Source organism: Phyllobates terribilis, unplaced genomic scaffold (genome assembly GCF_046119375.1).
Source record: "Phyllobates terribilis strain yellow unplaced genomic scaffold, ASM4611937v1 Scaffold_7__3_contigs__length_470593459, whole genome shotgun sequence".
In the NCBI taxonomy this organism is placed as follows: Eukaryota; Metazoa; Chordata; class Amphibia; order Anura; family Dendrobatidae; genus Phyllobates; species Phyllobates terribilis.
The window spans coordinates 270963863-271108041 of NW_027362767.1; the positions used below are offsets into that span (position 1 = coordinate 270963863).

The 144179-nt window shown below is 46.7% G+C and overlaps 1 protein-coding gene across 2 annotated transcripts; it reads left to right on the plus strand.

Moving 5' to 3' along the window:
* The first annotated feature begins 46050 nt into the window (after window positions 1-46050).
* OLFM1 (olfactomedin 1) lies at window positions 46051-103263 on the plus strand. Of its 2 annotated transcripts, none has more exons than XM_073640751.1 (6): window positions 46051-46601; window positions 81605-81754; window positions 82209-82364; window positions 88331-88550; window positions 98194-98300; window positions 101400-103263. In XM_073640751.1, the coding sequence occupies exons 1-6, from the start codon at window positions 46536-46538 to the stop codon at window positions 102072-102074; spliced, it is 1374 nt and encodes a 457-aa protein (XP_073496852.1). In that variant the 5' UTR covers window positions 46051-46535; the 3' UTR covers window positions 102075-103263. The 2 variants fall into 2 exon arrangements, with proteins under 2 accessions (XP_073496852.1, XP_073496851.1); XM_073640750.1 differs by lacking the exon at window positions 46051-46601 and adding an exon at window positions 78427-78912.
* Window positions 103264-144179: the final 40916 nt, after the last annotated feature.

Here is a 144179-nt window from a genome sequence, read left to right on the forward strand (position 1 = left end):
TTGCATCAGACGCCTATTGAGCGTTCGCAGCAAGGGGCGGTCGTCTCAGCGGTTGTCGGCTGTCATGTTCTGTGCTGAAGGGGTCGTCACACTTGCATCCTCACATTTCATCTGGTTACACATGTACAAAATGCTGCAATAATTGTTATTACATTACACTAAAGTCACCACTTCTGTAGAGTTCGCCAGGTCATTCACAAATGGAGAAGATTTTGCATCTTCATTTGCAGTTTGGAGACATTTGGAGTCAACAGGCACAACTGAAGTTACTGAGCCTCGTACTTCCAACGTATAGGTGCAGCTCCAAGCTGGTGTACAGGACAGGATTTCATGCATTAGCCTCGCGAACCGGCCCTCAGAGAAAACCACATTTACAATGGTTGTTTCTGCATCATTTTGTTTTTGATTCTCAATTGCATAAGATCATCAGTCACATCCAGAGCTGCATTCACAGTGCTGCAGGACATCACATATGCATATGTGGACCAAGAGAAACTATATCCCACATGCACCAATGGCTCAGATTGTGTCAGTAAACTGTGATTAACGAGGAGAAAAGAAGCACAAAGCTAGAGTCCAATTTGAACTTATCACTTTCACCCTCAAAGCTATCCACAGTGCTGCCTCGCCCGACATCTCCTCCATCATCTCTATCACCATACCCATCCTCTCCACAGTGCTGCACCGCCAGACATCTCCTGCATCATCTCTGTCAATCACCATACCCATCCTCTCCACAGTGCAGCACCGCCAGACATCTCCTCCATCATCTCTATCACCATACCCATCCTCTCCACAGTGCAGCACCGCCAGACATCTCCTCCATCATCTCTATCACCATACCCATCCTCTCCACAGTACTGCACCGCCAGACATCTCCTGCATCATCTCTATCACCATACCCATCCTCTCCACAGTGCTGCACCGCCAGACATCTCCTGCATCATCTCTATCACCATACCCATCCTCTCAACAGTGCTACACCGCCCGACATCTCCTGCATCATCTCTATCACCATACCCATCCTCTCCACAGTGCTGCCTCGCCCGACATCTCCTCCATCATCTCTATCACCATACCCATCCTCTCCACAGTGCTGCACCGCCCGACATCTCCTGCATCATCTCTGTCTATCACCATACCCATCCTCTCCACAGTGCTGCACCGTCCGACATCTCCTGCATCATCTCTGTCAATCACCATACCCATCCTCTCCACAGTGCTGCACCGCCAGACATCTCCTGCATCATCTCTGTCTATCACCATACCCATCCTCTCCACAGTGCAGCACCGCCCGACATCTCCTGCATCATCTCTATCACCATACCCATCCTCTCCACAGTGCTGCACTGCCCGACATCTCCTCCATCATCTCTATCACCATACCCATCCTCTCCACAGTGCTGCTCCGCCCGACATCTCCTCCATCATCTGTCTATCACCATACCCATCCTCTCCACACTGCTGCACCGCCCAACATCTCCTGCATCATCTCTGTCTACCACCATACCCATCCTCTCCACAGTGCTGCACCGCCCAACATCTCCTGCATCATCTCTGTCTATCACCATACCCATCCTCTCCACACTGCTGCACCGCCCAACATCTCCTGCATCATCTCTGTCTATCACCATACCCATCCTCTCCACAGTGCTGCACCGCCCGACATCTCCTGCATCATCTCTGTCTATCACCATACCCATCCTCTCCACAGTGCGGCACTGCCCGACATCTCCTCCATCATCTCTATCACCATACCCATCCTCTCCACCGTGCTGCACTGCCCGACATCTCCTCCATCATCTCTATCACCATACCCATCCTCTCCACAGTGCTGCACTGCCCGACATCTCCTCCATTATCTGTCTATCACCATACCCATCCTCTCCACAGTGCAGCACCGCCCGACATCTCCTGCATCATCTCTATCACCATACCCATCCTCTCCACAGTGCTGCACTGCCCGACATCTCCTCCATCATCTCTATCACCATACCCATCCTCTCCACAGTGCTGCTCCGCCTGACATCTCCTCCATCATCTGTCTATCACCATACCCATCCTCTCCACACTGCTGCACCGCCCAACATCTCCTGCATCATCTCTGTCTATCACCATACCCATCCTCTCCACAGTCCTGCACCGCCCAACATCTCCTGCATCATCTCTGTCTATCACCATACCCATCCTCTCCACACTGCTGCACCGCCCAACATCTCCTGCATCATCTCTGTCTATCACCATACCCATCCTCTCCACAGTGCTGCACCACCCGACATCTCCTGCATCATCTCTGTCTATCACCATACCCATCCTCTCCACAGTGCGGCACTGCCCGACATCTCCTCCATCATCTCTATCACCATACCCATCCTCTCCACAGTGCTGCACTGCCCGACATCTCCTCCATCATCTCTATCACCATACCCATCCTCTCCACAGTGCTGCACTGCCCGACATCTCCTCCATTATCTGTCTATCACCATACCCATCCTCTCCACACTGCTGCACCACCCAACATCTCCTCCATCATCTGTCTATCATCATACCCATCCTCTCCACAGTGCTGCACCGCACGACATCTCCTGCATCATCTCTGTCTATCACCATACCCATCCTCTCCACAGTGCGGCACTGCCCGACATCTCCTCCATCATCTCTATCACCATACCCATCCTCTCCACAGTGCTGCACTGCCCGACATCTCCTCCATTATCTGTCTATCACCATACCCATCCTCTCCACAGTGCAGCACCGCCCGACATCTCCTGCATCATCTCTATCACCATACCCATCCTCTCCACAGTGCTGCACTGCCCGACATCTCCTCCATCATCTCTATCACCATACCCATCCTCTCCACAGTGCTGCTCCGCCCGACATCTCCTCCATCATCTGTCTATCACCATACCCATCCTCTCCACACTGCTGCACCGCCCAACATCTCCTGCATCATCTCTGTCTATCACCATACCCATCCTCTCCACAGTCCTGCACTGCCCAACATCTCCTGCATCATCTCTGTCTATCACCATACCCATCCTCTCCACACTGCTGCACCGCCCAACATCTCCTGCATCATCTCTGTCTATCACCATACCCATCCTCTCCACAGTGCTGCACCGCCCGACATCTCCTGCATCATCTCTGTCTATCACCATACCCATCCTCTCCACAGTGCGGCACTGCCCGACATCTCCTCCATCATCTCTATCACCATACCCATCCTCTCCACAGTGCTGCACTGCCCGACATCTCCTCCATCATCTCTATCACCATACCCATCCTCTCCACAGTGCTGCACTGCCCGACATCTCCTCCATTATCTGTCTATCACCATACCCATCCTCTCCACACTGCTGCACCACCCAAAATCTCCTCCATCATCTGTCTATCATCATACCCATCCTCTCCACAGTGCTGCACCGCACGACATCTCCAGCATCATCTCTGTTTATCACCATACCCATCCTCTCCACAGTGCTGCACTGCCCGACATCTCCTCCATCATCTGTCTATCACCATACCCATCCTCTCCACACTGCTGCACCGCCCAATATCTCCTGCATCATCTCTGTCTATCACCATACCCATCCTCTCCACAGTGCTGCACCGCACGACATCTCCTCCATCATCTGTCTATCACCATACCCTTCCTCTCCACAGAGCTGCACCGCCCGACATCTCCTGCATCATCTCTGTCTATCACCATACCCATCCTCTCCACACTGCTGCACCGCCCAATATCTCCTGCATCATCTCTGTCTATCACCATACCCATCCTCTCCACAGTGCTGCACCGCACGACATCTCCTCCATCATCTGTCTATCACCATACCCTTCCTCTCCACAGAGCTGCACCGCCCGACATCTCCTGCATCATCTCTGTCTATCACCATACCCATTGTCTCCACAGTGCTGCACCGCCAGACATCTCCTGCATCATCTCTATCACCATACCATCCTCTCCACAGTGCAGCACCGCCCAACATCTCCTACATCATCTCTATCACCATACCCATCCTCTCCACAGTGCTGCACTGCCCGACATCTCCTCCATCATCTGTCTATCACCATACCCTTCCTCTCCACAGTGCTGCACCGCCCGACATCTCCTGCATCATCTCTGTCTATCACCATACCCATCCTCTCCACAGTTGCTGCACCGCCCGACATGTCCTCCATCATCTCTGTCTATCACCATACCCATCCTCTCCACAGTGCTGCACCGCCCGACATCTCGTCCATCATCTGTCTATCACCATACCCATCCTCTCCACAGTGCAGCACCGCCCGACATCTCCTGCATCATCTCTGTCTATCCCCATACCCATCCTCTCCACAGTGCTTCACCGCCCGACATCTCCTCCATCATCTGTCTATCACCATACCCATCCTCTCCACAGTGCTGCACTGCCCGACATCTCCTCCATCATCTGTCTTATCACCATACCCATCCTCTCCACAGTGCTGCACTGCCCGACATCTCCTCCATCATCTGTCTATCACCATACCCATCCTCTCCACAGTGCTGCACTGCCCGACATCTCCTCCATCATCTCTATCACCATACCCATGCTCAGCACAGTGCTGCAACATTGTACATCTCCATCATCTCTGTCTATCACCATACCCATCCTCTCCACAGTGCCTGAAATCTCTATCATCTCTACCACCCTACAGATCCCCTCCACAGTTTTGCACTGCCCTTCATCTCCTCACTCATTTCTGTCTATCACCCTACCAGTACTCTTCATTCTGCAACTGATCTAAGGCCAACATCCTCCCACTTCCATCTACAAGACATCTCTCGTGCTGCGCCAGTTTTCTGCAATGCATTACCCCTGATGGTCCGATTAATACCTAGCCTACACATTTTTAATCATGCTTTAAAAACAGACAAACCTATTACCTCACTTCACTAATCTAACTCTTCCCTGTTCCCACTTTCTAAACTGTCCTCAAAATCTGGTCCCTCCTACTCATCGGTCTCCACATCCTCCATGCGCCCAATAGCACTTGGCAACTGCACCCATACAGATACTGGCTGATCACCTTCTAATGCAGCTTGATATCATAACCTCATACTTATTATAATGATGGCTGGACCTTACAGGACAAGCACGTTCTACCTATTGTGTCCACCCTTGTTTCTTATAGATTGTAAGCTTGCAAGCAGGGCCCTCACTCATCTAACTATTGATGTAGTGCTCCACCTCCAGGCGCGACTCCCCTCAGCCTTCCACCTCCAGGAGCGACTCCCCTCAGCCCTCCACCTCCAGGAGTGACTCCCCTCAGCCCTCCACCTCCAGGAGCGACTCCCCTCAGCCCTCCACCTCCAGGAGCGACTCCCCTCAGCCCTCCACCTCCAGGAGCGACTCCCCTCAGCCCTCCACCTCCAGGAGCGACTCCCCTCAGCCCTCCACCTCCAGGAGGAACTCCCCTCAGCCCTCCACCTCCAGGAGCGACTCCCCTCAGCCCTCCACCTCCAGGAACGACTCCCCTCAGCCCTCCACCTCCAGGAGCGACTCCCCTCAGCCCTCCACCTCCAGGAGGAACTCCCCTCAGCCCTCCACCTCCAGGAGCGACTCCCCTCAGCCCTCCACCTCCAGGAGGAACTCCCCTCAGCCCTCCACCTCCAGGAGCGACTCCCCTCAGCCCTCCACCTCCAGGAGCGACTCCCCTCAGCCCTCCACCTCCAGGAGCGACTCCCCTCAGCCCTCCACCTCCAGGAGCGACTCCCCTCAGCCCTCCACCTCCAGGAGCGACTCCCCTCAGCCCTCCACCTCCAGGAGTCCCCTCAGCCCTCCACCTCCAGGAGCGACTCCCCTCAGCCCTCCACCTCCAGGAGCAACTCCCCTCAGCCCTCCACCTCCAGGAGTCCCCTCAGCCCTCCACCTCCAGGAGCGACTCCCCTCAGCCCTCCACCTCCAGGAGCGACTCCCCTCAGCCCTCCACCTCCAGGAGCGACTCCCCTCAGCCCTCCACCTCCAGGAGTCCCCTCAGCCCTCCACCTCCAGGAGCGACTCCCCTCAGCCCTCCACCTCCAGGAGTCCCCTCAGCCCTCCACCTCCAGGAGGAACTCCCCTCAGCCCTCCACCTCCAGGAGAGACTCCTCTCAGCCCTCCACCTCCAGGAGGGACTCCCCTCAGCCCTCCACCTCCAGGAGCGACTCCCCTCAGCCCTCCACCTCCAGGAGCGACTCCCCTCAGCCCTCCACCTCCAGGAGCGACTCCCCTCAGCCCTCCACCTCCAGGAGTCCCCTCAGCCCTCCACCTCCAGGAGCGACTCCCCTCAGCCCTCCACCTCCAGGAGCGACTCCCCTCAGCCCTCCACCTCCAGGAGTCCCCTCAGCCCTCCACCTCCAGGAGCGACTCCCCTCAGCCCTCCACCTCCAGGAGCGACTCCCCTCAGCCCTCCACCTCCAGGAGCGACTCCCCTCAGCCCTCCACCTCCAGGAGTCCCCTCAGCCCTCCACCTCCAGGAGCGACTCCCCTCAGCCCTCCACCTCCAGGAGTCCCCTCAGCCCTCCACCTCCAGGAGGAACTCCCCTCAGCCCTCCACCTCCAGGAGAGACTCCTCTCAGCCCTCCACCTCCAGGAGGGACTCCCCTCAGCCCTCCACCTCCAGACACCTTGCAGGGGTGCTTTGAATTTGGGCACTGGAAATCATATTGCCTAATCCCCTGCAGAGGACATTGGGGAAAAGAAGGGAGAGTCTGGAAATCCCCTTAAATACTAGATGTTTGTCCCACCTGAATGTAATCTGTACAGGGGCCTTTAGTTTTACTAACCACTAATGATATTCATTAATTACAGGATACCCCAGTGCAACACGTCCTCAGGCCCCTGATTTCACTCTGTGGTTCTTGGGCTGATTGGAGGAGTTCTCAGTGCAATGTTATCACACTGTGCTGTCTGGAGTAAGACCCCCCTCATCTTCTCAGTGACCATCTACATGGCTATTACTGTGCCTTCTGCACATTCTAAACATTTTAATAAAACACTGAATATAAAGAGGAAAAAAATAGATAGGAACTGATTACTGCAGAACTCAATTACTTTGTATTCCAAGCAGCAGTTGCTACAAAGCCTTGATGCAAACCCTCAGGAAAGTGGCTTTGTGTAAGTGGAGGAAAAGGAAAGAAGGAAAGTTACAAACACATTACAGCATGAAAAATGAGAACCAGAAAGGGAACACAGCAGAAAAGCATTACACATCCCACTGAAAGCAAAGAAGTGGGGTCATCATGGGAAAGGAGGGTTCACAGAATCGAGGTCCCAGAGTAATGCAACAACAAGTGTGGAAGACGAAAAGTGTAATCACTGACTCATTGTTCTGTTCCTCGAGTGTCAGGTTCGTTATCCCGCACCCAGAGTGTCAGCGTCATTATCCTGTACCCAGAGTGTCAGCGTCATTATCCTGTACCCAGAGTGTCAGCGTCGTTATCCCGCACCCAGAGTGTCAGCGTCATTATCCTGCACCCAGAGTGTCAGCGTCATTATCCTCCACCCAGAGTGTCAGCGTCATTATCCCGCACCCAGAGTGTCAGCGTCATTATCCCGCACCCAGAGTGTCAGCGTCATTATCCTGTACCCAGAGTGTCAGCATCATTATCCTGTACCCAGAGTGTCAGCGTCGTTATCCCGCACCCAGAGTGTCAGCGTCATTATCCCGCACCCAGATTGTCAGCGTCATTATCCTGCACCCAGAGTGTCAGCGTCATTATCCTGCACCCAGAGTGTCAGCGTCATTATCCTGCACCCAGAGTGTCAGCGTCATTATCCTGCACCCAGAGTGTCAGTGTCATTATTCCGCACCCAGAGTGTCTTATACTATCCATAACAACGTGCTTATACAGCAGGTGAAATAAGTATTGAACACGTCAATTTTCTAAGTAAATACACTGCTCAAAAAAATAAAGGGAACACTCAAATAACACATCCTAGATCTGACTGAATGAAATATTCTCATTGAATACTTTGTTCTGTACAAAGTTGAATGTGCTGACAACAAAATCATCAATGGAAATCAAATTTATTAACCAATGGAGGCCTGGATTTCGAGTCACCCCCAAAATTAAAGTGGAAAAACACACTACAGGCTGATCCAACTTTGATGTAATGTCCTTAAAACAAGTCAGAATGAGGTTCAGTATTGTGTGTGGTCTCCACGTGCCTGTATGACCTCCCTACAACGCCTGGGCATGCTCCTGATGAGGTTGTGGATGGTCTCCTGTGGGATCTCCTCCCAGACCTGGACTAAAGCATCTGCCAACTCCTGGACAGACTGTGGTGCAGCGTGACGTTGGTGGATGGAGCGAGACATGATGTCCCAGATGTGCTCAATCGGATTCAGGTCTGGGGAATGGGCGGGCCAGTCCATAGCTTCAATGCCTTCATCTTGCAGGAACTGCTGACACACTCCAGCCACATGAGGTCTGGCATTGTCCTGCATTAGGAGGAACCCAGGGCCAACGGCACCATAATATGGTCTCACAAGGGGTCTGAGGATCTCATCTCGGTACCTAATGGCAGTCAGGCTATCTCTGGCAAGCACATGGAGGGCTGTGCGGCCCTCCAAAGAAATGCCACCCCACACCATTACTGACCCACTGCCAAACCGGTCATGCTGAAGAATGTTGCAGGCAGCAGATCGCTCTCCATGACGTCTCCAGACTCTATCACGTCTGTCACATGTGCTCAGTGTGAACCTGCTTTCATCTGTGAAGAGCACAGAGTGCCAGTGGTGACTTTGCCAATCCTGGTGTTCTGTGGCAAATGCCAAGCGTCCTGCATGGTGTTGGGCTGTGAGCACAACCCCCATCTGTGGACGTCAGGCCCTCATACCACCCTCATGGAGTTGGTTTCTAACCGTTTGTGTAGACACATGCACATTTGTGGCCTGCTGGAGGTCATTTTGCAGGGGTCTGGCAGTGTTCCTCCTTGCACAAAGGCGGAGGTAGCGCTCCTGCTGCTGGGTTGTTGCGCTCCTACGGCCCCCTCCACGTCTCCTGGTGTACTGGCCTGTCTCCTGATAGCGCCTCCAGCCTCTGGACACTACGCTGACAGACACAGCAAACCTTCGTGCCACAGCTTGCATTGATGTGCCATCCTGGATGAGCTGCACTACCTGAGCAACTTCTGTGGGTTGTAGAGTCCGTCTCATGCTACCACGAGTGTGAAAGCACAACCAACATTCAAAAGTGACCAAAACATCAGCCAGAAAGCATTGGTACTGAGATGTGGTCTGTGGTCCCCACCTGCAGAACCACTCCTTTATTGAGGGTGTCTTGATAATTGCCAATAATTTCCATCTATTGTCTATTCCATTTGCACAACAGCATGTGAAATTGATTGTCAATCAGTGTTGCTTCCTAAGTGGACAGGTTGATTTCACAGAAGTTTGATTTGCTTGGAGTTATATCCTGTTGTTTAAGTGTTCCCTTTATTTTTTTTGAGCAGTGTACATTTCTAAAGGTGCTATTGACATGAAATTGTCACAGATGTCGGTAACAAGCCATCCAATACACACATGCAAAGAAAGCAAACCATAGATGTCCATACATTTAATTATGTGTAATAATGAGAATTGACACAGGGAAAAAGTATTGAACACACTTACTGAAATGTAATACTTTGTACCAAACCTTTGTTGGTGATGACAGCTTCAAGACGCCTCCTGTATGGAGAAACTAGTCGCAGGCATTGCTCAGGTGTGATTTTGGCCTATTCTTGCACATAAACACTCTTCACATCCTGAAGGTTACGTGGGCTCCTTCTATGAACTTGGAGCTTTATTTCCTTCCATAAATTTCCTATTGGATTCAGGTCCGGTGATTTGGCTGGGCCATTCTAGCAGCTTTATTTTCTTTCTCTGAAACCAATTGAGAGTTTCCTTGGCTGTGTGTTTGGGGTCATGGTCTTGCTGAAATGTCCACCCTCGTTTCATCTTCATCATCCTGGTAGATGCCAGCAGATGTTTATCAAGAATGTCTCAGTACATTTGTCTATTCATCATTCATATGAAGTTTGCCATTGCTGTATGCTGAACAACAGCCCCACACCATGATGTTCCCACCTCCAAACTTTACTGTTGTTATGTCGTCTTTCAGGTGATATGCACAGTGCCTTTTGGTCTCTAAACATGGTGGGTATTATGGCATCCAAAGAGTTCAATTTTGGTCTCATCTGACCAGATTATATGCTCTCAGTATTTCACAGTCTTGTCTAAATGTTGTTGAGCAAACTTTAAATGCGCTTGAACAAGCTTTTTGTTCAGCAATGGAGTCTTGCGTGGTGAGCGTGAATACAGGCCATGGAGGATGAGTGCATTACTTATAGTGGTCTTTGAAACAATTGTACCTGCTGATTCCAGGTCTTTCTATAGCTCTCCACAGGTGGTCCTTGGCTCTTGGAGAACTCTTTTGCTAATTCTTTTCACTCCTCTGTCTGAAATCTTGAGGGGAGCACCTGATCATGGCCGATTTATGGTGAAATTATGTTCTTTCCACTTCTGGATTATGGCCCCAACAGTGCTCACTGGATCCCTCAGTAGTTTAGAAATTCTTCTGTAACCAATGCTATCAGTATGTTTTGCAACAATAAGGTTGCGAATGTCTTGAGACAGCTCACTGGTTTTACTCATCATGAGATGATTCTTGTGTGGCACCTTGGTAATGAGACTCCTTTTTATAGGCCATCAGTTGAACCAGCTTATATTATTTTTCATTAAGTGGCAGGATTGCTTTCTAATTACTGATAGATTTCAGCTGGTGTCGTGAATTTCCATGGCTTTTTGCACCTTCTCTCTTTCTTCATGTGTTCAATACTTTTTCCCTGTGTCATTTCTCATTATTACACATAACTTAATTTATGGACATCTATGGTTTGATTTCTTTGCCTGTGTGGATTGTGTGGGTCATTACTGACATCTGGTGAGAATTTTATGTCAATAGCACCTTTATAAATATATTTACTTAGAAAATTGATGATGTGTTCAATACTTATTTCACCCACTGTATATGCTGCTTACAGTCTTTAGTCCAGTATGTACAAGCCTTTGATGTGCAGAGAAATATGTGCCCATCTGCTGTCACTAATTCTATGTCTGCTACCTGGAGGCGTCAGGTGCGGGAGCCTTCACAGCCTTCACAGTCTACACCGATTCCAGGAGCAGACAAGCAGCAAGAGGATTGCTTGCTGCAGCAGAGGAGTCCTCGGGCAAGGATTCAGCAGGCGTATCCAGCCAGTCCTGAATGTGGAGCATGTTACGGTACATATAGGTATACAGTCTATTAAACTCCAGATCTACCAGACACATTATAAATCTCTAAGGACGGACGTCACTTTTCTTGGCTGCTTTGAAATGTGATTGATGTCAGGTTATTACTGGCTCCTCTATTACAACACAAGGATAATGGGAGGCTTTCCTGGCCAGGGGCTGATGGCACAGGATGGTGCAGCTCAGGACACAACAACCAGTTATAATTTATTTCCTTCCAAAGACATAGAAGAGACTGGATTAAAATTTGCATTAAATTAAAAGAAAAAAAAATCACAAGTTCTACCACAATCTCTCCAGTGATACATCTGCAATTCACATCTACACAGCTCAGAACTGCTGTATAATGTCCACTATGTTGTTCATTTCTAGTAAGTGTTTTATCTTTCCACAGAGCTGAATTCACATCTACATTGGTCAGTACTGCAGAATAGTGTTCATCGTGCTGCTACTTTCTAGTGCTTTTTTTCTCATCCCAGAGCTGCATTCACATTTAGATAGCTCAATACTGTTGTACAACATCCTCATTGCTGATGCATTCTAGTAGGTGTTTTATCTCAGCCCAGTGCTGGATTCAATGCTACACGTCGTCCCATGTTTTATGGTAAATGTGACTAAGACACAAAGTCCAAGCTCTGGCACGCTCATTGGGTACCAGAGGCAAAGCTCAAGAAAATAATGGACCCCCTTACACAGCAGGGTCTGGGTGCAAGTGCACCAACCCCTACCATGCAAGATGGGAAATACAGACGTCTCCAGAACTCACTGCACGGCCATGCAAGGATGTGTCATCCTGGCCAACGCGGCGTCTGGGGGCATTGTTAGGATAAATGACAGACTGATTTGGCTCAGAGAAAACATCTGATATCCAAGAACTAAAAATGGACCACGAGAGTTAAACTTATTTTTACCTAAACACGTCCTCAGTGTATTCACACATTCTGCAGAGCATCTGCCAGAGGAAATCCAGTTTGTGGCAACACTTGCAGGAAGCAAAATGTACAACATCCACACGCTACAGTATAACCGGCTGTGCAGACTACAGCGCACAGTACAGGATATATACTGCTGTATACTGGGTGTACATCTGAATCAGAGACGTTACAGACAAATAGCTGGATACAAGATCAAGAAATACAGCACAATCATATCTGGGATTGACATCAGCAAGAACACGGCGCACAGAGGCCACAGCTGAACTTACAGGACTAAAACGTCACTGTCAATTCAACAAACATTACATAACTCAATAACAAAAGAAAATGTAAAACATTCGGATACATCTTATCAAAGAAATGTGCTTCTCACCTATGAATTACTTCTCCTTTCCCTGCCTCATAAACTCATTGTTCACACTGAAGACTCCTATAGTCTGACTGAGGGATCAGATTACAGCAGTATATTGAAAAGCATGGAGGAGGAAGTAGAGGGAAACGGACAGCACTGCTGCTTTCTAATAAGTGTTTGTCTCACCACAATGCTGGATTCCCAGTTACACTGTGTAGTACTGCTTTATAATATTGCCCATACCGCATGTTATACAGTTTTCTCTCACCCCAGAGCTGGATCCACATCTACACTCCTCATTACTGCTGTATAATATCCTGCATGCCACTCCTTTCTAGTAAATGTTTTATCTCACACAAGTGCTAGATTCCAAGCTACACTGCTCAGGACTGCTGTACAATATCCTGCATGCTGTTGCTTTCTAGTAAATGTTTCATATCATCCCAGAGCTGGATTCACAGCTACACTGTTCAGTACTATTGTAAAACATTCTTCATGCTGTTGCTTATTCTTTGGTTTACACAAAATTAGGCAGGTGATTTTAAGTTTTATGGTTGATCTGTGTATAGATTATATCAAACAAAATAAATCAAGGTTGTACACGATACATGATACAACATACCGTATATACCCTAAAGGTTAAATAGCACAATACATAATCCAGCTATACAAGGTCCACGGTATGTAGCATGGCTCTATAGCTTACAGGAGTACAGTATATATATACATTGGTTGTATAGGCTATATAGTACAGTGTGGTTGTACGAGTACTGAATATATAATGACTTTATAACTTGCACATGGTTTAGTACAAGTTACTATATATATATACGGTATATATAAAGAAAGCGCAGCAGCACTCCATTATGGCCAAGATACATAAAGACAATAAAACCATTTAATTTAAACTGTGTTATTACTCAATAAGCTTTACTTACAAAAAATGGAGGTTCTTAGCGCATAAATTGGCCAATTCATGTGTGCCCATCAACCGCTGCAAGGTGACCTCCCATCTGATGGGTACTACTCTGCCTACATGCCTCTCTTGGGCTACAAGCCTATAACTCTAGACAGAACATGTCACTTCTGGGCTAAAACACCTACAATTTAAATGGGCTGGTAGAATAGAATATACATCACCTGCTGGTTAAATGGGGGGAGTGCAAGGTCAAACAGGAGGCAGTTCCCACCTCCTATAGTAATATATGGGCACACATGAATTGGCCAATTTATGCGCTAAGAACCTCCATTTTTTGTAAGTAAAGCTTACTGAGTAATAACACAGTTTAAATTAAATGGTTTTATTGTCTTTATGTATCTTGGCCATAATGGAGTGCTGCTGCGCTTTCTTTTTATATATCTTATGCAGTTTCTGCATCTTGCACCTGTTCACATTTGGGATGTGCTGGTCAGTTTTTTTGACATATATATATAGGCTCTAAAGGTTATGGATGTCAAACTTAAACACAGAGGGCCAAAATGAAAAACGTGGACAAAGTCGCGGCCATCCAGTATACAGTATAATGGCCCCACATAGTCCTCCATACAGAATAATAAGCCCCACATAGTCCTCTTTACAGAATAATGGGCCTTATATAGTCCTCCATACAGAAAAATGGGCCCCACATAATCCTCCATACAGTATAATGGATCTTACATAGTCCTCCATACAGAAGAATGAGCCCCACGTAGCCCTCCATTCAGTATAATGGACCTTACATAGTCCTCCATAGAGAATAATGGCCCCACATAGTGCTCCATACAGTATAATGGGCCCCACATAGTGTTCCATACAGTAAAATGGGCCCCACATAGTGCTCCATACAGTATAATGGGCCCCACATAGTGCTCCATACAGTATAATGGGCCCCACATAGTGCTCCATACAGTATAATGGGCCCCACATAGTGCTCCATACAGTATAATGGGCCCCACATAGTGCTCCATACAGAATAATGGGACCCACATAGTCCTCCATACAAAATAATGGCCCCACATAGTCCTCCATACAGAATAATGGACCTTACATAGTCCTCCATACAGAATAATGGCCCCACATAGTCCTCCATTCAGTATAATGGACCTTACATAGTCCTCCATACAGAATAATGGGCCCACATAGTCCTCCATACAGAATAATGGCCCCACATAGTCCTCCATACAGAATAATGGGCCCCACATAGTCCTCTATTCAGTATAATGGACCTTACATAGTCCTCCATACAAAATAATGGGCCCCACATAGTCCTCCATACAGAATAATGGCCCCACATAGTACTCCATACAGAATAATGGACCAACATAGGGGTGGCGGTTCTGGTGTCGGGGGCCAAATATAACCACCTGCAGGCCAGATTTTGACATGTATTGGTTACAGGGTACTGGATAAAGTCTGGTGTTATAGGTTACATGGTCCAGTATATATCCTAGCTGTACATGGTACAGTATATAGTCTGGCCTTGTGATAAGCCTGACATTCCACACTTTGGGAGCTTGAAATTTTCTGAAATTGTCCAGTCCTTCCATAGTGTTAGCCATACAACAGAATAGGAGCTGAAACAGTCAGAGAAATTCTTTTGCTCGTCGTCCTTGACCAGCCAGCAATTTTTCAATATCTTGCAGCAGAAATATGCAGCATTTCAATCCAGTGAGAGCTGTCAGATCGAGGACTGGGCAACTTTTTACTTGTTTCAAGTGAATAACAATGAGAAGGAAAACACAACGTTACAATATAGAGAAATGATTGCAGGTTTCTCCAGCCTCGCTGCTCTCAGTACTGGGGACGTGCATAAATCAGAGCTTTAACAAGGGTGTTCAGGGCCCACAGCACAAAACACATCATTACTGAGCCGCCATTTGTAGAGGTGCAGGTATATTAGAAGAGGCACTGGGTCTGTTCTATGATCCCACGGCAGCGCATCCTCTCACAGATCTGCTGGGAGGGAGGACACTTGATTTCCGTATATTTTTTTTTTTTGCAATTTTTTTGTTTTCAAGAAGGAAAATTATAGCCACCAGCAAGGTCTCCTGCTTAAATACACTGTGCTGCGAGGAGAACCTGCTTCTTCTGACGTGCAGCTCTCAGTCTGCGATTTCAGCTAAAATACTGTTTTGCTGTGGATCATCAAAATATCTGATTGGCTACAAAATGGTCTAACCAAACCAGGGGTTAAAGATCAAAAGAAGAGATTAAGAATGAAGGTAGATCTCACCCTGGGTACATGCTGATAATTCACACATTCCTGGCATTACAGGGTGCTGATAAGTGTCATGTGTAACTCGTATGTCTCTTTTGGGGAGTAGTGATGAGCGAGCATGCTCGCTACTGCTCGGTGCTCGCCCGAGCATCTCACTGCTCGACATGCTCGGCGCTCATCGAGTATTTCCGGGTTGCTCGGCGGGAGCTCGGGTCCCCTCCCTGCATGTTTGGCGCTCTTTAGAGAGCCAATGAACATGTAGGGATTGCCTGCCATGCACTGTAATGCCGTAGCCATGTTGGTTGTGAACATTACAGTGATTGGCTGGCCGCACGGCGTCATCAGGTGTATATCAGACCTGGTGCCGCCATGCTCGTCACAGTCACTCCGGATCAGACAGTGTAGGGAGAGCTGCTGGGAGAGATTTGATCGTGTATTAGGTAGTGTAGGGAGAAAAACCGTACATTACACATATCCATCTTAACAAACAGTCCTTCTGATGACTAATCCATCTGCAGAGATATCAGGCAGGCAGGGTGTATAGGCAGGCAGTGTATATAGCAGACTGCAGTGCATATAGCACAAGAGGCTCCATTCCAATTCTGCCTTCTGCTGCTGTTAGATATTTCTATACAAAGGCCCAGGTCTCAGGGGCCGGGAATACTTTTCTTTGGATCTTAATCCGCATTATTTGCTTAAAAAGCAATCCAGAGAACACCGTTTTTCTGCGCCATTTGCTTGTTTTGGGAGAGGTACTGCTGCGTCAGGGACAGATTTGCTTGTGTATTAGGTAGTGTAGGGAGAAAAACCGTACATTACACATATCCATCTTAACAAACAGTCCTTCTGAGGACTAATCCATCTGCAGAGATATTAGGCAGGCAGTGTATATAGGCAGGCAGGCAGTGTATATAGCAGACTGCAGTGCATATAGCACAAGAGGCTGCATTCCAATTCTGCCTTCTGCTGCTGTAGATATTTCTATACAAAGGCCCAGGTCTCAGGAGCCAGGAATACTTTTCTTTGGATCTTAATCCTCATTATTTGCTTAAAAAGCAATCCAGAGAACACCATTTTTTCTGCGCCATTTGCTTGTTGGCACTGCAGAATACAGCCATGTCTTTCCATATTACAGCGCTAGAAATCCAGCTATTTAAAACTGTGTTTTCTCCGTCAAACGGATCACATCTACGTTGTCAGAAAATACTGCCATTTCTGGCCTCCATTAAAAATTTCCTTTAGTGTTTCATTGAAGCAATTCACCGCAGTTTGCTGTTCAAACTACTTACCTACAGGCCAGGTATTCAAAACTGTGTTTTCTCCGTCAAACGGATCACATATATACGTTGTCAGAAAATACTGCCATTTCTGGTCTCCATTAAAAATTTCCTTTAGTGTGTCATTGAAGCAATTCACCGCAGTTTGCTGTTCAAACTACTTACCTACAGGTCAGGTATTTAAAACTCTGTTTTCTCTATCACACGGATCACATATAAGTTTGCTCCAAACTCAGTCATTTGTAGTGAGCGTGGATGATACTGTCCTCCATTTAAAATGGGCAAGGGACGGGGAACTGGACGTGATGGTAATGGTGCATGCAGAGGCCGAGGACAAGGCCATGGACAAGCCGAAATTGTGCCACAACCAACACCCACATCTTCTCGCCTCACCTTCCTGTCCCAATTTCTATGGGACCGCAGCACACCACTATTGAACCCAGAGCAGTGTCAAAAGGTTGTTGGTTGGATAGCGGATAATGCTTCCAGTCACTTAGCCACCACCACCACCCTGTCTTCCACACGGTCAAGTCTCAGTAGCCGCGAGTCTGGACCGCATATTCCTCACCCTGATCCTCCTTCCTCCCACCATGCCGAGTACCCAGAGACAACTGATCCCACACTTGGACACTCTGAAGAGCTGTTCACTTTTCCATTTATAGATTCAGGCCTCTCGCCGGGTCCACTTGAAGCGGGGCAAGAGGAGATTGCGTGTAGCAATGTCCAAATATTTGAGCAGCCACGGTCACACGAAGGCGACGGTTGGAAAGTGTCACAAGAGGTGGACGATGATGAGACACAATTGCCAGAAAGTCAGGAGGAGGACCAGGGTGCGGAAGTGGAAGACAAGGTGGTGGATGATATAGTAACTGACCCAACCTGGCAGGAGGACATGCAGAGCGAGGACAGCAGAACACAGGGGGAGGGAGGCAGAGCACCCCAACAGGCAGGAAGAAGCAGTGTGGTGGCCGCAGACAGAAGGCAGGCAACCGTTCCCCGTAACACCAAAACGAAGAAAGTTGCCAGTACAACTGTTAGGTCTTCCCGAGTCTGGTTGTTTTTTAAAGACTCTGCCGATAACCCCAAAAAGGCCATTTGCACCACCTGCCAGGCGAGCATCAGCAGGGGTGGCAAAACGACCAGCCTGACCACCACCAGCATGATCAGGCACATGCCAGCAAAGCACCCAACTTTGTGGGCCGAACCCCAGGGTCCAGGAACAGTGTCTGCGGGTGGCATCATTGCTTCTTCCGCTGTTGTGCATGCAAGCCAATCCCCTGTCCATGATGCATGCGAAGACGCCTCCTGCCCTGCACCTGTCGTTGCACACTCTCAAGTAGCAGCATCAGGAAGCACGTCCATGTCCTTGTCCCAGCGCAGCTTTCAGTTGTAAATACCCCAGTCCTTGGAACGCAAGCGCAAATATGCAGCCAACGCCCCACGGGCCACACTACCAAATTCTCACATTTCACGACTGCTTGCGCTCAAAATGTTGCCTTTTAGGCTCGTGGAGACGGAAGCATTCCGCAACCTGATGGCGGCGGCCGTCCCTCGGTACTCAGTCCCCAGCCGCCACTATTTCTCCCGGTGTGCCGTCCCTGCATTACACAAGCACGTGTCCCAAAACATTAGCCATGCTATTGACAACGCAGTTACCGGTAAAGTCCACCTAACCACGGACACGTGGACAAGTGCTTGTGGGCAGGGACGGTACATCTCGCTGACGGCACACTGGGTTAACATAGTGGAAGCCGGGACCCAGTCAGACCTTGGGACGGAACAAGTCCTCCCAACGCCAAGGATTGCGGGCCCTAGGTCAATCAAGGTTGCCCACATGGTCTACAGCTCCTGCACCTCATCCTCCTCCTCCTCTTCAGCCTCCATCTCCGAAATGACCACATCAGTCACAAGCTGGAAGCACTGCAGCACTGCCTCAGCCAAGTGGCAACAGGCTGTGCTGAAGCTAATATGCTTAGGTGAAAAAACGCACAATGCTGATGAGTAGTGGACAGCTCTGAAAGAGCAGGCAGATCTGTGGCTCACACCGCTGAACCTACAGCCAGGCATGGTCGTGTGTGACAATGGCCGGAACTTGGTGGCGGCTCTGAGGCAAGGCGAGCTCACACACGTACCATGCCTGGCCCATGTGCTTAACCTCGTGGTTCAGCGGTTTCTCAAATCCTACTCAGAGCTGCCGGATCTGCTTGTTAAAGTACGGCGCCTGTGTGCCCATTTTAGAAAGTCAGCTACAGCTTCCGCCGCCCTTGCAGTGTTTCAGCAGAGTTTGCAGCTTCCGGCTCACAGACTGGTGTGTGATGTCCCCACGCATTGGAACTCTACACTGCAGATGTTGGGAAGGTTGGGAAGGATTTGTAAGCAGAAGAGGGCAGTTTTTGAGTACCAGCATCAACAAGGCCGTCGGTATTCAGTTCAGACTCCACACATAAGACCTCAGGAGTGGACATGGATGTCAGACATATGTACCATCCTGCAAAACTTTGAGGACTCCACCAAGATGGTGAGCGGCGATGACACCATAATTAGCGTCACCATCCCGCTTCTCTGTCTTCTGAAAGGCTCTCTGCTCACAATCAAAGAGGATGCATTGCAGGCGGAGCACAATGAGATGAAGCAAGGAACCATACAGGGTGATTACACACAGCCAAGCCTCATCTCATCCCAACGTGGATTGGGTGATAATGAGGAAGAGGAGGAGGAGGAGGAAGGACAGGAGCTAGTTTCAAGCACTATAGATGGTACTACCAGTACAGCTGACATACCGTCTGTTCAGCGTGGATGGCCAGAGGACAGAGAGGAGGAGGAGGAGGAGAGAATGGTCAGTCATCCTCTTGGTGAGGACACGGAAGTCTTGCCTGTTAGTAGTCTGGCACGCATGGCTGAGTTTATGTTACGCTGCCTTTCCCATGACCCTCGCATTCTCAAAATTTTGGGTGACAGTCATTACTGGTTGGTGACACTTCTAGACCCACGCTACAAGGAGAACTTTATATCTCTTATTCCTGAGGCAGACAGGTCTACAAAAATGGGGCAGTACCAGAAGGCCCTTGTTGCGGAACTATTAAAAAAATTCCCATCTGAAAACGCTGGCAGCAGAGGGCACACTAAGTTGGACAACCAAGGAGTACAGGCGGGAGAGACACAACTTCAATCCAGCAGAGGCAGGGGAACACTGTCAAAGTTCTGGGAGAGTGTTCGCAGACCCTCCCATCACACAGGCCCTGAGGCGCGGGGTACTCTCACAAGGAGTGCAAAGTTTGGGAAGATACTGAGGGAGTACCTTGCCAACTGTACCAACGTTCTCCGTGATTACTCTGTGTCTTATAATTATTGGGTATCCAAGCTGGATACGTGGAATGAACTGGCTCTCTATGCCTTGGAGGTCCTGGCCTGCCCTGCCGCCAGCGTTTTATCAGAGCGGGTTTTTAGTGCCGCTGGTGGAATCACAACTGATAAGCGCATCTGCCTGTCAACTGAAAATGCTGACAGGCTGACTCTTATAAAAATGAACAAGGGTTGGATTGGGCCAGACTTCTCAACACCACCGAATGATAGCAGCGTAACATAAACTCAAATCCAGTGTCTTTTCTTGGGAGGTGTATTCCCATGCACCTTTTCACACCCACACATGGGTATACGCTTCCTGATTTTGTCTATTTACTCTTGTCCCCCTCCTTCTCCTCATCCTCCACCACCATATCACCAGGGTGACTGTGGTTCGTGTTGCAACACCCACATAATTTTTTTAAAGGGTGTTTATGATGCCCGTAAAAAAAAAAAATTATACAGTATGTTCATGTATACCCCCCAGGGGTAAATGTTTGTCAGCCCCATACACTTAGTGCATGGGCATTACAAGTAGAGGAGGCCCGCTCCTTTCTAATGGGAACATTTTTTTATGAGGCCCTCCTCCACATCTCTTCCATGGGGCATTGAAGTGCCTCCAAATTTTTGGCAGCCCTTGCATTCACTGCATAGGCCAACACTATGGGAGACTCTCTCCTTTCTAATGGGAATTTGTCGTTACTGTGGCCCTGCTCTGTGTGTCTTTAAATTCTTAGTGGGGTTTTTCCTAAAATTGGTCAGCCGTTGGACTCACTGCATACCCTATAACTGTATAGCAGACCCTCTCCTTTCTAATGGGAACATGTCGTACCTTGTTACTGTGGCCCTGCTCCGTGTGTCTTTAAATTCTTAGTGGGGTTTTTCCTAAAATTGGTGAGCCGTTGGACTCACTGCATACCCTATAACTGTATAGCAGACCCTCTCCTTTCTAATGGGAACATGTCGAACCTTGTTACTGTGGCCCTGCTCCGTGTGTCTTTAAATTCTTAGTGGGGTTTTTCCTAAAATTGGTCAGCCGTTGGACTCACTGCATACCCTATAATTGTATAGCAGACCCTCTCCTTTCTAATGGGAACATGTCTAACCTTGTTACTGTGGCCCTGCTCTATGTGTCTTTAAATTCTTAGTGGGGTTTTTCCCAAATTTTGGCAGCCCTTGCAGTCACAGCATGGGCATTACCACTATAGGAGACCCGCTCCTTTATAATGGGAACATTTTTTTTTACTGAGACCCTCCTCTATGTCTCTTCAAAGGGGTATTGGGTTGCGTCCAAATTTTTGGCAGCCCTTGCAGTCACTGGATACGCAATAACAGTATAAGAGACTCACTTGTTAATAATGGGAACAACAAAGCATAGCCGGCTGATGGCTCTCTAACAATAGCTAGGGCCGACTGCTGGCCTTTTAAGAATAGTAAGGGCCGTCTGATGTCCCTGTAAAAATAGGCTTTATGACTTTCAGAGTTCCTCCATCATAAATAAAAAAGGATGTGTCTGATGATGTGTCACACACCACATCGCCAGATAAGGTTGTAAAATGTTAAAATGACATTTCCGGGTGAATGCATTTGTCTTAAAAAATAACGTAAAAAAACAAAACAATAGGATCTTTCTTTAGTATAAAAAACAGCGTCACCAATTTAACCTCAATGCAATCACATTGTTCAGCTCATGCACCTCCTCCTCCATCTCCGAAATGACTACATCAGTCACAAGCTGACAGCACTGCAGCACTGCCTTGGCCAAGCGGCAACAGGCTGTGCTGAAGATAACATGCTTAATGCTTAATTGACAAACCGCCCAGCACTGCAGAGTTGTTGAAAGCTGTAACACAGCAGCCTGATCTGTGGCTCTCACCGCTGAACATACAGCCAGGCATGGTCGTGTGTGACAATGGGCGGAACCTGGTGACGGAGAAATGACTGCCTGGGTAGATACGGTTTCCCTCTATGCCAGTCCTTTCACTGAGCTAAAGAATATGGCTGTGGTGAAATACAACTCCCACTGAGAAGCTGTTTCAGATTGAAAAACATTGTGCCCACCAGAGGATTTGATTCTGAGGGATAACCTTTCTCACTCGCTCAAGAGCCCCATAGCAGCTGCAAAGTTAGCGCTATCATGAACTCTCCTGAGGTAGAAGCCAAGGCACACCAGAGGATTCTCTGGTGGGACCGTCCAACCCTGCCGAGAAGAAGTCCTGGCTAAGAAAAGTGTGTGGGAAGGTTCCCGGACACTCTATGGCTGCTTTTTTACTGAGGAGGAAACACACGCAAACACGGGGAGAACATACAAAGTCCATGCAGATGTTGTCCTTGCTGGGATTTGAACCCAGGATCCCAGCGCTGCAAGGCTTCAGTGTTAACCACTGATCCAGTGTTCTGCCATTCACCCTCTAATATCTAACAGGCTGGAGAAACTTGCACCTACTGCCACTCTATCTTCAGCTCCTTTGTGAGAAAATGTATTTGGGCAGCCACTCCGTCTACCAAATAAAATTCCTGAGAAGGAAATTGGGGATGGCTTCGCTACTGGTACTGGGGGCAGTGCTAATACCATTGCGTCGTACCATAGTTTGCTGGAAATATTCCAGGCTAGTAGGATGCAAGCAAATTCCCACAGAAAAGTACCAGCAGTAATGTTCAGGCCACATTTCAAGTGCAAGCAGCTTTAGAGGACTTCTTGGGAGAAATGACAGGCAGGGCAGATATGGTTTCCCTCTATGCCAGTCCTTTCACCGAGCTCAATACAACTCTCAGCAAAAAAAGTTGTGGACTGCCTCCGTACCGTCCCTGTCCACATTCACCTGTCCACGTGTTTGTGGTTAGGCGGTCCTTCCCAGTAAGTGAACTGGGGAGGGCACGGGTAATGCTGTGGGACCCGTGCTTGTGAAAGGCGGAGGCGATACCGGGAAATATAGTGGCGGCTGGGGACCGAGTATGGACACCCGGCCGCCGCCGGCATGAGGTTGTGAAAAGCTTCCGCCTCCACAAGCTTAAAAGGCCATATTTTAGTGCAAAGAGCTGCCCAGAAATCTGGCAGTTTAGTGTTGCGGCCTGTGGGTGGGTGGGTGGCTGGCTGCATACTTGCACTTGCATTCCAAGTAACAGAAAACTAAGCAGATGGTGGCCTCTATCATCATCATGGCCTCACCTCGGCACTATGAACTCTCCTGAAGGAGAAGCCAGGGCCCGCCGGAGGAGTCTCCGGTTCTCTGGTGAGCCCGTCCAACCCTGCTGAAAAGCATCCCTGGCTAAGAAAAGTGTGGGGGAAGATTCCCGGACACTCTATGGCTGCTTTTTTAATGTGGATCGGCCATGCTTATGCATGTTATTTCTCAAAACGCATTACAGATCAGCCCATTGTCCAACTCTGTATTCAAGAAATTAAATGCGCAAAGAAAGATGTGTGAGTGTCAAAGCACCACCGACAAGTGCGAGTTGATGTTGGACGGGCTGCCATTGCTTCTGCAACAAGCTCAATTACAGGACTTCCTGGGAGAAATGACACGCAGGGTAGATACGGTTTCCCTCTATGCCAGTCCTTTCACCGAGCTAAATACAAGCCTTAGCAAAAAAAGTTGTGGACTGGCTCCGTACCGTCCCTGGCCACATTCACCTGTCCACGTGTTTGTGGTTAGGCGGTCCTTCCCAGTAAGTGCACTGGGGAGGGCACGGGTAATGTTGTGGGACCCATGCTTGTGGAAGGCGGAGGCGATACTGGGAAATATAGTGGCGGCTGCGGACCGAGTATGGACACCCGGCCACCGCCAGCATGAGGTTGTGAAAAGCTTCCGCCTCCACGAGCCTAAAAGGCCACATTTCAAGTGCAAGCAGCTGTCAAAAATTTGGCAGTATAGTATTGCAGCCTGTGGGTGGGTGGCTGCCTGCATACTTGCGCTTGCATTCCAAGGAATGGGGTAGGGACAACTGAACGCTGCAGTGGGACAAGGACGTGGACGGCGATTGTTGCAAGTCTGCAACGACAGTTGCATGGCGGGAGGCATCTTCGCATGCGCCAAGGATCACTTATGATGGGCACACTTTTAGGCAGTGACCTGAGAGTCAGAGATGCTTCCAGAGGTCTTCCCCATGCTGTTCCCATGTATTTTCAGCACTGTATGCATGTGTCTGATGATGTGTCACACACCACATGGCCAGATAAGGTTGTAAAATGTTAAAATGACATTTCCTGGTGAATGCATTTGTCTTGGTTGAAAGCAATTAAAAAGTGCAAAAACGCATCAAAAATACTACGTGTGAATATAGCTCAAGTTGTTTAGGAGTACTTTTGTTTTTGATTATTTATTTTGCCTTATATACAAGTCATTACCCTGGAAAGGATGTTCCTTAACATATTTCCCAGGAAAATCCATTTTGGTTTCGTTTTTGTATGTTTTATTGTGAGTCCGTAAAAGTGGCGTAATACTCTGACCACGTTGCTGACAGCAGTGATCTGGGAGTCAGAGATGCTTCCAGGGGTCTTCCCCATGATGACTTGACTCGCCCCCTGGGCCGCGTTTGCGCACGTGTGTGGGCTACCCGGAGCCGGGCCTCTGGGGATTGTAGTCTCCGTGGCAGCGACCCGGTCCCGTGGCTCAGGGTGGTCAAACCAGTGGCAGTCTTTTATGGGTTTTAGGTTAATTGTCCGACTACGCCACCCGTGGATTGCGGTCAGTGCGGACCGCCGCTGCAAGGCAGACCGCTGGGGCTGATGGTGTATGCAGCTGAGGTAGTGTGACTCCCCACGGGAAGAGTGCAGCCCCAGGGCAGAGAATGTGGATGATGGGAGTGATGGTGCACGGGTGTCCCAGCACTAGTAGTGCTGGTGCGGCGATGAAGCACAGAGACGTGGGGTTGCAGTTCAAGTTCTTTACTTACAGTTCTTTATGTCCCAAGTCATTCCGCGGGCAATGACTGCCCAAGCCGTGCTGCGTCCACCAGGCAGGGGGGGGCTCGGTCAACCCCCAGGCAATTCCAGAGTGTGGCCCAGGTCTCCCTTCTATTCCTTTCTCTGGCCGTGCCCCACCAGTGACACTACGTCTGTCCAGCTCCCGCGGGCCTTCTCTTGGGAGGGCTTCGTGCTCACCTCCCTAACCCTATGTGGTGTACCTTTCTAGTAGGTGTAGCGAGGGGTCGCATCAAGATATGATCACGACCGCCGGTCCTTGGCTGAGGATTAGTCACCTCCACCAACTTGGGATCCGGTACCCTGTTCTGCCAACCCGTCACCCGCAATCTCCTGGGCCCTTGGGGTTCCTTCTGCCCTCGTGTCTCTGGGCCTCTCTTGGTGTTCTGTTCCTTTCCTTTCTGTTCCTGTCTTTTCTGCTGGCTCTGGCCTCACAGGCTAGGCCCGCCTCCGGAGCAGAGCTCCACAGAGGCCCTGCTCTGTCACTTCCTCTCTCAGACTGAACTGACTACTCATCTAAGATGGTGCCCACCTCTTATACCTCCCTCTCTGTGTATGAGCCCAGGTGACTTGAAACCAATGGGCTCCTACCTATGCCCAGAGACCGTCCCCTCCTGCTCCTACATCAGTGGGTTTTCCTCCCCCCTCCCCACTCCAGCCAGGGACAGATGCTGTCGTGCCTGCACTTCTGTCTAGTGGGAGCACCGTTGAGCTGTCCCTCGGAAATGGGGTGAGTGTGCTGTATGCAGCTTACTGAGTCTTGGTCCACACTCCATCCTTACCCAGAGTGGGATATCACACCTCTGGCAGAGGTGCAATACCCCTGTAGCGGCCGAACCCTCGGGGCGCTACAGACTTACATTGGGCTCGTTGCTCGGGTCGAGCACCCGAGTATTCCAATTTGCTCGACCCGAGCAACGAGTACCCGAGCATTTTAGTGCTCGCTAATCACTAATGGGGAGGACTTTGTGATATAATTCATTATATTGTAGATTTATTGCCCCGTACTCGGCTTGTTAAAAGAAGGTATTTGGAGCAGGCATCCAACATCTAACTACGTCCATCGAGTTTTATAGAGTTTTATGTTGGGTCACATTAAAAGATCAACATCCGCAACAGACGTCCTGGCAAATCACCAGATACAAAGGAAGGAAATAGCGCACAATTATGTCTGAGTATTAAAGGCAATTTCCAGCCAAATGTGACGTGTAGGAGCACCGTGACCTGGAGCTGCGCTCATTATACTACACAATCAAGATGCAGAAGATCAGAATCCGTCCATACGCCTCCTTCTGCGTGGTGATCGCCTCGTCAGCTGCGAGCATCGCTCTGACCCAATTATCCATCATCTAATAGAAATATTGTATATTATTATAGAACCTTCATCAAGAGGCATCATATGTACAAGTACTGAGCAGGGCCAGGGAGTCATCAAAAACGGGCACATCACTTGTCTGTAATACTCAGCACTCTAAAAAATAAGAACTAAGAATATCTGTATAATTATAACCAACAGCCTGATAACGGTGCAGAGCTGGACAGCAGTATTATAGTAGTTATGTTCTTGTACATAGTGTGCAGTATTATAGTAGTTATATTCTTGTACATAGTGTGCAGTATTATAGTAGTTATATTCTTGTACATAGGAGCAGTATTATAGTAGTTATATTCTTGTACATAGGGGGCAGTATTATAGTAGTTATATTCTTGTACATTATAGTAGTTATATTCTTGTACATAGGAGCAGTATTATAGTAGTTATATTCTTGTACATATGGGCAGTATTATAGCAGTTATATTCTTGTACATAGGGGGCAGTATTATAGCAGTTATATTCTTGTACATAGGGGCAGTATTATAGTAGTTATATTCTTGTATATAGGGGGCAGTATTATAGTAGTTATATTCTTGTACATAGGGAGCAGTATTATAGTAGTTATATTCTCGTACATAGGAAGCAGTATTATAGTAGTTATATTTTTGGACATAGGGGGCAGTATTATAGTAGTTATATTCTTGTACATAGGGGGCAGTATTATAGTAGTTATATTCTTGTACATAGAGGGTAGTATTATAGTTAGCACTGCAGCCTTGCAGCTCTGGAGTCCTGGGTTCAAATCCAACGAAGGACAACATCTGCAAGGAGTTTGTATGTCCTTCCCGTGTTTGCGTGGGTTTCCTCCGGGTTCTCCAGTTTCCTCCCACACTCCAAAGACATGCTGATAGGGAATGTAGATTGTGAGCCCCAATGGGGACAGTGCCAATGATGTCTGTAAATTGTCTGAATTGTAAAGCGCTGCGGAATATGTTGGCACTATATAAATAGAAAGATTATAAGATTATTATTATTAGTAGTAGTAGTTATATTTTTGTACATAGGGGCAGTATTATAGTAGTTATATTCTTGAACATTAGAGCAGTATTATAGTAGTTATATTGTTGTACATAGGGGCAGTATTATAGTAGTTATATTCTTTAACATTAGAGCAGTATTATAGTAGTTATATTGTTGTACATAGGGGCAGTATTATAGTAGTTATATTCTTGTACATAGAGAGCAGTATTATAGTAGTTATATTGTTGTACATAGGGGCAGTATTATAGTAGTTATATTGTTGTACATAGGGGCAGTATTATATAGTAGTTATATTTTTGTACATGTTTATTGTAAACTCACAAGTACATGTAAAATAAACAACGTTCCTTCCAACATTAATACATAACAGAAATCCTGTGCATTGTACACATCAGTATTACCGCACCACTGTACACATAATATAGATGTAATGTAGAATGTCCACACCTACTGGGTACAAAGCTCATTGCAAAATACAAAACTACAGATTCCAACTAAAGACAATCACTTGACATCAAATTCAGTCACCAGAGTAAGAAAATACAAGGAAGAGAAACATTAACCATCCTCACAGATCTGAATCGGAGCCATGTTGATGACAGCCTAATTCAATGTCAGATTAGGGGGGGCACTCAACAACAGAGGGTCCTCTGCCCTGATAATAGCCAAACTGCTCCTCTATCTTATTTAACTCTCTCTCCATTTCCTCCTCGACCTCTGCATTGGTTAGGCCACGGTGACTAATCTCCAGTAACATTCTCTCCATCGCCTCCTTGGCCTCTGCGACGGTCATGGCACAGAGACCAGGTTCTGGGACTGTTACTATCTCGGCTTTTCTATTTGCTTTCTTTGTGGCTGTTTTTTGGTCAGGACACCCCACACCCTCAGACTTACCGGTGGATTTACATTTTTTTTTCCTCTTACTGTATGTGATCTCATTATTCTCACTGGTGGATGCTGGGGAAGGAAAAGAAGCCCCCTCTGAATATTGCACTGCCTGCTCTACAACCTCCATGTCCTCCTCGGTGACTCCTGACTGCGGCGGGTCCTACCCGCCACCAGCAGGTCCTCATCAGGGGAGTCCTACAGATGTTGTGCCAGGCATCAGGACAATCCCTGTGGGGTGACCACACAAATTACACCTGATGTTCTGGCACGTGGCGCTCGCATGCCCAACCTCCCTACACAGGTTGCACTTCACCACAGAGCAGGCGCTCGCCAGGTGACCAACCCGACCATACTTCTCGGCAGAACAGCATAGAAACAGATGCCCTTCTCTCTGCCAATGAAAAAGTAATTGGGCAGATGATGGGTGACATTTTGGCTTTGCCGCAGTTTAACTAGGACCCTCCACCCTCCAGTCCAGACACCATCCGCATCCCTGTCCTTAGTGAGGTCTGACACCAGGTCACCATGTCTCCGGAGCCGGATGACAATGTCCTGAGAGGGCACGGCTTCCAGAAGATGACTGTCACATTCACTGTATCGGGCTTAGAAATAAGGATAAAGAAAATTCAGCGACAGAAGGGACGAGCGTCTAAAAGAAGGCGAGGCCTATTAAAGAAGGCATGATTTATTAAAGAGAAAGGAACATATTAAAAAGGGAGGAGTCTATCAAATAGGGAGGGGCCTGTTAAAAGGAAAAAGACAAGAAATCTATAAGTTCCACGCAACCCAATATTAGTTGTGATCAGCCCTCGCCTTAAGCGGATTTATAGGATGGTGATTGATGGGAGCGGCTGGGTTATTCCATTCTGTACGAGGCTCAGAGTTTGGCGACTCGAGATACAATACATAAGACGCCTCTGTGAAACGTGGACGCCTGGATCAGGTAGAATAATCAGCTCTAGCTGCTCACAAACATCACTTTTCTAGGGCTATTCATAAAAAATGGTAAATGACTGCCATCGTCATGACGACGGGAGAATAGCCTGTATGGGAAAAAAAGAAAAATCTATTGTTCTGACCTAAAAAACAGAAGAGCATCTGTCCTGGAAATTCCGGCCTGTGATAGGCCGAGAGCTCATCATGTGACCAACTAGTGGGAATTATTATCACATTCACGGGAAACCAAACAGAACAAACTGCAGAGACGCCGGAGCCAAAGGTACAGACGCACCTGACAAACACTGCACCATGTAATTACAGCTATTATCAGCGTCCGGTAGCCTCAGAACCGTCTGCGTGTGCTCTGTAAAACGTCTTCCTCCCATGGGGAGGACACTACAGGTCTCCAGCGCTCCAGGACCCACTTTACAATGAGGTATTCTTATTCCCTCCTTCACAGGCATCTTTTTCTTATTCCTAGCAAGATCTATAATAGTGGCTCTAATATTTCATTCAGGGCCCCTTTTTTCCTTGTTTAACATAACTGGAATTCGCATGGGATATACTCTCCTTGTTGCACTTGCGCAATATTGGGGGTAGTAGTTCTTTGTTTTACATGCCTCAAATTGTTAGGGTTAATTATCTAACCTCATTTAGGTGTACAATCCTGTAGGTGCTTTATATGACATCTTTAAATATTTATTAGACCGCATTGTGTATCCCATCTCCCCTATTTTTGGAGGTTTATTTTCCTTGTCTAATTTATTACATTTTTTATTCCTTATTTGAAATAAAATTGTTTATATTTTATTTTCACGTTGTCAGAATCTCTTCTTGTCTGGCGGTTATATGCCGCTGTAGATTTTTTTGTGGTATTATAGTTTCGAAGTTGTCTGACCTCATGTTTAATGATAGTGTAATAGTGTATGGTCCCTCCCCCCATCTCTATAGTGTAATAGTGTATGGTCCCTCCCCCCATCTCTATAGTGTAATAGTGTATGGTCCCTCCCCCCATCTCTATAGTGTAATAGTGTATGGTCCCTCCCCCCATCTCTATAGTGTAATAGTGTATGGTCCGTCCCCCCATCTCTATAGTGTAATAGTGTATGGTCCGTCCCCCCATCTCTATAGTGTAATAGTGTATGGTCCCTCCCCCCATCTCTATAGTGTAATAGTGTATGGTCCGTCCCCCCATCTCTATAGTGTAATAGTGTATGGTCCCTCCCCCCATCTCTATAGTGTAATAGTGTATGGTCCCTCCCCCCATCTCTATAGTGTAATAGTGTATGGTCCCTCCCCCCATCTCTATAGTGTAATAGTGTATGGTCCGTCCCCCCATCTCTATAGTGTAATAGTGTATGGTCCCTCCCCCCATCTCTATAGTGTAATAGTGTATGGTCCCTCCCCCCATCTCTATAGTGTAATAGTGTATGGTCCGTCCCCCCATCTCTATAGTGTAATAGTGTATGGTCCCTCCCCCCATCTCTATAGTGTAATAGTGTATGGTCCCTCCCCCCATCTCTATAGTGTAATAGTGTATGGTCCCTCCCCCCATCTCTATAGTGTAATAGTGTATGGTCCGTCCCCCCATCTCTATAGTGTAATAGTGTATGGTCCCTCCCCCCATCTCTATAGTGTAATAGTGTATGGTCCCTCCCCCCATCTCTATAGTGTAATAGTGTATGGTCCCTCCCCCATCTCTATAGTGTAATAGTGTTTGGTCCCTCCGCCCATCTCTATAGTGTAATAGTGTATGGTCCCTCCCCCCATCTCTATAGTGTAATAGTGTATGGTCCCTCCCCCCATCTCTATAGTGTAATAGTGTATGGTCCCTCCCCCCATCTCTATAGTGTAATAGTGTATGGTCCCTCCCCCATCTCTATAGTGTAATAGTGTATGGTCCCTCCTCCCGTCTCTATAGTGTATGGTCCCTCCTCCCGTCTCTATAGTGTATGGTCCCTCCCCCCATCTCTATAGTGTAATAGTGTAAGGCCCCTCTGCCCGTCTCTATAGTGTAGAGTAGTGTAGTGTAGTGTATAGTAGACCTGAACCCAATTGAGATGGTTTGGGGTGAGCTGGACCGCAGAGTGAAGGCAAAAGGGCCAACAAGTGCTAAGCATCTCTGGGAACTCCTTCAAGATTGTTGGAAGACCATTTCCGGTGACTACCTATTGAAGCTCATCAAGAGAATGCCAAGAGTGTGCAAAGCAGTCATCAAAGCAAAAGGTGGCTACTTTGAACAACCTAGACTATAAGACATATTTCCACATGTGTTAATTCATAGTTTTGATGCCTTCAGTGTGAATGTACAACAATTTTCATGGTCACGAAAATACAGAAAAATCTTTAAATGAGAAGGTGTGTCCAAACTTTTGGTCTGTACTGATATATATATATATGAAAAAAGTTTTTGTAGAAATAAAATAAAAAAATAAAATAAATGATATGAGTTCCCTATTTATTTATTTGTTTATCTTTATCCCTATTTATTTCTATTTTATTTATTTTTTTTTATATATATATTTTTTTCCCTACGAAAAATTTATTTATTTTTTGTTTTAGTTTTTTTCTATATATATATTTTTCTTATTTATTCATTTATTTTTTTATTATTTATTTATTTTTTTCAATCTCAAGATGACAATAAACTATACAAACATAGTGTTATCAAACGGCTTTTTACTAGCCATTATCAAAGCAAAACAGTTTCACATTTGCAATGTTCTTTATTCATAGATCGAATATATAAAATATATACAAATATAGGCCATGGTTTGAATTCACATTGGAGGAAAGGCTTTCGGACTTGAGGGGGGTTGTGCCATTTTAATATATTTATTCTATTGCAGAGGAAAGAAGGGAAAAGGAAAAAGAGAAAGGAAAAGAAAAAAAATATATATATTTTTTTTATTATCGTCCCTTTATTTATAATACATACCTATATTTTTCTATATATCTAAAGGCCAACTATACAAAACATGAATCTATTTATGAATGAATATGTAGTAAATGGGGAATGCAAATGTAAAACGAAAAAATCAAAAATGGTTCCTTTAGAGATCTATTTTATCAATCCAATATATCATATTGGGTTGTGAGAATCTCATTTTCTCCTTGGTTATTCTCTTGGTTTTATTTTTGTATAGAATCCTTTCAATTAATTGTGTATTTCATGTGTATGCGGGTCATTTTTTGGATACTGGCAGGCTTTCTTTTTTTAAATATGGTTGGGATGGAGTGTTCTCGCAGCCTGTGTGCAGGTGGGAAGGTGTCGGCTGTTTGATATAATGAAGTTCAGCTCAATGCAGGGGGAGAGAGCCCACCCCTTTACTATACAAGTAGGGTATTTAAAGCTTGTATATTGTATAGCTCAACATGCACCTGATGAAGGCTCCTTGAGAGCAGAAACGCGTTGTGCCATTATATGCTATTATATGTCAACCACTCATCCCTTGAGTGTTTTTTAATTCAAGATAAATGTTTATATCTTGAACCTATGCGCTTAAGAGCAGTCACCTGCGAGCCTATTGAAACATTTCCACTAAACTTACAGTGGAGTCTCTATCATTATCCACAGGCGCTCCTCCGGTAATCTCTTGTCACAAACCCACGTGGAGGCAAGGACAAGGTGTGCAACCACGGCTTTGGGATGAGCGGCAGACTGTTGGTGGAGACCCTGTAAAACATTGTATTAAATCTCTACTACAGTTGTGCCTGGATCTGCACAACCCACAAAAGTGAGCCTCTCCAGTTACCTTTTCAAAATTCTATTTGTGATGTTATTTACTGCGCTCAGATAGCGCTCCTTTCTTTTGGCAGTTTTTATCTTTCTCACTGCACAGATTTCCTCTCTCTATAGAGTAAGGCCCCTCTGCCCGTCTCTCTATAGTGTAGGGCCCCTCTGCCCGTCTCTCTATAGTGTAGGGCCCCTCTGCCCGTCTCTCTATAGTGTAGGGCCCCTCTTCCCCTCCCCCCATGCTATTTTACCATCTATGTATAGATTTTTCCCATCTGCTGCTGACTATAAATTATTTCCTCCCAGACCTGCAGATTTTTGCTGGAGAAGCAAGGCCGTCGCTCATATATATAACGCACAGAGAGCGGCCGCTGTGTGCACGCTTCTCCGCCAGTCCTTGTATCGTGGGCGGACGTCAGGAGCATCTCAAGGACAAAGTCAAAAGTTCATCAGTTAATGTCCCTGATAGCCTTCCTACAAACTCCTGTCTCTCCCATAATAAACGCCGCTTTCCACTTCTCCATGTGTGGTTTTATTTATAGTCTTGGCCTTTGTGTGTCTTGATTTTATTACGATGAGTGATGGCAGAGGGGTCCTACAGCGCCTGGAGCTGAGTGTCGTACTGCATTGTGGGTCCTACAGCGCCTGGAGCTGAGTGTCAGGTAAAATAAAAGCACTATTTTTTGTACCATAAAACCCGACATACAAAGATAACAAACTGACGCGTTTCCAGCGTCCTAGACGCCCTTAATCACACCATCATTATTGCTATGATTAAGGGCATCTAGGACGCTGGAAATGCGTCAGTTTTTTATCTTTGTATGTCAGGTTTTATGGTAAAATAGTGCTTTTATTTTACCTGTGGAAGTGGAGCTCTTTCATTTTTCCATTGTTGATGAGCCACACCAGCTGGAGTCATGGCACTCATCGGTTTTCCTCCCATGGATTTCCAATTCACAAAGTGTGGTAAGCTCGGATTCCTTTTTTCTACGTCATACCACATTATGGTTCTTACAGCGCCTGGAGCTGAGTGTTGTACCACATTGTGGGTCATACAGCGCCTGGAGCTCCGTGTCATACCGTATTGTGGCAAGTGCCGGACAGACAGATCTGACGCCATCTTGGTTAGTAAAATTAAATTATATTTAAAAGGAGTTGGACATCACAAAATGACTGTCCAAAGAAGTGGAGCTGCTGGGTGTACCCTTGTTGTGGAGGAGCAGTTCAGTGCACGATTCCACCCAGACTCCTGTGCACGATGTGCTGTAAGACGCTGCGACAGACTTCTTTGGGGAGAAAAAAATGTGAACACGTTTCTACCTGAAAAATCTCAAGGTGTCTGCACTAAAAAAAATGCAAAAAACGCTGCAGCAAATCTGCACCAAAATGCATAAATACATAAGCAAAAACTTCATCAAAGACAACTGTTATTGCGGATTTCGAAGCATAAAAAAAAAAGCGTTTTCGCACATTGGAACATAGACTACTAAGCTTCCTGCTTCTTCTGCATCATGAACTGCTCCAAAACCAACAATTTCATTAATTTCGGAAATAATGAACTCACTGCTTTGTTAGGGACCCCCATGAATAGCTACAATCATGGTGGAACGGCGTTATAGTCATCTCCCCAGTGTTGGTAGAAGTAACGGCTCTGTTCTCCGATACCGCTCCTGGTAGCAACTTTCCATTGTAAGACACAAGTGTGCCGGACACCCGCCATGTTATCTCCATAAGTCAATATGGGCATAACTTGTGTAAAGAGAACAGAGCCTTAAAGGGGTTGTGCCTCCGTTCAGCTAAGAGCAGGGGACCCCCTCTATGATCTCCATAGGCCATAACTGACAGTAACAGAAAGCAAATTTTATGTAGCAGACAAACAATTTCCTCACTCTGTCGGATCCACAGGAGAGAAGAGTGGAGCTATAAGTGGCCGATTTACTAATTATTAATTGATGTGATCCAATCGATAGCTCTAAACAAGCAGTGTATTGTTAGATACATGATGGTGAACGGCAGACTGGTTATTAGCTAGAGCAAAATATGCAAGAAGAGCAGAGTCTGATGGAGAACTACTGCCGAGGACGAGATGATGGGAGATAAAAATACAATATATAGGAATCGTATAACAGCTCTATACACTGTTACGGTCAGTAACGTGTGGGCTCTATGGTGCATGACAGAGTGAGGGGGTGCAGGGTCTCATCACTGACGGGCACAAACAGAAAAGGGCCCAGGGCAAGAACAATATATGGGCCCTTTACTGTCCAATAGCTCATCATAATGCATAATTCCACTTGTTTTGGAGGTACAAATAGGCCCCCTCAACTGTTGTGTCACTGTGTGTGGGTGTGACGCGCCCCCTGGGCCGTGGGGTACTCGGTGCTGGGCCGGTCGGTGCAGGCGATGATGTCACAGTGGCAGTGACCCGGTCCGTGACCCAGGGCAGTCAATAAAGGGGATGATAGTTTTTATAGTTTAATGTTCGTGACGCCACCTGTGGTATGCGGCTATATGGAGCCGCCTCTGCGGTGCAGGTCCTCTGGAACTGATGATGACGCAGCAGAGTTGGTTCAGCTCTCCACAGGCAAAGCTTAGCTCCAGGGCAGGAAATGGTGATGTTATAGATGTTGCTGTACAGTGTAGTGCAGGGGATGGCGCAGATAATAACCAGTCCACAACTTAATGGCGGTTTCCTCTTATCTTTACTTGCGGTGGTTAGGCAGACCGGGGCACGGGTACTGGCTTGTAGTAGAGGTCCGGGCGGCCTGGAAGCAAGTGGGGAATCCACCTCGCCAGGTGAAGTTGGAGGCCTTCCCTTTTGCGCTAATCTCTTTGGCCCTGCTGCTTATAGCTATGCTGTGGCCCTCGTCCCTGAGTAAAAAGTCTTTGTGCTCACCCGTATGGCAGGCAGCTCAGGCCTTCCTGGAGTGTCGCTCCCACATGGCGGTGCTGGGCCCTGTGTGCTGCTGAGCCTCCGGGCGACTAATGGGGCCAGGAGACCTGCAGTCTCCTGCCCTCCGGTTTCTGCTGCTGGGCCTTCAGAGCCCCACAACCTCGGACTCCGGTGTCTGGTTCTTCTACGCTCCTCTCTGGGGTGAACTGCCGTGCAGCTCCACTCCCCAGGTCTTTCCTCTTCGCTGTCCTGACTTCAACTCCTCTCACTAACTCTAACTAACCGCGCCTCCAGATCCAATTGCTAAGGGGAGGAGCTCCCCTTGCTGGTCTGGAGCCAGGAAAGTGTTGCATGCTAGTATACCTGACTAGGGGACCCCTGCTTGCTTCCAGGCATGGCATCACCCCTTGTGAAGGAGGCAATGCCACTGTGGCAACCGGACCCCTGGGGTGACACAGGTGCACTGGCTGCACCAATGATATGTCCACCCCTGGGTCTCGTACTGTGGCACAACGTGGGGAATATGAAATCTACTTCTGATCCATGGTAAGATGGTGACAATGCTCTGGCTCCTCTCCTGTCCTGATGGCAGCAAACCAGGAAGGATAGTGGGTCAGCGGAGCAACACTACAAATCCCAGCAAAGTGGGATAAATTACAGATTTCCTTTGATTCATTGAGCTAAATGTTCCACTTTCACTGAATCTGAAATTCAGTGCCGGGAAATAGTATGTCTACGGTCTCCTGTACTACTAGTGCCCAAGACAAGGCCGATTTAACAGCCGGATAGGACAACATCCGTGGATGACACACTGTTATGGGGGGGGTCTGCGGATGACGCACTGTTATGAGGGGTCTGCGGAAGGCGCAGTGTTATAGGGGGGGATCTGAGGATGACGCAGTGTTATAGGGGGGTCTGCGGATGACGCAGTGTTATAGGGGGGGTCTGCGGATGACGCAGTGTTATAGGGGGGGTCTGCGGATGGGGCAGTGTTATAGGGAGGGATCTGAGGATGACGCAGTGTTATAGGGGGGGTCTGCGGATGACGCAGTGTTATAGGGGGGTCTGCGGATGACGCAGTGTTATAGGGGGGTCTGCGGATGACGCAGTGTTATAGGGGGGTCTGCGGATGACGCAGTGTTATAGGGGGGGTCTGCGGATGATGCAGTGTTATAAGGGGGTCTGCGGATGACGCAGTGTTATAGGGGGGGTCTGCGGATGATGCAGTGTTATAGGGGGGTCTGCGGATGACACAGTGTTATAGGGGGGTCTGCGGATGACGCAGTGTTATAGGGGGTCTGCGGATGACGCAGTGTTATAGGGGGGTCTGCGGATGACGCAGTGTTATAGGGGGGTCTGCGGATGACGCAGTGTTATAGGGGGTCTGCGGATGACGCAGTGTTATAGGGGGGTCTGCGGATGACGCAGTGTTATAGGGGGGTCTGCGGATGACGCAGTGTTATAGGGGGATCTGCGGATGATGCAGTGTTATAGGGGGGTCTGCGGATGACGCAGTGTTATGGGGGGGTCTGCAGATGACGCAGTGTTATAGGGGGGTCTATGGATGACGCAGTGTTATAGGGGGGGTCTACTGATGACGCAGTGTTATGGGGTGGATCTGCGGATGAAGCACTGTCATGGGGGAATCTGCGGATGACGCACTGTCATGGGGAGGGGTCTATCTTATAATTAGTGGTGTGAAACTTCATGTGAGGCCTTGAGTCGGTTGCTGTGTTGCTAGTCTTCACATGGTTATAATTCTTTAGGATCAGTTTTATTTACATGAATTATTTTTACCCACCACATAAAAAACAATAATTGAAAAACTGTATGTAGTTTGTTTTTTTTTTTTGCTGTGCTGGTTTTACAGGTGGAAAATGTTTCCTTCACTAAAAAACAGTGTTTCAGTGATAAAAAATAAGCGGCACAAAAAAAAGAAACCACATTGTAACCTATGGCAGTTTGCTATAAAACGAGTGTCTGGCTATCAATGCATTTTTTTTTTGCCACAAATGACTTCTAGCAGCACAAACTCCTGGTATGTTAACACGGAGGTTATTAACGTGGGCAAAAATAAATAAATAATATTCAGATTTTGCAGCAATCAGGAGCTGACCCTCGGGTTACTAACGCAGATTTGGAGTATAGGACTAATGTACATGTGGCTTCTTCCTCAATTCCATAGCCACACCAGGACAGAACACGCATCTAGTGACTTGTCATTTACGAAAATTGTTTTTTAGAGTTCTGGCTAGGGATAGCACGCGTACAATAGATTTTAAGTGCAATAGTTCAAATTGCTTTTAATAAGCAATTATACATGACAGTTGGACAGGGCAGGAGACAGGTAAGGTGCAGAAAACAAACATGCTTCTTGGTCAGTTGTGCTGCATTATGCATTGCTCATATCACTCTGCTTATTATAGGTTTTAACTTCTGCTTTCTCACAACTCGCCCTCCCTTTAACACATTCTGTGCATTCTCTCCATATCAACCCCTCCTTTCTCCCCTCTCCCATGTATAATTCTGAGGCTCTACTGACATTTCTCACCCATTCCAAACCATCCACCTCCTCCATACAGCACTCAAAACGTTGATACAAATCATTGCACCACCTGCTCTCTCTCTTTTTCCTCCGTCTCCTAGTCATTGGCAACATGTCCCCCAACCCTGGGCCTCCCTCCACTAGTATACATTACTCTCCTCCAGCAGCATATATAAACCTTGCTAACCTTAACATTCAGTGCATGCACTCTCCTATCGCTTTCCATTGTGCTCTCTGGAACGCTGGGTCTGTGTGTAACAAACTAACTTACAATCATGATTTTTTCCTCTCTAATTCCCTTAACCTCTTAACCTTCTGGCTTTTACAGAAACCTGGATCCAGCAGTCAGACACCACCTTTCATCACAATGTGCTTTACAGGTCATCCCCGTTTCCTTCACTTATGTTTCCTTCACTTATGTTTCCTTCCTTTGAAGTCCACACTGTCAGAATCTTCAAACCCTTCTCCCTGCGAGTGGCGGTTGTGTATCACCCTCCAGGCTCCTCCCGCCAGTTCCTGGATCACTTTGCCACCTGGTTTCCTCACTTTGTATCCTGTGACATCCCCACCCTCATCATGGGAGACTTTAACATCCCCATCGATGATTCCCTCTCCCAATCTGCCTCTCATCTACTTTCTCTAACCTCCTCATTCGGCCTCTCACAGTTTACTAACTCTCCTACGCATGAATATGGGAATTTTCTGGACCTGGTCTTCTCCCGTCTGCTCACTGCATGACTTTACTAACTCCCCTCTCCGACCACAACCTTCTTTCCTTCTCTGTCAAGAACTGTCTCCTCACCTGGGACACCCCCACTTATCACACTTATAGGAATACACGTACAGTTAATACCCAGCAGCTTATGGACAATCTACACACATCTTTAGCTCCCATCTCCTCACTCTCCTGCATTGTCACACTACAATAATACACTGAAGAGCGCCCTAGATGAAGCAGCGCCGTCTACAAGCAGAAAGACCCGACACAGACAACGACAGCCCTGGCACACGATGCAAACACGTTTTCTTCAGCGTTGCTCAAGGTATGCTGAGCGTCAGTGGAGAAAATCACTTTTAGGAGAAGACTTCATCCACTATAAATTCATGCTCAAAACCTATAACTCTGCCCTTCATCTGGCCAAACAATCCTACTTCACCACCCTCATCACTTCACTATCCAACTATCCAAAACGACTTTTTGAAACCTTAAACTACCTCCTGAAACCTAAAGCACGGGTCCCCCATCACCAACCTCAGCGGTGAGGATCTGGCCACTTATTTCCTAGAAAGAAAAATCAACCACATCCATCAGGACATCTCAGCCCAATCTCCCCAGTGCCTGGATCCTTTTCCCTGCTGCACTTCAAGCTCACTTGGCTCCTTTGAGCCTGTCACAGAAGAAGAAGTTACCCAGCTCCTCGCTTCTTCTCGGCCTACAATCTGCAACAGTGACCTCATTCCCTCACGTCTCCTGCAGTCTCTCTCACCGGTGGTCACCACTCACCTGACTAAAATATTTAACCTCTCTCTTTCTTCAGGTATCTTTCCCTCCTCATTTAAACATTCCATCATAACCCCTTTGCTTAAAAAGCCATCCCTGGACCAGAACTGCACTGCTAACTACAGACCTGTCTCTAATCTTCCTTTCATCTCTAAACTCCTGGAACGCTTGGTCCACTCCCATCTGATCCACTATCTCTCAGATAACTGAAACTGCCCTCACTAAAGTCTCTAATGATCTACTAACAGCTAAATCCAAAGGTCACTGCTCCCTGCTGATTCTCCTGGATCTCTCTGCCGCATTTGACACTGTGGATCACCAGCTCCTCCTCACTATGCTCTGCTCTATAGGCCTCAAGGAAACCATTCTCTCCTGGTTCTGCTCCTACCTCTCTGACCGCTCCTTCACTGTATCTTTTGCCGGCTCCTCTTCCTCTCCTCATCCCCTTACTATCGGGGTTCCGCGGGGCTCAGTCCTAGGCCCCCTCCTCTTCTCTCTATACACTGCCCCTATTGGACAAATAATCAGAAGTTTTGGGTTCCAGTATCATCTCTATGCTGACGACACCCAATTATACACTTCTTCTCCTGACATCACCCCTACCCTAATACAAAATACCCAGGATTGTCTGTCAGCTTTCGCTAACATCATTCCCTCCCTCTATCTTAAACTGAATCTCTCCAAAACTGAACTTCTTGTGTTTCTCCCCTCTACTAACCTAACTGTACCTAACATTGAAATTATCTTGGAGGGTTCAACCATAACTCCCAAGTAGCACGTCCGCTGTCTTGGGGTCATATTCGACACTAAACTTTCCTTTACTCGCTATATCTGATCACTCACCCGCTCTTGTCATCTGCATCTTAAAAACATCTCCAGAGTCCGACTTTTTCTCACCTTTGAAACTGCTAAAACTCTTACTGTCGCTCTTATTCACTCTCGTCTGGACTACTGCAACTCTCTTCTGATCAGTCTCCCTCTTACCAAACTTTCTCCTCTCCAATCTGTCCTGAATACGGCAGTCAGAGTCATATTTCTGTCCAGATGCTTCAACCAATGCCTCCATCTTGTGCCAGTCATTACACTAGTTACCCATTCGCTACATAGTCCAATATAAACTCATTGCTCTCACCCACAAAGCTCTCCACAGTTCTGCACCGCCTTATATCTCCTCCCTCATCTCTGTCTATCGCCCTACACGTGCCCTTCGTTCTACAAAAGACCTAAGACTAACATCCCCCATAATCCGAACCTCGCACCTCTGTCTACAAGACTTCTCTCGTGCTGTGCCAGTTCTCTGGAATGCATTACCCCAGACGATCCGACTGATGCCTAGCCCCGTCTTCAAGCGCGCTTTAAAAACCTCTCTGTTTAAACAAGCCTACCACTTCAACTCAGTAGACTAACTTTACCCTGTTCCCTCCTTCTAAATATTATTCAGAATCTGTTCCCTACTATTCATCAGTCTCCACACCCTCCATGCACACGATAACTGCACTCGATACTTGATTATTGCACTTAAACATACGGGCTGATGATCGGATCATGCAGCCTTAGGCCATGTGCACACTAAGCGTTTTTGACGCAGCGAAAACGCTTGTTAATAGGTCTGCCAGCTATAGCACTGGAACTTGTGATATGCTGTGCACATGATGCGGAAATTTCGGCTCAGGAATACCATTGCGGTAAAAACCGCAGCATGACCATTGTGCGGGCGTTTCCACCGCAAATTCGTGCTCATTGACTATAATTGAACCGCATCAGATCTGCAGGTATAATATTTATACCTGCAGATTTGATGTGTTTCAATTAAAGCCAGTGTCCCCGAATTTGCAGAGAAAAAATGCGGTGCGGGTGGTACCCGGGTCGGGAGAGGAGGACTACTACTCCTCTCATCCGACCGCCGCTCCCGCTCATAACAGCAAGAGCGGTGCGGCTGGGGGGAGCAGCAGTCTTCTCAGCCAAGTCGGCGTGCCCGGGGTAAAAAAAAACTAAAAAAAAAACACCTCTATACTCACCTGTCCAGCGCCCTCCGGTGTCCTCCTGGTCCTCGGTCCCGGCGATGCTCTCCTCCCAGCGCCTGGCGGTATACTGTGGGGAGTGCGCTCGCTCCCAGCAGTATACTGTGCTTCCAGGACCTGCGGTCACGTGAGCAATCAGCTGATCGCTCACGTGACCTCACCATGGGAACATTCTGAAGAATGTTTCCATGGTGGTAAGCGCACCGGGGCTGATCAGCTGATGAACCCCAGTGACCTCCTGTAGCATGTATACTGACGAGTGATTTTACACTCCTGTCAGTATACACTGCTGTCTTCTACAGCAGTGACATCAGTGATTGATGATGTCACTGCTGTAGAAGTGACACGGATCGCCAAGGGACAATCGTTGGCGTAATCATGAACTGCGTCATTAATGGCGGACAGGTGAGGGATATGGTTGTTTGTTTTTTTACTTTTTTTTCTAGAAGATTGATAGCTTCGCTGACAGCATACAATAACATTTTTTTTTTAAACCGTGTGTTTTTTATTTCACTAAAATACTATATTCTGGCCGTGTCTTTTATTGAAAAAGCGGCGACCATTTTACTACGCAGTTATTAATGGGGGAGTCTTATAGACGTCCTCCATTACTAACCTGGACTTCACGTCAGCCGCCAATACAAGGCTGAAGTGTACCCCAACCCCATTTACCCACTCACCACCCCTACAGGGCAGTGGGAAGAGTGGAGGCTAAGCACCAGATTGGCGCATCTTATGGATGCGCCATTTCTGGGACTGCTGAGGGGTGATATTAATAGCCGCGGAGGGGACTAGTGTCCATGGCTCCTTCCCTGGCTATTAATATCAGCCCACAGCTGTCTGTTTAGCCTTTTCTGGTTAGATTTTATAGGGGGACCCCACGTCAATTCTTTTCTGGGGTCCCCTGTAATCTAGCCAGTAAAGGCTAAACAAACAGCTGTGGGCTGATATTAATAGCCAGGGAACATTGTTGGCTAATGGCCCCTTCCCCGGCTACTAATATCAGCCACCAACAGTCAGCTTTTCCTCTGCTGGTTATAAAAATGACATGGGAGCCCACACCATTTTTTTGTTAAAAATTTTAGGCTCTGTGCCCACGATTCAGACTTAGCAGCATTTTGGACGCATTTTTTTTGCTGCGTCATATTGAACGCAGGTAAATCCACATGTGTTCACTGAACCATGCTGATTTACCGCATTCTATACATTCTAGTGGTCAGTGTCCACGGGTGATCCGCAGCCTCTGATGCACGTATAGTGAACATGAGATTTCTAGAGATCCTATCCACTATGTTGTAACATCTGGACGCTGCGGGTCTGATGCTGTATAAACACGCAGAATCAAACCTGCAGCGGCTCCTGATTGTGGCCACGTACCCAAACTCACCCTCAGCATATCAATTTCTGTAGAGGACACGCTAGTCTCCGCTGATTTTGACCGATTGAAGTGTCATTATATGCGGTGGATTCACATGTACTGACAACAAAAGTGCGATATTAAAACACCGTGTTTTAGACGTAGCAAAAATATGCTGCATGCAAAGCGCTGCTGAGTGCTGATCGGGGGGACGAAGTGGTTAACGAAACAGCTGTGAGCTGTTAATAATAGCCAGGGAACATGTTTGCAAATGGCACCTTCCTAGGCTAAAAATAGCAGCTCACAGCTGCTGCATAAATTATATGAATAGAAATGCTAATGAAGATTGGGTGTCACGCAAGGTGTGGGAAAGACTTAGTGCAACATAGAGGTGAGAGGGAAAGTGAGCCCAGACACTAGGGAAAGGGGGGAGTGGAGACCTCCTAGTCTGGTCTAGTGTCACCCTGTCTCAACTACCATCCCTATATTAGCTCTTCACCAATCGCCGCATGCGTGCCTCTCCCTGACGTATGGCTAAGGCTAGGGAAGGAAGGAGATGAGCACTAGTCGATCGCCACTAAATTCTATAGACAACTAGGGGGGAAATTGCTTAGCTTTAGACGACTCCAAACAAATTGCCACACGGCCTCAAGCTCCAGAGAGGACGAAGTACTGCTCTTGCTAAAACCTTCCAAGTAGTAATGAATATTGCTGGCACCTCCCTCTCAGACACACCAGGTATTTATACACCCAGGCCAGGGAGCTAATTAGCCAGAGGGAGGTAGCCGCTGGATCCTAGAGACCTAGAGACAGCCAGCCTCTAAGAAGATGTCTGTAATGCCAAACGTAGAGAACTCCTGCAACCAACTGCAGGGCGACTGTCTGTTACCTCTGACACACTCGTGAGATTGTGTATGGGATCAGCTGACACCTACCTCTTTTGTTTAGTGATGACAAAGTGTCAATCAGACCTTTTCATGACCAAACCTAATTGAAGTAAAGAGTTAAGTAAACACAAAGAAACAGAGTAAACATTTTATTTGAAATACAACAGACACATTCTTTAATCATTTAAATTAACCAATATACTCACTCCAGTTCTGACGGTAATATAAGGGTTTAAGCAATGTCCCACCAAATTACTTTATTTAGCTCCAAAAGCATTCATTAATGTACAAAAATGCTTAAAAAAAACGCATCAAAAACAAGCAGAATTTCTGCAGCGTTTTTCCTGCCAAGGAGATGAGGAAACGTTCAGGAAAATTCTGCATCAAATCCTGACTGTGCGCACATAGCCTTATATGAAAATCCCTATTTATTATAATTGCAAGACCTGAAATAACAAGCACTTTTCACCTACTGTGTCCCCCCATTTCCTTGTAAATTGTAAGCTTGCGAGCAGGGACCTCACTCCTAATTTAATTGTTTAAACTGTCTCACCTTGTATTGAATTTATTGTCTGTGCATGTCCCTGCTTAATTGTAAAGTGCTGCGGAATATGTTGGCGCTATATAAATAAAAATTATTATTATTATTATTATTAACCACGGTGAAAATAATTTGAGGCCGTATACAAGTGGATTCCCTTGTGGGCAGCATTTTGGGTCCTTCATAATGAGTGGAGTTTAAAGAAGCACTCCTCCTTCCATCAAAGTTTTTATCCTCTTAATATATTACAGTCATCATATTATGTAGCACTGTGTACTTATCATTTTGCTTTTCTTCCCACTTAATTTTTCTCTTTTCCATTAGGTCTATACAATAACATGATTAAAAACTGACCAGCTGAATCCTTCCAAGCTCTAAGTAAAAACAGGAGGTCAATTTTCTCTGCATAAGTTAGGAATGACTGCAAAAGTCACTGGTGGTGGTGGTGGTGGGGGGGCGCGAAGCAGCTGAGTCAGGAGTTGAAGAGGGGAATGAGTCTTGCAGGGACAAGAGACTTCCTGTTTCTACATAGATCTTATAAGGATTCAGCTTGTCAGTTTTTAATCACGTGATGTCATAGACCTAATGGAAAACAGAAGAGTTAACTTGGTAAAAAGGCGGAATGCGCAATTGTAAGTACACAGTGCTGTATAATATGATGATTGCAGAATATTAAGAAGATACAAAACTGATGGGAGGAGTGCTTCTTTAAGCAAAAGAAATGGAGGATGCACCTGCCTCCTTGCTGCAGCTTTCCAGGCAGTTGACCCCAGAGCTGTCGCTCCCTCTCTGCACTAGGCTTTGATTTGTATTTTCTGCATAAAGGGAAGACAGATTTGGTCTTGTGCCTGTGTAATATGGCAGCGCAGCCAGAGACGGAGCCGGCCGCTTCCTCCTGCATTGTGCATCTGTGCATTGTTATTGCTGGAGGAGACGAGAACAAAAGACAGGCGGCGGAGGGGATGACATAGCCTCCAATCACAGGAGCGCTGCACACCAACTGACAGGTCTGGTAAGCGAGCTGGGCAGGCAAATATTAATGGCCAATCTCAGCCGGGAGCACAGCAGCCAATCAGCGCCACTCTTACAGCTTCCATTTTGCTGGCAGAAATTCAGTCCTCTAAGGAAAAATTGTGGTACCTTTTCACTAGCTGCATCACTGCTAACCACCGCTTCTCTATTTTTTTTCCTCCCCTCTATTCCTGCCCTCCCTTTAAAGGCAAACTTTTGGCAAAAGCAATACCATCATTTTGTGCTCCACTGAGTTCCTCCTTGCAAATGCCTTTCAATCCAGGAAGCCATTAAAAAGCCCCAACACACAGAGACACAAGACGAGGAGAGAGGACCTGAGATATCCTACAAATATGCTAAGTGTGCACTCCACACAGCAGACTCCTCGCCTCGTCTCCTAGGGCTGCTGAGACGCGCCAGAAGGAACGGACAACGGACTCCCTCTGGAACAAAAGCACAGCGAAGAGGAGGAAGAAAAGAAAGGGAAAAAATCCTCAAGGCAGAGAGTGAGAGGAGGAAACCGGATCCAGACTGAACCTGGCACCAAGAAATGCAACCCACAAGCAAGCTGATGAGCCTGTTCTTCCTCATCCTGATGGGCACTGAACTCACCCAAGTAGGTTACCCTGCAGCCGTCCTCGTCTCAGACCCCCTCCCCCATTCCCGTGAAAGTGATTGAGTTGCGGGCAGGCTCCGCCGCTTGCTATGGTATATCCGAACCGGAGCATGGTGGCTACTGGCTTAAAATTCTGTTTGGTGCAACCTTCACCCCGGGGACCCACGTTGTGTGTTGTGGTCGGGCGGGAGCAGAGAGCATGTGGTGGTGCTGCTGCTGGAGGGGTGTAGTGGTCGGCTCAGCATGCAGATACAGTCAGCAATCCATCGCCAGGGCACATAAGGGAGTATTCACACGTGCCAGATTTCTTGCAGAAATTCCTGTGACTCAAGGTCTGTTCCCTGCACCTCAGTCGGTTGTTTCTGCAGAGAGTGCAAGTATTTCTGCAAACCCTGTTCAGATGAATGTGACAGACGCCGAAAATTCTGCAGCGTGCGAACGAACCCTATAACAATGTGCTGGGGTCATTGCCCTGCTCCAGACACACACAGCGCCCCCCTCCTTGTAGGCACAGACATCGCATCTCTCCGACTTCCCCCCTGACTGCACGTTCGGTGACGGCATCTACCTCGTTCGGCCGTGGACTTTTCTTTACATGACTATTCCTTTTGATTGACGGTGACATTTAAATGTCCTTTCTGGGTCTCTGGCGGGAGATATCCAGGGGGTAATTAGTTTCCAGGCTGCTGGAGAAGTTCACCTCCGTGAGCGGCTGGGAATCGGATCGGAGACTTTACGGATTTGTTTGATTAGCAGAATAGGAGTCAAGTGAAAGGGGATTTACACTTTCCTAATGAGATTAGGGCTATAAAGTGCTCAGAGCGAGCGGGCGCTGAACCCAATTAGATCAGGCTTACAGGAGGCTGGAGATCGGCGGGGATTTCTCACCAAGTGATTGGGGCACTGTATGGAGGGTAGCGGGGCATTACATGGATCCCCACAAGCTGCACAATGTCCTTCCACTTTCCTGCACCCTGTGGTCAGTGCAATGTGTGGGACAGATTATCAGTGGGAGGGCGTTATTATGTGTGACATGTATAGCACCATCCTCCTCCGTGGCGCTGTACACTGTGACGACTCCCCAGCAGTGACCACATACACTGTACTGTACTGGTAGAGAACAGCTGCTTTATTATGGAAGCAGACATAAGTGAGAACCCCGAAAGGTAGCACTTACACCTCGCCCAGTCGCAGGACGCGGCCCCCATGGGACACACAATCACAGCCAACATCAGAGAACAATCAGTGGCACAGCTGAAGCTTGTGATCTGCCCGGGCACAGGACACGAGATGCCCGAAGGGGCGCTGCGCTGTTCAGTTTAGTAGGGAGTCTGCTGTGGTGAGAAACATTGTAAGGAACTACTGTCAAAGTCCCTTCCTTGCACAAGGTGGGACAGAAACTTCTAGCATCTTGTAATGTCAGCAGAGGTGACATGTCCCACCCTGGAGATGGCTCGTCAGCTGCCATCTGGTCCTAGAACTGAGATTACCGACCACAGCAAGGGACAGTGCACAGAGGTAGCAGAGCTGAGCTGAGTGGCCGGATCACGGCTACTGGTACATCAAGAGCCTTGCCCTGAATGAAAGAAAACCAATAGGTGGACCTGCAGTCCTATGTAACATCCAAACTAACACACAGTGATCAGTACTGTATCATACGATATTATCCACAGTCCTATGTAACATCTGAACTAACACAGTGATCACTACTGTATCATACGGTAGTGCCTGCAGTCCTATGTAACATCCCAACTAACACACAGTGATCACTACTGTATCATACAGTGTTAACACAATGATCATTGCTGTATTATATAGTAATAACTGCAGTCCTATGCAACATCCCAACTAACATAATGATCACTGCCGTATCATAGTGTTACCCACAGTGCGATGTAACACCAACTAACACACTGTATCATACAGTATTACTTGCAGTCCTATGTAATGTCCCAACTAACTCAGTGGTCACTACTGCATCATACAGTATTACCTGCAGTCCTATGTAACATCCCTACCAACACACAGTGATCACTACTGTATCATACAGTATTACCTGCAGTCCTATGTAACACCACAGATAACATAGAATATGTTATGTGCAGTCCTATGTAATGCATGGTGATTACTTTGAACAACGCTAATGCAGTGGTTGTTATTTACAATCCTATGTACATGGCGAGAACATGTTACCTGCAGTCCTATGCAAAATATAACATTGTGGTATAGGATAATCTACACAAAATTATGAACTCAGGTCCATGACATCTGTAATTTAGCAGCACATAGTCCATGTATTACCCACAGCAACAGCCGCAGAACAAGACTTCGCCGTAAATGCCCCGCATACTTTATAGAGGAATTTTCACCACATTCTTCATGATGAACTGGACACATGATGTAACAGCATCTACAGAGTGGAATAAAACATTATAAAAACACAGCACAGAGGTGTGGAAATAACTGGGATTCACAGCTCCACACCTCTGTGCCGTGTAATGTATCCTCAGTGCGTATTTAGACTGCACACTCCAGCTGGTAGGACCGGTGGACTCAGGTCATGTGACCATGATGACATCATCACAGGTCCTTCTGCACTTCTATGTTGCTCTCTACTTATGATTGGCCAGCATCATACAGGAGGTAGAAGTGCACGCCCCCAGTGATAACTATCTAAAAACACCCACTTAGACTTAACTAAAAGTTAACTCAATGGGTGCTAAATATGTGATGCTGATATCTCAAAGGCAAAATGGAATAAAAAGTTTTCATTTTTTTTTTATATTGTGCAACCACTGTTACATTGTGTTTACCGTTCAACATGAAAAATTTGGTGAAAGGTCTTCAAGCAGCTACGCACTGGAGGATAGGTGGTCAGGCACTGTAGGACGAGTGGCCAGGTGCTGGAGGGCAAGCGGCAAGGCGTTGGAGGATAGGTGGTTGGGTGCTGGAGGGCGAGCATCCGGGCTCTGGAGGATAGGTGGTAGTGCACTGTAGGGAAAGCGGATGGGCGCTGGAGGATAGGTGGCCGGGCGCTGGAGGGTGAGCGGCAGGGCGCTGGAGGATAGGTGGTTGGACACTGGAGGGCAAGCGGTCAGGCTCTGGAGGATAGGTGGTCGTGCACTGTAGGGTGAGTGGCCGGGCGCTGGAGGATAGGAGGCTGGTCGCTGTAGGCCAAGTGGACAGGTTCTGTAGGAAGAGTAGCCGGGCGCTGAAGGTCAAGCGGCTGGGCTCTGGAGGATTGGTGGCCAGGCATTGTAGGACGAGTGGCAAGGCGCTGAAGTTCGAGTAGCTGAGCACTGGAGGATAGATGGCCGGGCTTTGTAGTGCGAGTGGCCGGGCGCTGGAGGATAGGTGTCCGGGCTCTGTAGGGTGAGTGGCTGGGCGCTGGACGATAGGTGGTTGGAAGCTGGAGGGCAAGCTGCCATGCTCCCCCCTCTTCCATCATCCAAGAGGAGAGGATTCTGCAGATGACCCGGCTTATGATTATGCTAAGGCTGCACTGACCTCTGTGTTTAAAAGGGGCAAATTACCTGGTGTAAGGCAGCCATAAGCCTAAAAAGAAAAAGATGGTCAATGCCCAGGATCTGACTACTGCACAGGTTTAAATCCAACTCTCCAGTGCGTAGTGCCCTCCTTATACAGGGTGCAGGTGATACCCTGCGGTCAGAGCTGAGAGGGCCGGAGACAAGCAATAGAATGAACAATCACTTGTCGGAGGGGTCCGGTGTCTTCACACATGTCACATGCATACATTGGTGTAGTAGGGCCGAGACTGACATAAAGCCCCCTGTGCAGGACACTATATGCCGGGATCCAGTGCATCCAGTGAGCTGCAGATCAGGGCACCATTCCCCCCACAATGCTTTGCTCCGCACTAGGGCCGCACTGTGGGTGATTTATGGAGAAAGCGTCTCTAGCAATTAATGACATTGGACAGAGAAGGTGTAAATCTCACTACCTGCACAGACTTAATTCATGGGAAAGAGGGACCGTGTGTCTTTAACCCCGTGTGCTCCAGAGCAGTCTGTAGCTGGAGCAGGGGAACATATAAAAGGTGCTCAGACTAGGGCAGGGCTCCTCAAACTTCTACTGGGACCTCAGCAGACAGACCAATATGGCGTCTGGGCTCCATCGCCTCGAGCAGAAGTCAATGCTCAAGTTCATAATATCTCTAAATGTTACTTTTTTGTCTCCTGTACCAGTGCAACATCACAATATGTACACAAGAGAGAATTATGTGGCGAAACTGAATATTGCTGCGGCCATAGAAAGGACTGTGAAGAATATGGTCACTTCTATGTGATAATACGAGTGCGGCACCAACAACCAGGGGGTGCCTCGCTGAGACCGGCCTCACAGCTGGAGAAGCGCTGTCACACTGTGCCATCTACACTGTGTATAGATGAAGCAGAGCTGAAATATTCAGATGTTTTCTTGCTGTAAACCATTATGACGTGTAGCCATATAACAGCGGCATTGACACTACAGGAGGAGGCAACCTGTAGTCCTATGTAACACCACAGATAAAATCTCAAGAGGGTGTCCAGTATATTTGCACTGAGGACCCGTTCCGTTGATAGATCATCTGGGGCACGCAGCGCCCCCCCCCGATCAGCCGGGGTCAGATGTAGCAGTGTACAGAGCAGGGCAGCACTGCTACAGTAACTGCTTGGTGGCCGCTCCCAGGTACTGCAGGGATCCGCTCTGTACATCCAGCCGCTAATATCCGCTGTGCGGTGGAATGCCGAGAGTGAGATCCTAATAGATCTTAGATACATGACCCACCCTGAACAGAAGTCCTTAATATAAAAGTACCGGACCATGGCGGGCATTTATGTTACTTATATCTATTTTTTACTTAAATGCATCAAAATGTATTATGCAATCTTATTGTAAAAAAGGTTTTCTCCTCCATATCTCTTTTACATATGTATCACTATACACAGCAGACTGCAGAAAGAGCTTCCAGTAATCAGTCAGTGAGCTCATCTCTGGTTAGTAACGCTCATCTCTTCTGAACCATCTTCCACATCCTCTATATATCACTGTACATAGACTGCAGAATGATTTACCAGTGATCTGTCAGTGAGCTTGTCTCTGGTATGTAATGCTTATTTCTCTTCTGAACTATTTTCAACATCCTCTATATATCACTTTACATAGGTCACTGGAAAATCATTCTGCAGTCTATCAGTGAGCGCATATCTGGTTGGTAATGCCAATTTCTCTTCTGAATCATCTTCTACATCCTCTATATATCACTGTGCATAGACTGCAGAATGATTTACCAGTGATCTGTCACTGAACGTCTATCGTCTGTAATGCTTATTTCCCCTCACATGAACGCTTCTGGGTGAATTTATCAGAACAATATTTCCTCTAAAGTATACCACAGATATACAGAAAAGTGTAATCTGAGCCGTACACCATGTATCATGAACGCAGGAAAGTGCAGGATCCAAAGATCTGCTGAGCATCACTATCTACAGATTAGTGCCCTGCGACTTGCGGGTCTTTAGTGATACTACTACTCCCAGTAGAACGACGTAGGACAAAGCACAGATTTCTAGCACGTTACACATTTATACAGCGGGGGTCTCCTCTATATTCTGGCTGCTTCTGAGCTGAGCGGTTTGGATCCATGTGAGACAATTACATAAATATGAATTCCATCACATTATATAATTAAGAGGGACATAGATTCAGGCAGAGTCTCCGGGATCTGTGCTCAGGCTATGGCAGCTGGTATTCTAAGAATTGACCTGATGGTCCATTTTGGTGGTCTCTGCACACAGGCCTGGGATTATCATCGGCTCAGGTATGCAGACATAGTATTGGGGCACTATTATGTTGGCACTTGCCTCACGTACAGTGATGGGAGGATAGATGTATAAATATCTCCAGATACTGACAAATCCATTAGCACCTGGTAGAGATGCCGGGGGCAGTGCCCTCTCCAGCACTGGCACACACTTGGCCGCTTTCCTTCCATTTTCCAGCTGCAGTACAGAGATAAACTCTCTATTTTTTACTGCTTGACCAGTCATGACTTCAGGTAATTTTAGTAATGATCCACAGGAAAGCTTGGTGCCTGCTCCTGGCAGATGCAGAGGCTCAGCAGCAAACGATCTGAAGGAGAACTCCCATCATCCTTGTAGAAGACCCCCAGAACCTGAAGACAAGGCGTTTACACTCCAGTGTGATAATAAGGGGCTATCATCAATATGTATGTGGCCACTATTCCAGCTCCCATGTGGCAGTGTATGCTAAGTGGGCACGTTGTCCAACTAAACAGGGTGTATACTCCCATATCTACAACATGTGAGCACCACCGGGGGCCAGCGCCACTGCAAGGTCGCCCAACATGACCGCTCTGAGCATTTAGTAATCATTCAGCGGCAGCGGTGGAGCGGGGTTAGAGGAGGTAGGGTCACCGCTGCAGGAAGCTGGTGGCGACAGGAGTGAGGTGATGCTGCAGACCCTTGCCTGGATAGAGAGGGTGTCCCAGCGGTGGGCTTCATGAAGATGTCGGTGGTGCATTCAGGAGTGGATCTTGGCCATTTTCCTGAAGCCCACCGTCGGGAGAGCAATGTGTAGAGCGGGGAATCCGCTCCTGCCTGCACCGCTGACATTTTCATGAAGCCAACCACCGGGACACCCTCTCCTCCCAGCCCAGGGTCTGCAGCATCGCCACATTCCTCCAGCAGGGTCGCCGCTGCGGAAACGGTGGCGACCCTGCCTCCTGTGACCTCGCTCCACCACTGCTGCCGCCCCCCCGATAAGCTACATTCGGACTAAGACGCACCCCATTTTCCTCCCAAATTTTGAGGAAAAAAGTGTGTCTTATCGTCTGTAGAATATGGTATACACAGTGGGTGAAATAAGCATTTAACACATCACCAATTTTCTTAGAAATATATTTCTAAAGATGATATTGACATGAAATTATCACCAGATGTCGGTAACAATCCACCCAATCCACACAGGCAGAGAAATCAAACCATAGATGTCCATAAATTAAAGGGAATCTGTCACCCCCATGGGAGTTATCAGACCTCTAATATGGGCATACAAGTGATAGAAATGTAAATCTATACTTACCTGTATGTTCTATAATAGAGGTTTGCTAGCTTTGAAATTGTTTTTTTTTTGCTTTTATTAACCCAGTTTTCACATGATTCCCGTCTGGGGGACGCTAAGACATCCCCGCCTATCTAATTAATTTCCATATTCCTCCCCTCCCCTGCACATCACAGGGCCCTGTGACGTGCACTCTTCTCGTTCACATCCCGCGCACGCACAAAGAGCCTATAACGCGAGGCACACATTTTTTGCTCCCGGACCCATTTTTCCCTGCAATGGTCTAGTGTGCAGGCGCCTGCGGTACAGTGACTCCCTGGCGCCTGCGCACTAGACTACTGCAGGGAAAAATGGGGCCGGGAGCAAAAATAGCGCGCCTCGCGTTATAGGCGCTTTGTGCGTGTGCGGGATGTGAACGAGAAAAGTGCATGACACAAATTAAGTAGACAGGCGGGTACATCTTAGCATCCCCTGGACGGGAACCATGTATAATAATGAGAAATGATACAGGAAAAAAATATTGAACACATGAAGAAAGAGGTGCAAAAAACATGGAAAGTCATGACACCAGCTGGAATCTATCAGTAATTAGAAAGCAATCCTGACACTTAGTGAAAAATAATATCAGTTGGGTCAACTGATGGTCTTTAAAAAGATGTCTCATTACCAAGTTGACATACAAGAAACTTCTCATGATGGGTAAAACCAGTGAGCTATCTCAAGACCTTTGCAGCCTTAATATTGGAAAACATACTGATGGCATTGGTTATAGAAGAATTTCTAACCTGAGGAGAGCGATAGAAAGACCTGGAATCAGTAGGTACAAATTGTTTCAAACAAAACTATAAGGCTATGTGCCCATGATGCAGAAATGCTCCTGATTTTTTCCTGAGCGTTTCTGCATCTCCCTGGCAGAAAAAAACGCATGCGGATTGTACATGTGGATTGTACATGCGGATTGTACATGTGGATTGTACATGTGGATTGTACATGTGGATTGTACATGCGGATTGTACATGTGGATTGTACATGTGTTTTTCCTGCCAGGGACAAGCGGAAGTGAAGCGTTCTTCACTTGCATTTCCGCATGCGGGTTGACAAGCGCTTTCCAAGTGATTTTAGCATCACTTGGAAAGTGCTTGTCAACTTGGTCACACTATATAAATCCATGCAACCGGCATGGATTTATATAGTGTGACCGAGAGAATGTCAAAACATAAAAAAATAAATCTATACTTACCTTCCGATGGCCCCCGCAGTCTAGTTTCGCTCCGTCCTGGCTTGCTGGCAGCTCGCGGTACACTACACTGAAGGACCTGCCGTTACATGACTATGAAGTCAGCGCAGGTCCTTCAGTCCACCGCAAGCTGCTGGCAAGTGAAGACAAGCGAATCGGGGGCCATCAGAAGGCAAGTATAATATTTATTTTTTATTTTATTCTTTTCTTTTTTTACAGGTTCTATTGTACCCGGGTCCGGAGGAGAGTCTCCTCTCCTCCACACCCGGGTACCATCTACACATTGAAACGCTTGGATTCCACATGTACAGATCCAGTGATGCGGAATCCAAGCGTTCCAATGCAAGTCAATGGCGGCAAAAACGCAGCGCTTCCGCAAAATAATTGGTAATGCTGCGTTTTTTTCCGCAATGATAATCCACAGCACATGCGAATTATCATTGGGGAACATGGCAGGCCTTCTACCATGCGCTTTTTAAGCGTTTCTGCAGCGTTTTTGCCGCTGCGGAAACGCTTAAAAAACGCATCATGGGCACACAGCCTTAGTAATACACTAAACCTCCATGGCCTGTATGCACGCTCACCACGCAAGACTCCATTGCTGAACAAAAATCATGTTCGAGCGCATTTAAAGCAGGGCTGTGGAGTCTGTAAGCTAAACCTCCGACTCCAACTGCGACTCCTCAATTTCCATGTCACCGACTCCGACTCCCTCATACTCGGCTCATGTTTAAGTGATAAATTTACTGTAGCTCAGATTCATCTCAGCTAAAAGTCTAGACCCTTAGATAAGGAATAGGACAGACATTTATAGGACATTTCATAACTTTCCCAAATTCTTATGAAAAAAATATTCCCCACAAACTGCATGAACTACTGTACCCAATTTATTATATAATTTAGAAGTTGGAGTCAGTCCATTTTATACCGACTCCACCACTCCGAATCCAACTCCACAGCCCTGATTTAAAGTTTGGTCAACAACATTTAGACAAGTCTGTGAAATACTGGGAGAGTGGACAAATGTACCGAGATATTCTCAAAAATAATCTGCTGCTATCTATCAGGATGATGAAGATGAAATGAAGGTGGACATTTCAGCAAGACAATCATCCCAAACACACAGCCAAGAAAACTCTCAATTGGTTTCAGAGAAAGAAAATGAAAATAAATCTGCTAGAATGGCCCAGCCAATCACCTGACCTGAATCCAATAGAAAATTTATGGAAGGAACTAAAGCTCAGCGTTCCTAGGTGGAGCCCACGGGATCTTCAGGATTTGAAGAGTGTTTTGTGGGAGAATGGGCTAAAATGACCCCTGAGCAATGCCTGCAACTAGTTTCTCCATACAGGAGGCGTCTTGAAGCGGTCATCACCAACAAAGGCTTTTGTACAGTCAGCGTGTGCAATAATTTTTCCCCATGTCATTTTTCATTATAAGGCTATGTGCCCACGATGCAGAAATGCTGCATATCTTTTACGCTTCTTCCTGGCAGGAAAAACGCATGCGGATTTTACATGCGTTTTTCCCGCCACGTAGAAGCGTTTGTCAAGCGTTTTTGCATGCATTTCTGCATGCGGGTCATCAAGCGCTTTTCCAAGCGATTTTAGCATCACTTACAAAAGTGCTTGACAACTTGGTCACTCTATATAAATCCATGCAACTGGCATGGATTTATATAGTGTGACCAAGTAATAGTTTAAAAAAAAGAATAAGAATGGTAAAAAATAAAGATTATACTTACCTTCCAATGGCCCCCGGTCTCCTTCTCCGCTCCGTTCGGTCTCTCCAGTGTCTCGCGGTGGTGTGACAGGTCACGCGACCCCCGACGTCAGCGGTCACGTGACCTGTCACATGACTCAATGACGTCATGTCAGGTCCTCACACCACCGCGAGCCGCCCAACACATCGCACTCATTGCTGAGGAGGCCGGGGGCCATCGGTAGGTAAGTATAATCTTTATTTTTTATTTTAAATTCTTTTTTTAACAGGTTCGATGGTACCCAGGTCTGGAGGAGAGTCTCCTCTCCTCCAGACCTGGGTGCCATCCGCACATTGAACCGTGTGATATCCGCGTGTGCAGATGCAGTGATGCGGATGTCACGCGGTCCAATGCAAGTCAATGGTGGCGATTACGCTGCGTGTCCGCAAAATTAATGGACATGCTGCAGATTGTTCCGCAATGATAATCCGCAGCGGAAATTTCCGCAGCATGTGCATAGCACATGCGGATTATCATTGGGGACCATGGCGCACATATTACCAAGCGTTTTTTAAGCGTTTTCGCTGCGGAAATTCTGCGGCAGAAACTCTTGAAAAACGCATAGTGGGCACGCAGCCTTACACATGTCCATAAATTAAGTTATCTATGGTTTGATTTATTTGACTATATGGATTGGATGGGTTGTGTGGGAATGCTACTCACTTTGGTGCGTCGGGAGGCAAAATAGGAAGCTTTTCCATTTAAAAGTCCATGCTTGTTTATTGATGCTTCATAAACTAGCTTTAAGCAAAGGAAAAAATAAACAGCCTTCAGTGCAGGCAAAACAAAGTAAACAGTTCTTTGACAAAGTCTCGTAAGAGCCAGTCCTGGTTACACAGGCTGGATAGCATCGAGTACACCGTCTCAGTCTGGATATACCACACAGGAGGCCTTCTTCCTTCACACACAGCCCATGTGTCAAATAACGGACTCCATCCTAAAAGGTTAAACCACACCCAGAGGTTGGGTATGTGGGAAGCCAGACCCATCCATCTCCCAGGCTGCCCATAAAACCTGGTCCTGATGCACCAAACAATCCTCTTAGTGCTATGTGCACTAGAGCAATACTCCAGGATGACATCACAGATGACAACTATCTCTGTGATACATGCCTCCCATCAACTATGTGTCCGGTAGCTGCCTTACACTTGTTACCGACATCTGTTGAGAACTTCATGTCTATAGCACCTTTAGAAATATATTTAGTTAGAAAATTGGTGACATGTTCAAAACTTATTTCACCCGCTGTGTGTGTGTGTGTGTACACACACACACACACACACACACGGTACCACTCCTGTATATACTATACATTTGCAAGTAAGAAAGGATCCAGCTTCCACAATAAAACAATCTTGCTTTATTTCACTCCATAAAAACAGGAATTTGGGAACGACCACAGTAGGGAGGTGTGGCGGAAAGACAGGTGAGTCTAAGAGCATGTAATATGCTCGAAACACGTCCACTGGTCTAACGCACCAGTCTTTCCCCCACACCTCCCTACTGTGGTATTTGCAAGTGTGTGCCGCGTCCGGCAGGGACAACTCTCCGTGCTTCTCGTGGTGAATTCATCGGGACAATTAAGGGTGAGCTGAAAACAAATCCTTTCCATGCATATACTATACATTGCACAGTACCACTCCTCCTGTCCTGTACATACTAAATACTGCACAGTACTACTCCCTCTGTCCTGTATATTCTATACACTGCACAGGACCTCTTCTACTGTCCTGTATATATTACACAATGCACAGTACCACTCCTCCCGTCCAGTATATACTATACACTGCACAGTACCACTCCTCCCGTCCTGTATATACTGTATACACTGCACAGTACCACTCCTCCCGTCCTGTATATACTGTATACACTGCACAGTACCACTCCTCCCGTCCTGTATATACTGTACACTGCACAGTACCACTCCTCCCGTCCTGTATATACTGTATACACTGCACAGTACCACTCCTCCCGTCCTGTATATACTGTACACTGCACAGTACCACTCCCCCGTCCTGTATATACTGTACACAACACCACTCCTCCAGCCCTGTATATATTGTATACACTGCACAGTACCACTCCCCCATCCTGTATATACTGTACACTGCCACTCCTCCCATCCTGTATATACTGCACAGTACTACTCCTCCAGTCCTGTATATACTGTACACTGTACAGTACCGCTTCCCCGTCCTGTATATACTGTACACTGCACCACTCCTCCAGCCCTGTATATATTGTATACACTGCACAGTACCACTCCTCCCCTCCGGTATACAATGCACAGTACCACTCCCCTGTCCTGTATACACTGTATACACTGCACCACTCCTCCCGTCCTGTATATACTGCACAGTACCACTCCCCTGTCCTGTATATAGTGCACAGTACCACTCCCCCGTCCTGTATATACTGTATACACTGCACCACTCCTCCCGTCCTGTGTATACTGTACACTGCACCACTCCTCCAGCCCTGTATATACTGTATACACTGCACAGTACCACTCCCCTGTCCTGTATATACTGTACACTGAACCACTCCTCCAGCCCTGTATATACTGCACAGTGCCACTCCTCCCATCCTGTATATACTGCACAGTACCACTCCTCCCATCCTGTATATACTGTACACTGCACAGTATCACTCCTCTTGTCCTGTATATACTGTACACTGCACCACTCCTCCAGCCCTGTATATACTGCACAGTGCCACTCCTCCCATCCTGTATATACTGCAGTGCCACTCCTCCCGTCCTGTATATACTGTACACTGCACCACTCCTCCAGCCCTGTGTATATTGTATACACTGCACAGTACCACTCCCCCGTCCTGTCTATACTGCACAGTACCACTCCCCTCCGTCCAGCATATACTGTATACACTGCACAGTACCACTCCTCCCGTCCTGTATATACTGTATAGTGCACAGTATCACTCCTCTTGTCCTGTATATACTGTACACTGCATCACTCCTTCCGTCCTGTATATACTGTATACACTGCACAGTACCACTCCTCCCGTCCTGTATATACTGTATAGTGCACAGTATCACTCCTCTTGTCCTGTATATACTGTACACTGCATCACTCCTTCCGTCCTGTATATACTGTACACTGCATCACTCCTTCCGTCCTGTATATACTGTATACACTGCACAGTACCACTCCTCCTGTGCTGGGTATACTGTACACTGCAGAATACCACATCTCTTGTCCTATATATACACAATATAGACTGCACAATACCACTCCTCCTGTCTTGTATATACTATATACTGCAGAGTATCACTTCTCCTGTGTTACGCTCATGGCCGGGCTATTTGGCGTGAGCGTGGTTAGTGGTCCCACTGGGCCACGAACCGAGGAGTGCCTGCAGGGGCGTGACTAGGGCCTCGCCAGATCTGACCCTGACCGCACGGCGGCTTAATCGACTACGTGGTCCGAGGAGGGACGAGGGAGGTGGCCCAGGTTCTACTCCAGGGCAGACCCTGGCCACACAGCTGTTGACCCACACCGGGGTATGCAGGAACAGGCAGGTTCAGCTGGTGTGTAGATAGGCAGGCAGGTACTAGCAGGCACGGCTAGTATACAGACAGGCAGGCATGGCTGATATACAGGCGGGCAGGTACTGGCGGTCACGGCTAGTATACAGGTGGGCAGGTGCTGGCGGGCACGGCTGATATACAGTTGGGCAGGTGCTGGCGGGCACAGCTGATGTACAGGTGGGCAGGTGCTGGCGGGCACGGCTGATATACAGACAGGCAGGATAGGGACCAGTACAGACTATGATACAGGAGCAGAGCCGCAGGTGCGGATGGGAAGCGGAGCAGGGCAGGGCATAGCCGCAGGTGCGGACGGGAGGCGGAGCAGGGCAGGGCAGAGCCGCAGGTGCGGACGGGAAGCAGAGCAGGGCAGGGCAGAGCCGCAGGTGCGGACGGGAAGCAGAGCAGGGCAGGGCAGAGCCGCAGGTGCGGACGGGAAGCAGAGCAGGGCAGGGCAGAGCCGCAGGTGCGGACGGGAAGCAGAGCAGGACAGGGCAGAGCCGCAGGTGCGGACGGGAAGCAGAGCAGGGCAGGGCAGAGCCGCAGGTGCGGACGGGAAGCAGAGCAGGGCAGGGCAGAGCCGCAGGTGCGGACGGGAAGCAGAGCAGGGCAGGGCAGAGCCGCAGGTGCGGACGGGAAGCAGAGCAGGGCAGGGCAGAGCCGCAGGTGCGGACGGGAAGCAGAGCAGGGCAGGGCAGAGCCGCAGGTGCGGACGGGAAGCAGAGCAGGGCAGGGCAGAGCCGCAGGTGCGGACGGGAAGCAGAGCAGGGCAGGGCAGAGCCGCAGGTGCGGACGGGAAGCAGAGCAGGGCAGGGCAGAGCCGCAGGTGCGGACGGGAAGACAAGCAGGGCAGAGCTGCAGATGCGGATGGGTAGAAGGGAAGAGCAGAGTCGCAGGTGAGGACGGGAAGCGGAGTATCGCAAAGCAGGGCAGAGCCGCAGGTGCGGACGGGAAGCGGAGCAGGGCAGGGCAGAGTCGCAGGTGCGGACGGGAAGCGGAGCAGGGCAGGGCAGAGTCGCAGGTGTGGACGGGAAACGGAGCAGGGCAGGGCAGAGTCGCAGGTGCGGACGGGAAGCGGAGCAGGGCAGAGTCGCAGGTGCGGACGGGAAGTGGAGTAGAGCAGGGCAGAGCAGAATCGCAGGTGCGGACGGGAAGCAGAGCAGAGCAGGGCAAAGCACGGCCAGGGGGGAATGCCGCAGGAATGCCAGACAGGTACAGAAAAGCACAAGGGAATAGCAAGTATACAGAGGATAAGTACAGGGACAGGGAGACAGGACAGACAGAGCCAGATTCACACAGGGTATTTACTATGAAGTAGCGAGTGGACACGCTCACAAACTGAAGTACAAAGACGACAGGTAGGAGATAGGTTCTGGTACTGACACTGCAGAATATAGAAAGGTACTGGAACAGACACAGGAGGCAAAGGGAAGGATCGGATATAGAGGCAAACAGGTAACGGGCTAGAACACAGTTCAGACAGGAACGAGATACAGGTACGAGCCTGGGCATTCAGCCCCCAGGGTGGTGGAAATAGACTAGAAGTCACCGGTACAGGTAACAGGCCTGGGTACTCAGCCCCCAGGGTGGCAGAAACAGGCAAGATACATGACAGGACCTGGCAACTCACAGTTGCAAAGCACACACTGAAAGATAGTGTTGCTCAGGCACCTCCCCATGGGTGGAAGTGGTTTAAGTATCCAGTGTCTCACAGCAATAGGCTGGGGACAAATTAGGAACACGCGCACTGTTGCTTTAAGACTCAGGAAGTTCTAGTGGCGCTGCCCTAATCCTGCAGACCAGAGACCTACACAACAGACAGGAACACAGTGTGCAGCCTGGACTGGTGGGTAAGTTGGCGGCCTTGCATGAGGGGAGATGGAAAGCCATGTCGGCAAGCCGCCAGGGATGTTACATTCTGTCTTGTATATACTATACACTGCACAGTACCACTCCCCCTGTCTTGTATATACTGTATACTCCAGAGTATCACTTCTCCTGTCTTGTATATACTATACACTGCACAGTATAACTCCCCCTGTACTTTATATACTATACACTGCACAATACCACTCCTCCCGTCTTGCATATACTGTATACACTGCACAGTACCACTCCTCCCGTCCTGTATATACTGTACACTGCACAGTATCACTCCTCTTGTCCTGTATATACTGTACACTGCACCACTCCTCCAGCCCTGTATATACTGCACACAGTGTCACTCCTCCCATCCTGTATATACTGCACAGTGCCACTCCTCCTGTCCTGTATATACTGTACACTGCACAGTACCACTCCCCCGTCCTGTATATACTGTACACTGCACCACTCCTCCAGCCCTGTGTATATCGTATACACTGCACAGTACCACTCCCCCGTCCTGTCTATACTGCACAGTACCACTCCCCCCCCATCCTGCATATACTATACACTGCACAGTACCACTCCTCCCATCCTGTATATACTGTACACTGCACAGTACCACTCCCCCAGTCCTGAATGGACTGTACACTGCACCATTCCTCCTGTCCATACTGCACAGTACCACTCCTCCCGTCCTGTATATACTGTACACTGCACAGTACCACACCTCCTGTCCTATATATACACACTATCCACTGCACAATACCACTCCTCCAGTCTTGTATATACTGTATACACTGCACAGTACCACTTCTCCCATCCTGATTATACTGTATACACGGCACAGTACCACTCCTCCCGTCCTGTATATAATGTACACTGCACAGTACCACTCCTCCCGTCTTGTATATGTAACGATCGGAACGCCGGTCGAATGTGTATGAGGGATACGGCACTGCTATGAATGACTCCGACCTCGTATAGTGGCAAATAACTTTCTTTATACTGGTCACACAAATGACAGGGTTAAACGATTCTACAAAATATGGGCCACAACAACCACTAACACAAGATACAAGTTATGTAGCCCGAGAGAGCCCAAGTGCCAATCTCGCGGGAATGAGCCAAACTACCCCTGGGCTATGCCGCTCCCAACCTTATTCAGTACAGGGCCTACCCAGGATGTTACCGCGGACGTGGCACGTGGTCCTCCCAGGAATATAACCTCACACCCCCCTCCCACATTAATACAATGGGATCTGGGTACCCTTGTTTTCCCCTTACAGAACACTCATATATATATTTAGCCAACATGTTACCTATAATCTCTCAGACTTAATACATATACAAACAGTTAACAAACTAAACCTTTTATTAGACCCTGATCTCTGGCCACAGGGTTTGATCTGCTTCTCCTTCTCACCAAGCTCTTCAGCACATTCAGGTGTAAGAAGGAATTAGAATCAATCTCAGTCTCAAAGTGTAGTTCACAACAGGGCTCCTTTGTAGTATCCAGGTACACAGCATCTTAGTATACCAGATCCTTCACAATCTCTGGATCAAGCCTAATCAGTCCATCAGCAGTGATATACACCAGGCAGTTCTCAGCACTACTGGAATCACTAACTAGCTTTCCCTAACTGACTACACAGTTGGTGACCGGTCACATATCTGAGTTACTCACAGAGCACAGCTTCTTCTTGGAAACACCATCTGGCTGCAGTCTGTACAAGCTCCCAAACGTCCTCTGGGCATCAGACGCGTCTTGTCTCCTCAGAGGACTTCCTGGTTCTGAGTTTCCCGGGCTTTTTTACAGATCCCAGGGCTTTTTCTTTACTTGTTTCTTGCTGACCCCTAATGGCCGGACTAAGTCATTGCAGGAGAAATGTATACTGTCAGTAATATGAACTCATTACTAAAAAGACATGTCAACATGTTACATATATACTGTACACTGCATAGTACCACTCCTCCCGTCCTGTATGTACTGTACACTACCACTCTTCCTGTCCTGTATATGCTGCACAGTACCACTCCTCCCATCTTGTATATACTGTACACTGCACAGTACCACTCCTATCGTCCTGTATGTACTGTACACTACCACTCTTCCTGACCTGTATATGCTGCACAGTACTACTACTCCCGTCCTGTATATGCTGTACGCTTCACAGTACCACACCTCCTGTCCTATATATACACACTATGCACTGCACAATACCACTCCTCCTGTCTTGTATATATTGTATACACTGCACAGTACCATTCTTCCAGTCCTGTATATACTGTACACTGCACAGTACCACTCTTCCTGTCCTATATACAGTGAAGGAAATAATTATTTGATCCCTTGCTGTTTTTGTAAGTTTGCCCACTGACAAAGACATGAACAGTCTATAATTTTAAGGGTAGGTTAATATACTATATACTGCACAGTACCACTTCTCCTGTCTTGTATATACTATACACTGCACAGTACCACTCTTTCTGTTCTGTAGATACTATACACTGCACACCACCACTTCTCCTGCCCAGTATATACTATCAACTGCACAGGATCACTCCTCCTGTCCTGTATATATTATACACTGCACAGTACCACTTCTCCTGTCTTGTATATACTATATACTGCACAGCACCACTTCTCCTGTCTTGTATATACTATGCACTGCACAGTACCACTCTTCCTGTTCTGTATACTATACACTGCACACTACCACTTCTCCTGTCCAGTATATACTATCCACTGCACAGGATCACTCCTCCTGTCCTGTATATATTATACACTGCACAGCACCACTTCTCCTGTCTTGTATATACTATGCACTGCACAGTACCACTCTTCCTGTTCTGTATACTATACACTGCACACTACCACTTCTCCTGTCCAGTATATACTATCCACTGCACAGGATCACTCCTCCTGTCCTGTATATATTATACACTGCACATTACTACTTCGGTTCTGTGTATATTATACACTGCACGGTGCCACTTCTCCTGTCCTGTATATATACACTGCACAATACCGCTTTTCCTGCCCTGTATACTGGGTGTAATTCTCAGGATCTGTATTATTCTAAACACACTCCTGAACACTGAAATTACAGCACCAAGAAGGAAAAGTCGTAGAGTTATGGAAACCACAGGATAGAGACATATTATTAAATGCTCTTGGGCAAATCATCAGGATCCGCTTCTGACAGCTCCTCTGTAATCACTGACTAATGATGTCTTTGATGTGCTCGATGGAGAGAAGTCCGGAGATGCTGTAGCCATTGGAGCACATTTAGGCCATGGAGGTTGCAGACTGAGCTGTTCGTGACCTAGAATGAAGACTACAGGGGTCCAGATACTGTACATTATGGCCGCCTCCATACAGAAACACCATAATTCCAGTACTAGGACCAGAATGACGTTCCCTCGTGAAGCCTCTTCATGGTGTTCCCCACGTGACCTCCAGATCATTCTTCTGCTATCATTGTGTCCAAGACAAAAGTCAGACTCGTCAATGAAGAGGACAGGCCTCCATTCCAGCCTGTTTTGCTCCATTCCAGCCTCCATTGTTCTGCACCATAATGACTTTTGAGAGCAGTGATGTGAGCTCAGTGGACATCAGTAGACAGATGTCTGGCTAAAATCTCAAAGTCATCCATACACCTCCTGATGGTTTGCACAGACTCTGTTGTTGCCTTAGGCTCTGCAAGTGACCTCTAATTTCACTTGTAGAACAGAATGAATGGAAACAGTGGTACGACCATTTCTCCAAAGTGTCCCACATCGCCCTCAGGCTACATGTTCCTCGTACTACTGTGAGCAGCTTACGTAACCTAAACCTGCTCCGATGGCTGCAGCATCTCTGGACTTGTCCCCATAGAGTACATTGGGGACATCCTTGGTCGGTGATCACACAGGAGCTGCCAATAGTGGATTCTAATGATTTGCCCAAGTGCATTCAGCGGCAGAACCTTCCTCAGACGACCATTCAAAACCTCAGTGATAGCAGCCAAGACTGGATTTCTGGATGGGGCTCAGACTCCAGACTGGATACAGCCAAAGATTGTGATAATGTTTCCATTTTTCCATCATTTGCAGTAACATTTCTATACTGTAACTTACATAATTCCATGACTTTTTCATCCTTGTGATACAATGTCAATTATGGGGAATGCATACCATAGGGTGTGATGCATATTGGAACAACACACAAAAAAAAAAAAGGCAAAATTAGACATAATTTCACACAAAGCCCCAAAAATCGGCCAGGCAAAATTGTTGGCACCTTTCCAAAATTGTGGGTAAACAACTTTGTTTCAAGCATGTGATGCTCGTTCAAACTTACTTGTCGCAAGTAACAGGTGTCAGCAATATGAAAATCACACCTGATAAAAAGGGGAGAAGTTGACTCAATCTTTGCATTGTGTGTCTGTGTGTGCCACACTAAGCATGGAGAACAGAAAGAGAAGAGAACTGTCTGAAGATTTGAGAACCAAAATTGTTGAATAAGATCAACAATTTCAAGGTTACAAGTCTATCTTCAGATATCTTGATGTTCCTTTGTCCTTGGTACGCAACATAATCAAGACGTTTACAACCCATGGCACTGTAGCTAATCTCCCTAGATGTGGACAGCAGAGAAAAATTGATGAAAGGTTGCAACACAGGATAGTCCGGATGGTCGATAAGCAGCCCAAATCAAGGTCCAAAGAAATGAAAGCTGTCCTGAAGGATCAGGATGAAGCAGTGTAAGCGCAAACTATCCGTCGACATTTGAATTAAAAGAAACGCTATGGCAGGAGACCCAGGAGGACCCCACTGTTGACACAGATACATAAAAAAGCTACACTGCAGTATGCCAAATTTTATTTGAGTAAGCCAAAATCCTTCTGGGAAAGCATCTTGTGGACAGATGAGACCAAGATATAGCTTTTTGGTAAAGCACATCATTCTGTTTACCGAAAACAGAATGAGGCCTACAAAGAAAAGAACATAGTACGTACAGTGGAATATGGTGGAGGTTCAAAGATATTTTGGGGTTGTTTTGTTGCCTCTGGCACGGAGGGCCTACACTGTGTTGGAAGACATCATGAAATCTGAAAGTTGCCAAAGGACATTGGGTTGCAATGTAGTGCCCAGTGTCAAAAAGCTGGGTTTGTGTCATAGGTCATGGGTCTTCCAGCAAGAGTGTGACCCCAAACATGCATGGAAACAACATGCTGGCGAATCCTGAAGTGGCCAGCAATGAGTCCGGATCTAAATCACATTGAACACCTGTGGAAAGATCTTAAAATTGCTGCTGGGAGAAGGCGCCATCACATATGAGCGACCTGGAGCAGTTTGCAAGACAACAGAGTGGTCCAAAATTCCAGTTGAGAGGTGTAAGAATCTTGTTGATGGTTATAGAAAGTGATTGTAGTTATTTATTCCAAAGGGTGTGCAACCAAATATTAAGTTGAGGGTGCCAACAATTTTGTCCTGCCCATTTTTTGGTTGTGTGAAATTATGTCCAATTTGATTTTTTTTTTCAGTTTTTTATGTGTTGTTCCAATACACACAAAGGATATGAACATGTGTATAATAAAATGTGTAATTGCCATAAATAACTGGAAGAAATACTTCATTTTCTGGAACAATTTCAAAACACACACATACATATAATATTCCACTTCCAACTTTGCAATAAAAGGAAAGAGTGAGGTATGGGTACTTTCACACCACGTTCAGTGGCTCCGTCGGGGCTTGTGTTCAAACTGGATTCGGGCGTATGCGCCGACAGAGGCCATAGACTAATGGTGCCGGCAGAGCGAACCTGTAGGGTGTATATGCCCGAAAATCATGTACGACAGTCTATGGCCACATTTTGTGGGGGTTCGGAGGTAAGCCCCAACGAAACCACTGAAAGGGTAACAGAACGCAGTGTGAAAGCATCCTGTGGGGGTGGGCGCTGGGGGGGGGGCTGCTATGTATCCTAGGTTTCCTATATTCCATCTTTCCTAAATTAGTTGGACAGGACTAAATTAAGACTTTTCTTCTACACCTAGTCCACGGGTTGTGTCTGGTATTGCAGGACACCTTTACAGTTTCTGGAAGAAAACTGTGTTCGCTGGCCCCTAAGATGGATATGGGGTGTGGGTTATGTTTTTTGGGTAATGATCATGTGACCAGCTGATATCATAACTTACTGATTATAAGAACATTAATATATTTGGATTATATTGGAATAAGATAACATTTTATGTAAAAGTCCTGGAAAACGATCACCCGCTGTATTTCTGCTCTGAGCCCCCTTGTGGCCATAAACCACCATGTACCACTGCCGCTCGGGCTGCCCATGACCACAGTCTATGCTAGGCCTTTTTGACTCATACTCGGATGGTATATATTGGTATACAGTTACTTGGCTCTGATGACTACATATCCTTGTGCCATACAGCTGCATATGTTGGTGTATATACATTAGGTGATTGTCCTGATGTATATATTGTGTATGGGTAAAGGGGCGCTGTTGAGCGGTTTGTACAGACAGTGTGTGACTCCCTGGTTGGGGGTTTGGCTACCACACAGGACAGGAGGGCAAGGGGGCGCTATTCCAGGCAGGAGCAGGCTGCTACTCCGCCATCAGCGCTGTTCTCAGGAGCACTTAGGCTGTAGTGTCAGATCCCACTAATATTTAATGATAAGTGCAAAGTCCTGAAATATTCATGGCGCACTGTACTTTCAGCCGGGTGAAGATTGCAGAAGCCCAGAAGTGGGTGTGTTATGTCTCCTGTAGGATGAAGCGTGAACACATAAATTACATTTGTCCTCGCTGGGGAGCATGAGATGATGATGATGATGGTCCAGTCAGATCGCTGGAGATAGTAGGTGCTGCCACCAGAACGGCGGAGATCTGAGTCTCATTGTCTATACTGTGCTGCCCTCTACAGCTGGGCTGTGGACCTGCAGAATCTCTCATCAAGCCTCACACTATGGACACTACTAGGAAAGTGTGTGCGTGTGTGGGGGGGGGGGGGGGCGTCTTCTCCCTAACCAAGTATCATAATCCCCCTCCTCTCCACTCAGTCGTGACAAAGGCAAATCACAGAATTAAGTGTATGTGTAACTAGCTTGGACCAGGAGTGAAGATGATGGAAGTGATGGTTGTGAAGAACAGGTGGGAGGTCATCAAGCTCCGGTAGAAGAGGCTTTTCTAGTTTTAGATAACATGGACGCTCTATATGTAGAAAAAATGTCATAATGTAGAGTGACGGTTCTGCATCATGTTCTCTGGTGGCTGTCAGTGAATGTAATAATGCAGCGCACACTCAGACTGGGGCAGCACGAGACTGCAGCTGCTGGGTGGGAAGCATTACACTGCACTGACAGCACACGTGTTGGGGAAAAAACACCGACATTGCAAAACTCGAAAGACGCACAACATAAACCAGCTTCTACAAACACCAAATGATGGAGTGTGGCCAGGAGTGACGGGAGTGTGGCCAGGAGTGACGGAGTGTGGCCAGGAGTGACTGAGTGTGGCCAGGAGTGACGGAGTGTGGCCAGGAGTGACGGAGTGTGGCCAGGAGTGACGGAGTGTGGCCAGGAGTGACGGGAGTGTGGCCAGGAGTGACTGAGTGTGGCCAGGAGTGACTGAGTGTGGCCAGGAGTGACTGAGTGTGGCCAGGAGTGACTGAGTGTGGCCAGGAGTGACTGAGTGTGGCCAGGAGTGACGGAGTGTGGCCAGGAGTGACGGAGTGTGGCCAGGAGTGACTGAGTGTGGCCAGGAGTGACTGAGTGTGGCCAGGAGTGACTGAGTGTGGCCAGGAGTGACGGAGTGTGGCCAGGACTAAGGTCAGCAGTGGAGCTAAAATGTGGATCTGCTGGTTACAGCGTCATCTAGAAAACAGTAAAGTGCCATGTAGTGACAATGATACTTCCAGGGCTCTAGAAAGTCTTCTGGAATATGAGGGTAGTGATCCCGGATACGTAGATCTAGTGGGAATATAGATAGTGATCCCGGATATGTAGATCTAGTGGGAATATGGGGGTAGTGATCCCAGCTATGTAGATCTGGAGGGAATATAGATAGTGATCCCAGATATGTAGATCTAGTGGGAATATGGGGGTAGTGATCCCTGATATGTAGATCTAGTGGGAATATGGGGGTAGTGATCCCTGATATGTAGATCTAGTGGGAATATGGGGGTAGTGATCCCTGATATGTAGATCTGGAGGGAACATGGGGCAGAGATCTTTTTCCCTGGTTGTGTCTGGCAGTGTGTGCTATAGATATGAGAAGTTATAGTCACACACAATATGCATGATGTGCACTAGACTCCTGCAGATCATTTTCCCTTTTCTTAATTATTTGTAAAACCAAAATTAAAACTGGATCCAAAACAAAGAAAAGATGTGACGCTCTTCCGTCATACTTCTCTGCCGCTTCCAGTACGGATTTTGCTGTACAAATCCTGAGCACGACGCTGGCGTGTGTGTGAGAGTGGTCCTACACTGTACCCTGCTGAATGTGCCGGATTTTCCATACTGTATTCTGCCTGGAGCCGACACCTCACATGTGTCCAAATGAAGCAAGAAATGATGCTCCTGCTATAAGATGAGCGTTTCTTGCTTCACTTTGTACAAGCAATCGTTACATACCAAGACGCCCAGACTCACATCACATCTGTGCACTGAAAGTGATTGCAGATCAGAAATCTACAACTCCCACAACGTCTGTCAGGAGATGCTGAGAGCTGTAGTAATCTTGTAGATTCTGAGTGAACTGCTGGCACCGATCACAGCGGAGGTGACCTATTAATGCCATTACATCACTTGTTTTATATCACCTCTTTAATAATCAACTTGGATATAATCTAAAGACTTATTGGCTCCTAAATTTCGGCAAGTAATGGTCTGCAGTACTTGGTGACTAGGCAGAGTCTTTTTTGAGGCTGAGCAACATGGCGATGTGATATGGACAGCTCCGTTAGTAAGTCCTGTCACAAATCATGTCCCCAGTGCAGGAGATACAATCTACGTCCTCTGTGCATTTACTGTGGTGTGAACAAGTGACTGGATATTTCCCTGTGTATTTCTTATGTCGCACTACAAAAAAAAATCTATATAAACATTCAGTCCAAAAAAAGAAAATTAAGTACAAATAGCAAGGGAGCAATCTCTACATGTACAGGAAAGAAAGTTTAATCATCATCACAGATTGTGATTCTTTACTGTACGAGCAGTGAGACTATGAATTATCTACTGTACAAGCAGTGAAACCATGGACTCTTAACTGTACCATAATTTATACAATGGATTCATTACTTACGGACAGTTAGACTATGCTTTCTTTACTGTACAAGCAATTAACCTATGGATTCTTTACTGTGCAAGGTTTGAGAATATGGATATTATTGTAGCAGTGACACTGGATTTTTACTGTACAAGCCATGAGACTAGGACATTTTTACTGTACAAGCAGTTAAGCTGCAGGCTCTTTACTGAATGAGCAGTAAGACTATGGATAATTCACTGCATTTAGACTAAGGATTTTTACTTTGCAAGCAATTTACAATGGGGAAAGTAAGTATTTGATACACTGCTGATTTTGCAAGTTTTCCCACCTACAAAGAATGGAGAGGTCTGTAATTTTTATCGTAGGTACACTTCACCTGTGAGACAGAATGTAAAAGAAATCCAGGAAATCACATTGTATGATTTTTACATAATTAATTTGCATTTTAATGCATGAAATAAGTATTTTATACAATAGAAAAACAGAACTTAATATGTGGTACGGAAATCTTTCTTTTGCAATTACAGAGGTCAGATGTTTCCTGTAGTTCTTCACCAGGTTTGCACACACTGCAGCAGGGATTTTGACTCCTCCATACAGATCTTCTCCCGATCTTTCAGGTTTCGGGGCTGTCGCTGGCCATGATTGAGTTTCAGCTCCCTACAAAGATTTTCTATTGGGTTCAGGTGTGGAAACTGGCTAGGCCACTCCAGGACAGTGAAATACTTCTTATGGAGCCACTCCTTAGTTGCCCTGGCTGTGTGTTTCGGGTCATTGTCATGCTGGAAGACCCAGCCACCACCCATGTTCAATGTTCTTACTGACGGAAGAAGGTTGTTGGCCAAAATCTCATGATACATAACCCCTTCCATCCTCACTTCAATACGGTGCAGTCGTCCTGTTCCCTTTGCAGAAAAGCACCCCCAAAGTATTTTCTCCACCATGCTTCACAGCTGGGACGGTGTTCTTGGGGTTGTACTCAAGCTTGTTGAGTTGATACCAAAAAGTTCTATTTTGGTCTCATCTGACCACATGACCTTCTCCCATGCCTCCTCTGGACCATCCAGATGGTTATTGGCGAACTTCAAACGGGCCTGGATATGTGCTGGCGTGAGAAGGGAGACCTTGCATGCCCTGCAAAATTTTAATCCATGACGACGTAGTGTGTTACTAAAGGTAATGTTTGAGACTGTGTCTCAGCTCTCTTCAGGTCATTGACCAGGTTCTCTCGTGTAGTTCTGGGATGATTCCTGACCTTTCTCAGAATCCTCCTTACTTCACGAGGCGAGATCTTGCAAGGAGCCCCAGACAGAGAAAGATTGACAGTCATCTTGTGTTTCTTCCATTTTCTAATAATTGTGCCAACAGTTGTTGCCTTCTCACCAAACTGCTTGCCTATAGTCCTGTTGCCCATCCCAGCCTTGTGCATGTCTACAATTTTGTCCCAGATGTCCTTAGACAGCTTTTTGGTCTTGGCCATGGTGGAGAGGTTGGAGTGTGATTGATTGTGTGTGTGTGTGGACAGGTGTCTTTTATACAGGTAATGGGTTCATACAAGTGCAATTAATACAGGTAATGAGTGGAGAGTAGGAGGGCTTCTTAAAGAAAACCTAACAGGTCTGTAAGAGCCAGAATTCTTGCTGGTTGGTAGGTGATCAAATCCTTATTTCATGCAATAAAATGCAATTTAATTATGTAAAAATCATACAATGTGATTTTCTGGATTTTTTTTTTAGATTCTGTCTCTCACAGGTGAACCTACAGGTACCTACGATAAAAGTTACAGATCTCTCCATTCTTCGTAGGTGGGAAAACTTGCTAAATCTGCAGTTTATCAAATGCTTATTTTCCCCACTGTAACTATAAATTCCTTACTGTACGAGCAGTGAGACTATGGATTCTTTGCTGTATGAGCACTGACAATATTAATTAACTGTAACAGAATTCATACTATGGATTCTTTACTTAAGAACAGTTAGACTTTGGAGCAGTAACACTATGGATTCTGTACTGTACGAGCAGTGAAACTATGGATTCTTTACTGTATGAGCAGTAAGACTATGTGTTATTTACTGTACAAGTGTTTAGACTAAGGAATTTTACTGTGCAAGCAATGAGACTATAGATTCTTTACTGTACAAGTAGTGAGACTATGGATTCTTTGGTGAACGAGCAAAGAAACTTTTTATATTAAATATGAGTAAGGAAACTGTACCAGAAGAGACTATGGACTCTTTTACTATATGAGCAGAGAGACTATGGAACTCTACCATATGATGTTGTGATGGTCGAGTCTGGATGCCTTTCTTGACAAACATAATATTACAGGTTATGGGTACTAGACTCTGCAATGGGAAGATGACCTATGGAACTAGTCTTATTGGGATATTGTGAGTCGGAAAGTAAATTTTCCCCTAATATGGGCTAAGTGGTATCTGCATCTCTGGGTTTTTGCTTCCTCTGGATCGACAAGTTAGATTATAGGCTGAACTCGGGGGACTTGTGTCTTCTTTCAAACCTAAAACTATGAAACTATATAACTTGTAAAGAAGATTTTATCCTTTTGGCTGTTGGATTCACAGAGGGACATTGTGTCGCTTCCCCTTAAAGCGTAATACCCTCACTGTACTAAATATCACACAGCACCCCTCCTGCTTCAAGCTGCCATCCTGCCCCCTCCTCTCAGTGTCTCCATCACTACAAATGGAGGGGTCTGCCCGTAATTGATTAGATAAAATAAAGCCCCTACATACAAAGCCAAGAATAGGAGCCATCAATACCAAGGGATGGCGCTAGAGACGTATTCCATGCAGATACAGAGTTCAGCTCTGCAAGGAAGAGTCTGCAATGCCCTAACGCTCCACCCTCTATAATCAGGGACGTGCCCTCCTGACAGCAGGATGAGGGCAAATAGGAGGAAGGTGATACTTGCCACCAATGATTCTCCGGGCTCCCGTCCATAGCGTTTCTATACCACACATGGAGTGCTGGATTCTTCATTTTGCTATTTGGGAGTGGGATCCTATCTGTGCACCCTCATAGGAGTGCCACGTAACATCTTTGATCACGTATGACGTATAGTCGCGTTACATGGTCATCAACTATCACATCTGGAGCTTGTACAGCAGAGGTGCTCTGGTGTTGTCATGATTATATTATATTTTTCCCCTGCCACAGTTACAGAAGTATTTGCATATTTTTTTGCTTTATATCCACTGTTTGTTTCCTCCTAAATCACCATTTTAGGTCTGTGACTGGTCCAGCGCACTAATCTGAAAATCTGAATTCTGTCATCGGTGACTGGGCTGCAGTTTTGGAGTGGGGCAGCAGGTGGCGCTATGACATCACATTTCTCCTGCTGTCATTTGGCTTCTGCTGTTAATTATCATGGAATATGGAATAAGGAGCGGGGTCCTTCCCTCCAAGGCTCCAGCAGCTGCCGGGCTCCTGCCACAGGGGCTCTACCTGTATAAGCACTGGCACAGGGCACCACTTAAATATATTATGTTAATGGCTTTCATACCTGAGCTTCTGTCAGGATCTGCAGCCTCCTCAGAAATTCCTAATGTATTCCCTGAAGGGACCTGCAGAGTGCACTTCACATCCATCACTGTCACCTGTAACCCCTTCCTAGCCACAGCCAAATCTAATGCTTCTTCAGGAGTTCTAGAAAAAGAGGAAAACAAAGAAGAATTTGCAGAACTGCTTATTACATGCAAACGTTCATATAGAATGATCACATCCGCCTTTACCCCCCCAATATATATTGCACGCAGACCCTCAAATATCAGGATCACCCCCCATATATAATTACACGAAGGCCCTCAAACATCAGGATAACCCCCCATATATAATTACACGAAGGCCCTCAGACATCAGGATAACCCCCCATATATAATTACACGAAGGCCCTCAGACATCAGGATAACCCCCCATATATAATTACACGAAGACCCTCAAACATCAGGATAACCCCCATATATAATTACACGAAGACCCTCAAACATCAGGTTCACCCCCCCATATATAATTATACACAGACCCTCAAACATCAGGATCACCCCCCCATATATAATTATACACAGACCCTCAAACATTAGGATCACACCCCATATATAATTATACACAGACCCTCAAACATCAGGATCACACCCCCATATATAATTATACACAGACCCTCAAACATCAGGATCACCCTCCATATATAATTATACACAGACCCTCAAACATCAGGATCACCCTCCATATATAATTATACACAGACCCTCAAACATCAGGATCACCCTCCATATATAATTATACACAGACCCTCAAACATCAGGATCACCCCCATATATAATTATACACAGACCCTCAAACATCAGGATCACCCCCCATATATAATTATACACAGACCCTCAAACATCAGGATCACCCCCATATATAATTATACACAGACCCTCAAACATCAGGATCACCCCCCATATATAATTATACACAGACCCTCAAACATCAGGATCACACCCCATATAAAATTATACACAGACCCTCAAACATCAGGATCACCCCCATATATAATTATACACAGACCCTCAAACATCATGATCACCCCCCCATATATAATTATACACAGACCCTCAAACATCATGATCACCCCCCCCCCATATATAATTATACACAGACCCTCAAACATCAGGATCACACCCCATATATAATTATACACAGACCCTCAAACATCAGGATCACCCCCATATATAATTATACACAGACCCTCAAACATCAGGATCACCCCCCATATATAATTATACACAGACCCTCAAACATCAGGATCACCCCCATATATAATTATACACAGACCCTCAAACATCAGGATCACCCCCATATATAATTATACACAGACCCTCAAACATCAGGATCACACCCCATATATAATTATACACAGACCCTCAAACATCAGGATCACCCTCCATATATAATTATACACAGACCCTCAAACATCAGGATCACCCCCATATATAATTATACACAGACCCTCAAACATCAGGATCACCCTCCATATATAATTATACACAGACCCTCAAACATCAGGATCACCCCCATATATAATTATACACAGACCCTCAAACATCAGGATCACCCCCCATATATAATTATACACAGACCCTCAAACATCAGGATCACCCCCCCATATATAATTATACACAGACCCTCAAACATCAGGATCACCCCCATATATAATTATACACAGACTCTCAAACATCAGGATCACCCCCCATATATAATTATACACAGACCCTCAAACATCAGGATCACCCCCCCATATATAATTATACACAGACCCTCAAACATCAGGATCACCCCCCATATATAATTATACACAGACCCTCAAACATCAGGATCACCCCCCCATATATAATTATACACAGACCCTCAAACATCAGGATCACCCCCCATATATAATTATACACAGACCCTCAAACATCAGGATCACCCCCATATATAATTATACACAGACCCTCAAACATCAGGATCACCCCCATATATAATTATACACAGACCCTCAAACATCAGGATCACCCTCCATATATAATTATACACAGACCCTCAAACATCAGGATCACCCCCATATATAATTATACACAGACCCTCAAACATCAGGATCACCCTCCATATATAATTATACACAGACCCTCAAACATCAGGATCACCCCCATATATAATTATACACAGACCCTCAAACATCAGGATCACCCCCCATATATAATTATACACAGACCCTCAAACATCAGGATCACCCCCCCATATATAATTATACACAGACCCTCAAACATCAGGATCACCCCCATATATAATTATACACAGACCCTCAAACATCAGGATCACCCCCCATATATAATTATACACAGACCCTCAAACATCAGGATCACCCCCCCATATATAATTATACACAGACCCTCAAACATCATGATCACCCTCCATATATAATTATACACAGACCCTCAAACATCAGGATCACCCCCATATATAATTATACACAGACCCTCAAACATCAGGATCACCCCCCATATATAATTATACACAGACCCTCAAACATCAGGATCACCCCCCCATATATAATTATACACAGACCCTCAAACATCAGGATCACCCTCCATATATAATTATACACAGACCCTCAAACATCAGGATCACCCTCCATATATAATTATACACAGACCCTCAAACATCAGGATCACCCCCATATATAATTATACACAGACCCTCAAACATCAGGATCACCCCCATATATAATTATACACAGACCCTCAAACATCAGGATCACCCTCCATATATAATTATACACAGACCCTCAAACATCAGGATCACCCCCCATATATAATTATACACAGACCCTCAAACATCAGGATCACCCCCATATATAATTATACACAGACCCTCAAACATCAGGATCACCCCCATATATAATTATACACAGACCCTCAAACATCAGGATCACCCCCCCCCCATATATAATTATACACAGACCCTCAAACATCAGGATTACACCGCCCCTCACTCTGTATACATATGTATTACACACAGACCCTTATATATAATGATCACCCCCCCCCCTCTATTTATAATTGCTTGCAGACCCTCATATATATATATATAATTATTAACCCCCCCCCCCAATATTGTAGAATTAACCACTCACACCCCGGCAGGGCTGGGACATGACCCCTGTAGCACAGTGTCAGGATCTCTGCGGTCAGTTTTGGCGTGCCTAATCCAGGCCAGAGCGGGGGATGGGTAGTGCCCCCCACCTCTGATACCCCTGTGGGGGCTGCTCTATGAATATGTCTCCATTAAGTCATGTGATTCCTTCAATTAACACATATTTTTGCACTTGGATCTGCTTTTCCCTAAATGCTCCTGAGCCCAGCAGAGGAGAGGGGCTGCAGGCAGGTACATGCTGTGACATCAGCCTGCGTTCTCCCGCACAGGCTGCAGCCCCTCCTCCAGCAGCCCCTCCTCCAGCAGCCCCTCCTCCAGCAGCCCCTCCTCCAGCAGCCCCTCCTCCAGCAGCCCCTCCTCCAGCAGCCCCTCCTCCAGCACTAATCCTTCCAGCGCTGCTCCGATCAGTAAGCTGCACGTCCGTCGCTCGCTGGGATCTGGAGCCCGGGTCGGAGCAGCAGGCAGGCGCTTCCACTAACCTCCCGGGAAGATTGTGAGGCTGCAGTCCGCTGGTGTGCACTGTGCCCTGCAGCTGCCGGATCCAGGCTTTCCCCGGACTGACGATGTGTAGAAAGCGGCTGTGTGAGGCGGACTCCGGGGAGGCTCCGATGTCCCCCGCCTGCTCCCTGCCCCGTGCCGCGGCCGGCCGGCTCCCCACAGTATGAAGGTCTGCGGCAGGACGGAAGCCTCGCAGAGATGTCGGTGCCTTTACTCAAAATTGGGGTTGTCCTGAGCACCATGGCTATGATCACCAACTGGATGTCACAGACGCTGCCATCACTGGTGGGCTTAAACACCACCAAGCTGACGGCGGCCAACGCGGGCACCCTGGACAGGAGTACGGGGGTAAGGAGCACGGACATAAGGCGCCCGACCAGCCTGCAGCCCCGGGAGCTGGTGGGGGAGACAAGACGTTAGCTATGGGGGTCTTTATGACTGTGCCCCTCTGTGGAGGGTGCCGAGTCCTGGGGGCGCTCTTCTCACCATCAGAAGCCTCATTGAAGGCTGATTGTAGAGCTGTCACCATAGGATCAGCACTGGAGGGGCTAAGGACAAGAGACTGGAGGGGACACATAGGTGGGGCTGGGGGACAAGAGACTGGAGGGGACACATAGGTGAGGCTGGGAGACAAGAGACTGGAGGGGACACATAGGTGGGGTCGGGGGACAAGAGACTGGAGGGGACACATAGGTGGGGTCGGGGGACAAGAGACTGGAGGGGACACATAGGTGAGGCTGGGAGACAAGAGACTGGAGGGGACACATAGGTGGGGTCGGGGGACAAGAGACTGGAGGGGACACATAGGTGAGGCTGGGGGACAAGAGACTGGAGGGGACACATAGGTGAGGCTGGGGGACAAGAGACTGGAGGGGACACATAGGTGAGGCTGGGGGACAAGAGACTGGAGGGGACACATAGGTGGGGCTGGGGGACAAGAGACTGGAGGGGACACATAGGTGGGGCTGGGGGACAAGAGACTGGAGGGGACACATAGGTGAGGCTGGGGGACAAGAGACTGGAGGGGACACATAGGTGAGGCTGGGGGACAAGAGACTGGAGGGGACACATAGGTGAGGCTGGGGGACAAGAGACTGGAGGGGACACATAGGTGAGGCTGGGGGACAAGAGACTGGAGGGGACACATAGGTGGGGCTGGGGGACAAGAGACTGGAGGGGACACATAGGTGGGGCTGGGGGACAAGAGACTGGAGGGGACACATAGGTGGGGCTGGGGGACAAGAGACTGGAGGGGACACATAGGTGGGGCTGGGGGACAAGAGACTGGAGGGGACACATAGGTGGGGCTGGGGGACAAGAGACTGGAGGGGACACATAGGTGGGGTTGGGGGGACAAGAGACTGGAGGGGACCCATAGGTGGGGTTGGGGGGGCAAGAGACTGGAGGGGACCCATAGGTGGGGTTGGGGGGGCAAGAGACTGGAGGGGACCCATAGGTGGGGTTGGGGGGGCAAGAGACTGGAGGGGACCCATAGGTGGGGTTGGGGGGGCAAGAGACTGGAGGGGACCCATAGGTGGGGTTGGGGGGGCAAGAGACTGGAGGGGACCCATAGGTGGGGTTGGGGGGGCAAGAGACTGGAGGGGACCCATAGGTGGGGTTGGGGGGGCAAGAGACTGGAGGGGACCCATAGGTGGGGTCGGGGGGGCAAGAGACTGGAGGGCACCCATAGGTGGGGTCGGGGGGACAAGAGACTGGAGGGGACACCCTGGTGGGGGCGGGGCACACAGGAAGAGCTGGGGAACAAGATATGGGGGGCGGGGGGACAAGAAAAAGGAGACACAGAAGGGCCCGGGGGACAAGGGACAGGGGGAACACAGGAAGAGCCGGGGGCCAAGATATGGGGGGATGACGAGACGCCGGGGGACACAGGAGGGGCCGGGGGACAAGAGACTGCTGGATACAGGAGGGGCCGAGGGACACAGGAGGGGCCGGGGGACAAGAGACTGGGGGATACAGGAGGGGCCGGGGGACAAGAGAATGGGGGACACAGGAGGGGCCGGGGGACACAGGAGGGGCCGGGAGACAAGAGAATGGGGGACACAGGAGGGGCCGGGAGACAAGAGACTGGGGGACACAGGAGGGGCCGGGGGACAAGAGACGGTGGGGAGACTCAGGATGGGCCGGGGTCCCTGCCCTTGCCATAGATAAGGAGAGATACAGGTCATCAGCTGCTACAATGTGGCAGATTCTGCAGGTTCCCGATATAACAATGTCACAGAGCTCTGCTCTCCTGCACATGACATCTTCCAGTGCAGACTGAGCATTCACTGTCAGGATCCTTCCAGGATGGCACAGATGGAGCAGACCCTGTGGCCATCACACAGTTAATGATTAGAGTGCTGCCTGCTGTGCCCACTCTGGGCCTTACATTACTTTATATGCATTCTGGCAGATGGTGTTACATTGTTACAATATTATTATTGTTACGATCTTTATATAACAGGATATTGTCTGTTGTTCTATCTGTTTCCATTATTGGAGGTGCAGGATCTGCTCTCACCATAGTGTATGTACAGAGACAGCTCTAATATTTCTGCCCTAATTTGCACTAGTAAGTGGTCATCTGAGAAATCTAGCCAGTATACAGAATATATGGTGGAACTAGAAACCTGTTCTGGATATTAGGGGACGATTTGGGTTTCCTTCCCGCGAGGTCTCTACACCCTGAGCCCCAGGAGGCTCCTGCGTTTCCGATGCTCTTAACATTTTGTTGGTCGGAGCCTTTTCCTGTTTTCTAAATGGTGATGACAGGAGGAGACTTGTAGCCATATTCCACTGAGCAGAACAATCAAGTCTTCACTTTATCGTTATATTAAAGGTCATCACTGTCCTGACTGCTGGAGCAGAGAGCTGACAATCGGGTGTACCTACTAGTCACAGTATACACTGTACAATGGTATATAGAATATATACTGTAGTCCACTCTTGCAGACTCATTGACCTGAACTGTCCTCACAACTTCTCCTCTTCTAGGAGTGATATTTTTAAAGTTATTTTTTGCGATCTCCTCCATTCCTAGGTGTTGCCAACCAACCCAGAAGAAAGCTGGCAGGTATACAGCTCTGCCCAGGACAGCGAGGGGCGATGTATATGCACAGTGGTGGCTCCACAACAGACCATGTGTTCACGAGATGCCAGGACAAAGCAGCTCAGGCAGCTATTAGAAAAGGTAAGAGGCTGTCCATCGCCCCCCTGGTCCTGAGTGCACCCCCTCCAGGACTCCCAGGCTGATCTTTACCCCTGAGGCAGTAAATGTTCCCATCCTGCGGTATTTCACCAGTTGTATAAGAGCTCAGATTTCTAACGACCCTCTAAGTATTAAACTGTGGGAGACCTGTGTACTACAACTCTCACTGTCCTCTATAAGAGAGACGGACCATGACAAGACAACTCCTGCTAACATGGCGGCCAAGTCATGTGATGTCAGCACTGACCCCGCACGTTTGAGGTGTAATGATGTTGGCAGGCCTGTCCTTGTCTATTATACAGGGATCTGATAGGGATTATTATGGGATGGGGGGTTGGGAGAACTGTTTTCCCTGCATTGCTTTGATGAATGTTGTACAGCGCCACAGCTAGTGATGGCGCTATATACTACTGACATTGTGAACTGATGTGTTTAGGTGCAGAATATGTCGCAGTCCATAGAAGTGCTGGACAGGAGAACTCAGCGCGACCTGCAGTACGTAGAACGGATGGAGAATCAGATGAAAGGTCTGGAGTCCAAATTTAAACAAGTGGAAGAGTCTCACAGACAGCACCAGGCCAGACAGTTCAAGGTGGGTTCTCTCCCGCAGCCGCTGTGCACTACAAGTCCCAGCACAACCATGAGGCTTGTAGTCCTACAGCAGCTACAGCATTACACAAAGCCTATGGAAAGGAGGCTCCTGACAGATATTTTATAGAAACCCTATCCAATAGCCGGACCATTCCTCATTTCCTGCTGTCTTCTAGTCCGAATATAAGTGGATATTTCCATCCATTAGAAGGGAAGCATCTGAGCTCTCACCTTCCCCTGCACCCCTCCTCATCAGACGCTTCCTTTCTCTGGTTATACGGAGGCAGATTAGCTTATAATATGCCGGAAATGTCCGGATGTGCCATTATCATCCGGGGAATGGGTGATCGGGATAAAATACTGGTCAGGGGTCTCCTCTGTTGTAATGATGAATGTTGTGTAGAGCAGGATATTAGACCCCTCTGAGACTTCCCCCTCCTATTGGGGCAGAGATCCCCGATCCTGTGATAGTCACCTGTATAGACTGTCCCGAGCCTGTGGTCCTTTATCTCGAGGCCGGGACGACAGACATTATCTCAGTTATAAGGACAGGTGGCAGTGAGCAGCGGACAGACTGACCTACATCTGCACCACCACTCATATCTCCATCACCCCATCATGAATGAATGGATTTCCAACCAACTGTCCCAAAAAAACAAATGTCTATAGAGGACACATCATAAACGATGGCATCAGCACACGAAATAAGAGCGATCGCAGCCTGAAACATCTAAAGCCAAAATCCTCCTGTAGGAACCCAAACCCCATCCGTGATACTGGGGAGACCGCACAAACATGTAGAGATCAGAGCCCATCTTACAGTATGACGGCCATGGTCACTTAGCCACCAGTTTATAAGAACGGGCCGACACATCTGTAAGCTCCAAGTCCAAGCTGGCAGCAAACACAAGATCCAAACCCATCCATGTCAGAGGCAGCAAACAAAACCAGTGGTGGAAAGTCTATGTTCAGCTGTGAACATGTCTGCAGGGTAGACATGGACTTAAAGTTCAGGCACTTAGTAAATTCTGCAGCTTCAGAGCTGAAATCACTCAGCATTCCTTGCTAGTTCTGTGTCTGCACAGAGGGCGCATTGGTCAAATGCATTCCAGGAAGTGTCATCTTCACAACAGGCTACGTGCAGTCACCTGATGAAGGAACATCCAGCTACCCCCGAATAACAGGAGCCCAACTCCGCTGCTCAGCAGTCTGGCCATAAGCTTGATGACTGTTTCCATATGACAGTAGTTTGCAACTCTGGAGCATAATGCTTATGTTGCACTGATCCTAAGTACATTGCGACCCCACCATTAGAATAGTGAGTGCAGCTCTGCAGTATAATACAGGATCAGTACAGGATAAGTAATATAATGTATGTACAGTGACTACATCAGCAGAACAGTGAGTGCAGCTCTGTGGTATAATACAGGATGTAACTCCAGATCAGAGGATCAGTACAGGATAAGTAATGTAATATATATATATATATATATATATATATATATATATATATATATATATATATATATATATATAGAGAGAGAGTGAATGCAGCTCTGGGGCATAATACAGGATGTAACACAGGATCAGTAATGTATGTACACAGTGACTGCAGCAGCAGAATAGTGAGCGCAGCTCTGGAGTATAATACAGGATGTAACTCAGGATCAGTACAGGATAAGTAATGTAATGTATGTACACAGTGACTGCACCAGCAGAATAGGGAGTGCAGCTCTGGAGTATAATACAGGATGTAACTCAGGATCAGTACAGGATCAGTAATGTAATGTATAGACACAGTGACTGCACCAGCAGAATAGTGAGTGCAGCTCTGGAGTATAATACAGGATGTAACTCAGGATCAGTACAGGATGAGTAATGTAATGTATAGACACAGTGACTGCACCAGCAGAATAGTGAGTGCAGCTCTGGAGTATAATACAGGATGTAACTCAGGATCAGTACAGGATGAGTAATGTAATGTATAGACATAGTGACTGCACCTGCATAATAGTGAGTGCTGGTCACAGGTGGTCCAATTACATTTAGCATAGAAATTGAGGAATACAGAATAACCTTGTAGTATCTTTTGAATGCTTATTTAGTGACCAGGTAAAATTCATGAGGTCAAGTAGTAGCCAGCGTCAGGAGGCTAGATGGACAGCTTCCCCTCCGTTACCAATTAGATAGAGAGAGCAGTACACTATATATTGACCCTTCAGCATTGACTCCATTCACATGATGAATATTTTCGGATAGTGAGGTGCCTCAGCCGCAGATAATGAGATTGGAGAGACCAATTCTTCAGCAGAAATGAGGTGTGACGAGGCGTGACACTTGTTAATTAGCGGGAATTGATGTAACATGGCTGGCGTGACTAAGTAAACCCGCTCTCTTATGGCCATTTCTCTCGCTGGTGGGTGAGATGGGATATAAAGGATTATTAATATGATATCCCTGCAGTCAGTGCCAGCTAGATGGGGCCACCCCTGCTTTATATTGAGGTGTTTTATAACGAGATTCACAATTCTGCTGCAACTTCATTAGACAAGAATAGAATATATGTGTATAATACATTGTATGACGCCGACCTGTCACCTACCAACATGATTGCAGGTTGTGATCGGTCCCAGGTGGCAGCTTATAAGTGGCACAGCACAATGACAATTAAGCCATAAAATAAGGAGCTGTCTGGTTTGGCGGCCCGTGTGCCAGCGGCTGTGGCGCTCGCACAGTAAGCTGCAGGTTATAAACCCATCACAGCTAGTTTTCCTGTTAGTGGTTGGCTCGTGCCCACCTGGCAGCGTTCCTACAATGCATTCTCTATAATGGACTGATCGGGCATTGCCTATTCTATACTTAGTCTCACCACTAGGAAAAGTTGGCAATTTAATAAAGTGCCTTAAACATTAAGGAGGTCTCTACGTAAATATATTTTAAGAACCATAATTGATTTCCATACGTTGTCTCAGATGTTTCTTTGTAGAGTCCCCCTTCCTATAAGTAACGGGCGTCTGGTCTCGGCTGGTGGAACGGCGGGGTTCAATGCCAATTATAAGAGCTGCAGTTGGCAGTGGCAGCTCAGAACAGGCAGGAACGTTTAACCACAAACTAGGGTCAAGTCAGGAGGATTCGGGGACGTCACTGGCTCCGCTGCGCTCACTTCCTGCTCTTTTAATTGCTCCCACTGGGAGAGCAGCGGCGCCTAAAGAACAATTCTGTTATTAGAGGGGCGATGGCAGAACTGCTCGTCATGACCCTGCGCATGGATCGGGAAAGCTCAGACTTCTATCATATCACATATCGTACAAATCCCTTCTACATTCCTGACTAAACATGGGACCCCAATGAAATAAATGCGTGAAGCTTCTCGTAGGCAACTGGGAGAATAACTAAACTTTATTATTTTATATAATTGTCTTCCAGGCATTGCAAAGTTCTGAATCGTATTAATGTAGAACTCACTCCATTACCGTATTTTGCTCCCTCTTCTCCCAAACACCTTGCTGAAAGTGCTGATCTAACTGCTCTGTTCATGCTCCTTTAGAAGCTCCTTTGAACTGCTTCTCTACCAATAATCTGTTGAAACACTTTCTTGTCTGAGCAGAGGGGGGATGGGAGCAGAGAAAGGGTTTGCAATTCATAATTGAGCACATATTCTTGCTGGAGCAGCAGATCTAAACAGCCTCTAAAGGAGCATGAACTGGGCAGGTAAAACAGCACTTTCAGCATGTTATTTGGAAGAGAAGGAAGTAAATTAAGATAGGAGTGTGTGATAAGAATTAATAACTTGGCAAAGACCAATCAATAAATTAATAATTCAGTTACTCTTTGGCACATTCAGGACAGTACATCTTATCACATATGGCATCCTAATGATAGTCCTAGACCTCAATAGGCATTGTCCTCTTAATATGTAACTCCACCCCATCCAACGTGACCAAAGGTTAACAACCTGGTCCCCAAATATGGAAATCCCCTATATTTATTATACTGTAGTGCCATTAATTCCACAGACGACCTCTCATCTGGGAGTGTGGGTAAAAAACTGAGAACCCAGAGGAAACCCACACAAACACGTGGGGAACATATAAACCCGTTTGCTGGTGTTGTCCTTGGTGGATACTGAACCCAGGACCCAAGCAACAGCGCTAACCACTGAACCACCTCGCTGCCCTATATATAGTACACTAACCACTGAGCCACCGTGCTGCTCTACATATAGTACAATGCTAACAACTGAGCCACCGTACTGCCTCTATATATAGTATAGTGCTAACCTCTGAGCTACCGCGCTGCCTTGCCTCTAGATGTAATAGAGTACAGTGCTAACCACTTAGCAACCGTGCTGCCTCTGTAGTACAGTGCTAACCACTGAGCCACTGTGCTGCCGCTATATATAGTACATTGCTAACCACTGAGCCACCGTGCTGCCTCTATAGTACAGTACTAACCACTGAGCCACCATGCTGCCTCTATAGTACAGTGCTTACAACTGAGCCACCGTGCTTCCTTTATATGTATAGTACAGTGCTAACCACTGATCCACCGTGCTGCCTCTATAGTACAGTACTAACCACTGAGCCACCATGCTGCCTCTATAGTACAGTGCTTACAACTGAGCCACCGTGCTTCCTTTATATGTATAGTACAGTGCTAACCACTGACCACCGTGCTGCCACTACATGGCATATTCTATGACGATGAGGTAGTTTTACCTTCAGCATTCTGTGCTGGTAAGTAATTAGTGAGGTTGATGGAATTAAATGGGTTTCTACCACTTAATGCTCAGCTTCATTATTTATGATCAGGACAGATGTATAATCTGTGTCCCAGAGTCCTGCACCCTTCATGTATAGTCTCACCTGTATCATGCCATGTTCATACTCCATTCACATCCAGAGCTGCATTCACAGTTCTGCTATATATTTATTGTGTGTGTATAGGGCGTATTGTGTACTGTTCCTCTTTTGTGCAGTGGAAAGCAGAACAGCACACACACAAATTGCGAATACAGTTTTGGATGAAAATAAAGTGAGGGGATCCTAAATAATCTCCAGTGCAAAGCAAGGGGATGGGGCTGTTCTACATGTACAGACCATTTCATGGCCATCCTGCCCCGTGTAATGTGAGCTAGAGCAGGACAGATCCCAGCAGAGGGAAGACTTAATTTTTATTAATTTTTTTAAATTGCAAACCACAATAAAGCCCCGAGAAAAAGCTACAAAGTAACTATCATAGCGCCCCCTAACTGCATGATGTGCAAAAGCCTCAGGTCGAGTTCAGCTCTGGAGGAACGTGTTGATGAATGGAGATTAGTGCTCAGACTCCTCACCAGTATTTCATTTTCTTGATTGCAGGGCTAACTTAACTTGCAGTGACTGAAGAGGCAGTTAACTCCTATGTTACCATGAAAGACACACAGCAGTTTGGGCACCAATCAGATTTCTCTTTTTACCCTTTTAATTTCCTTTTCTGTTATTTTTGTAATCTCTATTCTCCTAATTAGAGCTTTTCACTAAGGAACGTTGAACACGTTGAATTCCAATCTTCCTTTGCATGCGAATGTAGCTGCATTTCATGAAGAATTTTTAACCCTTGTCGATGCTTTTTTTTTTTTAATTTTTTTTTTTTTTTTTAAGAAAATCTTTTGTGTATGTGTTTAAAAAAAAAAAAAAAAAAAAAAAAAAGAGAAAAAAACCGCATGTAACCATAAGATGTTGCATTTGAAACAAAAAAATGACTAATAAAGGCCTTTCCCAAATAAGTTGTACTGAAGATTTTTTAACATGGTATCTGCCAGCACTCTCATGGCCTCTGTGAGGGGTTTATGCACCACTGCACCCATGTAAGGGTTGGGTAGGCAAGTCGAGGGCAGGCACAGGGGCAGGACAGGCACAAGGGCAGTACAGGGTGTTGCCAAGTTTTGCATGCAGAGCACTGAACCAGCTTATTTTAACCTTGCAGGCAATAAAAGCGAAAATGGAGGAACTTAGGCCTCTGATACCAGTGTTGGAAGAGTACAAAGCCGATGCCAAATTGGTATTGCAGTTTAAGGAGGAGGTCCAGAATCTGACGTCAGTTCTTAACGAGCTTCAGGAGGAGATTGGCGCCTATGACTACGAGGAACTTCAGAGCAGAGTGTCAAATCTTGAAGAAAGGCTCCGTGCATGCATGCAAAAATTAGGTAGGCTCAGACCTGTCATGGTGGCAACAGCCTGCTACCTTCATCTCCAAACACCCATATCCGTAGCTAGCGGTGCTGAACGGACAGCTCCCGAGGCTCGGTCACAGAACAGCATTGCCGCATTGCTTTCTGATGACCTGCACAATGTATGGGAGGGTTAGTTAGCAAAACACAAAGGTTTATGGTTACACACTTGTAGCGGGATGCTGATTTTCATTCTGAGTCTATGTGCAGATGTAGCAGAGCTGAGCATGTCATTGGATAAGTTTATGTGACCTGCTCGGCTCTGCTATATCCAGATGTTTTTAACTGAATGCGACACATCTAGATTTAGTGCAGAAAATGTGTTTGCTCCATTGTTGCCCATCATCTGACTCGCTGTGAATGCAGCAGTTTGCGTGGACGGACACATGGCATGAGGCCTCGTAGGCTTGATTCCGGTCCCGCAGACTGGCTGCTTTCCCCAGGGGTAGGCGATGGGCCATCGCTCCGGCTGACACAGGCTGCAGTATAGCGTTTTATGTGTCGCCCTTTCTTCGGGGCCTTGGACAATGTTTTCCAGTGCAGTTCCTTTTTAATAATGATGTGGCAGCCCTCGCTGACACAGCCGGGACCACTCTAGAGGGTCACCTTTATGAAAAAGCAGAGACAAACGCCGGGTCAGCGGATGAAATCCCAAACACTTCGCAGAGCCTTGCTCCGGTTTTTGGGTTTTCTTTCTGGGGACGTAGGCTAATGCGATGATGTAATGTTCTGTTGTGAAATCCATGCATAATACATATAGTAATAAATGTCAGAACCCAAGTTATGGCTCAGACGCTCCGCGGAGGTGACGCCGCTTACTAGAGGCCTCATTTACAGAGATGGGACGGCAGGCAAGGACGATGACACTGGCATACATGTACTAATGATGCACACGTTCACTTGTTTATGGTTTTTGCAAAGTAACTGCCACTTGCAGCATCTCCAGCTATGTCTAGTGATGAGCGAGGGTGCTCGGGGGTTTTCTGAGTATCTTCAGCGTGCTCGGGGGTTTTTTGAGTAGCTTCAGCGTGCTCGGGGGTTTTTTGAGTAGCTTCAGCGTGCTCGGGGGTTTTTTGAGTAGCTTCAGCGTGCTCGGGGGTTTTTTGAGTAGCTTCAGCGTGCTCGGGGGTTTTTTGAGTAGCTTCAGCGTGCTCGGGGGTTTTTTGAGTAGCTTCAGCGTGCTCGGGGGTTTTTTGAGTAGCTTCAGCGTGCTCGGGGGTTTTTTGAGTAGCTTCAGCGTGCTCGGGGGTTTTTTGAGTAGCTTCAGCGTGCTCGGGGGTTTTTTGAGTAGCTTCAGCGTGCTCGGGGGTTTTTTGAGTAGCTTCAGCGTGCTCGGGGGTTTTCTGAGTAGCTTCAGCGTGCTCGGGTGTTATGTTTGAATCACTCAGTGCACATGATTTGCGACTGTTTGACAGCTTAAATACATGTGAGGCATGCCTGTTTCTTAGCCATTCCTCACATGTATTAAAGCTGTCAGTCGCAAATCATAACAGCCGAGCACGCTGAAGATACTCGGCGAGCGCCCGAACGTGCTCGCTCATCACTAATAATGTCGGTCTGACCATGGTGCCGCTCCTGGGCCCCAGTGCAAACTTTACAAATCTTTCACTGTAATAGACTGCCAACATGTTTGTGGGTCACACGTGTGCATTGTATGGAAGCTCTGCCTTCATGACTATAAGGAGGGGTCCACGGTACGGCCAAAGACTGTACCCCCGAGCATGGGACAAAATGGTGTAGGAGGCTGTAGGCAAGACATCCGTTGGTTCCACTATAAAGAGAAATTGTATTATCAGCGCTTTACCAGTAAATATCTGCAGAAAGTGCTAGTGCCATGAAGTCGTAGGGAACTCTGATTAACACAACTCTCCACCCTGCGACTGAAAAGTGACACTTTCTCCTGTATCGTCGCTCTACCAGGAGCCTCTGCTGAGACCGGCGTTCAGGTCCTCCTTATTCCAAGATGGCCACTTGCATAGGGGGCAGGGAAAAGTCTAAGCCGAGCATCACCCCACTTCTCTATCCCACAGCACAGGGAGAGCAGTTTAGAACATTGCTTGTACCACAATGGTGGCCATCTTGGAAGAAGGAAGAAATGAACATTGACCTGATCGGAGGTGGCAGCCGGTAGGCCAACTATACACGAGACATAATCTCTTTTCACCTCACTTTCCTGTATGCAAAATGTAGCTGCCAATTATTGATGGCGGGGGACGGGTGGGATAGTTAGAACATGGGCATGGTTTGCTTCCCCTTAAGGGTATGTCCACACTGATTTTTTTTTTTTTTTTTTGTGCGTATTAAATCTGTCCTGCTTGAACCTCCACTTCATATATTCTGTGATGCAAGATATGCTGCAAAATCAACTTAAAAAAACCCTGTGAACCTCTTCTTCTGGCTCAAGGGTTAATCTTCTTTCATGTGCAGCTTGTCTAATGGATGATGGCTTGGCCATGGGATCTATATGTGAGTGCAGTGCATACATAGCAGTGCTCGTCACCACTGTACACAGACGCAGATCCATGCCGCAGCTTCTATTGTGTGAGCTGATCCGCACGCACAATCTGTCGTGTGCAGCAACATTCCCAGCAGAGATCCCATATGGTATACAGATCAGGAGAGGAGGAAACCGCCGCCGCAGATATCTCATGAGCTGTTATAACAAGACGTTGTGTAATCCCGGGCACCCGCAACTGGCTGTTACCAGCACATTACACTGGTTCTAACTGGGCAGAGGGGGCGATGTCTAGGTATAATCTCTGATGTTTGTGATTAGGACCTTTCACCTCTGTTGTATTGTTCATTACTAAGCCCCAGTCACATTCAGAGCTGCATTCACAGTGCACATTCTTCCACATGGCATTGTTTCCATGCTGAAGGAGGAAAAAGAAAAAATATTGAAAACATCATGTTTATTTTAGATATAAAAGAAAAAATACATAAGTTCTAACGTCTACGCGTTTCGAGCTGTATAAGATCTTAATAATGGCTTGTACAGCTTGAAATTAGTCGACGTTAGCACTTATTAAAAAAAAAAAAAAAAAATACTGTGAAAGAAGAATTAAAAATACATAGTAAGTGATAACGTCGATGCGTTTCGAACTGTACAAGCCAATATTAAGAGCTCGTACAGCTCGAAACGCGTCGACGTTAGCACTTATGTCTTTTTAATTTTACATTTTTTTTTTTTTATATCTAAAATAAATGATGATTTAAATATATATTTTTTTCTTGTGGTTGCTTGATTTTTCTTTCCTCCTTCATGGGTTTCATTGCTCAGGAAACCAGCCTGAGTTCGCCATGCACCGTGCCCTCATTCCAGAAATTTCTCAAGCCGGTGAGCTGATGGTATTTTCATCTTTCTCAATTGTGTCCATACTGTCAGTGAATGTCGCCTCACAACAGGCACTGAACAACCACAATGCAATCACTGTGAGGGTCCAGCTAAGCCTATGAGGGTCTGCTTTCTTGTTTCTGGGAGTCCTTCATTTGGATTCCTTTCAGCATGGATAATTTACCTTCCGCGCTGAAGGCTTCAATCAATTTCTGTGCACATTATCAGATTTGTATTACGGTGTATGAGCAAATGAGCAGGTTCTCGCCATCCCTATGCAGCGCTCTCAGAGAGAAAGATAAATGAGCGTGCCGTCCTCAATCCCAACTACATAAAACCTCTTGTTCTGGGATGATGAATTAATGCCGGTAAGGCCGTCCAGCCTCAGAAAGCAAATGAGCAACCTCAGCGAAGCAGAGGAAAGTAAAACTAATGGCAAGAAGGGTGTTAATGGGACACCTGGACGGCCTGCACAGTGTACAGGGGCACAGTGTCACCCCTTCATGTTGGAAACGCAGCGTAATCAGCCAGCATCTACTTATATGGATTTTTTGGGGAAATAATCTTTAACTTGCTTCAAATTTGTTCACCTTGAATCATTCTGGGCTTAGTTCAGTGGAAAAAACCTGAGATAGAAACAAAAATGAACAAATACTCTGCTATAAGTAAAAAGCAATAGTGCATGTATATATAACATAGGGTACTTAGTAAACACTTTTTGTTCACAAAAAGCGTAAAAGCCATCCCACCAGTGCTAAAGTGTACCCAGTCGGGATGGTCCTTATCTCTAGTATTAAAACCTTACCGTGTGTCAAAAATGACCTCACCCTTGGCCTACTTTTCTTTGAGCTGGGCATCCAGTTGGGTCCTGGTCCTTCTCGTTCTCGACCTTTATTCATATTGAAGCCATTTTTGATACATGGTAAGGTTTTAATACTAGAGGTTAGGACTGTCCCGACTGGGCACACCTTGGCGCAGGTGGGATGGCTTTTACTTTTTTTTTTTTTTGGGCCAGTGTGAACATGCTCCTATTTTTCATGCATACCAACTTATACTCTAGTTCATTTTTTTCAGTTGCGTTTCAGGTTTCTGCACTCAGTGCAGGTAAGGGTTTGGCCTCACTTACTTTAAGCTTGGCATTACGTTTATATAGCTTCCCATTTGCTGGGTATCCATATTCGGCACCCGGTTCCTGTTCGGCCCTTAGTCACATTAACATCACTTTGACACATGGTGAGGTTTTAATACTAGAGGTTAGGACCATCACGATTTGGGTACACCTTGGCACTGGTAGGATGGCTTTTACACTTTTTTTGATTAGAAACAGTGTTTACGAAGTATCCAATGTTATCTATAATATACTTGCCTTGTAATGTCTTCACATCCTGTTCCGTCCGGATCCCAGATTCCAAGCGGCGGAAGTTCGTCGACCGCCATATTGGGACACCCAAGTGATGGGTGTCTCAATATGGAAATCGCTGGTGATACCAGCCTCTTGCGCGGTACCACCAGCGGAACACTGTCACGAACACGCCGCACACGCCGCCGCCGGGATCAACCGAATGATTCACTGACCGCCGCCATCCTTGTAATGGAGGAGCGCATGCGCAGTTTTAATGTCGCTGATATCTGTCTGCACAAAGATGGCGGCGGACTGATTTACTGCGCGGGGAGACAGCTCAAGAGAACACATAAGGGAATTAGACAGCAGGGGTGGAAAGAGAGAGCAGACAAGGGGGAGAGCACATGGGGTACACAAGTCAAAGAAGAGATCACATGAGAGGAGATAGACCGCACAGGGGGGAGAGAGACAGAGAACAGGGGGGGGACAGCACAGGAAGGAGAGAGAGACAGCAGACAAGGGGGATAGGGCATGGGGTAGACAGGTCAAAGAAGAGAGCACATGAGAGGAGAAGACCGCGGATGGGGGAGAGAGAGAGCGCACAGGGGGGAGACAGCTCAAATGGAACAGCACAGGAAGGAGAGAGACAGCAGACAAGGGGGGGAGACAGGTCAAAGAAGAGAGCACAGATGGGAGAAGTCACCACATGGAGAAAAGAGAGAGTGGATAGGTGGGTGAGCACATGGGGGGGGGGGGGGGATTCTCAACGCTGCAAAGCCTGCCCCCATCGTGACATTACTGCCCTCCCGATGCGAGAGCATCGGGCCTCCATCTAGTGTATGTGTATGTGTATGTGTGTGTGTGTGTATATATATATATATATATATATATATATATATATATATATATATATATATATATATATAATAATATTACAGTACAGACCAAAAGTTTGGACACACCTCATTTAAAGATTTTTCTGTATTTTCATGACTATGAAAATTGTACATTCACACTGAAGGCATCAAAACTATGAATTAACACATGTGGAATTATATACTTAACAAACAAGTGTGAAACAACTGAAAATATGTCTTATATTCTAGGTTCTTCAAAGTAGCCACCTTTTTGCTTTGATGACTGCTTTGCACACTCTTGGCATTCTCTTGATGAGCTTCAAGAGGTAGTCACCGGAAATGGTTTTCACTTCACAGGTGTGCCCTGTCAGGTTTAATAAGTGGGATTTCTTGCCTTATAAATGGGGTTGGGACCATCAGTTGTGTTGTGCAGAAGTCTGGTGGATACACAGCTGATAGTCCTACTGAATAGACTGTTAGCTGCTTTTTTTCTTTCCATAATACAAATTCTAAGTAAAGAAAAACGAGTGGCCATCATTACTTTAAGAAATGAAGGTCAGTCAGTCTGAAAAATTGGGAAAACTTTGAAAGTGTCCCCAAGAGCAGTTGCAAAAAACCATCAAGCACTGCAAAGAAACTGGCTCACATGAGGACCACCCCAGGAAAGGAAGACCAAGAGTCACCTCTGCTTCTGAGGATAAGTTTATCCGAGTCACCAGCCTCAGAAATCGCAGGTTAACAGCAGCTCAGATTAGAGACCGGGTCAATGCCACACAGAGTTCTAGCAGCAGACACATCTCTACAACAACTGTTAAGAGGAGACTTTGTGCAGCAGGCCTTCATGGTAAAATAGCTGCTAGGTAACCACTGTTAAGGACAGGCAACAAGCAGAAGAGACTTGTGTGGGCTAAAGAACACAAGGAATGGACATTAGACCAGTGGAAATCTGTGCTTTGGTCTGATGAGTCCAAATTTGAGATCTTTGGTTCCAACCACCGTGTCTTTGTGCGACGCAGAAAAGGTGAACGGATGGACTTTACATGCCTGGTTCCCACCGTGAAGCATGGGGGAGGAGGTGTGATGGTGTGGGGGTGCTTTGATGGTGACACTGTTGGGGATTTATTCAAAATTGAAGGCATACTGAACCAGCATGGCTACCACAGCATCTTGCAGCGGCATGCTATCCCATCCGGTTTGCGTTTAGTTGGACCATCATTTATTTTTCAACAGGACAATGACCCCAAACACACCTCCAGGCTGTGTAAGAGCTATTTGACCAAGAAGGAGAGTGATGGGGTGCTACGCTAGATGACCTGGCCTCCACAGTCACCAGACCTGAACCCAATCGAGATGGTTTGGGGTGAGCTGGACCGCAGAGTGAAGGCAAAAGGGCCAACAAGTGCTAAGCATCTCTGGGAACTCCTTCAAGATTGTTGGAAGACCATTTCCGGTGACTACCTCTTGAAGCTCATCAAGAGAATGGCAAGAGTGTGCAAAGCAGCCAGCAAAGCAAAAGATGGCTACTTTGAAGAACCTAGAATATGACATATTTTCAGTTGTTTCACACTTTTTTGATGCCTTCAGTGTGAATGTACAATTTTCATAGTCATGAAAATACAGAAAAAAAATCTTTAAATGAGAAGGTGTGTCCAAACTTTTGGTCTGTACTGTGTATATATGTGTATATATATATATATATATATATATATATATATATATATATATATATATATATATATATGCACTATTGCTTTCTACTTACAGCAAGGAAATTGTTCATTTTTGTTTCTGTCTTTAGGTTTTGTCTGTTCAATGGCCAGTGTGAACATGCTCCTACACATTGCATGTATACCAACTTATACTCCAGTTCATTTCTTTTTGTTTTAGGAGTCCAGTGGGTGGTCTCTTCAGTGATTGACAGCCTTCCTGTTGCAGTCTTTTCATTCACCTCTAATCAGGTGGGGCTTAGGAGTCCAGTGGGCGGTCTCTTGAGTGACTTATAGCCTCCAACATTTGTGTGTATGCAGCTATAGCGGTCAATCACCAGTTAAGACCACCCACTGGACTTCTAAGCCCATAAATTATTAAAGGTTTTAATGAATAAATGACTGTGCTGCATGCAAATAACCACTTCAGAGAGGACGAGGACAGGAACTCTAGCGCCACCTATTGGATGCAGCAATTCTAAAAGTCAATACTTACCCCTTAATGAGCCTTGCCTCATGACATTGGATAAGAAGCCAAACCAGATCCTCCATATGCAGACGAGTTTTGGGGTCTTTGCTCCTCATCAGTTTAAAGCTGGAGGTCTGATTGAACTTGGTGAGGGGCCACAAAGTGTTCTAAAGGGTAAATGTTTCTCCTTGTGGAGAATAGATATACTGAGGCTTTTACTACAAAGTAGGTTTTAATCTGCTCTGCTCACTTTGCTTGTGTGGTGGTCCAATATTAATAAATGTCTCCTCAATGTGTGCACCCAAACAACTCTTCATTGGATCGCCACTGACATTGAACTGTTCGGCCCTTGCGTCTGCTCATCAGCCAAGGATAATCCTTCTGCTCAGCATGTGATGTGCAGGGAATACAGAATAGGGAGAAAGGTTAGGGGAAGAGTTTTAAGCTGCTACCTGGGGACTGTATGCAAATAACACCCTTCTACTCAAGGCAGAGTTAATTCTCCTGGATATATCCCCGATTAATTAAAAACATTTGGTTGGCAACCATCCCTCACCGCTTAAATGTCAATCTAGAAAGACAGAGTTTCTTAAAGCGCCAGGACTGAGCTGTGATGGATACCGTCCCCAGGTTTGCAGGTCCCTGCTCCAGCTGGGAATGTCCCATAATTAACCTCTGTGCTGAGGGCAGTGTCCTGGCCACAAGTGATATTAATCTCAGGAACCCTCAGAGTCAAATAGATTGTGAGACGGCTTTAAATGGATCATGAAGTATAGTCAGAATTGTGAATCCTTCCCGCGCCTGTTTACGGCAGGTCACAAATAAGGAAGGGGGTCAGTAATGGGCACCGGAGTGGCGGCCTGACTGCGGAGGATTAAAGGCCCCCAGACTTCAGGAAGCTCCGCAAGCAATTACACATCCGGTGACATTTCAGTGACAGGTGAGGAAAAGGGTGTCTTGAGAATAATTAGCCGCAGAACAATCCAGCTGCACGGGGGCTACAATACTGCGCCCCCAAGAGTCCATGTCTTGTCTCAGATGTGACACTTCCCACTTGGGGTCACAGCGACTTCAAAGATGCAAGAATCTTAATAAGAAATGAGCGGCTACCGGACAGGGAGATGCGCCACAGATTCACATTTTGTGACCCACTAACACAGTATTTGCTAATTATGGAAAATGTGATTGCTCAGACTGTTATCAGAGGGAATGGCCTCCATGGTCGTCCATCTGATACTATGTATCCACCTAGCTGAGGTCCAGATGCCACTGGAGGTGGATGTCGGACTACCACGGGCTCCACTAGATATTGTAGATGACCTCTAGACCTAGAGCTGGGACAAATGAAGTAATGTTAAAGATAACGGCTCAATGTTTGCAGTTATTTAGCCACTATCCATATTACTGGATTGTTTGATAAGCGTTAATTATAATTATATCTTTAGGAAAGAAGCTTCAGAGCAAAAATCATAATACAGTTTTCTCCTACCTCTTCATATGTAGTCAGAAAGAATAGTCCACAGCGAATATCACTGTATAGGCCTCAGTCTGACCTTATGGGGACTCGGAGGTTAATAAGCGAAGGCGTCTTGCACTCACTGAATAATGCTGATCTCTACAGCTGCTTTAAATTCACTGACCGGTATGACAGTGACAGGAGCGAACGCCTGATGGATATTTCACCTTAAGAATGTGATGTGACACTTGTGTTTTAGATTTACACATGGTAGTAAAATTTTCATGTACAGACCTGCACAGTTTTACTCCCACTATTTCATCCATATTTTACTCATCTGTGATGCACTGTCTTGAGTCTGCGGCATAAATCCACAGAGCAGATATAAATTGTGGTTTTTCACAATGATTGGGAAGTGAAAATGCGTGAGATTGTAATTCATTGGTGTTTTGCAGCCTGTGGAAAGTTGACGGGCATCAGCGAGCCGGTCACAGTCAAGGCATCTGGATCCAGGTTTGGCTCATGGATGACGGATCCTTTGGCTTCAGAAGGAGATAACAGGGTAAGTGGCATTTATTTTCTATATCATCTCCAACTATGGCCACAAATAGGGAGATCCCTCAGCTGCACAGGCAGAGGAGGAAGTGACAATCATCAAACAGCTAGAGGAGGAAGCAACGAGTACGACACAAATAGAGCAGGAAGTGAAGACTACGAAACAGGAATAGGAGGAAGCGGCCATCACCAAACAGCTAAAGGAGGAACCTGCCATCGCCCAACAGCTAGAGGAGGAAGCAGCCATCACTCAACAGGAAGCGGAGGAAGCTGGGATCACCCAACAGGAGCGGAGGAAGCTGGGGTCACCCAACAGCTAGAGAAGGAAGCTGGGATCGCCCAACAGCTAGAGAAGGAAGCTGGGATCGCCCAACAGCTAGAGAAGGAAGCTGGGATCGCCCAACAGCTAGAGAAGGAAGCTGGGATCGCCCAACAGCTAGAGAAGGAAGCTGGGATCGCCCAACAGCTAGAGAAGGAAGCTGGGATCGCCCAACAGCTAGAGAAGGAAGCTGGGATCGCCCAACAGCTAGAGAAGGAAGCTGGGATCGCCCAACAGCTAGAGAAGGAAGCTGGGATCGCCCAACAGCTAGAGAAGGAAGCTGGGATCGGCCAACAGCTAGAGAAGGAAACGGCCATCAACCAACAGGGAGAGGCGGAAGCGGAGATCACCCAACATTGCAAGGAGGAGGCTGTGATCACCCAACAGGGAGAGGAGGAAGCACCTATCACCAAACATTCTAGAATCTAATACTGCTCACAGGCATTATTTATTTATTGTATATACAGTGGCACGTAAATATTTGGGCAATCCTGGTTAATATTGTTATTGTGAACAGTTAAGCAAGTTGAAAATGAAATGATCTCTAAAAGGGCTAAGCTTGTATTTTTGGGGAAAAAAAATATATTGTCAATTTTAAAAATTACAAAAATGAAAATGGGCCAATGCAAATGTTCTGATAACTATGGTTAGTACCTAGTAGAACCCTCTTTTGCAAGTATCACAGCTTGTATATGCTCTTTGTAGGCAGCCAAAAGTCTTTCAATTCGTGTTTGAGGGATTTTCATCCATTCTTCTTTTGGAAAACTCTTCCAGTTCTGTGAGATTTCTGGGTCGTCTTGCATGCACTGCTATTTTGAAGTCTAGCCACAGATTTTCAATGATGTTCAGATCAGGGGACTGTGATGGCCATTAAAACTTTCAACTTGCGCTTTTTGAAGTAGTCTGTTGTAGATTTTGACATGTGTTTAGGTTCATTATCCATTTGTAGAAGCCATCCTCCTTTCCACTTAAGCTTCTTTACAGATGGTGTTATATATGCATCAAGAATTTGTTGAAATTTCATTGAATTCATTCTTCCCTCTGCTCGTCAAATGTTCCCCGTGCCATTGGCTGCAACACAACCCCAAATCATGATTGATCCACCCCCATGCTTAATAGTTGGCGAGATGCTCTTTTCCTGAAATTCTGTGCCCTTTTTTCTCCACACATACCTTTGATCATTGTGGCCAAAGAGTTCTATTTTAAACTCAACGGTCCACAGAATTTATTTCCAAAATGCATCAGGCTTGTTTAGATGTTCTTTTCCATACTTCTGACTCTGCATTTTATGGTGAGGACGCAGGAGAGGTTTTCTTCTTAAGACTCTTCCATGAAGCCCATATTTGTGCAGATGTCTCTGAACAGTAGAACAATGTACCACAACTCCAGAGTCTGCTAAATCTTTCTGAAGGTCTTTTGCAGTCAAAGATTCTGATTTCACTCTCTAACAATCCTACAAGCAGCTCCCGCTGAAATTTTGCTTGGTCTTCCAGACCTTATCTTGACTTCCACTGTTCCTGGTAACTGCCATTTCTTAATTACATTTTGAACTAAGGAAAGGGCAACTTGAAAATGCTTTGCTATCTTCTTATAGCCTTTTCCTGCTTTATGGGCCTCCACAGTTTTCATTTTCAGAGTACTAGGCAGCTGCTTAGAAGAACCCATGGCTGCAGTTTTTTGGCATAAGGTTAGAGGAGGCTGGGATTTTATGAAGCTGGGATATTTGCATATATATATATATATATATATATATATATATATTTATTTCTTAAAATACAAAGGAAATGTGTCATCTTTAACTTTAGGCCTTTTAGAGATCATTTCATCTTCAACTTGCTTAACTATTCACAATAACAGTAATTTTGACCAGGGGTGCCCAAACTTTTACATGCCACTGTAACTAGTCCTACTAGTGCCTCTCATACTAGATGTTACTATTACAAGTTGGAAATTGGTGCCAATGTCGTGTTCATTGGACTTAAATAACTAGAAGCAGCTCCCTCCTCTAAATGCATGGTGATTGCTGCTGTATGTTAATCTCCTGGTGTAGTGGGCACTATTCCCCTGGGCATCTGGACACTAGTTGCATCTTTTCCCCCAGTGTGAGATACCACCTCAGTTACTGGTATCTGGGGGTTATGCATGAGGCAAATGCAATGTGGTGAGTTCGGCAATGCCGGTCTTGTGCACAAAGAGGAGGATGAGGTGGAAATAGGCATGGGGCATCTAGAGGTAAGTGGGCACCCTCTGCTCTGAAGTCTCATCGGCTTGTAGATAAAGGTGCTGAGGGGAAATCCTTTTATGAGGTTTTCGTTGGAAATGTCACATGTAAATGCTGTAGCCGGTGGGTGCATGATCATCACCGGCTGTTGCTGCAGGGGTGGATTCATGCAGGCACCGAACGGAAAAATTTGGAGAGACCATGGGGGGCGTTTGAAGATTTCTCAGTCATCAGTGATTATGAAGATGGATCTAAGATTATTTATCGGATGTTACTCCTTAGCCTTATAATGAGATCTGGGATCCCTTTTGCTGTCAGGGACCTGCTGAAGCATCAATGCAGCAATGAATACACACCTGCCTGAAATAATCTGTACTGCTGTAGAGCTTACTCCTTCATTCCCAGTCTGTGGCCTACTACACTAGTACACATCTTCTGAAATACCTTGTGCTTCTGTGGACCCTGAATATTCTACTATTTAATGCAGTCCGTGCCCCCAGAACGTGATACTCTGTGCTGCTGTAAACATTTATTACTTTAACGTGTTTGTTCTTTTGGCCCAACAGGTCTGGTATATGGATGGATATCACAATAACCGTTTTGTAAGGGAGTACAAGTCTATGGAGGACTTTATGAATAGCGACAACTTTACCTCTCACCGCCTCCCCCACCCTTGGTCTGGGACTGGTCAGGTTGTATATAATGGATCCATATATTTCAATAAATTCCAAAGTCACATCATCATCAGATTTGACTTGAAGTCAGAGACCATCCTGAAGACTCGTAGCTTGGACTCGGCTGGTTACACCAATGTCTACCACTATGCATGGGGGGGCCAGTCGGACATAGACATTATGGTGGATGAAAATGGGTTATGGGTGGTTTATGCCACCAATCAAAATGCTGGGAACATTGTGATCAGCAAACTGGACCCCAATACTTTGCAGATACTGAAGACTTGGAATACAGGTTACCCGAAGAGAAGCGCCGGCGAGGCCTTCATGATCTGCGGGACTCTCTATGTCACCAATGGATATTCTGGAGGAACCAAAGTGCACTACGCTTACCAGACCAACACATCCAACTACGAATACATTGATATCCCCTTCCAAAACAGGTATTCCCATATTTCCATGTTGGACTACAATCCCAAGGATCGCGCTCTGTATGCCTGGAATAACGGACACCAGGTCCTCTACAACGTCACCCTGTTCCATGTTATCAGGTCTGATGAGTTGTAGCCAAATCTGCCCTTGAATGAACTGACCAAAAAAATTAAAAAAATAAAAACCAAGAAAAAAAAAATCAAAAACATAAAAAGAAAACCACTAGGGTGAAAAGAACTCAAGATATAGAAAAAAAATGGCTGCCAAAATTGAACCGTCCTTCTATACGTTCCGACCAGATCGAATGATTCCCCTGAAACATAAACAGAATCCTCGGAAATGTTACATTTTAATACCACAAAGATAACGGAGATCACGAATAATCTGCTGCACTCGATCCAAGACAAAACCTTCTATACAAGGCAGTGACTGTTTGCTACAATGGACAATGCCCAACAGAGGCGCTGTCGGGTTCAAGTCGTTACTATTAGGAGAGCAGAGACTTTGTATCATTCCAGAGACTGAACTAACGGCGGCTTCAATGTCGCCATTGATGAAGGATTTATCGTTCGAGAAAGCTGAATAAATCCATGCAGGATCTATAGGTGTGTGTATGTGTATATATATATATATATATGTGTGTGTATATATATATGTGTGTGTGTATGTATATATATATATATATATATATATATATATATATATATATATATATATATATATATATATATATATATATATAAATATATAAATATGGCCGCGGCTCCACGAGTATTCGTAGTAGAGAAGCTCTCTCCTAATCGCAGTGGATTGCAGTCGGTATTGCGGCGATATCGGTAGATTGTCCATATTGTTTAAACTTATGTATCATGTATAATGTCTGTCGTTTTGAAGTATTCCGCTGTATTTGTCTGTTCACGCGATGAATGTCGTTCAGTTTGAAGTAGTTTGGATTTATTAAGAGCAATGAATTTCGTTTCTGTAAAAATTATAAAAAAAAAATGAAGAAAAAATATTTATGACATATAATCTATACATAGGGATATGTGCGAGTAGAGCAAGTCATTCCCAGTCACGCTTTAACCTGAGGAAGAGCTTGTGTCGGTAGAGATTACATCCGTTCATAGGAACATGATGGGGTAGATTCTTCCTCCCACCTCCAGTACATGTCGGGGGACACGCCGGGGTTTTGTTTTATAATGACTGTATTATTATTATTATTGCTCCACCTCTCATCAGAAAACACCGAACCACAAGATACAGGACAAAGCGATTTGTACGATCCACAACTATGTAAAGAACAATAAAAAGAGATTAGACCCTGTGCCTGGTTTATATTGGGTGTTGTGCCCTGACTGGTCACTACTGTGGTGGGGGTCCCGGACAGGACTTCTAGGATTGGTTACAGACTGTATCATCCTCTGTGAGCTCATCATGGTATCTCTCTGCTGGTCCGAGTGTTACTGTGTCGCCGCCCCGATTGCTACCCGTCACTGGGCCGCGGCCCCGATTGCTACCCGTCACTGGGCCGTGGGCCTGATTTTGTTACCATGTTCCAGCCCCGATTGTTACGCGTTACTGTACCATGAAACCGATTGTTACCTGTTATTGTGCCACGAGCCCGATTGTTGCCTGTTACTGTACCGCGGAACCGATTGTTACCTGTTATTGTGCCACAGGCCCGATTGTTACCACGCCTCAGTGTTCTCATAAATTGTATCAGTCTGGTCTGTATCTATAGATTGGATACATTGGTAATAACATAAATTAATCCAAGAGATAAAGTGATCTTCGTGTCAGGACATGGGGTCCAATTCATTTTTGCATTTGAGCTCTTAGTGTTTTGCACCATATTCATCTTCCCATTTGCACCTTTTTTTTTTTTTTTGTATGGATTTATTTTTTTAGTTTACTATTGTGAACAGGGTTTAGGTTTTCCAAATGTTTTCACCTGATTCATCATTTGTGTCCCCTCACCCTATCCTGGAGCGATTTTATCCTTGCACCATTTTGTGACAACGGGCAACTTTTTGTGTTAAAATGTCACAAAGAAAAGTTAAAGACAAAAAGAACACTTTTGACTTCATGCAAAATGCATGGGACTCGTGCATCATTTTGAAGAAAGTTGCAAGAATTGGCAACAAATACAAGTCAAAAAAGAAAATTGGCATAAAAATAACCCCCGTCAAACGACGACTCAGGACCATGGTCTATGATCCCTGGTCATGTAACACCACTACTTGTTAGACATTTCAATCAATCTGGCTCACGCAGTTTCCTAGATGACTGTTCACGCGGCGGTCAGAGAGCACGCACAGATGCACATGGTTGTCACATGATTACCGCAGCGGTGGGAGCAGTGCTGTGATCCTGCCCCCGTCCAGATCTAAGCCCTCATTGTATTCTCTTTCAGCCGTAGAATATCCCCTCATTACTGGAGCAAAGCACGGGCCGAGACGCTTTCAAGACGTACCCAGATGGAGACCACCTGCCGGGTTTAGACATTCAAGCCCTTAAAGGCAAATGCCAGAGCTGGCAAAGAGCAAAGTCTAATGAAAGCTGCAATTAGCGGCTCTACAATTTCCTGATGGCTGTCTGACATTTCTCCTCAATACTCTGATGTCGGACAATAGGAACTGGAGGAGATATTACACCTGAATGTTCACCGGGAAAGCTTTCCAATAGCGGGGATGCGGGGCACAATGCACCCAGGCCCTGATAATCCAGTCATTTAAATTCCTACTTAGTGTGGTGTCAGGAGTCCGGTGGGCAGTCCTAGCAGTGATTGACAGCTGCCCCTATATGACTATACCACCTCCTGGTCCCCAAAGCTTAGAATAAGCAGAAGCTTATAAGTTGTATTCAACCTTTCCCATAAAAGTATAAACCAAGGTGCTATATACAGCTGCTCCCGTCACAGAACACATCTGTATACATCCCATTAACTCGAAGAGGACAATCTGACCGCAGGGCAGTGTGCAGCGTTATATCAGGGCTGTGGAGTCGGTAAGGCAAACCTCCGGCTCCTCAATTTCCATGTCACTGACTCCACGACTCCCTCATACATGGCTCATGTTTAAGTGATAAATGTACTGTAGCACAGATTCATCTCAGCTAAAAGTCTAGACCCTTAGATCAGGAATAGGACAGACATTTATAGGACATTTCATAACTTTACCAAATTCTTATGGAAAAATATTCCCCACAAACTGCATTGAATTACTGTACCCAATTTATTATACATTTTAGGAGTCCTAGTTGGTCCATTTTATACCGACTCCACCAAAATGGGCTCCGACGCCGACTCCACAGCCCTGGTTACTATTCGGAGCAGCACAGCAGTCGGTGATATTCCATACACTGGCATCCAGTAAAAGTGCCCACTGCGCAGTATACACATTTATGTCTACAACGTGAGCTTCTACATGGTGACGCCACAGTCTGGTACCCGTCACAGGCTTCTCCAGGCATGCAGCCTATGCCTAGCACCAGTCACACCTGGGTAATAATGCCGCTGTCTTCAATGACATTATTAATGATTTAGGCTTTATTAATATAAAGACATTTGCACCTTTTAGGGGTGGCGGGGCTCACTATATAGAGGGCTGTACGAGCGCACACATCGCATCCCAGTTACTCCATATGCTGCAGCTCTCCAATGTTACACAATGTCAGACACAGATGCAATGGGGGGACAGCGCCTTGCCCGTGTTCCCCAACTCTGACCATCTCTAGCAGGAGAGGGAAGGTGCCGCCATTGCACCCAACCTCATTGCCTCAGAGGGCAACAGAAGAAAAATATTTGCTTTTTTTAATGTGTCGTTCTGTCCCCAAAAACAGCTCTACAAAGCAGCTCTGACAATGGAAAGGTCAGATGCAAAATGTCATTGTGGATGTGTTATCCATAGGCTTCCCATGGTTCTCTAAAAATAGCAGAGGCCTGTGAATCCCAGGAGAGATTTTCTTTCAGTAAAGTGGAAAAGGAAAAAAATGCTGGACTGGAAACACATCCAGAAATAATGGATCTCAGCGGGAGACTGTGCAGCCGCAGAGACGATACTGAATACATTAGGAAGCCAGTCATTGTACGACTGTCCTCATCATCCACAGTCATTGTACTACTCATCATCCAGTCACTGTACTACTATCCTCATCATCTAGTCATTGTACAACTTTCCTCATCATTCAGTCACTGTACTACTATCCTCATCATCCAGTCATTGTATTACTATACTCATCATCTACAGTCATTGTACTACTATTCTCATCATCCAGTCACTGTATTACTATCCTCATCATCCAGTTATTGTACTACTATCATCATCATCCAGTCATTGTGCTACATTCCTCATCATTCAGTCATTGTACTACTATCCTCATCATGCACAGTCATTACACTAGTGTCCTCATCATCCACAGTCATTGTATGCTCATCCACAGTCATTGTACTACTGTCCTCATCATCCACAGTCATTATACTACTGTCCTCATCATCCACAGTCATTGTATCCTCATCATCCAGTCATTATACTACTGTCCTCATCATCCACAGTCATTGTACTACTGTCCTCACCATCCAGTCATTATACTACTGTCCTCATCATCCACAGTCATTGTACTACCGCCCTCATCATCCACAGTCATTGTACTACTATCCTCATCATCCACAGTCATTGTAAAAATTACTTTCAGCCCTAAAAATATGGAAACAAGTGGGAAAAAATGTATAATATATACACACTAACGTTCAAAAGTTTGGGGTCATTTAGAAATTTCATTATTTTTGAAAGAAAAGAACATTTTTTTTCAATGAAGCTAACATTAAATGAATCAGAAATGCACTCTATACATTGTTAATGTGGTAAATGACTATTCTAGCTGCAAATGTCTTGTTTTTATTGCAATATCTACATAGGTGTATAGAGGCCCATTTCCAACAACTGCCACTCCAGTGTTTTAATGGTACATTGTGTTTGCTAACTGTGTAAGAAGGCTAATGGATGTTTAGAAAACCCTAGAAAACCCTTGCACAAGTATGTTAGCCCAGCTGAAAACGGTTTGGCTGATTTGAGAAGCTATAAAATTGACCTTCCTTTGAGCTAGTTGAGAATCTGGAGCATTACATTTGTTTGTTCTATGAAACTCTCAAAATGGCCAAAAAAAGAGAACTTTCATGTGAAACTCGACAGTCTATTCTTGTTCTTAGAAATGAAGGCTATTCCATGCGGGAAATTGCCAAGAAACTGAACATTTCCTACAACGGTGTGTACTACTCCCTTCAGAGGAGAGCACAAACAGCCTCTAACCAGAGTAGAAAGAGAAGTGGGCGCCCCGCTGCACAACTGAGCAACACGACAAGTACATTAGAGTCTCTAGTTTGAGAAATCGACGCCTCACAGCTCCTCAACTAGCAGCTTCATTAAATAGTACACGCAAAACGCCAGTGTCAAGGTCTACAGTGAAGAGGCGACTCCGGGATGCTGGCCTTCAGGACAAAGTGGCAAAGAAAAAGCCTTATCTGAGACTGGTTAATAAAAGGAAAAGATTAATATGGACAAAAGAACACAGAGATTGGACAGAGGAAGATTGGAAAAAAGTTTTATGGACAGACGAATCAAAGTTTGAGGTGTTTCGATTACACAGAAGAACTTTTGTGAGACGCAGAACAACTGAAAAGTTGCTGGAAGAGTGCCTGACGCCATCTGTCAAGCATGGTGGAGGTAATCCGATGGTCTGAGGTTGCTTTGGTGCTGGTATAGTGGGAGATTTGTACAAGGTAAATGGGATTTTGAATAAGGAAGGCTATCACTCCATTTTGCAATGCAATGCCATACCCTGTGGATAGCGCTTGATTGAGCCAATTTCATCCTACAACAGGACAATGACCCAAAGCTCACCTCCAAATTATGCATGAACTATTTAGGGAAGAAGCAGGCAGCTGGTATTCTATCTGTAATGGAGCGGCCAGCGCAGTCACCAGATCTCAACCCCATTGAGCTGTTGTAGGAGCAACTTGACCGTATGGTGCAAAAAGTGCCCATCAAGCCAATCCAACTTGTGGGAGGGGCTTCAGGAAGCATGGGGGGAAATGTCTCAAGATTACCTCAGCAAATTAACAGCTAGAATGCCAAAGGTCTGCAATGCTGGAATTGCTGCAAAGGGAGCATTCTGTGACGAAAGCAAAGTTTGAAGGAGAAAATTATTCTTTCAAATAAAAATCATTATTATTACCTTGTCAATGTCTGGACTATATTTTTTATTCATTTTGCAACTCATTAGATACTTTTATTTATGAGTTTTCATGGAAAACACAAAATTGTCTGGGTGACCCCAAACTTTTGAACGGTAGTGTGTGTGTGTGTGTGTGTGTGTATATATATATATATATATATATATACAACCCCTGGCAAAAAATTATGGAATCACTGGGCTCGGAGGATGTTCATTCAGTTGTTCAATGTTGTTGAAAAAAAGCAGGTCACAGACACGGCACAAAACTAAAGTCATTTCAAATGGCAACTTTAGGGCGTTAAGAAACACTAAAAGAAATAAAGATTAAAAATGTGGCACTCAGTAAGGGTAATTTTTTTCAGACCAAGCAGGGGGAAAAAATTATGGAATCACTCAATAAATTTTCATTTCCAAAACTAACACCTGCATCAAATTCGATATGCTCGTTAGTCTGCATCTAAAAAGGAGTGATCACACCTTGGAGAGCTGTTGCACAAAGTGGACTGACTTTAATCATGGCTCCAACACGAGAGATGTCAATTGAAACAAAGGAGAGGATTATCAAACTCTTAAAAGAAGGTAAATCATCACGCAATGTTGCAAAAGATGTTGGTTGTTCACAGTCAGCTGTGTCTAAAATCTGGACCAAATACGAACAACATGGGAAGGTTGTTAAAGGCCAACATACTGGTAGACCAAGGAAGACATCAAAGCGTCAAGACCGGAAACTTAAAGCAATATGTCTCCAAAATAGGAAATGCACAACAAAACAAATGAAGAATGAATGGGAGGAAACTGGAGTCAATGTCTGTGACCAAACTGTAAGAAACTGCCTAAAGGAAATGGGATTTACATACAGAAACGCTAAACATAAGCCATCATTAACACCTAAACAGAAAAAGCAAGGTTACAATGGGCTAAGGAAAGGCAATCGTGAACTGTGGATGACTGGATGAAAGTCATATTCAGTGATGAATCGCGAATCTGCATTGGGCAAGGTAATGATGCTGGAACTTTTGTTTGGTGCCGTTCCAATGAGATTTATAAAGATGACTGCATGAAGAGAACATGCAAATTTCCACAGTCATTGATGATATGGGGCTACATGTCAGGTAAAGGCACTGGGGAGATGGCTGTCATTACATCTTCAATAAATGCCCGAGTTTACATTGATATTTTGGACAGTTTTCTTATCCCATCAATTGAAAGGATGTTTGGGGATGATGACATAATTTTTCAAGATGATAATGCATCCTGCCATAGTGCAAAAACTGTGAAAACATTCCTTGAAAGAAGACACATAAGGTCAATGTCATGGCCTGCAAATAGTCCGGATCTCAATCCAATTGAAAATCTTTGGTGGAAGTTGAAGAAAATGGTCCATGACAAGGCTCCAACCTGCAAAGCTGATCTGTCAACAGCAATCAGAGAAAGTTGGAGCCAGATTGATGAAGAGTACTGTTTGTCACTCATTAAGTCCATGCCTCAGAGACTGCAAGCTGTTATTAAAGCCAGAGGTGGTACAACAAAATACTAGTGATGTATTGGAGTGGTCTTTTGTGTGTTTGTTTTTCATGATTCCATAATTTTTTCCTCAGAATTGAGTGATTTCATAATTTTTTTTCCCTCTGCTTGGTCTGAAAAAAATTACCCTTACTGAGTACCACATTTTTTATCTTGATTTCTTTTAGTGTTTCTTAAAGCCCTAAAGTTGCCATTTGAAATTACTTTAGTTTTGAGCCATGTCTGTGATCTGCTTTTTTTCAACAACATTAAACAACTGAATGAACATCCTCCGAGCCCGGTGATTCCATAATTTTTGCCAGGGGTTGTGTGTATGTGTATATATATATATATATATATATATATATATATATATATATATATATATATATATATATATCCATCCCAAAGGTGGACAACCCTTTTAATGCAGTCTTTAAGTGCCTATAATTTTGTAATATTTCCCTCCTACAACACTCTGCTCCGTCTACTATTTATAGGGGTTGTCCTTTTTTTTTTTTACTGGGCCCAGGCATTATCTTCCATACTCAGCGCTGCATCCACCATCGGTTCCCTTGCATTATTGTCAGGCGGGGGCATACGTGAGCGGATTAGCTGCAGCATTCACATTTTAACCCATTAATAAGAGTTGTCATAAATATGGAAACCCTTTTACCTCTTGGACTATGACCTCCCACCATCAGCACTCTCCTCTCCTAAAATACTTTGTGCTGCTGTATAGCTCTGCTCCCTCCTCTGTGTAACTCCCAGTCTATGATGTCACATTTGATCTGCATACTCCCCTTTTTGGTGCTGTATTATCCCTGCAATGTTCATGATATGGACTCCCCCTCGGTCCTCCCATCCCTCCATAACTCACTGTGATAAGAGCACTTTTTTCGGCAGGTCACTAAGCAATTAGATATTTTGGACCAGACTTGACCTGCCAGCCTGATAGATTACCGCTACCATCACTATTTCTTGGTCAGACTTTGCAGTGTATATTGATCTGTGTGAACCTACCCCACATTAAATCAGAGACAGATTTCAGGCGCTGAATAAACAAAATCATTACCGGAAACGGTGTTGCACAAACTGGCAGCGAACAAGTGATTAAGACACCATCGCTGTGCAGATTAGCTAGCGCTCTCCATCCACTGATGACCCTTATTTCACAGCTTGAAGCAATATGTCATCTAGGCACAATGAAAGAATAAATTGCTCCAGACTAATTACCTGCTCAATGTGGCTGAACCTGGGAAACAGCGCACAAAGGCCGGCACAAATACCCTGCCAGCAAGCAATTAACATTTCCAAAATGTAAGAAATCCTTACCCCTGATATCTACAAAGCACCTCTGGAAGCCATTGTGGACGGGGTCGATATAATGAGATCTCTCCCTGGTGTGTATTGTGTGTCCTAACCAACCAGATCATCATACAGTGAGTAGATCACCGAATGCCTCTTCTTATTTAACAAGATGACGATTTCTTCACAGTCCGAGCTATGCTAAGTATTAGAGAATATTTCTAGAATATGCAAAACTGACCGAGACTGAGGTGTCAGCTCCTGGGCCACAGTGCAAAAATCTGCAGAAGGGTCCCACCGTACATCTATAATGTTGGCGTCATCCTAGGTGGCATAGAAGTTTTAGGCACAGGGCCGGTGCAACCCTAACCCCCAATAATGCCAACAGAGCTAGAAAAGCACAGCGTGATCTCCTTTGACTATTCGAGACCATATTGGCTGGTGATACTACAAAGTCAAGACTAACAATTAAGGGGTGACAGCCAGTTTAACACATACCAAGAATAGCAGAACAGTGTAGCATTACATCCAACCAACTATTCACATTAAGAGGACATTAAAGGGTAATTCCATCACAGCACTGATATGTCTTAAATGTCTGATGGGTGCAAGACTCACCTGTACCCCTACCGGTGACCAACTCCTCCATTCATTCCTCATCTGGCTGGACCGTGGTCCAAGGACACCTATTCTGGAGATGGATATGAATTTGAGTTATTCCTGTTACAGGGTCGCATCCGCGCCCCACCACGCTACAGGGAAATGGGCATCCTGGCTGGCTGTGTGTGCTTTTACCTTTGTGATACACCACTGCAGACAGCATGCTGCTGCTTGACATGGCAGGCCAGGACCCAATGAAAACAGAGATGAATGTGAGAGACCAGAGTCCAAAAATAAACTTTTCTTTACTGAACAATTGATGAGAAGTAAATAGCAGGCACAACACTTAAAGAACACATCTTTTGCACAGTCCAGAGGCAGGAACTTCACAGTTACATGTGGCGGAATCTTACTTATGTTACATGTTACACTAGACCTGCAAATCACTATGGGACCGTCCATCTTCCCTTCGTGTGATGACCTCACGGGCTGAGGTGCATCGCTACGACTCCTCACAGTCCATTTGATGTGGGCCACACGCTCCTTGTTGTGCCACTGCATCTTCAATTCCCCGTAGGAGAACATGTGTTCCAGACTCACCATCTTCTCCTTCTCTGACCCTCAGGTCTGGCTACACTTCCACTTCTTATCTAGTGTAGATAAAGTTTGCTATAGGCGCCACTTGCATAACATAAGGAATCCTTCTGACACTTAATCCTCCTTTACTTCAGAATGTGCTATTCGAATATGGTCTCCCTTCTTCGCACATAACACCTTTCTCAATGATGGTCTGCGAACAACAGAACCATAGGTCCTTTCCTTTTCAATACATTTCCCTATCTTCCTAACAAACAGGAAACTGAATTTTCTATACCCTCTTAACTAACCAGTGGACATTGCTAACTATTTTGCGGTCCACGAAGGAAGGAGTTAAGTGCTGCAGTCCCCAAACCAGATAAAACATGCAATGCATTATATCACTATAAGATCTTCAAGGAGGTTGTCCACAGCTTCTCCACTCTTTTACACTCCTCCCTCCTTTAATGATGGCAGTCCTCAGCCATCCAGGACCTGTGAGACAATAAAAGCACCCACACCATAAAACAGAATATAATGCATTCTTGAACTGGAGGGAATCTTGAACATCTTCTTGAAGGTGCAACAGTCCTAGAGTTGATCCAGTCCTTCATGGTTACGTCAATGAAGCGCAGCTCAGATACGGATAGCTGAGCTGGATACGGCTCAGTCCATAACTGAGGGTGTAGGACCATCCAGCCACCTAGGCACCCTCAAGCCAGAAAAAAAGGGTGCAGCTGGCACAACAAAAACAAAATAACAGTTCAGCTGTCCAGCTGTCTGTGAGTAAGGCCCATCCTATGCCTATTTGGGGATATAAACTGAACAGTCCCTCTCTTCCCGAACGTAGGATCTTGGACCCGACTGGTCCACTGGCATCAGCTACCTTAGGAGTTTGAACTACTCCATCTCAACTGGGGTGCAACAGGCACAACTGTGTAGCTCCTTCAGTTCCAGCTCACTAAGGTTGTTCAGGCATCCTTCAGAATTGCTGCATCCTCTTTCGCTGGGCCTCCCTAACCCTTGCCTGATGGATGTCTCCCCCTTCTTATCTCTTTTTGTCAAACATGACCCTGCTGCCAAGCAGGACATATGCTATAGGCTGACAGGCCAATTCTGCATCCCCTCGGAAAAAGACTAATATGGCTGGGCTCTGGGTCAGGGTCACCAGGGTTGGGGTTTGGTAAGTGGGGTTAGTGGTGGCTGTTGACTCTCCCCTTCCATTACTTGCCCCAGAGGTATGACCCCGCTGCACCTGTGGTTCAGTTGACATTCTATTGGTTGTCGGCCCTCTGGCTCCTCTTCCTACCGATTTAAGCGTCTCCCGTGACACTGGCAATCGCCCGTAGCGGTACCTTCCTGCCTCCTCACATAAGCCATAGAGCTTGTCAACTTCTGGCTCTCTTCCCACACTTCCGGAGAAAAAAAGGTCCTTGTCACCCCAGCGGCGAAGCTTCCCCTTGGGCTCCGCATCTTTAAGAATTCCACTTCCACCCTGGGCCTGAGGTTGTGAAGATGTTGAGGCAAATATTCACGCTTTACTGATCGTTTATTGACATACATGTTGTCTCCCGTGTCAGGTTCCCACATAGACCCGTACCCATGGAGTATGACAAAGTTAAGCACGTGCCAAGGGTACATTGATTCTCCAACTTATGTACGTTAGGCCCTTCTCCGTAAATGTATCCTATACTACTTCATATAGCCATTTTGTGGCACTACGTAAATCGCTCTTACCCAGATTTCCGACCGAGTTTCTCCTACAACATCATTTCTTTCTTATTTTCCAACCACCCTTGATGGAAGACTGGTTCTGGTGCCCGAGTTGTTAACCATTGTGGTGTAGCTCAGGGTACTCTGGGGTATCCCACCAAAAGGTGTCACAGCCTGTCCTCCTTCCTCCTTTCCTACTGCGGCACCGGTTTCAGGCCTTACCTCTGGTGTGACTTGGTATGCACCAGTCATTGTAAGCTCCCTCACTCTTTCGACTACAGCGGCCCAATCACCAATGTCATCCGTCTATCCCTCCATGCTAACGGTGTCGCCAGACCAAAGGACTACCTCCTGCGCGGGCTATGGCACCAACTCCTCACTAGACCGCAGAGCATCCCTATTTCCCCTTAACCGCTTAGGGCAAAGGACACAGAGTGGCGGCACCTTGCCCCTCTGTCAAGGCTAGTGTAATCTCGAGGAACTCAAAACTTTAGTCCGCCATTGTTTTCCAGACGTTCTTCTCTGAGCACAGATGACGCTGCATCCTTCCCTATTTACAGAAGACGAATGGTGTTGGCCTATTCTTCACCGTGCTCTTCCTGTAGTAGCTCTACCCTTCCGTGGGTCTCCGTTCTGGCGTGTAACTTTTTTTGTGGTGTCTGCCGCCAGCCACTCTATATGTTTTCTACTGTCACCTCCCAGTTGACAGTACTTTTCCCTCCATCACACCTCTCTTTGGCATGCACCTAATTTTTCTTATTATTCTTCGATTCTTGATACTACCAACTACCCAAATGTAAAGGGCGAGACGGTCGAGGTTCACATCCGTGCTCTGCCACTCTGCAGGAAATTGGGGACCCGGGCTGGGTGTGTGGGCCTTTACCTTAGTGATATGCCACTGCAGACCGCATGCTGTCGCTTGACATGGCAGACCAGGCCCAAATAAGGCAGAGGTGAACAATGGAGACTAGAGGCCAAAAATAAACTTTTCTTTATTGAACAAGCTGATGAGAAGTACATACACTGCTCAAAAAAATAAAGGGAACACTTAAACAACAGAATATAACTCCAAGTAAATCAAACTTCTGTGAAATCAAACTGTCCACTTAGGAAGCAACACTGATTGACAATCAATTTCACATGCTGTTGTGCAAATGGAATAGACAATAGATGGAAATTATTGGCAATTATCAAGACACAATCAATAAAGGAGTGGTTCTGCAGGTGGGGACCACAGACCACATCTCAGTACCAATGCTTTCTGGCTGATATTTTGGTCACTTTTGAATGTTGGCAGTGCTTTCACACTTGTGGTAGCATGAGACGGACTCTACAACCCACAGAAGGTGCTCAGGTAGTGCAGCTCATCCAGGATGGCACATCAATGCGAGCTGTTGCAAGGTTTGCTGTGTCTGTCAGAGTAGTGTCCAGAGGCTGGAGGCGCTACCAGAAGACAGGCCAGTACACCAGGAGACGTGGAGGGGGCAATAGGAGGGCAACAACCCAGCAGTAGGACCGCTACCTCCGTCTTTATGAGGAACAGGAGGAGCACTGCCAGAGCCCTGCAAAATGACCTCCAGCAGGCCACAAATGTGCATGTGTCTGCACAAACGGTTAGAAACCGACTCCATGAGGGTGGTATGAGGGCTGACGTCCACAGATGGGTGTTGTGCTCACAGCCCAACACTGTGCAGGACGCTTGGCATTTGCCACAGAACACCAGGATTGGCAAAGTCGCCACTGGCGCCCTGTGCTCTTCACAGATGAAAGCAGGTTCACACTGAGCACATGTGACAGACGTGATAGAGTCTGGAGACGCCGTGGAGAGCGATCTGCAGCCTGCAACATCCTTCAGCATGACCGGTTTGGCAGTGGGTCAGTAATGGTGTGGGGTGGCATTTCTTTGGAGGGCCGCACCGCCCTCCATGTGCTCGTCAGAGGTAGCCTGACTGCCACTAGGTACCAAGATGACATCCTCTGACCCCTTGTGAGACCATATGCTGGTGCGGTTGGCCCTGGGTTCCTCCTAATGCAGGACAATGCCAGACCTCATGTGGCTGGAGTGTGTCAGCAGTTCCTGCAAGATGAAGGCATTGAAGCTATGGACTGGCTGCACGTTCCCCAGACCTGAATCCGATTGAGCACATCTGGGACATCATGTCTCACTCCATCCACCAACGTCACGTTGCACCACAGACTGTCCAGGAGTTGGCGGATGCTTTAGGAGGAGATCCCACAGAAGACCATCCACAACCTCATCAGGAGCATGCCCAGGCATTGTAGGGAGGTCATACAGGCACGTGGAGGCCACACACAATACTGAGCCTCATTTTGACTTGTTTTAAGGACATGACATCAAAGTTGGATCAGCCTGTAGTGTGTTTTTCCACTTTAATTTTGGGGGTGACTCCAAATCCAGGCCTCCATTGGTTAATAAATTTGATTTCCATTGATGATGTTTGTGTGATTTTGTTGTCAGCACATTCAACTTTGTACAGAACAAAGTATTCAATGAGAATATTTCATTCATTCAGATCTAGGATGGGTTATTTGAGTGTTCCCTTTATTTTTTGAGCAGTGTATATCAGATAGCAGGCACAACACTTTAAGAATACATCTGCACAATCCAGAGGCAGGAACTTCACGGTTACACGTGGTGGTACATTACTTCGGTAACATGTTACATTAGACCAGCAAACCACTATGGGAACATCCATCTTCCCTTCATGTAAGGACCTCACTGGCTGTGGTGCGTCGCCATGACTCCTCACAACTATTCTAAAAGTCCATTTGATGTGGGCCACATCAAATTGCTGTGCCACATTATCTTCAGTTCCCCATAGGAGGACACGTGTCCCAGCCTGGCCATCTTCTCCTTTATGACCCTCAGGTCTGGCTACACTATTGCTTCTTATCTAGTATAGATAACCTTGGCTGTAGGCCCCACTTGCTTGAGATAAGAAATCCTTCTACGGCTATGTGCCCACGATGCAGAAATGCTCAGGATTTTTTCCTGAGCATTTCTGCATCTCCCTGGCAGAAAAAACGCATGCGGATTGTACATGCGGATTGTACATGCGGATTGTACATGCGTTTTTCCTGCCAGGGACATGCGGAAGTGAAGCGTTCTTCACATGCATTTCCGCATGCGGGTTGTCAAGCGCTTTCCAAGCGATTTTAGCATCACTTGGAAAGAGCTTGACAACTTGGTCACACTATGTAAATCCATGCAACCGGCATGGATTTATATAGTGTGACCGAAAGAATGTTAAAAAATAAAAAAATAAATCTATACTTACCATCTGATGGTCCCTGCAGCCTTGATTAGCTCCGTCCTTGCTTGCCGGAAGCTCGCGGTACACTGAAGGATCTGCTGACGTCAGCGTCGCGTGACCCGTCACATGACTAAATGACGTCAGCGCAGGTCCTTCAGTCCACTGCGATCTGCTGGCAAAAGAAGACAAGGAGACCGAGGGCCATCAGAAGGTAAATATAATATTTATTTTTTATTTTATTCTTTTTTTTTTACAGGTTCTATGGCACACGGGTCCGGAGGAGAGTCTCCTCTCCTCCACACCTGGGCACCATCTGCACATTGAAATGCTTGGATTCCACATGTGCACATGTAGTGATGCGGAATCCAAGCGTTACAATGCAAGTCAATGGCGGCGAAAACTCCGCGCTTCCGCAAAATAATTGGTAGTGCTGTGTTTTTTTCCGCAATGATAACCCGCAGTGTAAATTTCCGCAGCATGTGCACATCACATGCGGATTATCATTGGGCAACATGGCAGACCTTCTACCAAGCGTTTTTAAGCGTTTCTGCAGCGGAATTGCCGCTGCAAAAAAGCTTAAAAAACGCATCGTGGGCACACAGCCTACCACTTAATCCTTGTGTACTTCACGTTGGCTAGCCGAGTATGGTCTCACTTCCTCGCAAACAACACCCTTCTCACTGTAGGTCTGCTAACATTAGGGCCTTCTCTCTTCAGTACTTTACCCTATCTGCCTCCCAAACCGGAAACTGAATTTCCTATTCCCACTTAACTCCTCCCTTCATTGGCTGGCCCCAATAGTTAATCCTGTCCACTGGTTAGGTAAGTGCTGCAGGCCAAAAACCATATAAAACAAAATATAAAACATGGCAATGCATTATATCCAGGGGCATAATGATCGCAGTCGCAGAGGGTGCCACCGCAACCGTGTCCATGCGAGAGGGGGGCCTGCCGACGCAGGACAATGAGGTCATGCACTGCCCACATCGGGTTCTGCGCCGGATATAGAGGAGGATGATGCATATCTTGGTAGCGGGAGAAGATGAGAATAATCATTTGTGTCTTTTTAAAATGTATGGGAGAAGAACAGAAGAAGCCCGGTATAAGGGAAATTACCAGGATGGGGACATTATACCAGGATGGGTGATATAATACCAGGATGGGTGACATGATACCAGAATAGGGGACATTATACCAGAATGGGTGACATAATACCAGGATTGTTATAACATGGGGCACAGGATGGGGCACATTATTACTGGAGATTATTACAAGAAGGAGCCAGTATGGAGGATATTATTACAAGAAGTAGCCAGGATGGGTGACATTATTACAAGACGTAGCCAGGATGGGTGACATTATTACATGGGGGGCGAACATGCATGTCTTTATAGGATCCAGAATGCTATAAAGGTCCATAAATTTTACCAATATGCAGATGGGGACGCAGGTCCAAATTTGTCACTGGGACGCATTGGACTGTAGTTATGCCACTGATTATATAATTATAAGATCGTCAAAGGGGTATTGACTGCTTCTTCACTCCTTTACACCAACACCACCTGTACTGGAGGCGGCTGTGCCATGTAAGTGCAACCCTGTGTGAGTTCACACTAATCTTTACATGTAATGGTCCCTTTAATCTGCTCGATATGCAGCTTTGGAGCAAATTTTCGCTTCCGCGTGGTTTCTTTTATGATTGCAAAGGAGCAAAAGCGACATTGTTCCCATCCCTATCCTTTCATCGCGACGTTAAACCCTGGAGATTACATCAGACAGGATGAGGGATGAGACCACAAATCTGCCATCTGCTGTAATTTACAGCTTTCTCTTTGTATTTGGACAAGTTAACGCATGTTTTTTCGGGGGGCTTTGGATAGTTTGCCTCTTCTGACTGTTAATCATAATTTATTTTGTGCATGCATCGTCATATTTAGCATCAATATGTGGGGATGATAATAAAATGCGCCGTCGGACCTGGGAGATGTAGATTCAGCGAGAGATGATCGCTTCCCATGTGAGATAACGTCACTTGATGTCCTGTTATTTACTGTGAGGCGGATTCATTAGACAGTGAGTTGTACAGATGCTGATGTATGATGTGTGCTGGGTGGCAGCGGGGCGTCCTGCAGCGGCTAAATGCAGCAGCGGAGGAGCAGTGTATGGTAATGGCAGCTATTAACAGCAATCCTAGGGTAAACATCTACAGATCTTCATTCCATGATTGATTTTTACCAAAAAACAAAAACAAAATATGACCAAAAAGATTAATGACTTAAAGAAAAGGTCAAGACACCTGGAGGAGTCCAAGCACCTCTGATCTAGAGATCACCAGTGAGTCCACGCGTCCAGACCCCCAAGGTGTAAACTGCTGATGGGGCTCTATGAATTGGAAAACTCAGCAAACCAGAGAATATGTCATTGGGAAGTGACCGCTTTTTTTAACTTTTTTATATATATTTTTTATAGTCCATTTTTTACTTTTCTCCTTCTGTTTTGTATGTAGATCATCACATATATATTTTACATCACGGTCTCAGAGATCAGGACAATACATAAAACAGCAAGGCAGGAAGATGGGAACACAGGGAAAATAAGAAGAAAGGCAACAGGGTGGGGATGAACGGAAAGGGGAGATAAATGCTGAGGAAGGGTAAAGTTGAAACCCCTCATAAAGTGTCTACAAGATGAGACATCAACATACACACAAAATCCTAGATATATTCATGTGCAATTATATTCTAAAGACTGTGATGTCATATAAAGTGGAGAGATTATACGGGAAGGCTGGTGATGTCACAGTGAGGTGGAGATATTATCTGTGGAGGGCTAGTGATGTCACAGTGAGGTGGCGATATTTTCTCGGGAAGGCCGGTGATGTCACAGTGAGGTGGCGATATTTTCTCGGGAAGGTCGGTGATGTCACAGTGAGGTGGCGATATTATCTGTGGAGGGCTAGTGATGTCACAGTGAGGTGGAGATATTATCTGTGGAGGGCTAGTGATGTCACAGTGAGGTGGCGATATTTTCTGGGGAAGGCTAGTGATGTCACAGTGAGGTGGCGATATTTTCTGGGGAAGGCTAGTGATGTCACAGTGAGGTAGCAATATTTTCTGGGGAAGGCTAGTGATGTCACAGTGAGGTAGCAATATTTTCTGGGGAAGGCTAGTGATGTCACAGTGAGGTGGCGATATTTTCTGGGGAAGGCTAGTGATGTCACAGTGAGGTAGCAATATTTTCTGGGGAAGGCTAGTGATGTCACAGTGAGGTAGCAACATTTTCTGGGGAAGGCTAGTGATGTCACAGTGAGGTGGCGATATTTTCTGGGGAAGGCTAGTGATGTCACAGTGAGGTAGTAATATTTTCTGAGGAAGGCCGGTGATGTCACTGCTTATCTCCAGTTGTGCACTGACCTGTAATGTCTCCCTTCCTACTATGAGCAGACTGTAGGCAGCAGTTCCCTAATTGTCTGCTGTCAGAGGATAACATGATACAAAACATATATACAATTATTGTAACTGCAGCTTTAAAGTGTAACCGTCATTTTAATTTTTACCTCATGAATAGTGTTGAGCATTCCGATACTGAAATATCGGGTATCGGCCGATATTCGCGGTATCGGAATTCCGATACTTAATTCCGATACTTTTGCAATATCGTATACCGGAATCGGAAGTTCCCATAATGCAATGAGCCATTTTCATTTTATTCAGCCAATGAGGATCCTAAGAAGTGTGGGCACATCCTGTTAGGCATGTAGGCATCTTAACTAATGGCATGGCTGTGATTGGCTGCTGAAATGATGTCATGATGCACTATAAAAGCCGCCGCCGCCATTTTGAGCTCACTCTGCTGTGAATTCAGTTAGGGATAGGACGCTGTTGTTCTGAGGGACAGTTTTAGCTACCTATTTGGTCTATTCTGCTTTACCAAAGCTACTTTATAAATCGCTGTGCCTTGCAGCGCTAGTGCACAGTTCTCTGTGCTGTTCACCGCTGTCTGCAAGGTCTGGTGTGTGAGTGCAGCTCACCCTGTAGTGTGTGCTTCAGCCAAGTCTGGTTGTAGTGCACTCAGTGTGTGTCACTGCCTCATACATTGTCCTTTTTTGCCAATTCATAATTTTTCCTGATATCTCCTATTAGTGTGGTGGTTCCATCCGTATTCAGCTAAATTTGTTCCAAACACACTATATAGGAGTAGATAGAGAATTTTTTTTGGTCTTGCAGCGCTAGTGCACAGTGCTCTGCATCTGTACTGTTCACCGCTGTCTGCAAGGTCTGTGTGTGTGAGTGCAGCTCACCCTGTAGTGTGTGCTTCAACCCCGTCTGGTTGTAGTGCACTCAGTGTGTGTCACTGCCTCATACATTGTCTTTTTTTGCCAATTCATAATTTTTCCTGATTTCTCCTATTAGTGTGGTGGTTCCATCCGTATTCAGCTAAATTGGTTCCAAACACACTATATAGGAGTAGTTAGAGGAGCCTTTCTGCAGCATTGGGCCCTGCAGCCCCAGCCAGATTAGTATTAGCCTATTTTTTGCAGCCTCATCTATTGCATTGTAGGTTACCTTCCTACATTGTAATAGCTACAAAAAGTTTGTGATACTATCGTTATTACATCTTTAGGCACATCCAGTGTCTTTTTGTGACAAAAAAAACCTAAATAAAGTTCACAAAACACTCCACTTTACAGTTGTGTAGGCCACATTAGCTCATATTAAAGGCTAGTCCACACTTTATAAAATTAGTGTTTCTTATACCTGTTAGCAGCTGTTCAGGAATAAGCACACTAAGCCCTTAGTACTTTTCTGCCTATCTTTATCAGTCTACCAAGATGAAGAAGGCAGGGAGTAAGGCATGTGGTCGTGGGCGTGGGAGTGGAGTTTCTGCAGGGAGAGGACGTGAGGATTCTGTGCCTGCAGGGAGAAGACGTGGGGATTCTGTGCCTGCTGCGAGCACCAGTGACTCAGCATCCCCCAGTTTTACCAGGGAACAGTCCTTTATGCGCAGCTTTGTAGGAGCTAGCCGTACCCCACTGCTGCGGGAGGACCAAATTGAAGCCGTTGTCGGATGGATGGCAGCTAACGCATCGACTTCAATTAGTTCTAGATCCTCTCAGGTCCTGAGCACTGAAGAGCACCCATCTGTCTCTTCACCACCTGCCAAATTGCCCAGGCAGTCAGAGAGCCCTGGACAGGAGCCATCTCTACTTCTGTTCTCTGAATCTCTTGGCTTGGAAAGAGGGGGCCAGCCAAGCAGAATTCGAGAATTTGAAGAAGAGGTAGTATGCAGTGATGCGCAACCGTTTTGTCTCTCTGAATCTGAAGAGGCGGGTGGGCCAGTGCCTATGGTCAGCAGCACACCTCAGTACGCATCTGATGATGAGACTCAGGTGCCACTTTCTGGTGCGTACTGTGCTGTCGAGACTACCCAGGATAAGCAGTTGTTTGAAGAGGGTGGTGTAGATGATGAGGTCCTTGACCCATCATGGCGTGAGGGACAGGAAGGTGGTGGGAGCAGCTCTGAGGAAGAGATTCCCCGAACAGCCCAAAAAGGAGGGAGAGGGAGGGGGCAGACTTGGTTGCCTGTAGCCTCCACTTCGGCACCCATTAGGAGCATGGCTCTTCCAAAATCCAAAGCGGGCGCTCCCAAGACTTGCAGTGCCTGGTCCTTTTTTGACACAGTTGCAGATGACATTTGCTTTGTCAAATGCAAGCTGTGTAATCAGAAGGTGAAAAGAGGGAAAAGTGTCAGCAACCTCAATACCACAAATATGTGGAAACATGTGCGGACCAAGCACGTGGTGGAGTTACAAAAACACACTGAAGACCTAGGCCAAACTACAGCGCCACCTACCACCTCTTCAGCTCGTGTTGTAGCCTCTTCCTCCAGCTCACACACAGCTGGTTCGGCTTCCTCACAGGATCGCCATGGAAGAATCTCTGGCACTGTTGTACAGAGACACAGTGTAATTCCACCCACAGCACCACTTTCCCAGTCATCCTCACACTCCCAGGCCAGTCTACAGCCATCGTTAGCACAGGCATGGGAGAAAAGGCGCCCATACTCGGCAAACCACCCCCGAGCACAGGCTCTGAATGCTGGCATTGCTAAACTACTGGCCCTTGAAATGCTATCATTCAGGCTGGTGGAGACTGACACATTCCGTAACTTTATGGCATTGGCAGTCCCACAATACAACGTGCCCAGCCGATTTTATTTCAGCAGGCAAGCCGTCCCTGCCCTGCAACATCATGTGGAGGGAAAAATTAAACATGCGCTACAAAACACCGTCAGTAGCAAGGTCCACCTGACCACCGATGCGTGGACCAGTAAGCATGGACAGGGACGATACCTTTCCCTCACTGCCCATTGGGTAAATGTTGTGGAGCCGGGTACAGATCTTGAGAGTGGCGCTGTACGTGTTCTGCCAACTCCAAGGATTGCTGGAATCCAGTCTGTACACATTGACTCCTCCTCATACTCCAGTTCCTCTGAATCAGCGCTGCAGGAGCCGTCACGGTCTACCTCCACATCGACCCGTGAACGGTTACCTGTTATGGTGACCAATATGAGCACAGCCGTGGCCAAACGTCAACAGGCCGTATTAAAATTAATTTCTTTGGGGAATCGAAGCCACACAGCGCAGGAGCTCTGGAATGCCATCAAGCAGCAGATCGACGTGTGGTTTGTGCCAGCGAATCTCCAGCCAGGCATGGTAGTGTGTGACAATGGCCGAAATCTGGTGGCAGCTCTGGGCCTAGGCAACCTCACTCACATCCCATGTCTGGCACATGTGCTCAACTTGGTCGTACAGAGTTTTTTGAGGGACTATCCGGATCTTGATGCACTGCTTCACAAGGTCCGCATAGAGTGCGCTCACTTGCGGCGTTCCAGCAATGCAAGATCACGCATTGCAGCTCTGCAGCGCCGATTACGTCTTCCGGAACATCGCATCATATGTGACCTACCCACCAGGTGGAATTCAACGTTACATATGTTGGAGAGGTTGTGTGAGCAGCAGGCAGCAGTAATGGAGTACCAGCTGCAGCAGGCGCAAAGAAGTCGCAGTGCGCGCCGTTCACACTTCAACACCACTGAGTGGGCCTCTATGAAGGACATTTGCCACGTTTTGCGTGCCTTCGATTATTCCACGCGGATGGCGAGTGCAGATGATGCACTAGTCAGCATGACTATCCCCCTTATCTGCCTGCTTGAAAAAACACTGCAAGCACTAAGGGACGAGGTTTTGGAAGAGGTGGAGGATGAGGAGTCACAAATGCCATCTGCTTCTCTACAGTCTGCGCAACGTGGTTCCTCACAAAGGCCTAGGCAGGGGACACTTTGTGAGGAGGATGAGGAGGAGTCAATGGATGAGGAAGACATCTGTCCAGAGGAGGGAGGTACACAATGCTCTAGTAGTCAGTATCTAGAGCGAGGGTGGGGTGATGCAGAGCAGGCAGAGATCACGCCTCAAGCAGGGGACAGCGTTTCTTGGCCAGTTGGCAGTCTGCAGCACATGGTTGATTTCATGCTGCAGTGCCTGAGAAACGACCGCCGCATCGCCCACATTCTCAACACGGCTGATTATTGGGTGTCCACCCTCCTAGATCCTCGCTACCGGGACAACTTACAAAGCCTCATAACACCGTTGAACCGGGAGTGTAAAATGCGGGAGTACCAAGACGCACTGGTGCATTCCATCATGTTCTCCATTCCAACCGAGAGCAGTGCTGCTAGTGCTTTACAAAGCAGCTCAGTGCGTCGAGGCAGTGGAGGAAGCTCTGCACAAAGAGGGAGCAGAAGCAGCGCATCAGCACAAGGCAAGACCAGTATGGCCCAAATGTGGCAAAGTTTTGTGTCCCCGCCGCCACAAATGTCTACACCATCACAGACGGCTCCAGTCAGCAGGAGGCAACGTTTCCGTCAGATGGTGACAGACTACATGTCTTGCCCTCTTAGTGTACTCCCAGACGGCTCTTCTCCCTTCAAGTTTTGGGTCTGTAAGCTAGATACATGGCCAGAGCTAAGTCAGTATGCATTGGAGGTGCTAGCTTGCCCTGCTGCTAGTGTATTATCGGAACGCGTCTTTAGTGCCGCAGGTGGTGTACTAACAGACCGTCGCATGCGACTATCCTCCGATAACGTTGACCGGCTTACTTTTCTCAAAATGAACAAGGCCTGGATCTCTCATGAATTTGCCAGTCCTCTTCCAGAATAAATAATTGTTGGCAAAAGTATCCAGGTCTCCTGTTCTGTTCATGTTTCTACCACCTGAACTGTAATCCCTGAGCTCCAACACCGCCAGTTGGCGCTCGGAAGTGCCATCTGCACAGTCAACACTTGCTGCCGTGTCATTGGGGTTCAGTAACGTCAGCTGTTCCCCGGCTGTGCGGACGGCAATTTCTCCTGCTCTGTCCACATTCTCACTACTACAGATTTTAAAGTTGCTCCAATTACACCTCTGGCTCCTTTGTTTTCAGTATTATCCCTGAGCTCCAACACCGCCAGTTGGCGCTCGGAAGTGCCGTCTGCACAGTCAACACTTGCTGCCATGTCATTGGGGTTCAGTAACGTCAGCTGTTCCCCTGCTGTGCGGACGGCAATTTCTCCTGCTCTGTCCACATTCTCACTACTACAGATTTTAAAGTTGCTCCAATTACACCTCTGGCTCCTCTGTTTTCAGTATTATCCCTGAGCTCCAACACCGCCAGTTGGTGCTCGGAAGTGCCGTCTGCACAGTCAACACTTGCTGCCGTGTTATTGGGGTTCAGTAACGTCAGCTGTTCCCCTGCTGTGCGGACGGCAATTTCTCCTGCTCTGTCCACATTCTCACTACTACTGATTTTAAAGTTGCTCCAATTACACCTCTGGCTCCTCTGTTTTCAGTATTATCCCTGAGCTCCAACACCGCCAGTTGGCGCTCAGAAGTGCCGTCTGCACAGTCAACACTTGCTGCCGTGTTATTGGGGTTCAGTAACGTCAGCTGTTCCCCTGCTGTGCGGACGGCACTTTCTCCTGCTCTGTCCACATCCACTGTACTACTGATTTAAAACCTCCTCCAAATACACCTCTGGCTCCTCTGTTTTCAGTATTATCCCTGAGCTCCAACACCGCCAGTTGGCGCTCGGAAGTGCCGTCTGCACAGTCAACACTTGCTGCCATGTTATTGGGGTTCAGTAACGTCAGCTGTTCCCCTGCTGTGCGGACGGCAATTTCTCCTGCTCTGTCCACATTCTCACTACTACAGATTTTAAAGTTGCTCCAATTACACCTCTGGCTCCTCTGTTTTCAGTATTATCCCTGAGCTCCAACACCGCCAGTTGGCGCTCGGAAGTGCCGTCTGCACAGTCAACACTTGCTGCCATGTTATTGGGGTTCAGTAACGTCAGCTGTTCCCCTGCTGTGCGGACGGCAATTTCTCCTGCTCTGTCCACATCCACTGTACTACTGATTTAAAACCTCCTCCAAATACACCTCTGGCTCCTCTGTTTTCAGTATTATCCCTGAGCTCCAACATCGCCAGTTGGCGCTCGGAAGTGCTGTCTGCACAGTCAACACTTGCTGCCATGTTATTGGGGTTCAGTAACGTCAGCTGTTCCCCTGCTGTGCGGACAGCAATTTCTCCTGCTCTGTCCACATTCTCACTACTACAGATTTTAAAGTTGCTCCAATTACACCTCTGGCTCCTCTGTTTTCAGTATTATCCCTGAGCTCCAACACCGCCAGTTGGCGCTCGGAAGTGCCGTCTGCACAGTCAACACTTGCTGCCGTGTCATTGGGGTTCAGTAACGTCAGCTGTTCCCCTGCTGTGCGGATGGCAATTTCTCCTGCTCTGTCCACATTCTCACTACTACAGATTTTAGAGTTGCTCCAATTACACCTCTGGCTCCTCTGTTTTCAGTATTATCCCTGAGCTCCAACACCGCCAGTTGGCGCTCGGAAGTGCCGTCTGCACAGTCAACACTTGCTGCCGTGTTATTGGGGTTCAGTAACATCAGCTGTTCCCCTGCTGTGCGGACGGCAATTTCTCCTGCTCTGTCCACATCCACTGTACTACTGATTTAAAACCTCCTCCAAATACACTTCTGGCTCCTCTGTTTTCAGTATTATCCCTGAGCTCCAACACCGCCAGTTGGCGCTCGGAAGTGCCGTCTGCACAGTCAACACTTGCTGCCGTGTCATTGGGGTTCAGTAACGTCAGCTGTTCCCCTGCTGTGCGGACGGCAATTTCTCCTGCTCTGTCCACATTCTCACTACTACAGATTTTAAAGTTGCTCCAATTACACCTCTGGCTCCTCTGTTTTCAGTATTATCCCTGAGCTCCAACACAGCCAGTTGGCGCTCGGAAGTGCCGTCTGCACAGTCAACACTTGCTGCCGTGTCATTGGGGTTCGGTAACGTCAGCTGTTCCCCTGCTGTGCGGACAGCAATTTCTCCTGCTCTGTCCACATTCTCACTACTACAGATTTTAAAGTTGCTCCAATTACACCTCTGGCTCCTCTGTTTTCAGTATTATCCCTGAGCTTCAACACCGCCAGTTGGCGCTCGGAAGTGCCGTCTGCACAGTCAACACTTGCTGCCGTGTTATTGGGGTTCAGTAACGTCAGCTGTTCCCCTGCTGTGCGGACGGCAATTTCTCCTGCTCTGTCCACATCCACTGTACTACTGATTTAAAACCTCCTCCAAATACACCTCTGGCTCCTCTGTTTTCAGTATTATCCCTGAGCTCCAACATCGCCAGTTGGCGCTTGGAAGTGCCGTCTGCACAGTCAACACTTGCTGCCATGTTATTGGGGTTCAGTAACGTTAGCTGTTCCCCTGCTGTGCGGACGGCAATTTCTCCTGCTCTGTCCACATTCTCATTACTACAGATTTTAAAGTTGCTCCAATTACACCTCTGGCTCCTCTGTTTTCAGTATTATCCCTGAGCTCCAACACCGCCAGTTGGCGCTCGGAAGTGCCGTCTGCACAGTCAACACTTGCTGCCGTGTCATTGGGGTTCAGTAACGTCAGCTATTCCCCTGCTGTGCGGACGGCAATTTCTCCTGCTCTGTCCACATTCTCACTACTACAGATTTTAAAGTTGCTCCAATTACACCTGTGGCTCCTCTGTTTTCAGTATTATCCCTGAGCTCCAACACCGCCAGTTGGCGCTCGGAAGTGCCGTCTGCACAGTCAACACTTGCTGCCGTGTCATTGGGGTTCAGTAACGTCAGCTGTTCCCCTGCTGTGCGGACGGCAATTTCTCCTGCTCTGTCCACATTCTCACTACTACAGATTTTAAAGTTGCTCCAATTACACCTCTGGCTCCTCTGTTTTCAGTATTATCCCTGAGCTCCAACACAGCCAGTTGGCGCTCGGAAGTGCCGTCTGCACAGTCAACACTTGCTGCCGTGTCATTGGGGTTCGGTAACGTCAGCTGTTCCCCTGCTGTGCGGACAGCAATTTCTCCTGCTCTGTCCACATTCTCACTACTACAGATTTTAAAGTTGCTCCAATTACACCTCTGGCTCCTCTGTTTTCAGTATTATCCCTGAGCTTCAACACCGCCAGTTGGCGCTCGGAAGTGCCGTCTGCACAGTCAACACTTGCTGCCGTGTTATTGGGGTTCAGTAACGTCAGCTGTTCCCCTGCTGTGCGGACGGCAATTTCTCCTGCTCTGTCCACATCCACTGTACTACTGATTTAAAACCTCCTCCAAATACACCTCTGGCTCCTCTGTTTTCAGTATTATCCCTGAGCTCCAACATCGCCAGTTGGCGCTTGGAAGTGCCGTCTGCACAGTCAACACTTGCTGCCATGTTATTGGGGTTCAGTAACGTTAGCTGTTCCCCTGCTGTGCGGACGGCAATTTCTCCTGCTCTGTCCACATTCTCATTACTACAGATTTTAAAGTTGCTCCAATTACACCTCTGGCTCCTCTGTTTTCAGTATTATCCCTGAGCTCCAACACCGCCAGTTGGCGCTCGGAAGTGCCGTCTGCACAGTCAACACTTGCTGCCGTGTCATTGGGGTTCAGTAACGTCAGCTGTTCCCCTTCTGTGCGGACGGCAATTTCTCCTGCTCTGTCCACATTCTCACTACTACAGATTTTAAAGTTGCTCCAATTACACCTGTGGCTCCTCTGTTTTCAGTATTATCCCTGAGCTCCAACACCGCCAGTTGGCGCTCGGAAGTGCCGTCTGCACAGTCAACACTTGCTGCCGTGTTATTGGGGTTCAGTAACGTCAGCTGTTCCCCTGCTGTGTGTCCGGCAAATTCTCCTGCTTTGTCCACATCCACTGTACTACTGATTTAAAACTTGCTCCAATTACACCTCTGGCTCCACTCTGTTTTTAGTATTTACCCTGGGTTCCAGCACCGCCAGCTGGTTCTCGGTAGTTCCATTTGCTCTTGTACCTTCTACTACCCATCCGGGTTCCAGTACCGTCAGCTGGTTCTCGGAAGTGCCTTTGGATTAGGTGCCTCCTTCTCGGTATCCAAGTTCCACCAACGTCTGCTGGTTCTTGGTAGTGCTTTCTGGCACAGGTACCTCCTGCTTATTAACCGAGTTCCAGTACCGTCTGCTGGTCTTCGGCAGTTCCATTGGCTCTTGTACCTTCTGCTACCCATCCGGGTTCCAGTACCGTCAGCTGGTCCTCGGTAGTTCAATTTGCTCTTGTACCTTCTACTACCCATCCGGGTTCCAGTACCGTCAGCTGGTTCTCGGCAGTGACTTTGGCACGGGTACTCCCTCCTGCCCAGCCTGGTTCCAGCACGCCAGCTGTTTCCGGGTAGTGTCAACGTCACTTTGCCTCCAATGCGTTGTCCTGTCGTGTTGCGGTCGGGTTAGCCGACTCTATGGTGCCTGCAGTTTAGGTGACTCCTATGTGGGCTGCGGGATCTGGCAATGAAGGCTGGTTCCGTAGTGCCAATAGGACAAGCACCCCCTGTAGGACTGTGGGTTTTGGTAACTGCGGCCGGCTCGCGGCCTTGAACTTTTTTTTACATGGGTACCTTCTGCTACCCATCCGGGTTCCAGTACCGTCAGCTGGTTCTCGGCAGTGCCTTTGGATTAGGTGCCTCCTTCTCGGTATCCAAGTTCCACCAACGTCTGCTGGTCCTTGGTAGTGCTTTCTGGCACAGGTACCTCCTGCTTAGTAACCGAGTTCCAGTACCGTCAGCTGGTCTTCGGCAGTTCCATTGGCTCTTGTACCTTCTACTACCCATCCGGGTTCCAGTACCGTCAGCTGGTTCTCGGCAGTGTCTTTGGCACGGGTACTCCCTCCTGCCCAGCCTGGTTCCAGCACGCCAGCTGTTTCCGGGTAGTGTCAACGTCACTTTGCCTCCAATGCGTTGTCCTGTTGTGTTGCGGTCGGGTTAGCCGACTCTATGGTGCCTGCAGTTTAGGTGACTCCTATGTGGGCTGCGGGATCAGGCAATGAAGGCTGGTTCCATAGTGCCAATAGGACAAGCACCCCCTGTAGGAGTGTGGGTTTTGGTAACTGCGGCCGGCTCGCGGCCTTGAACTTTTTTTTACATGGGTACCTTCTGCTACCCATCCGGGTTCCAGTACCGTCAGCTGGTTCTCGGCAGTGCCTTTGGATTAGGTGCCTCGGTCTCGGTATCCAAGTTCCACCAACGTCTGCTGGTCCTTGGTAGTGCTTTCTGGCACAGGTACCTCCTGCTTAGTAACCGAGTTCCAGTACCGTCAGCTGGTCTTCGGCAGTTCCATTGGCTCTTGTACCTTCTGCTACCCATCCGGGTTCCAGTACCGTCAGCTGGTCCTCGGTAGTTCCATTTGCTCTTGTACCTTCTACTACCCATCCGGGTTCCAGTACCGTCAGCTTTTTCTCGGCAGTGACTTTGGCATGGGTACTCCCTCCTGCCCAGCCTGGTTCCAGCACGCCAGCTGTTTCCGGGTAGTGTCAATGTCACTTTGCCTCCAATGCGTTGTCCTGTCGTGTTGCGGTCGGGTTAGCCAACTCTATGGTGCCTGCAGTTTAGGTGACTCCTATGTGGGCTGCGGGATCAGGCAATGAAGGCTGGTTCCATAGTGCCAATAGGACAAGCACCCCCTGTAGGACTGTGGGTTTTGGTAACTGCGGCCGGCTCGCGGCCTTGAACTTTTTTTTACATGGGTACCTTCTGCTACCCATCCGGGTTCCAGTACCGTCAGCTGGTTCTCGGCAGTGCCTTTGGATTAGGTGCCTCCTTCTCGGTATCCAAGTTCCACCAACGTCTGCTGGTCCTTGGTAGTGCTTTCTGGCACAGGTACCTCCTGCTTAGTAACCGAGTTCCAGTACCGTCAGCTGGTCTTCGGCAGTTCCATTGGCTCTTGTACCTTCTGCTACCCATCCGGGTTCCAGTACCGTCAGCTGGTTCTCGGTAGTTCCTCAGCTTTCTTGTACCTTCTGCTACATTTCCAAGTTCAAGCTTTTTGAAATGGTTCTTGGTAATCACTCTGGATCTCCCTGACGAGGACCCTGAAGACCAACCCTAAGAAGACGAGGACCCCGAAGACAACGACCCTGAAGACGAGGACCCTGAAGACCACCCCGAAGAAGACGAGGACCCTGAAGACCACCCCGAAGAAGACGAGGACCCTGAAGACCACCCCGAAGAAGACGAGGACCCCGAAGACGAGGACCCAGAAGACCAACCCGAAGAAGACGAGGACCCCGAAGACGAGGACCCCCGAAGACGACGACCCTGAAGACCACCCCGAAGAAGACCAAGAAGATGACCCTGAAGAAGTTGACCAAGAGGACAAAGAAGAGAAGACAAGCACCAAGATACAGAAGAACAAGAGACAGAAAATCAAGAAGCAGAAATACAAGAAGCTGCAGAACAAAAAGCGGAAGAACATTAAGCATAAGACTAAAAATCAGAGCAAAAGATAATATCTAAATTATAAGCAGAAGATGACTAAGCAGTGTATGGGGGTGAGTCCGTTCCTCCTCGTGGTGCCCCTGGAAAAGACCTGCTGCTGCAGGCCAAACTGAACGCGGACAAATCCTGTTGTAAATCTTTTGTGACGGGCAGAACGAAAGGTGTAATGTCCAACCTTTTATAGATAACAACTACAGGAATGCCTGTCACAAATAAGAATATGATGAAGAAGAAGAATATGAAGAAGATGAAGAAGTAGAATATGAAGAATGTAAAAAAAAAGAATAATACGAAGAAGGTGAAGAAGAAGAAGATGAAGAAGGTGAAGAAGAAGAGGATGAAAAAGATGCTGAGGATGATGAAGGAGAAAGTGTGGGAGAAGTAAAAAAGAAGGTGAAGAGCATGGAAGTAGTGAAACATAAATATCTGACAAAATATAAAAATACTTAACATAGTTAATATTTCCGTAACTCAGAACGTCTTAAAAAAAATATTAATTCCTGCTATTCCATTTGATTGGGCTAAACCTCTATGCCTTTATTGTCTCCCCCACCTCCCCCAATACATTCTACATTATTCTTAGTTGTTTTCCTTCATGTACAATTAACCTACAAGGAAAGAAAGGGTTTATTTTCATTCCGATATTTCTGTCCCATTGACTTGCATTGGTTTCCGGTATCGGAATCGGCGATATCCGATACTTTTTCGGTATCGGTCCGATCCAATCCGATCCGATATTTCCCGATATCGGAAGGTATCGCTCAACACTACTCATGAATCAATAGAACACATGAAAATAAGAAACTTTGTAATATATCTTATCAGAAAAATCTGCTTCTTTCTCTGACAGAATTGATCAGTCATTACCAAAATTCTCAATTCTGAGTTAAAATCTGTATTCAATTAAGACAGACTCTCCCATTATTGAGATAGGAGATGGCTATTCTTGAATTGATGGTGGCCCCCCATGTATTTTTATTATATTGTATCGAATGATACTAATGATTCTCTGTATGAATAAGTATAGGGAACCTGGCGTCAGCTGGTAGCATTTGTCACGTTACATGAGTTAGAGGATAACTGATTGGGGTTTATTCCATCAGATCCATAGACAGGTCTGTGAATTGACATCCTGAACCACAATGTTGACTGCCTCCCTGTGAAGCCCCACAGCGGTGCACCTTTCACCCGTGGGTGCTGCTGCTCATCTCGCTGACATGTAGCTGCATAGTGGGTGCAGACTTCTCTCCTAGAGTTGTGACAGAGCTGACAAGTAAATGCTTTGTGCGTGTCGGATGCAGCCACTGACCCCAGAACCAGACTGCACCATGTAACATTAGCTCTGGTGCAGAGGATCTGGACTTGGAAAACCATCAAAAATAAACACAAGTGTATGTATATGTTTTTTTTCTAAAAGGGGCTCGCCCCAAAAAAGATCTTCATGGAATAGCAATTCAATAGGTCTTAGATATGTGACAAGTGAGGCTGAGACAGCAAGACTCCCACAATGCCAAGAACAGGGGGCATCTTTTCTAGACTTCACGCTCAGCTTTCGATCTTTCAGACTCCTCAACATGAAAGTTGCATACACTTTGCTCTGCGCCAGTGAATTTATTTTCTAAATTCGTCCTAAATACATCTCACTTTGGTGGTGAGAGAAGTGCGTGATAGATGTGCACATGACATGGAAAACGTTAACAGATTCGTTGCTTGTGCGAAATTGCAGGACATAATTATAGTGAAGCCTCTGTAAAATGTGCAGTCAGATTAAAGACCAAAGCAAGAATCCACCGCTTATGCTGAAAGAGTCCGCACAATCCAAGCAATCTAGATTATTAATACAGATTTACATACTAGAGGCCCCAGCACTGCAGGAGCCAATACTTATGTGCACAGAACATAATAATCGTTGCAATTACTCATAATTTTCAAGATCTCTGCTTGCTCTAAAATAAGTGAAAGAAACTTTCATATTAACACTCAGATGCAGGGGCAGGTTTGCTACAATTGCATCCAGCGTTGACAATCCTCTGTGTGCTGACAGTCAGGACAATAGTTTGAATACTGTAAACTGCACCGTGCAGAGATTTATGCTGTGCATCAAATCTTCTATGTGACCAAATAATTCATGATGCCCCTATATAATGTGAACAGCATAGAAGAAAAACAAAAGACTTCCTTGAACCCACCGACCATCTAAGTTGTAGCAGAGGCTTTCTGTGACATGCAGAAGTAGTGCTGTTGCTTCAAAAGCATCCAACAACTATTAGAAGTAACACAAGCACAGGAGAAAGGAAGTGTTGTGCTCCAGAAGCATCCAGTAACTAGAGGGGTCAACACAGTCACAGGAGACAGGGAGTGTTTAGCGGAGCCCCAGGGGGATTGTGGGGAAGTTGTTTGCTGTATGGCTGGAGCCAAAGAGAAAGGTGGTGTGTGATCTGTATCTCACAGAAGGCAGGGGAACAGAATTCAGGTCAGGAGGGAAGCTAAACACAGGTCAGATAGACTCCCTGAGCTAACAGTGTGGAGTATTATCGGGCAGAAAGATAAGAACTGGAAGGAATCGTGTCATAGGGATCATCTCCCTCATCAAGCCCCCCCCCCTCCATCTCCATACAGGATAAAGAATGCTGTTTACTATTGTGAAGGAAAAGCCTGTGGTTGTGTATGCATAGAAGTGTACTACTAATCTGTGCTGAATTATGCTACTGAAGAGACTGACGTTATTGTGCCTGCTTTATTAGACTGTACTGTAATGAAGATTGTTGCTGTAATATCCCTGAATTGCACTGTCCGTGCTTCAGATTAAATTCCACTGTTAAATTGTTGAAAAAGACTCTTGTCAGATGTGTCCGGTCAGCAACTGAATCTATCGTGTGCCTGAGAGAAGCTGCAGCCTATGGACGCCCTGAGTAACGGTTCCCCCAGGATTCCAACGAATTTATGAAACCCGTCTCGCCCTATCTGACCCTAGTGCGTGTGACATTTTTCTTTTTTTATTTGACAAAAGAAGACATCAGGGGAGATCAGAATTGGGCAAAAATACACTATGATTTTGTTTTTAGGAGGAAACGCTGTTTTTAGAGGGGTTTGGTGGAGGACGACAGAAAAGTCTTGAAGGAGGAGGAGGAAGACAGAGGAGTCAGGAGGGAGGAAGAGGATGACATAAGAGGGGAGAGGATAAAAGAGAAGTCAGGTGGGAGGAGGAGGACGACCACATAGGAATCTGAAGGTATGAGGAGGAGGAGGAGGATGACAGAGGAGTCTGTACATAGAAGGAAGAGGACAACAGCGGAATCTGGAGTGAGGAGGAGGATGACAAATGAGTCAGGAGGATGACATAGGAGTCAGGAGGGGGAAGGAGGAGGATGAACGAGGAGTCAAGAGGGAGGAGCAGGACGACTACATAGGAATCTGGAGGGAGAAGAATGATAGAGTCAGTAGGGAGGAGGATGACAGTAAGGAGGGAGTAGGAGGGCAACAGAGGAGTCTGAAGGGAAGAGGAGGATGAAAGAGGAGTCATGAGGGAGGAAGAGAATGATGAAAGAGGAGACAGGAGGGAGGAGGACGATGACCACATAGGAATCTGGAAGGGAGAAAAAGATGACAGAGGAGTCTGGAGGGAGGAGGAAGATGACAAATAAGTCAGGAGGATGACATAGGAGTCAGGAGGGGGAAGGAGGAGGATGAACGAAGAGTCAAGAGGGAGGAGCAGGATGACTACATAGGAATTTGGAGGGAGGAGAAGAATGGAGAGGGAGGATAACAGTAAGGAGGGAGTAGGAGGACGACAGAGGAGTTGGAAGGGAAGAAGAGGATGAAAGAGGAGTCAGGAGGGAGGAGGAGGATGATGAAAGAGGAGACAGGAGGGAGGAGGACGCCAACCACATAGGAATCTGGAGGGAGGAGAAAGATGACAGAGGAGTCTGTAGGGAGGAGGGAGGAGGAAGAGGACAACAGAGGAATATGGAGTGAGAAGGATGACAGAGGAATCAGGAGGAAGGTGGAGGATGACAAAGCACTCAGGAGGGGGAGGGAGGATGATAAAGTAGTCAAGAGGGAGGAGGATGATTACCTAGAAATTTAGAAGGAAAAGGAAAAGGATAACAGAGGAGCAGAATGACTGGAGTCAGGAGGAGAACGAAAGAGGAGTCAGGAGGGAGGAGGATGACAACAGAAGAGTCAGGAGGGAGAAGGACGATGATAGGAGTGTGAAAGGAGGAGTGGAAAAAGGAGTGCGGAAGGAAGGTGACAGAGGGGTCTGCAAGAGGGGGAAAGGAGGAGTCTGGACTGGAGGAGGGGGAAAAAGGGGTGTGGAGGAGAGGACTGAAGGGTCTGGTGAAGGGGGACATAGGAGTCTGGATGAGGAGAACGGAGGAGAACAAAGGTCTGGTAGAGGAGGATCAGAATAGATATGCAGGGACAAAGAGTCCTCAAATATTATATTTAAAGACAAGATAATTAAAGCTAGAGGCATATTGTACAGAGATGGTTGCTTCATTAGGTACTTTCTGTAAAGAAATAGAACACATTTCAGACACCTATCCATAGTTAGAGCTATGGCTGTGACTATAGATAGCTTTCTTGCACATGTAATGGGTTGACATAGGCTGATTTAACAAGAATGGTAGGATGCAGACTTTGCTCATCTGTTTCTCATTATATAGGACAAATTTTATTGTGCAGCTTTTCTTTTTCTCACATCTATAAAATCTGCTACAAAGAGACCACCAAACTCTTCTTCTCCATTTTCTCCACTAAGCACTGGTGTCATTGTGTTGTATCAGAAAGCTCATCATTCAGGGATCCTGCTGGGGTCTGGGAACATAGCAGAAAGGCTGTAACATATTATCCGGCAGCCGCTGCAATGGCCAGGAGGCATGAAGGAAAATTTCTATGTATCACACCATCAGAGGATCTGTGCTCAGCAACAAGTCTCTGAAGTCAGGAGTCAGCGGCCGCAGGAGCCATGGAAACCAGATGCTCATTTTTATAATGACTTAATCCCTTGTGCTATGTGGATCCAAATTAAATGCTTGCCTCAGTTTTTCCCTCCATTAACAGATGATGCCGATATAAATAGATCTTCTGTGTTTGTTTGTGTTCTCTCCTGTGCCATTTAGATGGATGATATCAAGTAAGATACTTCTGTTGTGTAACGGGGCAGCAGATGTGGGCGAGGTACTTGTCTCTAACACCCCGGCATGTTACATGAAAGTGGGGGTCCTGGCTGGGTGTGTGGACTATATCTAAAGGGGCGCTACGCCCTTGCAGGCTATATGATGCCTGTGTCTTCAGCTGGCCAGGACAAAATGTTGAACAGCAGAATAAGGGAGACCACCAATCCAAAATGAACAGTCTTTTACTAAACAGCCACTTGGTGGGAACTCTGTAAATAGCGGGTGCATAACTTCACAAACGTTTCCTTTACAACACGGAGCATCTTCACACACAGTCTCTTTGCTTCTTCCACATTTACTTGTTTCTTCCTCGACTAGTCCCATTTCCTTCCCCACACTCCAGCACAATACTATAGTTCAGTTAGAATCCTATTCCCACCCTCGGTTCCACGTCCTCTCTTCCTCTTGAAGGAACTAGGTTGCCAATATGGCTGGTACTCAGCTTCTCTGCTTCTGACGCCTTGGAACTCCCGGGACACTGTCTTCGTCTCATGGTCTCTGTTCTGTCTTGGCCCATTACCTCTCTGAGTTATAAACTCGGGATCGTACTGCTAGGTGTCCTGTCTCAGGACCCGCTTCCCTTCGGTCACTTCTCTCTCTTTTTCCTCAGGGTCACTCAATCCACTGCCTCAGTCTCCACTCACTTCAGGGACACCCACGTCACTCAGCTCTGCTGACTAGTCAGACCTTAGGTCTGCTTCTGTGGCACACTGGACCCTATCTGATGTCCTGACAGGAAACAGTCTGTGTCTCTTCACCTTAGTCCCTCCTACTATGGGCTAGCCCCAAACATTAACAGTAACTTTCCCAACTGTTGGGCAGAACACAACACTATCACTATAACGCATGTCACAATACACATCAAAATACTTTTGCAACAACACGGCGCTTCAAGGGGGAATGTGGGCAGTATGTTCATCTCCTTACAGCTGCGGCCTGGAGGCTTCGGGAATGGGAACCATCATCATGTAGACGTCTCTGGAGGTGGCAGGTATGATGCTGCTGCACGCACAGGTGAAAGCCCGCACCAGAATACAGAGGGAACACAGAACATGAAGCAGAATTTTAGTGTCACTTAATAGGAGTAGTTGCTGTGTAAGTTAATGTCCTTTTAACAAACCTTAAACCATGACTGACTGTTTGGGGTCACTCGTCTGTCTGTGGAGACAAGTGTTCATTTTGCTGAATGAGATAAGAAGGTGCCAGGGACCCGCCTGTCCAACTATGTCATGCCGTTGGGTGTGCACCCACTGCGTCATGGGCCGGGCTTACCCAGGTAGGGCATGACTTAGGCCAAGGCCCCACTATCAGTATTTGGTCAGTATTTTTTCTCAGGAGTGGGAGCCAAAACCAGATGAGGAACAATCAGAGAAAAGGTATAATAGAAACAAGTGCATCAATTCTGCATTTATTACCCACTCCTGGTTTTGGCTCCCACTCCTGAGAAAAAATACTGGCCAAATACTGATAGTGGGGCCGTGGCCTAAGCAACTACCTGGTTTTCGCTAGAGCCTTTGGTGGTGAGGTTAGGTTTGGCCGCAGGTAGTCTCCAGGCTGCAGCAGCTGACCGGAGGGACAGAGGCACAGGTTCACGGTACAGGAGGGCAAAGACAAAAGCGTGGTCAGGCGGTTCAAGGTCAGGGCTGGCAACACAGGATCAGTAAACGGAGCCAAGGTCAGGAGCAGAGAGGTCAGACAGGATGGGTAAAACAATCCTGGTCAGTAATAGTAAACAGAACCAAGTGAAATTCATGAACGGGTGCTAAACACATAGGAAAGGAACCAATGTTCGGGCTGAGAGTGGTAGGTGGAGCCATCTAATAAGAGCCCTGCTAGCAAGGGATAGGCTGGGGAACATAATTTCTGCAGGACCTAGCAGGGTTAAATTCCTGCAGAGACAGGCCACGCCGCCATGACACTATCCTTCCATGCTGCTTGGTGTTTGTTTTTTGTTTTTTTTAAAGACCGCAGCAGCGTCTCATAGTCAGACATACCTGGCTGAGATCATACAGCCAGTGCCTGATACATGCTGCCCCTCAATGGGGCAGCATGTATCACCTGCCAGGTTCCCTTTAACTTTTAGTTTTTTAATACTATTATTTTACGAGCTGGGAGACAAATATCTGCACTAAAAGAGAAAGCTTATAGAACAGCCATATCGCGGTGGCTGTGACTCTGCACTGAATGTTCTACAATTACATAACATGGGCTACGTGTTATCCTATTTGATGTGTGTTTTATGTGCGCTGACACCACATAAATTCCTGACTAATAGAGATTGTCTGGTGGATTTTAGCTTCGATTAATGGGATTTGATTGAGTTTCGTCTTCAGGCAGCCGCGCTATTAGAGGGGAATAAAAACCTGTTTATCCTCCATTTTACAGATGATTTGTAGAAAATGAATCAATCAGATACAAAAATCCATTCAGCTAAAATGTAGGAGAAAAAAAAGACATAAAAAAATACCAAACTGATCTATGATGTCAGGATGATCCTTGCTGTAGCCATATTAGATATCTCAATGCAATCTGAATAAATTGAACCAAGGTGGGAGGACTTCACCGTAGTCTAGTGTTAGCATGTATCTCAGATGTACAGTTAGGTCCATATATATTTGGACAGAGACAACATTTTTCTAATTTTGGTTCTAGACATTACCACAATGAATTTTAAACAAAACAATTCAGATGCAGTTGAAGTTCAGACTTTCAGCTTTCATTTGAGGGTATGCACATTAAAATTGGATGAAGGGTTTAGGAGTTTCAGCTCCTTAACATGTGCCACCCTGTTTTTAAAGGGACCAAAAGTAATTGGACAGATTGACTCCAAGGCTATTTCATGGACAGGTGTGGGCAATCCCTTTGTTATATCATTCTCAATTAAGCAGATAAAAGGCCTGGAGTTGATTTGAGGTGTGGTGCTTGCATTTGAAAGGTTTTGCTGTGAAGTAAACATGCGGTCAAAGGAGCTCTCCATGCAGGTGAAACAAGCCATCCTTAAGCTGCAAAAACAGAAAAAACCCATCCGAGAAATTGCTACAATATTAGGAGTGGCAAAATCTACAGTTTGGTACATCCTGAGAAAGAAAAAAGCACTGGTGAACTCATCAATGCAAAAAAACCTAGGTGCCCACGGAAGACAACAGTGGTGGATGATCGCAGAATAATCTCCATGGTGAAGAGAAACCCCTTCACAACAGCCAACCAAGTGAACAACACTCTCCAGGAGGTAGGCATATCAATATCCAAATCTACCATAAAGAGAAGACTGCATGAAAGTAACTACAGAGGGTTCACTGCACGGTGCAAGCCACTCATAAGCATCAAGAATAAAGAGGCCAATCAGAGGCCAGCAGCTGATATCCACGTGCCAGAAGCATATGGCGTCACTGCCATGCGCTGTCCCGGCTGTGGAAGAAGAAGAGGACGCTGCTTGCCGAGGGAGCGGAGGACAGGTGAGAAGGATTTTTTTAATGTGTAATGTGAAAAGCGACACAAAGGGAATTATGGCTGCTATATGGGGACCAGGCTGGGGGACATGGTTGCTATATGGAGACCAGGCTGGGGGACATGGTTGCTATATGGGGACCAGGCTGGGGGACATGGCTGCTATATGGGGACCAGGCTGGGGTACATGGCTGCTATATGGGGACCAGGCTGGGGGACATGGCTGCTATATGGGGACCAGGCTGGGGGACATGGCTCCCATATGGGGACCAGGCTGGGGGACATGGCTGCTATATGGGGACCAGGCTAAGGGACATGGCTGCCATATGGGGACCAAGCTGGGGGACATGGCTGCCATATGGGGACCAGGCTGGGAGACATGGCTGCCATATGGGGACCAGGCTGAGGGACATGGCTGCTATATGGGGACCAGGCTGGGGTACATGGCTGCTATATGGGGACCAGGCTGGGGGACATGGCTGCTATATGGGGACCAGGATGGGGGACATGGCTCCCATATGGGGACCAAGCTGGGGGACATGGCTGCTATATGGGGACCAGGCTGGGGACATGGCTGCTGTATGGGGACCAGGCTGGGGGACATGGCTGCTATATGGAGACCAGGCTGGGGGACATGGCTGCCATATGGAGACCAGGCTGGGGGACATGGCTGCTATATGGAGACCAGGCTGGGGGACATGGCTGCTATATGGGGATCAGGCTGGGGGACATGGCTGCTATATGGAGACCAGGCTGGGGGACATGACTGCTATATTGAGACCAGGCTGGGGGACATGGCTGCTATATGGGGACCAGGCTGGGGGACATGGCTGCTATATGGAGACCAGGCTGGGGGACATGGCTGCTATACGGGTACCAGACTGGAGGACTTGGCTGCTATACGGGGATCAGGCTGTGGGACATGGCTGCCATATGGGGACCAGGCTGGGGGCCATGGCTGCTATATGGGGACCTGGCTGGGGGACATGGCTGCTATATGGGACCAGGCTGTGGGACATGGCTGCTATATGGGGACCAGGCTGGGGGACATGGTTGCTATATGGGGACCAGGCTGGGGGACATAGCTGCTATATGGGGACCAGGCTGTGGGACATGGTTGCTATATGGGGACCAGGCTGGGGGACATGGCTGCTATATGGGGACCATGCTAGGGAGCATGGCTGCTATATGGGGACCAGGCTGGGGGACATGGCTGCTATATGGTGACCAGGTTAGGGGGCATGGCTGCTATATGGGGACCAGGCTGGGGGACATGGCTGCTATATGGTGACCAGGCTGGGGGACATGGCTGCTATATGGGGACCAGGCTGGGGGACATGGCTGCTATATGGTGACCAGGTTAGGGGGCATGGCTGCTATATGGATCAGGATGGAGGACATTGCTGCAATATGGGGATAGGGATGGGAACATTATTGCAATATGGGGACCGGGATGGAGTACATTACTACAGAATAGGGACAAGGATGGGGGACATTACTACAATATAGAGACCAGGATGGAGGACATTACTGCAATATGAGGACCAGGATGGAGGACAATACTACAGGGTAGGGATATAACTACAAAATGGGCACCAGGATGGGGGACATTACTGCAAGATGGGGACCAGGGTGAAGGACATTACTACAGGATAGGGACATAACTTCAAGATTGTGACCAGTAGGGGACATAACTACAAGATGGGGACCAGGATGGGAGACTTTACTACAAGTTGTTGGCCAGAATAACTATATGGTGCTAATTGTAAGGCAATTTTTGCCCCCAAAAGAAAAAGAAATTGTAAAAATGTAAAAAAAAAAAATTCTAAATAGAATATGAAAAAATATTTTGCCACTAAAAATGCTGTTTTATGTACAAACAAAAGTAAACAAAAAAAGTGCTATACAAAAAAAAGCTATAAAACTGTACCATAATAACCCATACAATTAATGCCATTTAAAACAATTAAATAAATAACATGCCAAAAATGTTAAAAAAAAATGCCCAAAAAGTGTATAGAAACAAAAATGTGGCCTGTGAAATTCAAATTCTTTCTATGTGCGGCCCATACACCCAGACGAATTTGAAACCCCTGTTCTAGGACGTAGGGCACCCAAACCATTACTGAAGGTGCGGACCAGGGTCAGACCCATAGGACAGGCAGGTATGATATCACTTACCTCATGATCAGGTGTAACGAGGGGTGTGGATAGAATAGGGGGTGATCTGGTATCTGAAAGACGTGATATGGGGCCTACCTCTGCCCAGATTGAAGCTTCCAAAAAGCATATTAGTGACTGCATGATCTGGACATCTCTAGTGATGGACATATAAGCAGCTTTTTGAATCTTTGGCTTTTGAGCAGGACTTTGGGAATTGGGCATTATGTCTTGGACTTCACCTCTATGTCCTAGAATGTGTGCTCTGGCTCTACTATCTCCATACTGCGACTTGGAGGACACGGGACAAGGTCACTGAAGACAATGGCTGTTTCCTGCAATCTGCTGACGTGCCTGTGCTGCACAGATATATCACTGCCTCACACCTGGAGCATTGAAATGATGATGATAAAAGAAGGGATGGGTTTTATATGTTAATATCTTTATGTTCTTGTGTTCTTCATCATTTGGAAACAGATGTCCCGGATTACGGCAGCAATCACACACAAAGGGCATATGCCTAATGAGCACAACAAGACCGTCAGATAGAATGGATTTCTTTTCTAAGTATATTTTAAAAGATAGATTTTCATGTATAATCTCCCTAAAAGAAAAAAAATACAATCGCCACAGCTCTTACCTCTTTTGCCAGGAGGAGCAAAGAGACTTTATGGAAGGAATATTGGATACAAGGAATATTACTGGGTGTCACGGATAGCAGCCAGGGGGGTTGTGCAGATTTCACTGCTGCCACTAGTTTGTCATGGGTAACACCATTGAGATCATGCATAACCTACTGCTGCCACCAGTTTGTCAGGGAGGACACTGGAGGCGGGGGGGTTCACGCAGATCCCACTGCTGCCACCAGTTTGTCAGGGAGGACACTGGAGGCGGGGGGGGGGGGTTCACGCAGATCCCACTGCTGCCACCAGTTTGTCAGGGAGGACACTGGAGGCGGGGGGGGTTCACGCAGATCCCACTGCTGCCACCAGTTTGTCAAAGAGATGCAACTCCGCTGCCTTCAATTATCAGGGCAATTATGCAATTAACTGATGAGTAGTGTTGAGCATTCCGATACTGAAATATCGGGTATCGGCCGATATTCGCGGTATCGGAATTCCGATACTTAATTCCGATACTTTTGCAATATCGTATACCGGAATTGGAAGTTCCCATAATGCAATGAGCCATTTTCATTTTATTCAGCCAATGAGGATCCTAAGAAGTGTGGGCACATCCTGTTAGGCATGTAGGCATCTTAACTAATGGCATGGCTGTGATTGGCTGCTGAAATGATGTCATGATGCACTATAAAAGCCACCGCCGCCATTTTGAGCTCACTCTGCTGTGAATTCAGTTAGGGATAGGACGCTGTT

What these genes read in the sequence shown, in the direction of transcription:
- OLFM1 (XM_073640750.1), top strand. Translation starts at nt 78,763, where the DNA reads ATGTCGGTGCCTTTACTCAAAATTGGGGTTGTCCTGAGCACCATGGCT. An exon ending in CCCTGGACAGGAGTACGGGG is followed by an intron (nt 78,913 to 81,604) that starts GTAAGGAGCACG and finishes CTCCATTCCTAG; the next exon opens with GTGTTGCCAACCAACCCAGA. An exon ending in CTTCAGAAGGAGATAACAGG is followed by an intron (nt 98,301 to 101,399) that starts GTAAGTGGCATT and finishes TTGGCCCAACAG; the next exon opens with GTCTGGTATATGGATGGATA.